The sequence below is a fragment of the Pongo abelii genome, chromosome 10 (genome assembly GCF_028885655.2).
Source record: "Pongo abelii isolate AG06213 chromosome 10, NHGRI_mPonAbe1-v2.0_pri, whole genome shotgun sequence".
NCBI lineage: Eukaryota > Metazoa > Chordata > Mammalia > Primates > Hominidae > Pongo > Pongo abelii.
This window is the reverse complement of record NC_071995.2, coordinates 26,701,915-26,846,093: the sequence shown is the minus strand read 5'-3', so window position 1 is coordinate 26,846,093 and position 144,179 is coordinate 26,701,915. Positions and strand designations below refer to the sequence as shown.

The window sequence follows — 144,179 nt, the reverse complement described above, 5'->3', positions numbered from 1 at the left end:
TAGATCTCAGAGAGGTTAAATAGCTTACCAAAGTCTCATAGGTTTAAGAGATTGCTCTCGATTCAATTTCAGGTTTGTCTGATTTCAAAGTCCAGGCTTTTCCCACCCAGGTTCAAAGAAGGAAAAGTCATGAAATTACCCAAACTAGAGGTTACTATATCTGACCTCTGAACTTACCAAATCCATAGTGTAGCTTTGATCATTAAACAGGTTGATGATAATTTTGGTATAGATCAGGCAAATTTCACAATTATTTAGATAAAAGTAATTCTGTTTTAGAATTACTACAAAGACTGTCTATATTTTGTTCATTTTATCAAACATATAAGGGCACAACTATATAAGGATATTATGCCAGTCTCTGGAAATAGGATGAATAAAGCACAGCCCTTGCCCTTAATCTCATAGCATCAGGGTAAAGATAGATTTAAAATAATGGCAGCAACTGGGAGTGTTATGCATAATATTTAATACTTGTGCTGAACAAGTACCCACCATCAGAATGGAGACTGGCTATACAGAGCTAGTATGAATGGCCACAGTGCAAATGATTGCATATGAGCTTTGCCTTAATAATGGAATCAATACTGAAATAGAGATATATGAAAACATCGATGGAAAGGTGGATGGAAGAAGGGGCCAGAGGGGATCATGAAAAACTACAAAACAGAGATGATGCATGATCTGAACCTTAACAGATAAGTGGGAGTTTTCCATTGGATAAAAGAGGACATGGCATTCTAGGCAGAGGACACAACTAAATTGAACAAAGCCTGGGTGGCATAGGGAAGTGTCTAGTAGCCTACTGTGGTTAGATCACAGGGCTTGCAGAGAGTAGTGGCAGATGATAATGAAATTTGTCTTAGGCCCAATCATGAAGGGCCTTAGCAAATATAATAAGTTTTTACTTTCTTCTCTGGGTATCAGAGAACCCAAACAATTACATCTATGCTTGAGATAATTTGGGGGATACGATAGAGAATGCACTGGCAGGGGAAAACCACTCAGAGTCTCCTTGGGTAGTTCAGGAGAGATGCAATTGGAGTCTATACTGGTATTGTTGAAAAGAGAAGGGGATGGATGCAAGAGGCATTTGATAATATGCAGTGGTTGGTTGAGTATATTGAGAGAGGGAAAGGAAGAATCAAGAATGAGTCCAAAGCTCTTGGCTTGAGCAGTTTAGTTGGTTTTTACTGAAATAGTGCAGGAAGATGGAGATAACATCTCCAGGATGTTTGGAAATTGAGCAAGATAATAAGCTTGGTTTGGGGCATAGTGTGCCATACAGAACACCTAGATAGAGAAGTCAAAGAGGCAATTAGTATTATTATAGACAACTGATAGCACCTGCCCTATTTATTAGTTGATGCCTTGTATAGTCATCTTTTGGTATCCATGGGGGATTGGTTCCAGGACCTTCTGCAGATGCCAAAATCCTTAAATGCTAAAGTCCCTGATATAAAATGGTGTGATATTTGCATATAACCTACATATACCACCTGTATACTTTAAATTATCTCAAGATTACTTACAACAGCTAATACAATGTAAATGCTATATATATAGTTGTTATACTGTGCTGTTTAGGGAATAATAGTAAGAAAAAAGTCTGTACATGTTCAGTACAGATGCAACCATTCATTTTTAAAAATATATATTTTTGATCTGCTGTTGGGTGAATCCATAGATGCGAAATGCACAGAAATAGAGGGCTGACTGTGTATATTTACACTTACTTGACAGATAACTCATAGCCTAGGAAGGAGAAACTTGAAAACTAAAATATGTAATTACTCCTCCTTTAGGAGAAGTTATGTTGAAAATAACATGTATCAGGTTAGTGCTTTGAGCATAATGCTATCTTTTTCCACCATGTTTTCATTTGTCTAAGAACGGAATCGGGATGCTGAACAGATCTGCCTAAATTAGATCAGCTTAATTTGGTTAGATGGTTTGGGTCAATTTATAGATTGCACATCATATTTTATAAATATCAACATGTATTTTAAAACTTAATTTTGCTTATTTGGATTTCATTGTACTGTTAAGGCCAAAGTTAGATTTTGACTGCTTTACAGGTGAGTTTGATTTGCAAAGATCCCTGAGACAGGTCTTTGAAGGATGTTTTCATTATTTTGCTTTAGTGAATTTCAAGATTGCATATGCTGTGATATAGTAACAGGCTGTACATGAAAATTCAATGCTGACTTGGCAAATGGCAACTGTGGGAATTGTCGAGTTTTGGTTCATAGTCTGAATCTGCACTAGTCTACACAGTGGTAGTGAGTCTTCATATCAAGGAGCAGTATAGTATTAAACAGATCCCTCATTTACATGGTTTTGCATTAAACTGATTCACATACATATGTAACACATTGTGTGACTGTATCTCAAATCACATTGAAATCATATTTTACTTTTATTTGGTTACTTGCTCCTACGAGGATCCCCAGGAAAAAAAAAAGCTATGGAGTTGAGTAATTTATTTTTGGCACATTCTCACCTACTGGTGCCACTATTTTCCAACCTACAGCCCTTAAACTAGCTCTACTTACCCAGTAACCATCACTGCAGTATTTCACCTACGTACACAGATCACCTTTGCTCCTCCTCCCTAGGTGTCATTTAAACTCATATTTAGGGTAAATGCTATATTTTAGGGATTTCAGTTTATTCACAGTAGTGTAAACATGATTGGACAATCTTCCTAAAATGTGTGTTTGTGTGCACATGTGCACCCCATAACATAGAATGCCTTCTTAGATGAATGAGCTGCTTCCTGTTGTGTTCTGCAAAATGGGAGAAAGGAGGACAAATAAGCATGTGGACAACTAGGCAGGTGAACAAGGGAAGAAGCCTGTCCATGGAGTGAAATCAAGGTGCTAGTAGGTAGGAGGATTCAATCCAATGGGATTAGAGAAACCCATTCTCACCACCTGCTACCAACCCCACATATGTTTCCACCATGGGCATGATAGGACAGGACAGTGTGATCAGCACAGACCCTGATGCCTCACATGCTCAGAATCTATTTACTGAACTTAGAAAATAGAGCTGGGCAATCTCATACTGAATGGGCAAAAACTGGAAGCATTCCCTTTGAAAACTGGCACAAGACAGGGATGCCCTGTCTCACCACTCCTATTCAGCATAGTGTTGGAAGTTCTGGTCAGGGCAATCAGGCAGGAGAAAGAAATAAAGGGTATTCAATTAGGAAAAGAGGAAGTCGAATTGTCCCTGTTTGCAGATGACATGATTGTATATTTAGAAAACCCCATTGTCTCAGCCCAAAATCTCCTTAAGCTGATAAGCAACTTCAGCAAAGTCTCAGGATACAAAATCAATGTGCAAAAATCACAAGCATTCTTATACACCAATAACAAACAGAGAGACAAATCATGACTGAATTCCCATTAACAACTGCTTCAAAGAGAATAAAATGCCTAGGAATCCAACTTACAAGGGATGTGAAGGACCTCTTCAAGGAGGACTACAAACCACTGCTCAATGAAATAAAACAGGATACAAACAAATGGAAGAACATTCCATGCTCATGGGGAAGAATCAATATTGTGAAAATGGCCATACTGCCCAAGGTAATTTATAGATTCAATGCCATCTCCATCAAGCTACCAATGGCTTTCTTCACAGAATTGGAAAAAAATACTTTAAAGTTCATAGGGAACCAAAAAAGAGCCCGCATTGCCAAGACAATCCTAAGCCAAAAGAACAAAGCTGGAGGCATCATGCTACCTGACTTCAAACTATACTACAAGGCTACAGTAACCAAAACAGCATGGTACTGGTACCAAAACAGAGATATAGACCAATGGAACAGAACAGAGGCCTCAGAAATAACACCACACATCTACAATCATCTGATATTTGACAAACCTGAGAAAAACAAGCAATGGGGAAAGGATTCCCTATTTAATAAATGGTGCTGGGAAAACTGGCTAGCCATATGTAGAAAGCTGAAACTGGATCCCTCCTTATACCTTATACAAAAATTAATTCAAGATGGATTAAAGACTTAAATGTTAGACCTGAAAGCATAAAAACCCTTGAAGAAAGCCTAGGCAATACCATTCAGGACATAGGCATGGGCAAGGACTTCATGACTCAAACACCAAAAGCAATGGCAACAAAAGCCAAAATAGACAAATGGGATCTAATTGAACCAAAGAGCTTCTGCACAGCAAAAGAAACTACCATCAGAGTGAACAGGCAACCTACAGAATGGGAGAAAATTTTTACAATCTACCCATCTGACAAAGGGCTAATATCCAGAATCTACAAAGAACTTAAACAAATTTACAAGAAAAAATCAAGCAACCCCATCAAAAAGTGGGCAAAGGATATGAACAGACACTTTTCAAAAGAAGACATTTATGCAGACAACAGACACATGAAAAAATGCTCATCATCACTGGGCATCAGAGAAATGCAAATCAAAACCACAGTGATATACCATCTCACACCAGTTAGAATGGCAATCATTAAAAAGTCAGGAAACAACAGGTGCTGGAGAGGATGTGGAGACATAGGAACACTTATACACTGTTGGTGGGACTGTAAACTAGTTCAACCATTATGGAAGACAGTGTGGCGATTCCTCAAGGATCTAGAACTAGAAATACCATTTGACCCAGTCATCCCATTACTGTGTATATACCCAAAGGATTATAAATCATGCTACTATAAAGACACATGCACACGTATGTTTATTGCGGCACTATTCACAATAGCAAAGACTTGGAACCAACCCAAATGTCCATCAATGATAGACTGGATTAAGAAAATGTGGCACATATACACCAAGGAATACTATGCAGCCATAAAAAAGGATGAGTTCATGTCCTTTGTAGGGACATGGATGAAGCTGGAAACCATCATTCTCAGCAAACTATCGCAAGGACAGAAAACCAAACACCACATGTTCTCACTCATAGGTGGGAACTGAACAATTAGAATGCTTGGACGCAGGGTGGAGAACATTACACACTGGGGCCTGTCGTGGGGTGAGGGGAGGGGGCAGGGATAGCATTAGGAGATATACCTAATGTAAATGACAAGTTAATGGGTGCAGCACACCAACATGGCACATGTATACATATGTAACAAACCTGCACATTGTTCACATGTACCCTAGAACTTAAAATATAATTATTAAAAAAAAAAACAACAGAAGAAAATAGGGCTGGGGTTCTTGCCTCACTTGTTGCTGGAAAAGAGGCAATTGACCTGGTTAAAATGTCAAAGAAGCAGAGGTTTGTTTTTATTTTATATCTTCCCTATTGAGCTATTTGCAGAACTTTCTTTGTCCTTAATAGAAGCAACATACAGCATTAATTCTAAGATGACATTTTTTCACAATTTAACACCTCTGACATTGGGTTGCATGGTACAATCAATGGCATTTTGTGGCATTGTTGTTGCCCTGCATTGGATTTTTTATGGAAGCATTTATTTCCAACAGTTAACTAGGGACACTACCAGTCACAGACCACTTCAAATTAAATTCTCTTCTAGAGGTTTTTCATCACACCAATAGCGTGTATTCAGACCTCATGCTTATGTGACTAATGGCTTGAGGTTCAAAATCTCAGAGGAGATTTTTATTTTCTCCCTCTTCTCATTGCAAAGGTTGAGAAATAAAAATCCCTTGGGGTGCAGGGTGTCCCAGCTTCATGCCAGAGTTTCCTATTAGACTCCCTATTTTGGGGCTTTTTTTCTTGGTAGCTGATAGAATAATGGTGCATCTTATAGTCAAAAGAATGGAAGAAATTCAATATAAGAAGTGAAGAAGTTCACCAGGGACAAAAAGCCTTGCCATTTTCTTACTTCTGAGCAGCAGCAACGCCTTCTTCAGGTCTTTGCCTGTCTTTTAGAGCCTGCCAGCACCTCTCAAAGAGCCAGGTAATCACCCTCCAGATGAATGATTCACTGTGTAATTTGTAAGTATAATGGGATTTGTTAATTTGTAATTTCATCAAGATGTAATTTGTGAGTAAAGATTGTACCAAAGCTATAATTACCACTGTGGTGATTTTGTTCCTTCTTTTTGCAAATACTTACAAGGTGTCTATTCTGTGGCACTGGAGGAGGAACAAAGATGCTCAATAAACGATCCATGACCGCAGGGAGCTTAGGACCCATTATGATTAGATAAGGCATACACAAAAACAACGGTAATGAAATATAGAATTTTTTCATTATGGGGGGGATGGAATAGCAAGTGTGCCCCCATGGATATTCAGGAGAGAGGAATTATTTCTAGTTTGGGGAGAATCAGAAAACACTTTAGGAAAGAGATGAGTGATAATCATATTAACATTAATAATAATAATTATATTTCAAGTGCGTTACTCACATTATTTAATCTTTCATGACACAGGTGTTAATTTCATTTTACGGATTAGAAAACTGGCTTTGAAAACTGAATACAACTTTGGAGTCAGAAGCAGTGTGGGAAAAATGTTGTCATCCATGAGAACAGTCAGAATAAAGGCCTAGATGGGGGAGGGCAAGGGTCACTGACAAAGACACCACACAGATGCATTTGGTTAGAGGATGAGCCGGGTCAGTAACAAGAGAAATAAAAATGAATATTTTGTTTGAGCTAGGTAATGGAGGAACAGATGGGAGTTGTCATGGAGATGGAATAAAATAAGGTGGCAAAGGGTTGGTTCTAGAGTTGCAAAGAAGAAAGTTTGTCAAAGACAAATGATTTGGAGATTGGGTGTCTGGGAAAAAGTGAGTGATATGAGGAGAAGAACTAGTAAACACAAGAGAATATGGGACATTGAGTTCTGTCCTAAAGAGCTGAACTATAAATGTCCTGATACTGGCTGTGCTAGTTGAGAAAAGGCTTGAGGGGAGAGGCAAGCAAGGTCTGAGTAATAATCAACAGTGGTAGGTTTATAAAAGTTCTGAACATTAAGGATAGAGTCTCCCTAGAGGGATATCTAGGGCAGGGTGAGGCTAACTCAAGTCCAGTTAGGCAGGTCCCACAATGTTCCCAAAGCGAGCCTCATAGCATGAGACATGGAGACTCATGTGGTAGGTGAAGATTAACTCATCAGGGAAGATTTTCAGGGCCTGATGAAAAAAGTGAAAGTTCAAAATCGAGCCGCAAGGAAAAGGATTGATTTAGGCTAAGAAGTCAGTTTTATCCTCCCCATTACAAGTTGCCAATTTCCTAGGGAACAAAGATACTCCCAATTCTGTTCCTAGTGAACTGGCAAAAAATAAAATGGGCATCATGGACCTGGGCAAAAAGACCAGCTAAACACCCTTCCGGGCATGATTTTGCCCATCTTTTTCGTCTTTCCCTGGCATGTTATGTTATTGGCCAACTTAGGGCTCTGTCTGTTTCAGAGTGCTCAGACTTTAGGCATGGGGAAGTTGAAAGACACATTATTTCTAGATCCTCTTTGTTCATAGGCAAAGTAGCTGACATCTCCTGCCAGCCTGAATTCTCATTAATTCTAGGACTGGACTGGGCTCTGCTGCCTCTAGTGAGGTACCTAATAATTAGAGACAGCTGAGAAGGGTTGGAAAAATCTGGAACTTGTAGTAGGCAATTGGAATTGTTAGACTAGAGCTTAGGAGCCACGTATCATCAGAGACTTTAGAGTCAAAAAGATGTAATGGTTGAAGATAAGAAAAGGAATGAAGTTACTGAAATAAGAAAGGAAAACAAACAGAGAAAAGGCCAAGGACTGACCAGATGGATTCTCTGAATTTGGAGAAAGACAGGAGGTCGGGGAGTTGGACGAGAATTTAGAGGAGAAAAACAAGAAAGAGTGATATACACAAACAGAGGAGAAAGTGCAAACAGAAGAGGGATTAATCATGTCAGTGCTGTAGGAGACTGAGGATTAAAGCCATTGGATGGATCTACTAGGAGGACACTGGGACCCTAAGAGCAGGCGTGACTTACCTCCAAGGGAAGAAAGCATAGCACAATGGGAAATGTGAGTGAGCAGTAAGGAAATAAAGCAGTGTAGCTGTTTTTTTTTCCCTAAAGTTATCTGGCAGAAGGAAGGGAGGGAGGGAGGGAGGGATGGAATGGGAGAGGGAGGAAGAGAGGAAGGAAATATGCCAGCACAGTAGCTCTGAGGGGTTTTTTGCTTTTTGATTTTCAGGTCTTTGTTCTAAGTCTGCAACCTCTAATTTTCCATTGTCTTACTGCCTCTACTTCATGTCACGTGGCAAATTTTTGTTAGTACTCTCAACTCTCTCCCTTTTTCATTCCTTCCCCTCCTCCCCAGTGTAACCCTGCAGGTTTCAATGTTGTGAGTTTGGATTGTTTGCTGATTGGAATTATCTGTATATGGTCTTCATTTGACTAGTGACACTATGAAAATGATGGATTTCTGTACACACATAGGTTTCTCCAACAGGATTTTAATTTATATTGATGCTTTGGAAAGAATATAAAAACATTCTTGTATGCCATCAAATCATTTAAACAGTCTCACAAATAGATACAACTTAGCCATTTGCATCAAATAAAATTAAATCACAATACTCTGAATATAATGGAAGGGGAAATACTTTTTCCTTTTAGCACTAAAGGACCTTCCCCATAATGTTCAAATGGTTAAAGTTAATAAGATGGATGATTAAATAATAGGTATGTTTTTGAGTACCTAATTTATGTCATATTCTTATGACAATGCTCTTTCTATCCCCGTTTTACAGAAGAAGAGATTGAAACCTATGAAGTTATTTTACATAAGTTCTCATAGCAAATCAATGGAGGATCCCTGATTTGCACTGAAAGGTATCTGGCTCTAAAACCTAGGGCAGGAACCTCTGGTCTCCATTCATGCCACCTCCACCTTTCCTACCTTTATAGAAATCCACTTGGTTGAGCTGGGTGTGGTGACTTATTCCTCTCATCCCAGCACTTTGAGAGGCTGAGGCAGGTGGATCAACTTGAGGCCAGGAGTTTGAGACCAGCCTGGCTAACACAGTGAAACCCCTTCTCTACTAAAAATACAAAAAATTAGCTGGGCATGGTGGTGGTCACCTGTAATCCCAGCTACTTGGGAGGCTGAGGCACGAGAATTGCTTGAACCCAGGAGGCGGAGCTTGCAGTAAGCCATGATTGCACTACTGCACTCCAGCCTGGGCAACAGAGCAAGACTCTGTCTCTAAATAAATAAATATTTTTTGAAAAGGTTGGGCATGGTAGCTCATGCCTGTAATCCCAGCACTTTGGGAGGCCAAGGCAGGTGGATCACGAGGTCAGGAGATCGAGATCATCCTGGCTAACACGGTGAAACCCCGTCTCTACTAAAAATATAAAACATTAGCTGGGTGTGGTAGTGGGCGCCTGTAGTCCCAGCTACTCATGAGGCTAAGGCAGAAGAATGGCATGAACCTGGGAGGCAGAGCTTGCAGTGAGCCAAGATCGCACCACTGCACTCCAGCCTGGGTGATAGAGCGAGACTCCCATCTCAAAAAATAAAAAAGTAAATAAAAATAAATAAATAAATAAATAAAAATATTTTTTTGAAAAAAGAAATCCCCATGGTGACTGAAGCTAAAAATCATTTCACATTGATAAGAGAACAAAATCTTTCAGATCTTTTATTTTTCAGGAATATCATTTACCTTAATTTCCTAAATAACTAAATTTATTTTTCATTTGTTGAGGTAATTTGTCTCCTATCCAAAGGGGCCAATTTTAAAACTGGTCTACTCAGAACTAGTTATAGAATTTACGGGACCCCTTGTTAAAAATTACTAAGGATTTCAAGGCAGCAACAACAGATCATTAAACCAAGCATGGGGCTCTGCTGAGCACTGAGCCACCCATGACTGTACAGGTCACAGGCCCATAAAGTGGGCCCTGGGTGTACTTTTAAACATGATTTGTTAAGGCTGCTCAGCATTTACTCAATCCTGTCTATTCCTAATAACAGCAGAATGAATTTTACTCCTACTGAACTAACAAAGAGGACCTTTCCCATAATGTGCAAATGATTGCTTGTAGTATTAATGCACTGCAGAGCCTTTTAAAGAGATTGCCTCTAGAACCACCAACCGAAGAATGGAGTGGGCTAGCAAAAGTTTCTTTTAGTATCCTATAATTCATCTAATTATTGATCCACTAGGAACAAACACATGGTTACATAATGCATACTGGGAATGCATTCAACTCCTAGGCCTGGTGTTCAAGGCTCTCCACAGTCTGGTCTTCCGTGTCTCTCTGGCTCTACTTGGCACTCCCCACCCACACCATCTCTTGCCTCAGCCAATTAATTCATCTTTGCTGTATCTGCTTGTACTTTCATCCCTGCATTTTGATGCATGCCAGAAAAGTACAAAAAACACTGCCTAGCCACTGCACACACTTAATACGTGTATTTGTTGATTGAATGCATGCATAAAGAAATTAGTTAACAAATGCTTTCCTTCCTGTTCTCTACCTTTCAAAATTCTATCCAACCTTTGAGGGCCAATCGTATGTCACCTCTTCTATAAAGTCTTTCTAACTACAGTCAAAGTAATTGCTTCCCTGAGTTATTTGAGCCTTTGAAAAAACTATTCCTTTCATTCTTATCACATTCTGTCATGCACTATATTTATTTTTTATTCACAGATACCATAGTTTCATATAAATAATAAATTCCAGAAGACTAAGGCGCATGCTTGAAACATGTTTATATATTATAGAGTATCTATTCAACTGCCTTGTAAATGATGGCGCTCAGTATTTTGCAGGAAATGGTATAATATAATGATTGAGAATGCAGCCTCTGAAGTCAGACAAAACTGAACTCTGGTCCTGGTTCTGCTACTTTACAGCTGTGTGGCTTTGGGCAATTATCTGACTGCTAAAGGCATCAATTGCCTCATTTGTGAAAGGCAGACAATAATACATCATATATTAGGCTGTTCTTGCATTGCTATAAATAAATATCAGAGACTGGGTAATTTATAAATAAAAGAGGTTGAATTGGTTCACGGTTTTGCAGGCTGCACAGAAAGCATGGCACCAGTATCTGCTTCTGGTGAGGGCCTCAGGGAACTTACAATCATGGTGGAAGGCAAAGAGGGAGCAGGCATCTCCCATGGCGAGAGTGGGAGCAAGAGAGCAAGGTGGGCGGGGGGTGCTATACACTTTTAAACAACCAGATATCATGTGAAATAACTGAATGAGAACTTATCACCAAGGAGACGGTGCTAAACCAATCATGAGCGATCTGTCCTTGTGATCCAATCATCTTCTACCAGTCCCCACCTCTTGCACCAGGGTGGGGACAAATATCCAAACCATATCATTCTGCCCCTGAACTCCCAAATTTCATGTGCATCTCACATTGCAAAACACGATAATCTCTTCCCAACAGTCCCCCAAAGTCTTAACTCATTCCAACATCAAGTTTAAAGTCCTAAGTCTCATCTGAGACTTGTCTCCTTCCACCTATGAGCCTACAAAATCAAAACAAGTTATTTAGTTCCCAGATACAATGGTGGAACAGGCATTGGGTAAACATTCCCATCCCCAAAGGGAGAAGTTGGCCAAAAGAAAGTGCCAATAGCCCCATGCAAGTCTGAAACCCAGCAGGGCAGTCATTAAATTTTAAAGCTCCAGAATAATCTCCTTTGACACCATGTCCTCCGTCCAGGGCACACTGTATAATGGGTAGACTCCTAAGGCCTTGAGCAGCTCTGCCTCCATTGCTTTGTGGGGTGTGGCCCCTGCAGCTGCCTTCATGGGTTGGAGTTGAGTGCTTGTGGCTTTTCTAGGCACAGAGTGCAAGCTGCCAGTAGCTCTACCATTCTAGGGTCTAGAGGGCATCAGCCCCCTTCCCACAGCTCCACCAGGCAGTGCTTCAGTTGGAACTCTGTGTCAGGGTTCCAACTTCACATTTCCCCTCAGTGTTGCCCTAGTAGAGGTTCCCGTGGAAGCTTCTCCCATGTGGCAGGCTTCTACCTGAGTTAGGGGTTAGGCATAAGCCTAGGAGGCTTTCTGATACATCCTCTGAAATCTAAGTGGAAGTTGCCGAGCCTCCTTTACTTTTGGATTCTGTGCCCCTGCAGGCTTAACATCATGTGGAAGCTGCCAAGGCATATAGCTTGTGCCCTCTGGAGCAGTGGCCTAAGCTGTATCTGGGGCACTTTGAGCCATGGCTGAAGCTGGAGCTGCAGAAATGAGGGGAGCAGCACCCCCAGGTGATGCAGGGCTTTGGCATTCCAAGCCTGGCCCATTAAACCATTCTTTTCTCTAGGTCTCTGGGTCTGTGATAGGAAGAGCTGTCTCATAGGTCTCTGAAATGCCTTCCAGGCCTTTTCCCTGTTGTCTTGACTATCAGTACCTGGCTATCTTTTAGTCATACAAATCTCTCTAGCAAGTTGTTGTTCTGTAGTCCACTTGGATTCTTCCCCTGAAAATGGGCCTTTCTTTTCTGCCACATGGCTAGGCTGTGAATTTTCCAAACTTCTAGGCTCTGCTTCTTTTTAAAATATATGTTGCAATTTTAAGTAATTTCTTTGCTCTCACATCTGAAAGTAGGATGTTAGAAGCAGCCAGGCAACATATTGACTGTTTTGCTAGTTAGAAATTTCTTCCAACAGATACTCTAAGCCATCACTCTTAAGTTCAAACTTCCACGGATCCCTAGGGCATGGACACCACGCAGTCAAGTTCTTTGCTAAGGCGTAACAAAGGTCCCTTCCTTCCCTTCCTTCCTTCCTTCCTTCCTTTCGACGGTCTCCCTCTGTTGCCGAGGCTGGACTGTACTGCTGTGATCTTGGTTCACTGCAACCTCCCTTCCTCAGGCTCCCGTGATTCTCCTGCCTTGGCCTGCCAAGTGCCTGGGATTGCAGGCATGCGCCGCCATGCCTGACTGGTTTTTGTATTTTTGGTGGAGACAGGATTTCGCCATGTTGGCCAGGCTGGTCTCCAGCTCCTGACCTCGAGTGATCTGCCCACCTCGGCCACCCAAGGTGCTGGGATTGCAGACAGAGTCTCGCTCACTCAGTGCTCAATGTTGCCCAGGCTGGAGTGCAGTGGCATGATCTCGGCTCACTACAACCTCCACCCCCCAGCCGCCTGCCTTGGCCTCTCAAAGTGCTAAGATTACAGTCTCTGCCTGACCGCCCATCGTCTGGGATGTGAGGAGCCCCTCTGCCCGGCCGCCCCGTCTGGGAAGTGAGGAGCGCCTCTGCCCGGCTGCCATCCCGTCTGGGAGGTGAGGAGCGTCTTTTCCCAGCCGCCTGGTCTGGGAAGTGAGGAGCGCCTCTGCCCAGCCGCCCCGTCTGGGAAGTGAGGAGCACCTCTGCCCGGCTGCCCATCGTCTGGGATGTGAGGAGCACCTCTGCCCGGCCACCCTTCATCTGGGAGGTGAGGAGCGCCTCTGCCCTGCCGCCCCGTCTAGGAAGTGAGGAGCGCCTCTGCCCGGCTGCCCCGTCTGGGAGGTGAGGAGCGTCTCTGCCCAGCCGCCCCATCTGGGAATTGAGGAGCGTCTCAGCCCGGCCGCCCCATCTGGGAAGTGAGGAGCGCCTCTGCCTGGCCGCCCATCGTCTTGGAAGTGAGGAGTGCCTCTGCCCAGCTGCCCCGTCTGGGAGGTGAGGAGCGTCTCTGCCCAGCCGCCCCATCTGGGAATTGAGGAGCGTCTCAGCCCGGCCGCCCCATCTGGGAAGTGAGGAGCGCCTCTGCCTGGCCGCCCATCGTCTTGGAAGTGAGGAGCACCTCTGCCTGGCCACTGTGCAGTCTTCCAAGTGTGAAGTCACAGCCTTTCTTCAGGTGTACCCAACAGCTCTGAAGAGACAGCAACCATCGAGAACGGGCCATGATGACGATGGTGGTTTTGTCGAAAAGAAAAGGGGGAAATGTGGGGAAAAGAAAGAGAAATCAGATTGTTACTGTGTCTGTGTAGAAAGAAGTAGACATAGGAGACTCCATTTTGTTCTGTACTAAGAAAAATTCTTCTGCCTTGGGATGCTGTTAATCTATAACCTTACCGCCAACCCCGTGCTGTCTGAAACATGTGCTGTGTCAACTCAGGGTTAAATGGATTAAGGGCTGTGCAAGATGTGCTTTGTTAAACAGATGCTTGAAGGCAGCATGCTCGTTAAGAGTCATCACCACTCCCTAATCTCAAGTACCCAGGGACACAAACACTGCAGAAGGCCGCAGGGACCTCTGCCTAGGAAAACCAGAGACCTTTGTTCACGTGTTTATCTGCTGACCTTCTCTCCACTATTATCCTATGACCCTGCCACATCCCCCTCTCCGAGAAACACCCAAGAATGATCAATAAATACTCAAAAAAAAAAAAAAAAAAAAAAAAAAGCTTAAAGAGGGCTTAGAGAAAATACCAGTGCAGCCTGCATGCCAAGTCAGAGATTACTGGACACTGAATGTCACCGGCACCCACATTTGTCCCCACAAGAACAGCCATTCTCAGTCTTTGAAATGGCCATAGTTGGGAACGAGTTGGCCATGCCCTCCAGCACAACATTAAGGTACAGGAAGATGCAGGGCCGTGCACTGATTTGTGTTTCTGTGGGTGCTTGTTTATCACCACCTTGGCATCCAGCCAGGCGTTACTGCTGGGATTTCCCATGGCCTCATTTTTCTGAGTGTGTTTCTTGCCCCAGGCCCCAGCACATTTTCAGCTCCATTGAGCCTGGTCTACTGAGTCACATCCCCTCAATCCTCCTTTGTAATGAAAAAACACTCCCACTACTACTAGTTGTGTTTTTTCTGAAGCATTTCACAAACCTCTTCCTTCCTCTCATCCAAACATTTATGTTCTATGATCAACCAGAACTTCACATTAAAACCATTATAACAACAACAACAAAAAAGGTGACCTTTGCTGCAGTTCCTGTTAAGTCCCTCATTTCCATCTGAGACCTTTTCAGACTGGACTTCACTGTCCATGTCACTATGGACAGTATTTTGTGAAGTAAAATACAGTGAAGTATTTTGGTCACAACCATTTAAGTGGTCTCTAAGAAGTTCCAAACTTTCCCTCATCTTTCTGTCTTCTGAGCCCTCCAAACCCCTCTAACCTCTGCCCGTTACCCAGTTCCGCAGTTGCTTCTACATTTTCAGGTATCTTTATAGAAACACCCCACTTCTCAGTACCCATTTTCTGTATTAAGCCACTCTTACATTGCTATAAAGAAATACTTAAGACTGGGTAGTTTATAAATAAAAGCGATTTAAGTGGGCTCACAATTCTGCAGCCTGTACAGGAAGCATGGTATTGGCATCTGCTTCTGGTGAGGGCTTCAGGGAACTTACAATCATGGTGGAAGGTGCTGCAGAGTCAGCATGTCACACAGTGACAGTGGAAGCAAGATGGCAAGGGAGGAGGTGCCACTCTCTTTTAAACAACCAGATGTCACGTGAACTAACTAAGCAAGAACTAACTTATCACCAAGGGGATGCTGCTAAACCATTCACGAGGGACCAATCCCCATGATCCCATCACCTCCCACTAGACCCCTCATCCAGCACTGGGGATTACAATTCGACACATTTGGAGGGGACAAATATCCAAGCCATATCACATCATTATAAGAATAAAATGAGATAATATATGTAGAGTATTTAACACATATAGGAATCATGGTAAATAATAGCCATACAGTAGTGGTGGTAATAGTATTTATTCACTGTTGAGTATGGCTGGCTCTGAATTGTAGAAGTATTTACTCAGAAAACTAAGGGAGAAACAGAAGCAAACAGTACAACAATGAACACTAAGAATAATAGAACAGCTGAAGAAAATTTCAAGAAAATAAAGATGTCTAAGTTGTCTTTCTTCTACTGCAGACTAGTCCATATCTGACCATAGGGTTCTTAGAGTTCAGTTTCCTAACAATGCATGAATTTTCTTATTCTATCTCAGATGTCTGGTTTTTCACATCTTTCTCACACACGGTCTCAAACAAACAACCAGGGTCATTTCAGACACTATGTTATCCACTCTAATGCTCTTTTTTCTGTTCCTAGTGAAAGTTGGAGGTGTCCTACACTTACAAAAGACATAACTCGAACCTCAGGGCCTTAGTATCCTTAGAATTCTCCCAATTTCTTCCATTCTCTCATTTGCACACAGGGGAGATGTTTCTATTTACCAACCTAAATTTGTTTACACTTCAAATTGTCAAGAGAATAACTAAAATAGCTTCATTTAGTAAACAGCATCATGGAATTCTCAAGAATAATCTGCCTTTGGTGAACTGTATCCTTCATTGACACCCATTGCTATCATCAAACAATGACAGGATTGTTCATCAACAGTGAGCAACCCTAACAGCAAATCCTAACTTCAAATTTGTTATATGCATGGTTACCAGGGAGGAAGAAAAGACAGGGTTGAGGCCTCTCCCTGCCTGTGTTTTCACACTGGCATTGGTTGGGCTCAACACAGTCTTATATTTGTGCCTAAAGCCATTGATAGAGCTCATGCTGGTGGGAATGTAAACTAGTACAACCACTATGGAAAATAGTGTGGAGATTTCTAAAGAACTAAAACTAGAACTACCATTTGATCTAGCAATCCCACTACTGGGTACCTACCAAGAGGAAAAGAAGTTATTATACAAACAAGATACTTGCACATGCATATTTATAGCAGCACAATTGGCAGTTGCAAAAACGTGGCACCAACCCAAATGGCCATCAATCAACGAGTCGATAAAGAAACTGAAGCCAAGCTATTTGAAAATACACTGTCAGAAGAGACAGAAGAAAAAAGAATAAAAAACAATGAAGCACACTTATAGGAACTAGAAAATAGACTTGAAAGGGCAATTCTAAGAGTTATTGGCCTCAAAGAGGAGGTAGAGAAAGAGATAGGGGTAGAAAGTTTATTCAAAGGGATAATTAAAAAGGACTTCCCAAACCTAAAAAAGATAGCAATATGCAAGTATAAGAAGGTTATAGAACACCAAGCAGATTTAACCCAAAGAAGACTACCTGAAGATATTTAATAATCAAACTCCCAAAGATCAAGGACAAAGAAAGAATTCTAAAAGCAGTAAGAGAAAAGAAATAACCTACAATGGAGCTCCAATATGCCTGGCAGCAGACTTTTCAGTGAAAACCTTACAGGCCAGGATAGAGTGGCATAACATATTTAAAGTGCTGAAGAGAAAAAAAACAACAAAAATGTTTACACTAGAATAGTATAACCAGCAAAAATATTATTCAAACATGAAGGAGAAATAAAGACTTTTTCAGACAATCAGAAGCTGAGGGATTTCAACGCCAGATCTGTCCTACGAGAAATGCTAAAAGGAGAACTTCAATCAGAAAGAAAAAGGATGTTGATGAGCAAAAAGAAGTCATCTGAAGATACAAAATTTACTGGTAATAGTAAATATACAGAAAAACATAGAACATTATAACACTGTTAACAGTGGTGTTTAAGCTACTCTTACGTAGAAGGACTAAAGGATGAACCAACCCAAAATAATAACTACAACAACTTTTCATGACACAGACAGTACAGTAAGATATAAATAGAAACAACAAAATGTGAAAAAGTTGGGGACAAAGTTAAGGCACAGAGTCTTTATTAGTTTTCTTTTTGCTTGTTAGGTTGTTTATACAACAATGTTAAGTTGTTATCATCTTAAAATAATAGGTTATAAGATAGTATTTGCAAGCCTCATGATAACCTCAAAATAAGAAAACAGATAATGGATACACAAAAAATAAAAAGCAAGAAACTAAATCATATCAGCAGAGAAAATAATCTTCACTAAAAGGAAGACAGAAAAGAACAAAAAGACCACACACAAAAAAACGAAAAACACATAAAATGGCAGAAGTCAGTTCTTAGTTATAAATAATAATATTGAATGCAAATGGACTAAACTCTCCAATCAAAAGACATAGAGTGGCTGAAACACACTTCGTGAATAAAAACATACATAGACTAAAAATAAAGGGATGGAAAAAGATATATGCCAATGGAAACCAAGAGAAGAGCAGGCAGAGCTATACTTATATCAGACAAAATAGACTTCAAGAGAAAATCTATAAGAAGAGACAAAGAAGGTCACTATATAATGAGCCAATTCAGCAAGAGGTTATAACAGTTTAAAATATATATGCGCCCAACACTGAGGCACTCATATATCTAAAGCAAATATTATTAGAGATAAAGAGATACACTCCAATACAATAATAGCTGGAGACTTCACCCCACTTTCAACACTGGACAGAACTTCCAGACATAAAATCAACAAATAAACATCAGACTTAATATACACTTAGACCAGAAGGATCTAACATTTACAGAACATTTCACCCAGTGGCTGCAGAATACACATTCTTTTCCTCAGCACATGGATCATTCTGAAGGATAGATCATATGTTGAGTCACAAAACAAATCTTAAAACATTAAAAAAATTGAAATAATGTCTAGCATCTTCTCTGATCACAACAGAATAAAACTATAAATCAAGCCAGGCATGGTGGCTCATGCCTGTAATCCCAGCACTTTGGGAGGCTGAGGTAGGTGGATCACGAGGTCAGGAGTTCTAGATCAGCCTGGCCAAGAAGGTGAAACCATGTCTCTACTAAAAATACAAAAATTAGTCGGGCATGGTGGTGGGCACCTGTAATCCCAGTTACTTGGGAGGCCGAGGCAGGAGAATTTCTTGAACCCAGAAGGCAGTGGTTGCAGTCAGCCAAGATTGTGCCACTGCCCTCCAGCCTGGGTGACAGAGCAAGACTCTGTCTGAAGGAGGAGGTTCCAAGATGGCCGAATAGGAAGAGCTCCAGTCTGCAGCTCCCAGCATGAGCGACACAGAAGATGGGTGATTTCTGCATTTCCAGCTGAGGTACCGGGTTCATCTCATTGGGCTTGTCAGACAGTGGGTGCAGCCCATGGAGCAGGGCAGGGCATCGCCTCACCCGGGAAGTACAAGGGGTCGGGGAATTCCCTTTCCTAGCAAAGGGAAGCCGTGAAGGGTGGTACCTGGGAAATCGGGACACTCCCACCCTAATACCTAATACTGCACTTTTCCAATGGCCTTAGCAAACGGCACACCAGGAGATTATATCCCATGACTGGCTCGGAGGGTCCCGTGCCCACTGAGCCTAGCTCACTGCTAGCACAGTAGTCTGAGATTGAACTGCAAGGCGGCAGCGAGGCTTGGGGAGGAGCGTCCACCATTGCTGAGGCTTGAGTAGGTAAACAAAGTGGTCCGAAAGCTCAAACTGGGTGGAGCCCACTGCAGCTCAAGGAGGCCTGCCTGCCTCTGTAGACTCCACCTCCGGGGGCAGGGCATAGCTGAACAAAAGGCCGCAGAAACTTCTGCAGACTTCAACATCCCTGTCTGACAGCTTTAAGAGAGTAGTGGTTCTCCCAGCACAGAGTTTAAGATCTGAGAATGGACAGACTGCCTCCTCAAGTGGGTTCCTGATCCCTGAGTAGCGTAACTGGGAGACATCTCCCAGTAGGGGCCGATTGACACCTCATACAGCCGGGTGCCCCTCTGAGAGGAAGCTTCCTGAGTAAGGATCAGGCAGCAACATCTGCCGTTCTGCAATATTTGCTGTTCTGCAACTTCCGCTGGTGATACCCAGGCAAACAGGGTCTGAGTGGACCTCCAGCAAACTCCAACAGACCTGAAGCTGAGGGTCCTGACTGTTAGAAGGAAAACTAACAAACAGAAAGGACATCCACAGCAAAACCCCATCTGTACATCACCATCATCAAAGGCCAAAGGTAGATAAAACCACAAAGATAGGGAAAAACCAGAGCAGAAAAGCTGAAAATTCTAAAAATCAGAGCACCTCTTCTCCTCCAAAGGAACGCACCTCCTTGCCAGCAATGGAACAAAGCTGGATGTAGAATGACTTTGACAAGTTGACAGAAGAAGGCTTCAGATGATCAGTAATAACAAACTTCTCTGAGCTAAAGGAGGATGTTCAAACCCATCGCAAAGAAGCTAAAAACCTTGAGAAAAGATTAGACAAATGGCTAACTGGAATAAACAGTGTAGAGAAGTCCTTAAATGACCTGATGGAGCTGAAAACCATGTCACAAGAACTACGTGATGCATACACAAGCTTCAGTAGCCAATTTGATCAAGTGGAAGAAAGGGTATTAGCAATTGAAGATCAAATGAATGAAATGAAGCGAGAAGAGAAGTTTAGAGAAAAAAGAGTAAAAAGAAATGAACAAAGTCTCCAAGAAATATGGGACTATTGAAAAGACCAAATCTACGTCTGATTGGTGTACCTTAAAGTGATGGGGAGAATGGAACCAAGTTAGAAAACACTCTTTGGGATATTATCCAGGAGAACTTTCTCAACCTAGCGAGGCAGGCCAACATTCAAATTCAGGAAATATAGAGAATGCCATAAAGATACTCCTCGAGAAGAGCAACTCCAAGACACATAATTGTCAGATTCACCAAAGTTGAAATGAAGGAAAAAATATTAAGGGCAGCCAGAGAGAAAGGTCAGGTTACCCACAAAGGGAAGCCCATCAGACAAACAGCGGATCTCTCAGCAGAAATTCTACAAGCCAGAAGAGACTGGGGGCCAATATTCAACATTATTAAAGAAAACAATTTTTAATCCAGAATTTCATACCCAGCCAAACTAAGCTTCATAAGTGAAGGAGAAATAAAATGCGTTACAGACAAACAAATGCTGAGAGATTTTGTCACCACCAGGCCTCCCTTACAAGAGCTCTTGAAGGAAGCACTGAACATGGAAAGGAACAACCATTACCAGCCACTGCAAAAACATGCCAAATTGTAAAGACCATCAATGCTAGGAAGAAACTACATCAATTAATGAGAAAAATAACCAGCTAACATCATAATGACAGGATCAAATTCACACTTAACAATAATAACCTTAAATGTAAATGGGCTAAATGCTCCAATTAAAAGACACAGACTGGCAAACTGGGTAAAGAGTCAAGACCCATCAGTGTGCTGTATTCAGCAGACCCATCTCACATGCAGAGACACACATAGGCTCAAAATAAAGGGATGGAGGAAGATCTACCAAGCAAATGGAAAACAAAAAAAAGCAGGGGTAGCAATCCTAGTCCCTGATAAAACAGACTTTAAACCAACAAAGATCAAAGAGACAAAGAGGGCATTACATAATGGTAAAGGGATCAATTCAAAAGAAGAGCTAACTATCCTAAATATATATGCACCCAATACAGGAGCACCCACATTCATAAAGCAAGTCCTGAGAGACCTACAAAGAGACTTAGACTTCCACACAATAATAATGGGAGTCTTTAACACGCCACTGCCAACATTAGACAGATCAATGAGACAGAAAGTTAAGAAGGATATCTAGGAATTGAACTCAGCTCTGCACCAAGCAGACCTAATAGACATCTACAGAACTCTCCGCCCCAAATCAACAGAATATACATTCTTCTCAGCACCACATCACACTTTTTCCAAAATTGACCACATAGTTGGAAGTAAAGCTCTCCTCAGCAAATGTAAAAGAACAGAAATTATAAGAAACTGTCTCTCAGACCACAGTGCAATCAAACTAGAACTCAGGATTAAGAAACTCACTCAAAATTGCTCAACTACATGGAAACTGAACAACCTGCTCCTGAGTGACTACTGGGTACATAATGAAATGAAGGCAGAAAAAAAGATGTTCTTTGAAACCAATGAGAACAAGGACACAACGAACCAGAACCTCTGGGACACATTTAAAGCAGTGTGTAGAGGGAAATTTATAGCACTAAATGCCCACAAGAGAAAGCAGGAAAGATCTAAAATTGGCACTCTAACATCACAATTAAAAGAACTAGAGAAGCAAGAGCAAACAAATTCAAAAGCTAGCAGAAGGCAAGAAATAACTAAGATCAGAGCAGAACTGAAGGAGACAGAGACACAAAAAACCCTTCAAAAAATCAGTGAATCCAGGAGGTGGTTTTTTGAAAAGATCAACAAAATTGATAGACCACTAGCAAGACTAATACAAAAGAAAAGAGAGAAGAATCAAATAAACACAATAAAAAATTATAAAGGGGATATCACCACTGATCCCACAGAAATACAAACTACCATCAGAGAATACTATAAACACCTCTATGCAAGTAAACTAGAAAATCTAGAAGAAATGGATAAATTCCTAGACACATACACCCTCCCAAGACTAAACCAGGAAGAAGTTGAATCTTTGAATAGACCAATAACAGGCTCTGAAATTGAAGCAATAATTAATAGCTTACCAACCAAAAAAAAGTCCAGGACCAGATGGATTCACAGCCGAATTCTACCAGAGGTACAAAGAGGAGCTGGTACCATTCCTTCTGAAACTATTTCAATCAATAGAAAAAGAGGGAATCCTCCCTAATTCATTTTATGAGGTCAACATCATCTTGATACCAAAGCCTGGCAGAGACACAACAAAAAAGGAATTTTAGACCAATATCCCTGATGAACACTGATGCAAAAATCCTCAATAAAATACTGGCAAACCGAATCCAGCAGCACATCAAAAAGCTTATCCACCATGATCAAGTTGGCTTATGCCTGGGATGCAAGGCTGGTTCAACATACACAAATCAATAAACGTTATCCATCATATAAACAGAACCAAAGACAAAAACCACATGGTTATCTCAATAGATGCAGAAAAGTCCATTGACAAAATTCAACAGCCCTTCATGCTAAAAACTTTCAATAAACTAGGTATTGATGGGATGTATCTCAAAATAATAAGAGCTCTTTATGACAAACCCACAGCTAATGTCATACTGAATGGGCAAAAACTGGAAGCATTCCCTTTGAAAACTGACACAAGACAGGGATGCCCTGTCTCACCACTCCTATTCAACATAGTGTTGGAAGTTCTGGCCAAGGCAATCAGGAAAGACGAAGAAATAAAGGGTATTCAATTAGGAAAAGAGGAAGTCAAATTGTCCCTGTTTGCAGATGACATGATTGTATATCTAGAAAACCTCATCGTCTCAGCCCAAAATCTACTTAAGCTGATAAGCAACTTCAGCAAAGTCTCAGCATACAAAATCAATGTTCAGAAATCACAAGCATTCCTATACGCCAATAACAGACAAACAGAGAGCCAAACCATTAGTGAACTCCCATTCACAATTGCTTCAAAGAGAATAAAATACCTAGGAATCCAACTTACAAGGGATGTGAAGGACCTCTTCAAGGAGAACTACAAACCACTGCTCAATGAAATAAAAGAGGACATAAACAAATGGAAGAACATTCCATGCTCGTGGATAGGAAGAATCAGTATTGTGAAAATGGCCATACTGCCCAAGGTAATTTATAGATTCAATGCCATCCCCATCAAACTACCAATGACTTTCTTCACAGAACTGGAAAAAACTACTTTAAAGATCATATGGAACCAAAAAAGCACCCTCATTGCCAAGACGATCCTATGCCAAAAGAGCAAAGCTGGAAGCATCACACTACCTGACTTCAAACTATACTACAAGGCTACAGTAACCAAAACAGCATGGTACTGGTACCAAAACAGAGATATAGACCAACGGAACAGAATAGAGGCCTCAGAAATAACACCACACATCTACAATCATCTGATATTTGACAAACCTGACAAAAACAAGAAATGGGGAAAGGATTCCCTATTTAATAAATGGTGCTGGGAAAACTGGCTAGCCATATGTAGAAAGCTGAAACTGGATCCCTTCCTTACACCTTATACAAAAATTAATTCAAGATGGATTGAAGACTTAAATATTAGACCTAAAACCATAAACACCCTAGAATAAAGCCTAGGCAATACCATTCAGGTCATAGGCATAGGCAAGGACTTCATGACTAAAACACCAAAAGCAATGGCAACAAAAGCCAAATTTGGCAAATGGGATCTAATTAAAGAGCTTCTGCACAGCAAAAGAAACTACCATCAGAGTGAACAGGCAACCTACAGAATGGGAGAAAATTTTTACAATCTACCCATCTGACAAAGGGCTAATATCCAGAATCTACAAAGAACTTAAACAAATTTACAAGAAAAAATCAACCCCATCAATAAGTGGGCAAAGGATATGAACAGATACTTCTCAAAAGAAGACATTTATGCAGCCAACAGACACATGAAAAAATGCTCATCATCACTGGTCATCAGAGAAATGCAAATCTAAACCACAATGAGATACCATCTCATACCAGTTAGAATGGCAATCATTAAAAAGTCAGGAAACAACAGGTGCTGAAGAGGATGTGGAGACATAGGAACATTTTTACACTATTGGTGGGATTATAAACTAGTTCAACCATTGTGGAAGACAGTGTGGCGATTCCTAAAGGATCTAGAACTAGAAATACCATTTGACCCAGCCATCCCATTACTAGACATATACCCAAAGGATTATAAATCATGCTGCTATAATGACACATGCACACGTATGTTTATTGCGGCACTATTCACAATAGCAAAGACTTGGAACCAACCCAAATGTCCATCAATGATAGACTGGATTAAGAAAACGTGGCACATACACACCATGGAATACTATGCAGCCATAAAAATGGATGAGTTCCTGTTCTTTGTAGGGACATGGATGAAGCTGGAAACCATCATTCTGGGCAAACTATCACAAGGACAGAAAACCAGACACCCCATGTTCTCAAGGGTGGGAACTGAACAATGAGAACACTTGGACACAGGGTAGGGAACATCACACACCGGGGCCTGTCGTGGGGTGGGGGCGGGGGGAGGGATAGCATTAGGAGACATACCTAATGTAAATGATGAGTTAACGGGTGCAGCACACCAACATGGCACGTGTATACATATGTAACAAACCTGCACATTGTGCACATATACCCTAGAACTTAAAGTATAATAAAATCATTATAATAATTATGCAGGAAGTATAGTGATTAAATAAAATTGGGGGATTAGCATCTAAAAAAAGACTGTCTCAAAAAAAAAAAAACTGTAAGTCAATGACAAGAGAAATTTTGGAAATTATACAAATACACGTGATATTGTTTGGCTCTGTGTTCCCACCCAAATCTCACTTTGAATTGTAATAACCCCCACGTGTCATGGGAGGGACTCAGTGGGAAGTAATTGAATCTTGGAGGTGGGTTTTTCTCATGCTGTTCTTATGATAGCGACTAAGTCTCATGACATCTGATGGTTTTATAAAGGGAGTTCCCCTGCACATGCTCTCTTGCCTGCCACCATGTGAGACAACCCTTTGCTCTTCCTTTGTCTTCCGCTATGATTGTGAGGCCTCCCCGGCCATGTGGAAATGTGAGGCCATTAAATGTCTTTTCTTTATAAATTACCCAGTGTCGAGTATGTCTTTATTAGCAGCATGAGAACAGACAATACAACACAGAAATTAAACAATATGCTCCTGAATGACCAGTGAGTCAATGAGGAAATTAAAAAGAAAATTGAAAATTTCTTGAAACAAATAATGGAAACACATATACCAAAACCTATGGAATATAGCAAAAGCAGTACTAAGAGGGAATTTTATAGCTATAAGTGCCTACGTCCAAAAAAGAAGAAAAATTTCAAATAACAGGTCTGATAATGCATCTTAAGAACTAGAAAAATAAGAGCAAACCAAACCCAAAATTAGTAGAAGAAATAATAAAGGTCAGAGGAGAAACAAATGAAATTGAAATGAAAACAATTCAAGAGATCAATAAAACAAAAAGCTGGTTTTTTGAAAAGTTAAACAAAATTGACAAACCTTTAGCCAGACTAAGAATAAAAGAGAACATCCAAATAAATAAAGTCAGAGATGAAAAAGGAGACATTACAACTGACACTGATCTTTCTTACTCCTTTAATCCAGTGCTTCTCTCATAGGTTAAAATTTTTACATATTTTAAACAGGGTTCCTAGGGGGCGCTAGTGTTCCATAAGCTAGAGAATCAATATTTGGCTGTTATGTTGAATAATGACTGCCTTTATCCTGTTTGCAGAGGGAATAAAAGCTAATGAATAGAATTTCTCAATTCAAATTGTTCTCCAATAACGTTTTACAGGCTTTGGCTCCAGACTACTTTTCTGCTAGAGATTGCCCATATATGACAGAAGAAAATGAAACTGCAAATTTATATCAACAGGAAACCTCAAAATTATCCATTTGCTCTTGGTTCAATCATTTATTGGGTGTTATTTTAAGACACATGGGCTAGTGGTTGTGATTTCATAAGGTAGATTAAAAGTGTATAGGTGAAATAAAAAATGTATTGGTTTGCATTTTTTTAAAAATTACTATAGAGGATATAGTATTCTGCAAATAAGAGCAAATGTTATGAATCTTTGTCCCCTGAACAAGTCCGAGGTGTCCTGACTTGACTTGGAAAAATAAGTGCTATATTCCTCTAAAGAGTATGAATAGAAAAGATTTGCGGACAAAGACTACTCCTAAAATACATGTAATGTGTCGAGTAATTAGACAGTTATTTTGAACTATTGCTAAAATTGGTATGTCTGAGGATTCAAACCAGTGTTTGAAACTCAGCCTCAGAAATGCAGATCTGAGACCTTAGTGTTGTTTTTCAACAGGATTTTGTGATTGGGAAGCTCCATTAAGATTACTTTGAACAAACTGTCTGAAACTTGAGACTTCCAATGCACGTCCTCTAGCCTGTCTTTAAATACCCCTAGTAGGAGCTTAATGTGACTCTAACTTCAAGGTAAAATAATAGCATCTGTGTCTGAGGCTATTATTACACATGGATCTGTGTGAAAGAAATGAATTGACTGAGTACATTTTTGGACTAGCAAAAGGCTTTATAATAGGAATTTATACTATTTTTATGTGGGTGTAAATATGAAATTGAATTCCTACAATTGTATTCCAAACTCTTTGAATCTTAGATAATGGAACATGTCATAGTGTTTAAAATTGTAGTCCTGAACTGATTATTACTCAACTGCATATTACCCATGGCCTGAGAAGGGAAGAAAATTCTCTTTATATATGCTGCCTCCATTCACACAAGACATTTTATTTGTATTACCAATTTAATAAAATCTCTTGCTGTGCAAATCTTCTCCACATGTGGAGGCAGAGAACTAAAATATATAAAGCCAGTTCTTTGTGTTCTTCAAATCTTTAAAAATTATGTATATGTAATATTTTGTCTGTTTTTTAAACTTAAGAATATGGAATTTTGCCACTTTTAATTTTTTCTTAAGGTAGAAATCTCACAATGTGAAACTCAGTTTTCATTACCCTATTTTGACCCATGTCTACTCTTATGGGTCTTCAATTCCCCAGCAAAATTCTGGTATTTTCCCAACGCGGGGTAAAGGCAAAGAGAATTGACAGAGGGCCAAGAAGACAGAAGACAGAGTGATTTGAGATGATTTGAGACCAGACCAGAAAAAGCAGGATAAAGCTGGTTCAGGAATGGACAAGCATTTAGGCAGATACCACAGAAAAAGGAAGATATGGGACAAGAGTAAAGCAGAAACAGCAAGTACAGTGAGGAGGTCTCTCTAACAGATGGATGAGACTAAATCTTGGCTCTGCCATTTACTGGCTGTATAACCTTGGAAGAGGTATTTCATCTCTTGGAACTTCCACGTCCTCATTTGGAAAATGGGGAAATTCTCATCTTCCAGAGCTGTGGTGAAAGAACTCTATAAAGATTATTGCACTGGCACAATGGCTCACACCTGTAATCCCAACACTTTGCGAGGCCGACGCAGAGAAATCACTTGAGGTCGGCAGTTCAAGACCAGCCCGGCCAACATGGCGAAATCTCGTCTCTACTAAAAATACAAAAATTAGCTGGGTGTGGTGGCGCATATCTGTAGTCCTAGCTACTTGGGAGGCTCAGGCAGTAGAATCACTTGAACCTGGGAGGCAGAGGTTGCAGTGAGCCAAGATTGCACCATTGCACTCCAGCCTGGATGACAGAGCGACATCCATCTCAAAAAAAAAAAGATTATTGCACCTCATACAGTGTTTCTACTTCTTCCTTTCAGTTCTTGCCGACCCTCTCCTTCCTGAGCAGAGACAGCCATGTTGATGACACCATTAACATTTGAGTCTGTGCATCCCAAACTGAGCCTTCTATTTTAGTCTTTTTGCTATGGAGAACTTCAGATATTTACAGTCAAAAATAATCATAATCTATAATGAATCTTCATATAACTATTACTCAGCTTTAATAATTACAAGTCATGGTCCAATTTTTTCATCTACATTCTCATCTGCTTCCTACTGTCTGTATTAATTAGAAACAGGACGTCATATCATTTTATCTATAAATGTTTTAGTATGTATCACTAAAAGATAAGGACCCTTTTCAAAAAACATAATCATGACACCATATCACACCTAAAATATTTACCAGTTATTCCTTAATATCATTAAGTACCATGTGCTTAAGTTTCTACTGTCTTAAAAATTTCTACAGTTTGCTTGAATTAGGATATGTTATATTTGCAAATTTCAAAAAGTGTCTTTTAAATTTCTTAATTGATTAGCTAATGTGCTCTTCTGTTTCTTGAATTACATTTAAAGTAGGGGATTCATCATATTCAGGTTGATTTTGTTGCTGCTGATGGTATTATTGCTACTGTTATTCTCTGTCCAATAAGTTGTATCAACCACATGAATACTACCAAGTTGTATTGCTATTGGTGATGTAATTTTTTCAAAACTGATTGGAAACTCTTGGAAACGTCTGAAGAAATCAATATACAGTCTTTCCTGAATTTAAACAATAAATAGTTACATCCTAAAGACTTTGGTATATATTAAAACTGTAAAAATATTTTGTATTTATATAACATATAGAGCTAGGCTTTAGGCTCATATAATTCTAATCTTTTTTTTTTTTTTTTTTTTTTTTTTTTTTTTTAAATGACAGAGTCTGGTTCTGTCACCCAAGCTGGAATGCAGTGGCACAATCTCAGCTCACTGCAACTCCACCTCCCCAGTTCAAGCGATTCTCCTGCCTCAGCCTCCAGAGTAGCTGGGATTACAGGCAACCGCCACCACGCCCAGCTGATTTTTGTTTTTTTTTTTAGTAGAGACGGGGTTTCATCATGTTGGCCAGACTGGTCTTGAACTCCTGACCTCAAGTGATTCACTCCCTTTGGCCTCCCAAAGTGCTGGGATTACAGGTGGGAACCACTGCACCTGGCCAGATAATTGTAATCTATTTTTCACCTGCATGAATGCCTAGAAAGGCATGTGTCATGTGGGAACATTATTTACTAAGTAGGATTATCTGCCACATTGTGGAAAGTCTAGCATCTCTGGGTTCTGCCTACCAAATGCCACTAATACCCGACCCGAATCTTTAATGACTACTATCAACATCCTCTTACATTTATAAAATGCTCTCTATGGTTCACTTTGTCCCCTGTTGAAAACCACTAAATTAGTTTAAGCAACAACGAAAGAGGAAATTGGTTTTCATTGCATGTATGCAGTAATTTAAGAAAAGGAAATAAGAAAAATGTCTAGTATGGGGAATGAATATTGAAACACTCACAAATTTAAAGCCTTCAAAAGTTTTTCTCAGCTGACAGAATTTTATTTCTCCAAAATATGTTGGAAAATATGAGCAGGCTCTCTGATAAAACCAATGAGGTCATAATGACTTTATGCTAATATATGCAGTTCAAGTAGAGAAATTTTTAACAGCTAGAAAGCCATCCAGACTGGTACAGGTAGGGAGACTGGGAGAGTGACAAGAAATGACAAGCCCATTTTTAATTCTTTACTAAGTGTAAGTAAAAATTTATAAACCTTCTGATGCTATATTTACATAATTGGCCCATAATGGTCATAAGGAATTGCACTTCATCTCTGAGAGGGAGGAAATTCAGTCAAACGTTTACTTCCCTTTAACTTACCTTATTATGTGTTATACGTCTTGACTTTTTCTTTTCAGTTTTTTAAAACAGTTACTTTATTGTCTTTAAAAATCATTTTCAAATCTATATTAGAAGATATTTTAGTATTATTTCTGAAAGCAGGTATTGTTTATTCATGGTACCTAGCCAGTTTTTAAGAAATAGTAGAATCTTATTAACTATTTTTAATAAGCTCACTCATCCAGTAATCATCATTTATATATCTTATTACTGTATATAATCATGTACTTTCATATTTATTATTTTTATTGTCATACTATCATTATCATGAAACATTAAGTGTGAGTGTTTTACACAGAGGAGAAACTGAATTAAGTGATTTCTTCTAAATCATACTGCTGGCATAACTAGGAGAAGAATTTAGGTGTTCTGGCTTTGATTTGATGATTTCTACCAATAGACTTCGTTTTGCATTGAAGTTTTATTGTTTCTATTCTTGCTGCCTAGCTGTTTCCATGTGCTCAAAGTATTTGTCGAGAGAGAGACAAAGAAAAAAAGAAGAAAAGAGTTGTGATTAATTTCCCCAGTATGTATATACTGGCCTTGACTCTTAGAAACACAAAACAAGATATCAATAATTTTGGTGGCAAAGTCTAGTGGAAGATATGGCTTTCCTAAGAGCAAATTATTTAATGTCTGCAAACTGCAAAGAAGGTACAGCATCAACATAGTAATTGTTCAGAAACTGGAATTTGGTTACTGTGGAGACATTACCTCATAGTTCTAAGAGGCGGTGTCAGCCAGATGCAACAACTGTAGTCACAAAGGTCTCTTTGCCAAGTTACTGCCCTCTCAAGCTGCTTCCAGTGAATGCTACACACCTTCACCATGGTTTGTCCGATATCCTTAGCCAGGATCAGGATTGGCTATGTTGGTACTTACATATCCTCATTAGAATTCTGGTTCTGGTACTAGTTTGGTAAAGAAATTATTAAACCTGGCTGACGCTTGAAGGTAGTTGGATTAACAGGTGAGATCACTTTGAAAAGAAAAATCTGCCTTGAACCTCAGCGATATTCATCGTCTGATGTCATGATCTGCTTTCCTAGGAAAGAAAAGAGACTTCTTTTCTAGCCAAGATGAAAGATACACAAGACATTCAGGAAGCTTCGGAGGCAATGCAGAATAAAGTCCGTGAGGAGGAAGATAAGAATGAGAAACAAAAACAGTGAGCATGCGTAGATGCGACGAAAGCAGAGTTAGAGCTGAGTTATAGAGGAGGAGTGATGGCATGTTTGACCTCTTTTGTTTTAATACTCTTATGAACCAGTCAGAACTAGAATACATCTCATAAATTTTCTAGAAATAATGGACTGTAGCATACAACTACTTCCACAACGACTGTTTTATAAGGTTCTAGTCCTTGGGAAGTATAAAAATCCACCTGGACAGATCTCCATAGTGTAAGACCTAGCTGAGATTCCATCCAAAGTTTCCTTTTTTTTTTTTTTTTTTTTTTTTTGAGACGGAGTGCAGTGGCGCGGTCTTGGCTCACTGTAAGCTCCGCCTCCCAGTTTCACGCCATTCTCCTGCCTCAGCCTCTCCGAGTAGCTAGGACTACAGGCGCCCGCCACCACGCCCGGCTAATTTTTTGTATTTTTGGTAGAGACGGGGTTTCACTGTGGTCTTGATCTCCTGACCTCGTGATCCACCCGCCTCGGCCTTCCAAAGTGCTGGGATTACAAGCATGAGCCACCGCGCCCAGCCTCCAAAGTTCCCATTTAATATGTTAAGGCAATTTACAGAAATAGTTTCTTTCTAGAACTGTTTTACAGAACTGGGGACAAAAAAATTATCAGAATGTTGGTTTTAGAAATGTCTGTGAGAATGTTATATAAAATTATAATCCCTATTTTTACATTTAATATAAATCATTCATCAACTAAAGCATTAACATTAGTTTTCCAGTGTTTTCTTTAAAATTGACTTATTGAGTATACATAATTTAAAGCTATTGTTACTTTGGACCTAGAAGTCCTATGTTTATTGTTCAGTCCAAGTCCATTTTTAAATATTTGTTCTTAGAGGTCCTCTGAGAAATGATTGTCAATATTATCAGTGCAGCGTCTCCCCAAGTAACATTGAAATGCTAGACTTGAGCTTTTGTAACTGCCCCTGGTTTAATGTTAATCACTTACGGAGGGAGTGAGATACCAAGAAGGGGCTTAGAAAATTACTTATGCTTAAGGGAAAGTTAACTAAGCACTGAGAAAAATCTCTCATCTTCCAAAAGAAAACTAATAGGTAGGCAAGTGGAAGGTTCAGATGAAGGGCTGTATCACACGAATTTGTTCCTGAAATGTTTCAGCTCTTCCAAAGATGTGTGCAGCCATTAGAAATTTCTTATTCGGCCAGGCATAGTGGCTCATGCCTGTAATTCCAGCAATTTGGGAGGCCAAGGCAAAAGAATCACTTGAGGCCAGGAGTATTAGAGACAGCCCGGGCAACATAGCAACACAACATGTCTACAAAATTTTTTTCAAAATTAGCAGGCATGGTGCCATGTGCCTGTAGTCTCAGCTACTTGGGAGGCTGAGGTGGGAGGATCACTTGAACCCAGGAGTTGGTGGTTGCAGTAAACTATGATTGTACCACTGTACTCCAGTCTGGATGACAGAGAAAGACCCTGTCTCATGAAAAAAAAAAGAAAAGAAAAAAAAAGAAATTTCTTATTCACCTACCAAAATAAGAACACCCTATAGCTCCAGGACAGGTTTCTGTGATTGCAAAGATTTTGTTAAGGCTTCTTGGGAATCTTTTGTGGAATTAAATTTATTTTAAAGTGCTATTGTTTTACCAGAGGAAAAAAGTTGAGATCTTATAAAATGAACATGCTGAAAAGAATAGCCAGTCTGTTATGACGCCCAGATATAAGGAATGTTGAAAGAGAAAAGCATTTCTCTGCTGTTGTAGTCAATGTCAGGGAGAAGTCCTATCTTACAATCCTGTCTCATGTTGAACAAAGATGAAATATCTGTAATCTGACAATTTACCTCCAAAGTCTCCTTCCCACTACCTCTACGGTCATACTCAATAGTGTATCTTCATAGGTTAGAGCTTTTCTGACAAATATGAATGCTTGGAGTGTCAGCAGGATGTTAAGTGCACATGCTTATTAAGCACTGGGCTAGTAATCATGACATTTTCAAAGCCAATGCCATTTAATTATTTTAAAAATTTGCCTGAGATGTCTGTGTCTGCTGAGAGGCACATTAAGAGCAGTCTAGTTTTGAATACAAAACTCTCCAGGTGTAAGATTTCTGATAAAGGAACTTTCACATTGTAGAACAAAATGATTGTGAATACCTCTTGGTAAACAAAGAGATATTGAGGGTGACAGCAGCAGGATGGCAGAGTAGGAAACTCCAGGCCCTCATTCTCCTGTAAGAACCTGAAAGAACAAGTAGAGGTTGGCTAAAATAACTTTATAAGAGCTCTGGGAAATAGATCAAAACAGAGATAATTCATGGAGGCAAAATAATTAGCTCCTGACTTATAGTGGATAGATATGTGGACCCCCAGAAAGGGGATGGTTGAACTGGCCATTTGTCTCATTTTTCGGAGAAATAAAAGGTTTAGATTTGAGGACTTTGTTCACAATTTAAGCACTGAACACGTGTGCATACACACATGCACCCAAAAAAATTGCTTTGGGGTCACTGGTAAGAGCCTCAATGTGACTCATAAAATGAAATGTCCTAAGTCTCTTCAGGATTCATGTCAATGAAGTGTTGTTTAACTTGTAAAATAATTGTACTGAAGCTTATGAACCTTGTTCAAATGATTGTGCACTAGTTAACAAATGTTTTTATAGTTATAAAAAAGAAAGGAAATCTTTGTTCATAATAAGATTCACTTATAAAAATAGTACGTGAAAATGATCTTTCTTCTCCCTCTTTTCTGTCATTCCCTCCAATACATATACACATGCACAAACATGTACAGTTTATTTGAAGGCAGACATTCACTAAACAATCTTAATATAGAAAAGTTAGTTAAGCAGCAACAGGAATTAAAGGAAAACCATATAGGAAACAATGATATATTAAACCAGAATTATAATCATGATTTTATGATAATGGAAAGGGGAAATATGATAAGTGATCAAAGTGGAGGTATAAATGGCTTATAAAGTCTCCACTTAGAGTAAAAAATACATTTAAAAGCCTGGAAGGAGATGGTAAAATGTCTTGTTGGTGGCATTGTAATGATTAGGATTATCTTTTTTCTACTTACACGTTTTCAGAACTATCTACAATAGAAATTTGTTAATTTTCAAATATTTTTAAAGCATATAATAAATTGATAATGAAGTGTTTTATTTAGATTGTTAAAACTAGAAATACAAGATGTTATTGTGCTTGTGTTGGATGCATATTACCTTTGAAAAGCAGAATTCTGGGTAATAATGATAGCCCATGTTTCTTTTATTCACAGCCACTTTTACTTTCTTATTTATTTATTTTATTTTTTGTACACAGAAGAGAAGACAAACTTGGAGTATATTCTTTAGTACATTTTTCCCCAAAGATGTTGGGTTCAGTTGCCACAACACTGCCATTGTCATCTTCAAATTCCAGTGGAATGCCTCTTGGTTACTATCTGTCTAGTCCTCAGATTAGTAGAGTAACTATATCAACAACTGGACAATTGATTTCTAAAGCTACTGTAGGTAGCTGTTCCCGAGTGGAAAACAGCTTGGGTAAGCAAAATATAGACCCCATATTTTTAGAGTACTTTTAAAGCTTATATTTCAATAGATTGCATATATGACTCTCAGCCAGAATGATGTTTTATTATTACTCCCCCAAAATGCTAACTTCCTAGCATCTTATGAAAAGTTACTTAACTATGGTCATCACTGATCCTAGAACTGGGGTATTAAATTCAGGCCACATACATGCATGTGCCAGATATATCATCCTTATAATTAAGATATCTTGAGTTATGTTGGTTCATGAGTTGACTGCTAACATACATTAGAATTGCTAGAGAATTAAAAATTCCAATGTATAGCATTAACTGCCCTTCGTCTGAACACTACCAGAAGGGTTAAATACCAGAAGGATTGTGTATTTTGTGCCTTTAGGAGATGTATGGCTTAAGTAACGAATAGACAGATAGATGAGACAAAGAAGTAACATAAAGTAGGTATAAAATAATGGAGAGAAAATGGTAAAACAATAAAAAGAACTTGAAGGAGAGGAAAATGAAAACAGTACTATGATGAGAAAAAGTAAAGTTTTGACTATTATCAACAATGTGCTCAGCAATACCCATGCTCTAGGGTGTTTGTTTCTCACCATGTTTAGGGAACTTTGAGGGTATGTTTCCGTGGTTTACTGAAAACACTATCATCCTTTGAAACACAGGACCTACTGTTTTTCTATAATGTTAGGCATCAGGCAGAGTACTTAACATCTCTGCATCTCATTTTCCACAAATGCAAAATGGGGATTAAAATAGAAATGTCACAGGGCTATCCTAAAGATTAAATATTTATGAAAATTACCTAGCACATAATAAATACTCAATAAACATTAGTTATGAATCTGAACGTACCTGTAATCACCTTCTTTTAAAATAGACGAGATTTGGGGTTTGTGTTTCAATTGCCAATCAACTAACAAGTTTCAAAACTGGTAGCACAAATAGTCCAGTGACTATCTGATGCCTCCATTATCCTCTACCATTCTGTGCCCATTTACAGCCTGGCTGCCCCTCATCTATATTTCATTTTGTTTCTAATATATTTCATTTTGTTTCTGATATTTTAAAAAAAATTTTGACACGGGTTATATAGGGGTTTTTTTCTCCTGCCATTATGGCCATATTCCCTATGTTTCTTTTTGTATGACGAGTATAAAATTTCCCAAGAAACCTCTTAAGTTTGCATTGACCTTTAGGATGACCAAAACTCATATACTGAAAATGAAAATAAAAACTTTAGATCTGGGAAGAAAAGATTTTCTATCATTCATCATTATATCATCATGGCATATGTTCTATATTTGGGTTAAACTTGGCTCCTTGAAATACAGTGGCTTCCCCTTACAGTATGGGAGCTGAATTGGGATGTAGTCTTCCCCTTCCATTACTGTAGATTCCACTTCTCTAGATAGATATATAGGTTCACTGAGATTTGTTGCACTTGGTTCATTGCCATCTTTTGTTCTGGACAAAATAACAACTGAGACCAAAGTTAATGTGTCTTCTTTTCTTTGGGAATACCAAGGCTTTTATTTCTCGAGATGAGCTGTTAAGAAAGATGCTGTATATTATCCTTCCCCAAAGGAATTTAAGGATTAAGGAAGTACTTGACTGAGAATGAACTAATGTAATTCCAAATGTTTTTTTTTTTTTTTCTCAACAAAATACTTTCAGGAATCTTCTTTAAGAACGATGATTTTATTCCTTTATATCTTTCACTTTGTTTTGGTTTTGCTAAAGATGTAAGATTTAAATTGTAGATTGTCTTAATCCTTTGAGGATTTTGGACCGAGAGTCATATTAACCAAAACTCTGTACTGTAATAATAGCTATCATTTATTGGCAGATAAATATTAAATATTATGCTGACACCTACATGATCTCCAGCTCTCTTATCTCCTTACACAAGGTAGTGATATCTTTATTTTATGTTCAGGAAAACGGAAATTTGGAAAATTTACATCACTTGGCTTAGTAAATTGCAGAACTGAAACATAATTACAAGTCTGTCTAAATGCAAGACACGTTGTTCTTTCCACTTCATCACGATGCATCTTTGTAGTGTAACTCTCTCTTTGTGGATATATTATTAGATTTGACCAGAATGGCTCTTTATGTTTAAAATTATGAAACTTATTTTGTATTTGAATCAAAGTAGTGAGGATTTAAAAGAGCAAACTTCTAATAGGACTCTAGAATCTGATTAAGCATTACTTTATCTTTCTAATAAACTATTTTAATTAAATAGAGGAAGTTTAAGTCTTTACCTGGCAAGAGTACTAACCATTGTAGGAAAGGATTCATATGAGGCTTTAACTTATGGGTAGCCATTTGGGAATTTTAGCATACATGAAGTAGAGTAAGGCTATATTTATATGTAACATATCTAAATTTGACAGACTCAAACATTTTCCCTATTTCAAAATTGATGATGCTTCTAGTACAACTAAATAATCAGTCATTATTCTAATGATATAATTTATTGTTTAAGATAACTGAAATACTCTCTAGGAACTGAAGATGTCACTATAAATATCCACTTACTGATTATTTTATAGACTTTTGTTTAAAGCTTCTAACTATTCTCATTACGTTTGCTAGTGATATTAAAATGTAAAAATATAATTTTGTAGAAGCAGAGAATAAAGATAATGGCTTTAGGTCCTTTTAATGTCATTTTATTTACTTCTCTCCTGGTTACTTCTTTCTTTTGTTTACTTGAAAGATGCCAGCCTCTTCTCGGTTCCAAAGAAACAGGATGAATCACCCATGATTGGGGATGGAGAAGATTATTTTCTTTCTTTGTTTGGTGATTCAAAGAAACTTATAGCACACTCAAACTACACTCAGAAAACTTTAAAATACTTTTCTATGATTCTTGAAGAAGTTGGCCAATTTACCTCCAGGTACATATTTTATTTGAACTACTTAGTATCTTCTGTCAGGGTAGGACCAATAAATCAGCAGAAAACAAAGTTCTAATCTGTAGTTATATGCATTATTTTATCTAAAACACTAATCAGTTCATTGAAATATAACTGTTTCATCTTCTGAGCAATTAAAATAAATTGATATAATGGTCTAAAGAACCAAACAAGAAATGTGAATTCTTCAAAGATGCCAGAGTAAACAGCGCTACATAATCTTTACTAATAGGGTCAACTCAATTATTCAAGACACTTTTTTATTGTTGTTGAATTATTTAGATGGATCTAATATATATATTTTCTTCTAGTAGCTCTTGAGTTCAAGACAGAAGGAGAAAGATAAATTTTTACTTCATTGATCCATTTTTATGACTGTTAGTATCTATGCAAAAAGAAATTGATCAGGAAGAAAGTTGATATTAGGACTAAAATAAAAGAGTTATGATCTATTCATTTATATTAATATAACCATGCCTTATTACATGAACAACATATTGAATTTGAAATGCTAGTAATAAGCACATGTTGATAGAAGTCGTTAGATGGCTAAAAGAAATCAGAGTTGAGGGTCAGATATGAAGGAAATTTTCTCTCCCTTTATGCCATGTTTCCTAAAATCAATCACCCATGCCCTATTACAATTTAACAGTGGAGAATACCTAAGCATTTGCTCTACTGTCTAAAAACACCTCATCAGATCCTTCATTCAGTACCTACTATGTTAAAATGATGAGCAGTTTGGAACAAAATAAAATGTTCAAAGCTTTTGTTAAAATGCAATCCTATTAAAAATGGTGGTGTAGAAGCAAGCTGTCTTCAATCCCTATCCAGCCACCCCAGAAAACAAAAACAAATATACAATGCCAAGATTATCATTATCATCAGCAGTATCTAAAAACTCAAATATGAGGATGAGACAATTCCTGAGGCCACAGAGAAGTGAAAAACACTCATATAATAATTAAGGTCTCCAGAGGTCAAGGACAAAGAGAAGAACCTAAAAGCTGTGAGAGAAAAGAATTTGTCTAGCAACAGACTTCTCAGTGGAAACCATGTAGGTCAGGAGGGAATGAGACAATGTTTTTAATGTGTTAAAACCCTGCTATCCAAGAATAGTGTGTCCAGCCAAGCTATTTTTCAAATATGAAGAGATAAAATCTTTCCCAAACAAAAGCTAAGAGAATTCACCACCACGAGACCTATCTTATAAGAAATGCTAAAGAGCGTTCTTCAATCTGAAAGAAAAAAACACCAATGTTCTGGATGAAATTGGAAATCATCATTCTCAGTAAACTATCGCAAGAACAAAAAACCAAACACCGCATATTCTCACTCATAGGTGGGAATTGAACAATGAGAACATATGGACACAGGAAGGGGAACATCACACTTTGGGGACTGTTGTGGGGTGGGGGGAGGGGGGAGGGATAGCATTGGGAGATATACCTAATGCTAGATGACGAGTTGGTGGGTACAGCGCACCAGCATGGCACATGTATACATATGTAACTTACCTGCACGTTGCGCACATGTACCATAGAGCCTAAAGTATAATAATAATAATAATAATAATAATAATAATAATAAAAAGAAAAAGAAAAAAGCACCAATGTTCAAAAAGAAAACACTTGAAAGCATAAAACCTCTGGTGAAATTAAGTACATGGAAAAACCCAGAATTGTAATTGTGGTATACAATCCACTCATTACTCTAGCGTGAATCCCAAAAGACAAATCTATCGAAAACAGTAATAGCTACAGCAATCTGCTAAGAGATAGGCAGTATAAAAATATGTAAATTGAGAAAACTAACAGTCAAAATATGGAAGGATGGAGTTCCAGTCTAGAGATTTTTTCTTTGTTTCTATTCTTTCTTTTTTTTCTATCCTTTCCTTTGTGATTTAAGATAAGTATTCATCTCTTTGAAATAATTTGTTATAGCTGTAAGATGTTTTTTGTAAGCCTCATGTAACCACAATGCAAAAACCTATAATAGATTCACAAAAAATAAAAAGCAATGAGTTAAAATATACTACCAAAGAAAATAACCACAAAAGAATATAGTAATAAAGGACAAAAGGAAGAGACAAATTATAAAACAACCCAAAAACAAGAAATAAGTTCTTCTTTTCAATAATAATACTTAATGTAAATGGACTCGATACTCAATTTAAAGGCATAGAGTGGCTTAGGGATCAGGAAACAAAATCCAGCTATATGCTGCCTAGAAGAAACCCACTTCACCTACAAAGGCACACAGACTGAAAGTGAAGGGATGGAAAAACGATTCCGTTCAACTGGAAACCAAAAAAGAGTAGGAGTAGCTATACTTATATCAGATAAAATAGACTACAAATCAATGACTATAAAAAGAGACAAAGAAGGTCACTATATAATGATAAAGGGGTCAATTCAGCAAGAAGATATAATAATTATAAATATCTGTACACCCAACACCAAAGCTCCCAAGTATATAAAGCAAACATGAATAGATTTAAACAGAGATATAGACTGCAGTACAGTAGTAGGGCACTTTAACATCCTATTCTCAGTAATGGACAGATGAACCAGACAAAAAAATCACAAAGAAACATCAGAGTTAAATTGCACATTAGACCAACTAGGCCTGACATGTGCAGAACATTTCACCCAATTGCCGCAGAACATACATTCTTTTCATCAGCACGTGGAACATTTTCCTGAATAGACTCTCTCTTAAGCCACAAAACAAATATCAAAAAAGTAAAAATTATGTCAAGTACTTTTGTGACCACATTGGAATAAAACCAGAAATCAATTCTTGGAACCTAGGAAAATACACAAACACATGGAAATTAAGAAACACACTTCCAAGCAACCAATGGATCAGTGAGGAAACTGAGAAGAAAATTTAAAAATGTCTTGAAACAAATGGAAATGGAAACACAACATACCAAAATCTCTGGGATACAAAAAAAAGCAGTACTAAAAGGGAAGTTTATGGCAATAAATACCTATATCAAAAAAGTAGAAAAGCTTCAAGTAAACAATCTAACAATGCATGTCAAGGAACTAGGAAAGCAAGAAAAAAAACAAACTGAAAATTAGTATAAGAAAAGAAACAATAAAGATCAGAGAAAAATAAATTAAATTGAGACCAAAAAAATATATCAACAAACAAAAAGTTGGTTTTTTTCCATGATGTTGGATTGTATCAAATACTTTTTATGCATCTAGTGAGATGATCACATAGTTTTTCTTTTTTAATGTTAAACATCCCTTCACTTTTACAGTAAACATTTGGTCACAATGTTTATGTTTTATTATAATGTTTGAATTCCATTTGTTAAAATATTGCTTCAAACTTTTGCGTCAATGTTTGTAAAGATTATTGGTCTGTAGTTTTCTTTTCCTGTAGTGTCCTTGTCTGTTTTGGTATCAGGAACCACTCTTTATGGAATGAGATGGGATATAGTCTCTCCTTTATCTTTTTCTAGAAGAGATTGTGTAGAAGTAATTTTTTTTCATAAATATCTTATAGAACTTATTGGTGAAGCCACCTGGGCCTGGAATTTCTTTTTGGTAAAGTTTTAAAATTATAAATTGTTTTTAAATAGATATTAGGCTATTCTAATTATTTCTTCTTGAATAAGCTTAAGTAGTTTGTGTCTTTCAAGAAATGTGTCCATTTTAATCTAAGTTGTCAAAATTTTTTGCATAATGTCATTTATAATATTCTCATCCTTTTAAGAACTGTAGAATCTTTATTGGTATCACCTTTCTCATTTCTCATATGGTCATCTGTATCTTCTCTTTTTCCTGATCATATCACTAGAGATTTAGTTTTATTGAGCTCCTCAAAGAACATGTGTTTGGTTATATTGGTTTCCCCTATTTTTTGTTTTTTATTTAATTGATTTTCATTTTGGGCTACATTCCCTTTCTTCTGTCTCCTTTGGGCTTTATTCGCTTTTTTTTCTCCCCTAATTTTTTAAGGTGAAATTTGAGGTCATTGATTTGATACCTTCTTCTCTTTTGATACTACAGGTATTTGGTGTTATAAACTTTCCTCTAAGTACAGCTTAGTGGCATCCCACAAATTTTAATATGTTGTATTTTTATTTTCATTCAGTTCAAAATACTTTCTAATTTTCATTTTCTTTTTTATCCTTGAGTAATTAAAAAGTGTGTTATTTAGTTTCAAAGTGTTTTACAGATTTTTCAGTTCCAGTGATTTTCCAGATATCTTCTTGTTATTGATTTCTAATTAAATTCCATTGTGGTCAAAGAACACACTTTGTATGACTTGAATCTTTTTATATTTACTGAGACTTCTTTTATAGCCAGGATAGTAATTATTCTGGTAAATGTTCTAGGTGCACTTGAAAAGAATATGTATTCTGCTGTTGTTTAGTAAAGTGTTTCATGTCAACCATGTCATGTTGGTTGATAGTGTTGTCTACTGCCTTTTTGCTGATTTTTTTGTCTACTTGTTGTATCAATTATTGAGAGAGGGGTATTAATATCTACCAAAGTTGTGGATTTGTTGATTTCTCCCTTGCAATTCAATCACTTTTGTTTCATGTATTCTAAAGCTTTGTTATTAGATGTAGAAACAGAAACATTTAGGAATGTTATATCCTTCTGATGAATTGATCCTTGTATCATTATGAAATGACTTTCTTTATCTGGCAATATTCTTTATTCTGAAATATATTTTGTCTGATATTAATATAGCCACAGGAGCTTTCTTTTTACTGGTGTTAGCATGGTATATATTTTTCCATACTTTAACTTTTGAATTATTTGTGTCTTTAGAGTGCATGTTTTATAGGTAGCATATAGTTGAGACTTGCTCTTTTAGCCAATCTGAAAAATCTCTGTCTTTTCATTGGGGCATTTAAACTATTTACATTTAAGGTTATCATTAATATGATTAGGTTAAGTCTACCCTCTTGTTATTTGTTTTCTCTTTGTCCCAGTTTTTCTCATTTCTTCAATATTTTCAAGATCTTGCTCTACTACCTTTCGTCTAAATTGTTTCTAATAAATTTTCTGTCATTCTTATATTTGCTCCTCTGCACACATATGTCTCTTTTCTCCCCCTCATTCTGCTTTTAAGATGTTCTCATTATCATTGTTTTTGGGAGATTTGATTATGATGTGCCTGGTGTAACTTTCTTCAAACTTCTTATGCTTGGTGTTGTTATACTTTTTTTGTTTGCATATTTATAGATTTTGAATTTTAAAAATTTGGAAAATTTTTTACCATTACTTCTTCAAATATTTTTTGTCCCTGCTTCCTCTCTCCTTTTAAGGGACTCCAATTTCACATATATTAGGCCACTTGAAGTTGTACCATAGTTTACTAATGCTCTGTTATTTTTTATCTTTTTATGTACTTTTTCCTCTGATTGTTTCTTTTTGGATGGTATATATTATTATGTCTTCATGTTCACTGATCTTTTCACCTGCAATGACTACTATTATGTTAATCCCATCCAGTGTATTTTTAAATCTCAGTCATGTCTCTACATTTTGAACATGCAAATACAGTTATAAGGATTTTTCCTTTTCTACTATTTCTAACATCTGTGTCAGTTCTGCATCATTTTTGATTGATTTTGCCCCTTGTTGTGGGTTGTATTTTTCCATTTATTTGCATGCCTGGTAATTTTTTATTGTATGCCAGAAATTGTAGATTTTACCTTGTTTGGGGGCTAGAATATTTTTGTATTTCTATGAATTTTCATTTCTTGAGTTTTGTTCTGGGACCCACTTAAGTTACTTGGAAATAGTTTGAGGCTTTAAAAACTAGCTTTTACAGTTTGTTAGGTGGAAACAAAGCAATGTCTTTACTTTGTTATTAATTATTCTCCACTACTGAGGCAAAAGTCTCCTTAGTACTCTATGCAAGGCCCCATTAATTATGAGGTTTTTCAGTCTGGCTAGTGGGAACTTCCTTACCCTGTGAGAGCTTCAAGTACTGTTCCTTCTAATCTTTTCAAAATAGTCTTTTTCTACAGTCTTGGGGCATTTACTCAAATACATGTGCTGATCAATCTTCTGCTAAATACTCAAAGGGGACCATCTGAAAATCGCCAGCACTCTTTTTGCAGCTTCCCGTCTCTGATACTCTGCTTGTGACCTCCAGCCACCTTGGTCTCCCCAGACTCTCAGCTCCATCTCCTCAGGTCAGAGAGAACGCACCCTCCATGATGCAGCCTGGAAATTTTCTCGAGAAATAATCTGGGGAAATTTTAAGTCTCACTACATTTCTCTTCTGTCTCTCAAGTATCACTATTCTTTGTTGACCAGTATCAAATATCTTCAAAAATATTGTTTCATATATTTTTCCAGATTTTTAGTTGTTTCAGATGGAAGGCTAAAGTCACTTCTTGTAACTTCATCTAGGCTGGAAACAGAAGGTGATTCTCAATTTGGTTGTTTTCAATCAAAGCTGTTGTTTCTTTCCTACTACCACCCACTATCTCTAGGGATTTGTTTAATATCTGCCAGCAGAAGGAAAAAAAAGGAGTTGTAGGCAAACAGGAAACAAAGTAGAGACACTATTAGGATTTTCACTAGTTACACATGCTCCCTGTCCCTATATCCAAGATCTTACCTTGGCTTCAAGTTTAGTTCTAGATGTCTCAGGTGTGATCAAACTATATTAAGAAGGCTAACTTCTCATTCATCCTCCATCTCAACCCCCAAGAAATTCTGCATCCTACAAGTCTAGAGTCAAAATGATAGTAAGCTCTGGATTCAGATGGACCTCACTGAGATCATGATAAACACACGAATGGTTCTGGTTTAAAACAATTTTGAGGCTGCAAATATCCTCATCTTCCCAAAGGATTCTTGTTCAGACTAAACCCCATTTATTCTTCCCTTGGATGATTTAGAACCTTGTAGTAGTGATGTACAAATTTACATCTCCATTACATTAAGGATCTACCATCAAAACTTTTTTTTTTTTTTTCTTTTATTATTATTATTATTATTATACTTTAGGTTTTATGGTACATGTGCGCAATGTGCAGGTAAGTTACATATGTATACATGTGCCATGCTGGTGCGCTGCACCTACCAACTCGTCATCTAGCATTAGGTATATCTCCCAATGCTATCCCTCCCCCCTCCCCCCACCCCACAACAGTCCCCAGAGTGTGATGTTCCCCTTCCTGTGTCCATGTGTTCTCATTGTTCAATTCCCACCTATGAGTGAGAATATGCGGTGTTTGGTTTTTTGTTCTTGCGATAGTTTACTGAGAATGATGATTTCCAATTTCATCCATGTCCCTACAAAGGACGTGAACTCATCATTTTTTATGGCTGCATAGTATTCCATGGTGTATATGTGCCACATTTTCTTAATCCAGTCTATCATTGTTGGACATTTGGGTTGGTTCCAAGTCTTTGCTATTGTGAATAATGCCGCAATAAACATACGTGTGCATGTGTCTTTATAGCAGCATGATTTATAGTCCTTTGGGTATATACAGAGTAATGGGATGGCTGGGTCGAATGGAATTTCTAGTTCTAGATCCCTGAGGAATTGCCACACTGACTTCCACAAGGGTTGAACTAGTTTACAGTCCCACCAACAGTGTAAAAGTGTTCCTATTTCTCCACATCCTCTCCAGCACCTGTTGTTTCCTGACTTTTTAATGATTGCCATTCTAACTGGTGTGAGATGGTATCTCATTGTGGTTTTGATTTGCATTTCTCTGATGGCCAGTGATGGTGAGCATTTTTTCATGTGTTTTTTGGCTGCATAAATGTCTTCTTTTGAGAAGTGTCTGTTCATGTCCTTCGCCCACTTTTTGATGGGGTTGTTTGTTTTTTTCTTGTAAATTTGTTGGAGTTCATTGTAGATTCTGGATATTAGCCCTTTGTCAGAGGAGTAGGTTGCAAAAATTTTCTCTCATTTTGTAGGTTGCCTGTTCACTCTGATGGTAGTTTCTTTTGCTGTGCAGAAGCTCTTGAGTTTAATTAGATCCCATTTGTCAATTTTGGCTTTTGTTGCCATTGCGTTTGGTGTTTTAGACATGAAGTCCTTGCCCATGCCTATGTCCTGAATGGTAATGCCTAGGTTTTCTTCTAGGGTTTTTATGGTTTTAGGTCTAACATTTAAGTCTTTAATCCATCTTGAATTGATTTTTGTATAAGGTGTAAGGAAGGGATCCAGTTTCAGCTTTCTACATATGGCTAGCCAGTTTTCCCAGCACCATTTATTAAATAGGGAATCCTTTCCCCATTTCTTGTTTTTGTCAGGTTTGTCAAAGATCAGATACTTGTAGATATGTGGCATTATTTCTGACGGCTCTGTTCTGTTCCATTGATCTATATCTCTGTTTTGGTACCAGTACCATGCTGTTTTGGTTACTGTAGACTTGTAGTATAGTTTGAAGTCAGGTAGTGTGATGCCTCCAGCTTTGTTCTTTTGGCTTAGGATTGACTTGGCGATGCGGGCTCTTTTTTGGTTCCATATGAACTTTAGAGTAGTTTTTTCCAATTCTGTGAAGAAAGTCATTGGTAGCTTGATGGGGATGGCATTGAATCTGTAAATTACCTTGGGAAGGATGGCCATTTTCATGATATTGATTCTTCCTACCCATGAGCATGGAATGTTCTTCCATTTGTTTGTATCCTCTTTTATTTCCTTGAGCAGTGGTTTGTAGTTCTCCTTGAAGAGGTCTTTCGCATCCCTTGTAAGTTGGATTCCTAGGTATTTTATTCTCTTTGAAGCAATTGTGAATGGGAGTTCACTCATGATTTGGCTCTCTGTCTGTCTGTTATTGATGTATAAGAATGCTTGTGATTTTTGCACATTGATTTTGTATCCTGAGACTTTGCTGAAGTTGCTTATCAGCTTAAGGAGATTTTGGGCTGAGACAATGGGGTTTTCTAGATATACTATCATGTCATCTGCAAACAGGGACAATTTGACTTCCTCTTTTCCTGTTTGAATACCCTTGATTTCCTTCTCCTGCCTAATTGCCCTGGCCAGAACTTCCAACACTATGTTGAATAGAAGTGGTGAGAGAGGGCATCCCTGTCTTGTGCCAGTTTTCAAAGGGAATGCTTCCAGTTTTTGCCCATTCAGTATGATATTGGCTGTGGGTTTGTCATAAATAGCTCTTATTATTTTGAGATACGTCCCATCAATTCCTAATTTATTGAGAGTTTTTAGCATGAAGGGTTGTTGAATTTTGTCAAAGGCCTTTTCTGCATCTATTGAGATAATCATGTGGTTTTTGTCTTTCGTTCTGTTTATATGCTGGATTACATTTATTGATTTGCGTATATTGAACCAGCCTTGCATCCCAGGGATGAAGCCCACTTGATCATGGTGGATAAGCTTTTTGATGTGCTGCTGGATTCTGTTTACCAGTATTTTATTGAGGATTTTTGCATCAATGTTCATCAAGGATATTGGTCTAAAATTCTCTTTTTTTGTTGTGTCTCTGCCAGGCTTTGGTATCAGGATGATGCTGGCCTCATAAAATGAGTTAGGGAGGATTCCCTCTTTTTCTATTGATTGGAATAGTTTCAGAAGGAATGGTACCAGCTCCTCCTTGTACCTCTGGTAGAATTCGGCTGTGAATCCATCTGGACCTGGACTTTTTTTGGTTGGTAAGCTATTGATTATTGCCACAATTTCAGCTCCTGTTATTGGTCTATTCAGAGATTCAACTTCTTCCTGGTTTAGTCTTGGGAGGGTGTATGTGTTGAGGAATTTATCCATTTCTTCTAGATTTTCTAGTTTATTTGCATAGAGGTGTTTGTAATATTCTCTGACGGTAGTTTGTATTTCTGTGGGATCGGTGGTGATATCCCCTTTATCATTTTTTATTGCATCTATTTGATTCTTCTCTCTTTTTTTCTTTATTAATCTTGCTAGCGGTCTATCAATTTTGTTGATCCTTTCAAAAAACCAGCTCCTGGATTCATTTATTTTTTGAAGGGTTTTTTGTGTCTCTATTTCCTTCAGTTCTGCTCTGATTTTAGTTATTTCTTGCCTTCTGCTAGCTTTTGAATGTGTTTGCTCTTGCTTTTCTAGTTCTTTTAATTGTGATGTTAGGGTGTCAATTTTGGATCTTTCCTGCTTTCTCTTGTGGGCATTTAGTGCTATAAATTTCCCTCTACACACTGCTTTGAATGCATCCCAGAGATTCTGGTATGTTGTGTCTTGGTTCTCGTTGGTTTCAAAGAACATCTTTATTTCTGCCTTCATTTCGTTATGTACCCAGTAGTCATTCAGGAGCAGGTTGTTCAGTTTCCACGTAGTTGAGCGGTTTTGAGTGAGATTCTTAATCTTGAGTTCTAGCTTGATTGCACTGTGATCTGAGAGACAGTTTGTTACAATTTCTGTTCTTTTACATTTATTGAGGAGAGCTTTACTTCCAAGTATATGGTCAATTTTGGAATAGGTGTGGTGTGGTGCTGAAAAAAATGTATATTCTGTTGATTTGGGGTGGAGAGTTCTGTAGATGTCTATTAGGTCCACTTGGTGCAGAGCTGAGTTCAATTCCTGGGTATCCTTGTTGACTTTCTGTCTCGTTGATCTGTCTAATGTTGATAGTGGGGTGTTAAAGTCTCCCATTATTAATGTGTGGGAGTCTAAGTCTCTTTGTAGGTCACTCAGGACTTGCTTTATGAATCTGGGTGCTCCTGTATTGGGTGCATATATATTTAGGATAGTTAGCTCTTCTTGTTGAATTAATCCCTTTACCATTATGTAATGGCCTTCTTTGTCTCTTTTGATCTTTGTTGGTTTAAAGTCTGTTTTATCAGAGACTAGGATTGCAACCCCTGCCTTTTTTTGTTTTCCATTTGCTTGGTAGATCTTCCTCCATCCTTTTATTTTGAGCCTATGTGTGTCTCTGCACGTGAGATGGGTTTCCTGAATACAGCACACTGATGGGTCTTGAGTCTTTATCCAGTTTGCCAGTCTGTGTCTTTTAATTGGAGCATTTAGTCCATTTACATTTAAAGTTAATATTGTTATGTGTGAATTTGATCCTGTCATTATGATGTTAGCTGGATATTTTGCTCGTTAGTTGATGCAGTCTCTTCCTAGTCTCGATGTTCTTTACATTTCGGTATGATTTTGCAGTGGCTGGTACCGGTTGTGCCTTTCCATGTTTAGCGCTTCCTTCAGGAGCTCTTTTAGGGCAGGCCTGGTGGTGACAAAATCTCTCAGCATTTGCTTGTCTGTAAAGTACTTTATTTCTCCTTCACTTATGAAGCTTAGTTTGGCAGGATATGAAATTCTGGGTTGAAAATTCTTTTCTTTAAGAATGTTGAATATTGGCCCCCACTCTCTTCTGGCTTGTAGGGTTTCTGCCGAGAGATCCACTGTTAGTCTGATGGGCTTCCCTTTGATGGTAACCCGACCTTTCTCTCTGGCTGCCCTTAACATTTTTTCCTTCATTTCAACTTTGGTGAATCTGACAATTATGTGTCTTGGAGTTGCTCTTCTCGAGGAGTATCTTTGTGGCGTTCTCTGTATTTCCTGAATCTGAATGTTGGCCTGCCTTGCTAGATTGGGGAAGTTCCCCTGGATAATATCCTGCAGAGTGTTTTCCAACTTGGTTCCATTCTCCCCGTCACTTTCAGGTACACCAATCAGACGTAGATTTGGTCTTTTCACATAGTCCCACATTTCTTGGAGGCTTTGCTCGTTTCTTTTTATTCTTTTTTCTCTAAACTTCCCTTCTCGCTTCATTTCATTCATTTCATCTTCCAGGGCTGATACCCTTTCTTCCATTTGATCGCATCGGCTCCTGAGGCTTCTGCATTCTTCACGTAGTTCTCGAGCCTCGGTTTTCAGCTCCATCAGCTCCTTTAAGCACTTCTCTGTATTGGTTATTCTAGTTATACATTCTTCTAAATTTTTTTCAAAGTTTTCAACTTCTTTGCCTTTGGTTTGAATATCCTCCCGTAGCTCGGAGTAATTTGATCGTCTGAAGCCTTCTTCTCTCAGCTCGTCAAAGTCATTCTCCGTCCAGCTTTGTTCCGTTGCTGGTGAGGAACTGCGTTCCTTTGGAGGAGGAGAGGTACTCTGCTTTTTAGAGTTTCCAGTTTTTCTGCTCTGTTTTTTCCCCATCTTTGTGGTTTTATCTACTTTTGGTCTTTGATGATGGTGATGTACAGATGGGTTTTTGGTGTGGATGTCCTTTCTGTTAGTTTTCCTTCTAACAGACAGAACCCTCAGCTGCAGGTCTGTTGGAGTACCTGGCCGGCCGTGTGAGGTGTCAGTCTGCCCCTGCTGGGGGGTGCCTCCCAGTTAGGCTGCTCGGGGGTCAGGGGTCAGGGACCCACTTGAGGAGGCAGTCAGCCCGTTCTCAGATCTCCAGCTGCGTGCTGGGAGAACCACTGCTCTCCTCAAAGCTGTCGGACAGGGACATTTAAGTCTGCAGAGGTTACTGCTGTCTTTTTGTTTGTCTGTGTCCTGCCCCCAGAGGTGGAGCCTACAGAGGCAGGCAGGCCTCCTTGAGCTGTGGTGGGCTCCACCCAGTTCAAGCTTCCAGGCTGCTTTGTTTACCTAAGCGAGCCTGGGCAATGGCGGGCGCCCCTCCCCCAGCCTTGCTGCCGACTTGCTGTTTGATCTCAGACTGCTGTGCTAGCAATCAGCGAGACTCCGTGGGCGTAGGACCCTCTGAGCCAGGTGCGGGCTATACTGTCCTGGGGCACCGTTTCCTAAGCCCGTCGGAAAAGCACAGTATTTGGGTGGGAGTGGCCCGATTTTCCAGGTGCCGTCTGTCACCCCTGGAAGGGGAACTCCCTGACCCCTTGCGCTTCCCGAGTGAGGCAATGCCTCGCCCCTGCTTCGGCTGGCGCACGGTGCGCTCACCTACTGACCTGCGCCCACTGTCTGGCACTCCCTAGTGAGATGAACACGGTACCTCAGATGGAAATGCAGAAATCACCCGTCTTCTGCGTCACTCGCACTGGGAGCTGTAGACCGGAGCTGTTCCTATTCGGCCATCTTGGCTCCTTCCCCCCCATCAAAACTTTTAGGCATGAGGGCTCTTATAGTACCAATGAACTGAATTAAGTTCCCTGAGTCTTTCTAACTTTGTCCTTTAAAAATTTAAGGACTCTTAAATGCTGTATCCCCTCATCAGCCCATATGCCCCCAACTATAAACACCTATATAGGAAATGTTAGGTACATACAGGTTGGAAGAACTGGAACTTCAAAGATAATTTTAGCAAACTGCAGAATATCAGAAACCTAAAAGCAGACGAATAGCATGGAGCTATCAAGGAGAGCCCAACAAATAGATAAATTAGTGCTTAAATAATGGAAAGTAATTTTGTTTAAAAAGTGACATAGCCATGTTTCTCCTCAATCTCTTTACAAATAGAGACTGTGCAAAGGCTACTGATGGTGATTGCAACATCACTCTCCACTCTCAGCCAATCACAAATTATAAGTAGAGGTCTCAGGTCACTTTCCTATTAAAGATAAATGGGAAGGCTGGCAGGGAAGAGAAAAAGATAACTACTAAAGGCTGTGTGACAGCAGATTAACAGCCTGCCTCTGTGAATTTCCATGCATTGATCTTATATCAAAAAGAAGGCAAATAAAGTGCTCTGATATGGACAATGTTGTTTTTTCCTTCAGACAAGAACATTTATTCTATGTATATGCATCAAATAAAAATTTAAGGTTAATGAATAAGCACTTTGCTTGTATAATGAAGGATTTTTGAAAAGCAACTGTAAATATCCAGCTATATGTGTAATAACAAAGGAATAGCTGAGCTATTCCAGGGTCTTATCTGTTTAAAAGCAAAAGTCAAATTAGTGCTCATCTTCCCAGGCAAAAAAAGCAAGTCTGAAAAACAAAAGAATGTTCTGTCAAAAAATAAAAACATCCTGTAGAGAATTTAGTAACAGTAAGATGAGGATGACACAAAGGAGTTCCAGGGATGTCAAAGAGTAAAATGTTACATCCAAAATTTGGTAAGAACCATAATGATAATGCAAAAGAAAAAGAAGAAAAGAAATTATGACATAAATTGTTCAAAAGTGAACCTCTATAAAAAAGGCATTCTCATACAATGCAGGTGAGACCACTATTTTGAAGGGAATTTGATAATGTATATCAAGAGATTTCATAGAAGGTTACACCCATTATTTTCATAATTCCTCTTGAGAGACAAAATCCAGAGTGATAGCCTGACATTTAGAGCCACTTTTCTCCTCAAAACAGCTGCCAATTTTGAAAGCCGCAACTAAGAGACTGAGAAGTTAGAAGTTTTTCTCAAGATTCATATGACTGGGCGAATAAAAGTTGGCATTTAGAGCCTATAAAAAAAGTGGAGGGTCACTTGAGGCTTTCAGTTGGAACTTCAAGGAAAGATGGAAGAGTAAGGCTATATGCAAAACAGACCAGTACAGTGTCCAGTTATTTCACATTTAATTTAAAGTGATTTGTTCCCAGCTTAGATGCCTACCAGAAGCAAAAGTAAATCTTGAGTGAAAAAATACACAGAACCTTAAGTTATCTCTGCAGTTTTTTCTCTGTAATACTAGGCACTAAACAAAAACAAACAAACAAAAAAAAAAAGTATACAAAAGAAAAGAGCTGACCAAACACGAAGATTAAAAATGGACACCAGAAACAGGCCTAGAAGGTCCAGACATTGTAGTCATCTGACCAGGATTTCAAACTAACAATGACTAAAATATTCAAGTAATTAAATGACAAGATAAAAATTTTAACGTAAACCTGGGAACTAAAAGAATCATAAACAAGTTCTAGAAGTAAAAAAAATCCAGTAACGGAAATTATTATTTCAATAGGTGGGTTTAACATTACATTTGATATAGCAGAAGAGAGAATTACTGAACTGGAATATTCTCAGAAGTAAATATCTAGACTGAATCACAGATAGCAAGGTTATAAATAAGTATAAGAGACAAATAAGGCAAGATTTTGTTTTAATCTACTTCTAATTAAAGTCACTGAAGGAGAAGAAAGATTGAGGTAGAATGGTATTGATGGAAATACAAAAGAAGATTTTCCCAGACTAATGAAAGACATCAAGCCAAATATTCAAGAAGTACTACCAACATCTAGCAGGCTAAAAGACAGAAAACAAGCCAGCAAACAAACCAGGTACATTGTTTAAAAAAAAAAAATGAAAACAAAAACAAAAACAAAAAACACTTTTTAAAACAGAAGACACAAAAAACGTCTTAAAGTCAGCCAGAGAAAAAGGACATTTACCTTCAAACAAACAACAAAAATATCAGCTGGCAGTTGGTTTATCAACAGAAAAATAGAATAACGAGACACTAGACTAAATATCCAATGAAAACATTGGGACTGAAACTGTAGGCCAACAGGGCAACATTTCTGACAAACTGACTCTAAAAATCACAAGAAATATATATTAGTGTCCTATTGCTGCCATAACAAATTACCACCAACTTACTGACTTAAAATAACATGAATAGCACCCACTTATTAACACATAGTTCCCTAGGCCATAAATCTGGGTTGTCTCAGCTGATTTCTCAGAGTTTTACAAGGTCAAAATTAAGATGTCAAATAGGCTTTTATCTAGACACTGAAACAAATATGCTTCCAAGCTCTTTGAGGTTGTTGGCCAAATTCAGTTCCTTGTGGTGATAGTACTTCCTTATTGTCAGCATGCAGTCACCCTTAGCTTCAAAAGGCCTCTCCCCAGTCCTTGCAGATGAGCCGTTACATCTCAGAACCAGCAAGTGCATCAAATCCTTCTCGTGCTTGGATTCTCTCTGACTTCCCTCCCGCTGCAGCTCTCTTCTGCTTCCAGTTGGAGTAAATTCTCTAATTTTAAGGTTCATTTGATTAGATTAATTCCACCTGAATAACCTAGGACACTCTCCCTATCTTAACATCCATAACTTTAGTTATATCTACAAAGTCCTTTTTGCCATCTAACATAACATATTCACAGGATCCAGAGATTAGAGATAGACATCTTTGGACAGCTATTTTGCTTACCACAAACGGTTAAAATCTAAAAAGAGTTAACACAATATTGGAAAAGAAAATGAGAGGGGACTTGTCCAACCAAAATCAAGACTTCATCTAAAACAATATAAATTAAAACCATTTGGCATAGACACAGGTTGAACAGCTAGATCAACGGAACAGCTAGGAAGCCTTACAATATTCAGAAACTGGCTGTTTGACTAAGGTGACATTACAAATCAGCAGGGAGATGATGGACAATCTAATTAAGTAGGAAAATTAGCTCCTTATGTGAAATACACTCTCACACACATATATACATACAAACAAAGCTGTTCAAAGCAAATTATTGAAACATTTAAAAGAAACTATGACATAAGAGCAGGGAAATATTTCTTATATAGGACACAAAAAGCAGAAACTATAAAGAAAAAGATTGATAAATTTTATCACAGTAAAAATTTTAGAAATGTAAACTATACCATAAGAAACATTATAGACGAAGTATTTTTTAAAGTCTCTTCTTCCAGAAAATATGTGCATATAATTAAGTACTATGCTACGAATACCATAAATCAATTACAAAAATGTGAATTCAGAAAAGTGAATGAAATGATATGAACATGCAATTCATCAAGAGGAAAACTGTGTAGCCAATAAGCAGCTTGTGCAACTGCACTATAATCAGGGAAAAACAAATTTAAATACAATGAGATTCCATTTTGTACCTATGATAGGAAAAAAAATAAGAAGGCTGAAAATTTGAAGTGTTTGTAAGGATATGGGAAACAAGAAGAGGAAATAGTATTGTGCATATGGTGAGTGAAGCCTGCAGCAGCGTGAATTATGCTCTTACAAAGAATTCTTTATGGTTGCAATTTCAGCATAAGGTAGGAAGTAAGGAAAAAGGGGTTAAAGAAGCTGACAGATAAGGTAGGGCTTTGTTTGAGTGCTGTGATGTTTGTGTTTTCTATAGAAGGAAATGGTAAGATATTGAAGGATTTCCAGGAGGGAAGCAGAAATAGGTTTGGATTGTACAAAGATTGCTCTGGAAGCAAAGTGGAGAATGTTTAGAAGGGGGTAAGACTGAAGACAATAGTTAGGATGCCGATTCAATGTCTCACAGAGATGATGAGAGCACTATAAAGGCAGCAGTCATAGGGATGGAGAGCAAATGTAAACAGATGCCACTAAAGAGGAAGAATCAGCAGAACCTGGTCATGAATAAGGAATGAAGGATAAGAAACTGGAACAGTAATGGAAGTTTCAGGCTTGGCCAACAGGGTAAATGATGCAATTCACTGGAATAGTTTCCTGGTTGGGAGAGTAAATTTACAACAGGCCAAAGTGATGAGATCAGAGGTACCTTTTAGGATCTTGTGGTCAGTTGTTTCTGTGGATCTGAAGCTCAGTAGGTAGGTCTAGGCAAGAGATTTAGTTTTAGCAGTCATGAGTGTATTAATGGTTAGTAAACACTGTTCATGGATAAGATCACCTATAAGGATAAATGGGGAAAATAAAAGAGAGCTAAGAACAGAATCCCAGAGATCAACATCTGGGAGATGTGTGAAGGGGCTGGGTGAAATCTGAAAAAGGGGTTGAAAAGTAACAAGACTGATAGAGGCAAAACAGTTGACTTCAACAAGCAAAGGGAAGAGTTTCCTAAAACAGGGCATATCTGGCAGAGGCCAATACTGAAGAGGCATGAAGATATAGACTAACAGTTGCCACTCAATTTACCGATTGTGAGGGACACTGGTCATCTAGGTCTTTGGCAGAGGTAGGTGGTTGTGAAGTAAATAGAGGTGATTAATTAGTGACATAGCCTTTTCCAAAAGCTACATTGTGATGGCAGTAGGAATTGTAAGCTGGAGAAGGCCTGTTCTCGTTTTTCTTTTTTAAGGTAGCAGCCCCTCAAGGATATGTACCTTTTTGGGGGAAACAGGTAGTCCAGAGGGAGAAGTTGATGTTAAAGGAGAAAGGAAGGACAATGAGGGGACTGAGTTGCTGAAGCATCAGGAGGAGTTAGTGACCAGAGGGCTTCACTGCAGATGGGAGAAGGGGCCTCTTCCACGGAAATGGGGTGGGCTACAGAGAAAAGGTAGGCTCTGCTATACGATAGCCTAGTAGAGCCTGTTTCTAAGTGGGAAGCAGGGAAATGCACTAGTCTCTCTGATGGCCGTGTTTTCTTAGTGAGATAATTTGCCAAGAGTGAGAATAGAGATATGGGGCAGGGATTTAAACATTGTTGAAGGATGGCAGAAGCTGCTGACTTGGCTCATGAAGATGACAACTTGCTGTCAATCAGCAAGGGCCCAGGTGTGGTTGGAGACCACTAAGTTTTTGGTAGCAGCAATCTGTGTGTGTGCGTTTTCTAGCAGAGTTCAACCACCGTGGTGTGTACAGAATTTAAACAACCTGAATGGTTAGGTCAAACCTATTTGAGATTTTACTCGTTGAGTGACGCAGAAGGACAAGGATTAACATTTATTGATTGACCTTGTACATGGGAATTAATTTCTCTAAACCTCAGTTTCTCTATCTATAAAATGGGGCTAAAAATACTACCTGTCTGAGTTGTTTTAAGAGTTAAATGAGATAATACAGTGTTCCTCACATTTTTTTAATATGACCTTCAGTAAGAAATATGTAGAAGTATTTTAATGAGAAATTTGTATGTTATTGTGAGAATTATATGAGTTACCATGAGTCCACAATGCCTTCACCAAAATACTTGGGGACTTACATATTTCCAAATTCAGAATTTTGACAATTTTAGGAACGGAAATTTTAGAACACATATCATATAACACCCTGTCAGGGATTACAGAAGTATCAAAAATCAAACATTAATCTTTTCACAGAAAAATATATAAATATTCACATAAACCATGAACAAAGACTATAAATAGCCTCACCTCAGTTTTGGACCAGGCTTTGCTTCAAATATGTTTTAACAATTTTTTTTTTTTTTGGTTTTTCAGAGCTTTTTGGATTTTGGAACTGTGATAAGAAATTGTGGAGAACTATATATAGAGATAGGTAGATAGATAAATAAATAGAAACATAGACATAGATATACATATAGAGATATTAGATATATAGTGTTTTTAAGTGCCTGGCATATAAGTAGTATTGTTATTATTATTGGTACAAATATATCTTATTTTTAAGATGAGGGGCCCCACTTACCAAAGTGATTTTTGACCTACTAATAAGTTGTGACTCACAATCTGAAAAACACTGATATATAATGATATATAAATGATTAGCCTGGTCCCTGGATCATATATACTTAGCTCTCAACACAAGTTAAAAGGTGAAAAATACCATCTTATGTTTATACAATGTTTTTACCTTTCAAAAATCTTGTAATCACATAGTTGCTATTTATCTTCAGTCACTTTATCAGAAATAAAGTAAATGATTTGTCTCTTGATCTATTTTGAGAGTTTCATGTCTCAATGATTTTATCTTGAACAGTAGGAAATTTAAACTATTATAATTCACAACTTCCTGTGGCTTTTATACCTTGACACCTAAAATACTTTTTAAGTTTTCTTTATTTTAAGTGACATAGATTATTTTATTGCACAGATAAAGAAATAGAACTAAAAACTCAAGCCATTTGTCTGAGGTTACAAAATATACTATTTCTATATAGAATTTGCCCAATAGAATATACAGTTTAAGAACAACTTTCAAGCAGTTTATTATTCACTTCTTAAAGTGAGTCAAAGACACTCTTATCCGAAGCCACCTTACAATCTTTGTGTTTTATTTTCTAGTTCTCTTGGAGATGTTGAAATAGCTGAAGTGAATGTCAAGGGTTTGTTTGTGAAGCTCATTAACTCTTCCCTTGACAAAGAAATGGCAATTGGAGATCATATTCTCCAGCAAAATGTGAATGGACAAACCATTTCTTTGTACCGATTCCTTCCAAATATGGTAATGCAGGCAAATTCCACAGTAACAGTGAGTATAAGAGTATAAATACTGTACATTAGAATTGTACAGGACAAACTTGTTGACACTGTCAGTCTGTGGCTCAGCACTGTCTCGTTATCACTCTATCTGGATCTGTACATAAGATGTGATTTTGTTGTTGTTGGTTAATTACCACACTTTGTCCATCTTCTGGATGTTAATTAATACCCACAGTTAAATTTCCACAGCTATCTTCAATTTTGTGTGCAATATCTTTTGTTTTTATAATTTAAAATGAAATTCTTAATGAATTTCATTAAGAATTCATTCTATTAAATTCATTCAGAATTTAATAGAAATTCTGAATTAATTTCTATTAAAATGAAATTCTTAATGAATTTCTATTAAAATGAAATTCTTAATTTCCTGAAACCAAGTAAATATAAACCTGAAAAGACAAGCAAAGAGATTATTTGCTTAGAGAACAGGTAATTAGCTCATGCAGGAGGGGGTCCTCTCTTTCTTGTTTTTTCCTTTAATCCCTGTAGAGTAGCTGTTCGGTGTTGCATAGCTTGACATTGTATATGATATAGTCATTATATTTTAAAACCTCATCTGTTCAGAAAGATTATGTTGGAGTAACCCTATGACATTTACAAAATTGTGTTCAACTCCAGTGGCATTTGTCATTAACAATTTTATTACAGGTATGGGCAGCAGCATCTGAAGCAAAGCATCAACCTCCATCAGATTTTCTTTGGAAGGAACAAGACAAGTTTAGAGCAAGTCCTGATTGTATAACAATCCTGTGCAAACCGAACGGTCAAGTTAGTTTCTGGTTCTTAACAATAGTTTTTAAAAAAATATTGTGCTTATTGAGCATATCTGTATTTTTTATTCTTTTTATTTTATACAATGTGTCTAAGTGCATAAATGTCAGTAAAATCGACTTTATGCCTAAAAGATTATTTTATTGTCAGGTTCTTATAAATTTATTTACTTTTTTATTTAATTTCAGTAGTTTTGGGGGAGCATGTGGTGTTTGGTTACATGGATAACCATGTTGTCAAATGGAAGAGCACTCATTAGTTCTTAAGTGGTGGTATTCCATGGTATGTATATACCACATTTTCTTTATCCACTTGTTGCTTGATGGGCATTTGGGCTAGTTTTTCATAGAATGGATAGTTATCCTTATGTTCCCCATCCTCTTAGCACACTTGATTTTTTTTTTATCCGTAAAGCTTGGGAAGAACCATCACTAAATGCCACAACACATCAGGCAAATCAACAGCATTCTCTTCCCAATGTCAAAGGGCCCAAGAGTTACTTACAATTTGGCAAAAATAATTTTGATATCTCATATTCCTAAGAAACCTCTTCAACTTTCAAAGTCAAGGGAAGATTTAATTTGTGATATTTAGCCTGAAAAGTGGGGTAAGGAAGGTACTCGATACAGGTCTTTTCTATTTATCAATAAATATTTGAGATGTGAAAAAATACTCTTCTCTATTTTAGAGCTATGCTAAGTACTGGGAATATAACAGATTAAGACCTGCACCAAGGAACTAATATTCTAATGAAAGAGCTTACAGTATTAATTTGAAATGACTACACTTTACTCCTTATAAAATTAAGGGTATTAGCAATAGCTTTGTGTAATTTGTTCCCAGTATTTGACAGTTTTATATTTTCACTCAACCTTTCTCTTGGTATAATATTAGCATAAATATATACCCATGGACCTACCATTAAGGTTCAAAGGTATTTCTTTTTACAACAACAAAAAAGTTAATCCTTTTTCAAAATGATTTTTAGATCACTTTTACATACCTGTGTCTCTTTCTTACCCTCAGTCTAATTTACTATGTCATATAACTACTAACAAAATATGTTAAGCAGAATCTATCTCTGAGTTTCTTTTTTGCTGCATTATAATATATGTTGAGACTGAATTTCCCTTTAAAATAGACTTGGCTGATTTCTTAAGAGCCATTTACTCTCTTTCTGCGGGAACAGTTGTTGTTAGATGAGGAGAGCACCCATGAGATATAACTTAGCAGCCTTCACCTACTCAGCTTTAGATTTCCTTGTGGGCTCGAACTGAATTTTATAATACTTCTCTGATGGGAAAAGTAAAGCTACACAATCTAAGTTATTTACTTAGATTAATTTTCACTGATGGGGAAAATAAGGATACACAATGTGAGTTATTTACTCAGCCTCATAAGAAATCATTAGCAAAACCAAGCTTAGGATTAAGGCATTCTTATCTCAGAACTTTCATCATAGTTATCCACTCTGTAAACCAGTTTGTGATTTCTACTTTGTATGTACATTGCTCCAGGCACTGAGCGTTGAACCAGACAGACCAGGTCCCTGAGCTCCTGGAATGCAGATTTTAATAAGTTTTCATTTGTTGCAACTGAATTAGGCTTTGTACTTAGACTGTTCTTTTTACCCAGTGATTTTAATGACTTTGCACATATAGAATCAGACCGTTTCTCTGGGGTGATGTAAGCACAAATAACTGTGCCTGCTAATGAAAGACTGAACCTAACTGATTGATCCATATGGAAAATATTTAAATATATTTCACATCTGTCAGGAATGGCGCTAGGTGCTAGAAAAAGGAACATAAGTATTGCACACTTCTTGTCCTCAAGAAACTCAGAGTCTGCTAGTAGAAACTGATATGTAATAATAAGTAATTGCAATACAGTGAAACAATGCTTTAATAAAGTATGGGCAGCCCAGGTCAGAAATATCAACTCTGTAAAGGAGAGCATGAAAAAAAACATTGAGAGGAAGAGCCATGTGTTGTGAATCTGTAGTGGAGAGGAGTTTGCCCACCTAACTTGAACCATGGTGATCTTGCCCCTTTTCACCTTCTGGACTCTCCTCTCTCCATCCTTCTTCATGCACTCTGTTCTAGCCACACTGCCCTTCTTCTCATACTACTTTAACTTTCCAGTGCTTGACTCCTCCTTCATGCCACAGGGCCTTTGCACATGCTCTTGCCTCTCAATAGACTCTCTTCCCTCCCTTTTTACCTATTAAATCCTACCTGCCCTTCAGAACTCAGCTCAAGCCTTTTTTTTTTTTTTTCCTGAGTCACATCCTATTGGAAATTCTACCTTATGGTAAAGCCATATGCATTATTTAATTCGACTAGAAAATATTTCCCTTAAGTAGGTGGAAATGTGACTTTAAAATCAGCTTGAAACCCTAATGTAAGTATAGAGTTCTTTTTCTAATAAATTCATTTTCATTCTCACTTTAATAGCACTGGATATTACTATCTGCAACCACCAGGTAAATTTTCCTTAAAAAGACAATTTACTCCCTTCCCATAGACATGCTGAAACACAGACTCATAGTGTCATCATGACCCTGCAATTGCTTTCTATTTGTATGTAGAAAATAATCCATATCTTGTGGAAAAAGTCACAAAGCCTGTAATCTACTGTCTAAAATAATAGCCAGCTATACAGATCAGAATAGACCCTGTTTCTGGACTTGAATAATATTTTATATTTATAAGATGGGGCAAAGAGAAGTTATATTATGGGTCATTTTTAAAAAGAAGCCTAGGGCGGTGCAATGGCTCACGCCTGTAATCCCAGCACTTTGGGAGGCCGAGGCGGGCGGATCACAAGGTCGGGAGTTCGATACCAGCCTGGCCAACATGGTGAAACCCCGTCTCTACTAAAAATACAAACATTAGCCGGGCATGGTGGTGCCCGCCTATAGTCCCAGCTACTCGGGAGGCTGAGGCAGGAGAATTGCTTGAACCTGGGAGGCAGAGGTTGCAGTGAGCCAAGGTTGCACCACTGCACTCCAGCCTGGGTGAAGAGCAAGACTCTGTCTCAAAAAAAATAAAAATAAAAATAAATTTAAAAAATTAAAAGGAGGCTAAGATAAAGTGTGTCTTAGACTACTTTTTGAGTCATCACTAACATGGCAGTGGTTAATATTTGATACACCTACAAATCTTATGGCTTAATATAAAGGTGGCTTTTAGTTTTGCTTTGCCATGTATTAACTATATAACTGTTATTCTACTTTCTCATCTGTAAAGTAAGAGTTTGTATAACATAATCACTAAGACTCCATGAGTCTATGGATCTTTAAAGCAGGGATAGGTTTTGTTTTACCAGTCATGTTGTTGTCCCATTGGGATTTGGAGCCTCTAAATTACACGTCAAATAATTAATAAATGTCTTATGTTTATCAATGCCTGGTACTTTCCCAATACATTGTTTTGCATTAGAGATCCAGATGTGGAACAGACCAGTCCTATACAATAGGAACTTATTGAAGGGCTGTTTATATATGCCTTATTACATTTGATTCTCAGTAATGTTTCAGTATTTTGGGGAAAAAAATGGGGCTTGGAAAGTTAAATGGCTTGCTTAAGGTCACATGATAAGTAATGTGATAGAACTAAAATAAAACAATATCTTCTCTCAATAATTTTTCTATTTTGCACTAAAATTAGTTTGCAAGGTTCATGTGGCCAACTTTCTAGAGCTGAGGCTAAATTTTATCACATTATCATCATTGTCATCGAAAATGTTCTCAAGTTCCTACAATACAGGGAAAAATAAAATATTGCCTTGTCTAGGAAAGGCACACATCTCAATAATGGAGATCATACTAAGAAGATCATGAACATATTTTCAAAATATAATATGTTTGAGCTACTAAAAAGGGAGGATTCATAACTAATGATCTATAGCAAAAGTCCAGTTTTTTGCTGTAATTTATGAAAATAAACTTTTTAAAAAAGAATTCATCTTTCTTCCTCTGCTAGAAGCTTAGCCTAGCTGAACTGACCTTGTGTTGTCTTTATGTCTATGTTATTTGTCAAGCCAAGCAGAGGGATGTTCGAAGGTTACAGTGTGAAGTCCAAACCTCTAATTTGGTAAACTAAAAACAGATCCCTAGAACAAGTAGAATGTTAGGGCACGTTTTTCATGTTGAATAGAAATATAACTGTTAGTGTCTATACAGGATTTTCCTGAATAATTTTTGCACGTGTATGTTGTGCGCATGTCATATATTCAGAAAATCCAAACAAACTCCGGCTTCAGTGCTTATGGGTCTCCTTAATACTCTTACCTAGGATTGTAGCCTGAAGAACATGTTTTCTTGTCCATGTCTCTAGCTCTACTGTCCATTTTCCCATCTCAAATAAGACACACTCACACACACAGTGTCTTAAATGTTTAAAATCTTAACTTATTCATGTTACCATTACTTTTTGCACGGTTCTTTAGAGTTGTGAAATTCAGTAGCTGGATGAATTTTACAACACTTCGATAGAGCAGTTCCACCACTGCCCTCTCAGTTTTACACATGAAGTCACAGTTCAAGTTAGAAAGTAACTTACCTATCTGAGATTATGCTGCTTGTAATTTTCAGAACAGGAAACTAAGGCCAAGATGCCTTACTCTATATCCTCATCATGTAGTTCGCTAAGCCACACACACAGGTAAATGGCATTATATAGTTCAGTTTTTAAATTCTGTTGTACCATATTTTACATGGTAAATAAAAAACAACTCAAAATGGATAAGAGACCTAAACGTAAGACCTGAAACCATAATACTGCTGGGAAAGAACATAGGGGAAAAGCTCCTTGACGTAGTCCTTTGCAATGATTTCTTGGTATCACACCAAAGCTCAGGCTACAAAAACAAAAATAAAAGTGGGTATGGAGTATGTCAAGCTAAAAAGCTTCTGCACAGCAAAGGAAACAATTAACAAAATAAAATAGCAACCTGCCGACTGGGAAAAAAAAAGTTTGCAAACCTCGTATCTGAGAAGGAGCTAATATTCAAAATGTATGAGGAACTCTTACAACTCAATGGCAGAAAAGCAAATAACCTGATTTAGAAAACAGCCAAAAGACCTGAATAGACATTTCTCCAAAGATATTTAAAAAATGGCCAACAGATATATTAAAAGATGCTCAACATCACTAAGCATCAAGTAAAAGCAAATTAAAATCGCTATGAGCTATCACTTCACACTTCATAAGGATGGTTATTCCGAAAAGACAGGAGATATAATGCCAAATGTTGGTGAGAGTATGGAGAAAAGGGAACCCCAGTACATGGTTGGCAGGAATGTAGATTGGTGCAGCCTTTATGGAAGACAATATGGAAGTCCCTAAAGAAATTACAAGTAGAGCTACCATACAACCCAGCAATCCCTCTTCTGGGTACATACCCAAAAAAGATGAAATCACCACCTTGGAAAGGTATCTGCACAGCCATCTTCATTGCAGCGTTATTCACAATAGCCAAGATACGGAAACAACCTAAGTATCAGTCAACAGACAAATGGATAAAGAAAATGTAGCTATACACAATGGAATATTATTCAGCCTTAAAAAAGAACATGGAGGGACCTGGAGGACATTATGCCGAGTGAAATAAGTCAGACACAGAAAGAAAAATGTTGCATGATCACACTTACATGTGGAATTTTTGAAAATGTCAAACATACAGAGAAAGAGAATAAAACTGGTTCACAGGGATGGGAGCAGGGGAGGAAATAGGGAGATGTAGGTCAAAGGATACAAAGTAGCAGAGATTTGTAGGATGAAGTCTAGGGATCTAGTGTACAACATAAGGACTATAGTTAATGAAATTGTGTTGGGGATTTTTGTGAAGTAGATTTTAGCTGCTCTTGTCATAAAAAAGTAACTACGTAAGACAATAAATACCTTAATTTGCTCCATCATAGTAACCATTTTACTATCTATCTATCTATCTATCTATCTATCTATATATATATATATCTCATAACAGCATGTTGTAAACCTCAAATATACATAGCCAACATTAATAAATCATTTTCATTAGGCCATTGCCTGGTACACCCCTATCCACTGGAAGCAAGCATGGGAAAAATTAGATACTGACATTGAATTTAACAGATGTTCAGTAGTATCTCCAACATTCCGAAAGCATGTGTTTCAGTGGACAGCATCTACAACTACAATAACTAAAGAAAAACAAGATCAACCTAAGAAAGATATCTCAAATTATCAGGTGGAACAAGCTCAAGTTCTTCTTAAGAGGTAAGGGTTGTTTGGTTTGTTTGTTTTAATGGGTCCTTCCCACAATTAGTAACTGAGCATGTGGGAACGACTAGATGACAAATGGATGTGTGATGTATAAATTAAATCAATAGTGATTTTTGGAAACTACTATTTTGAATAGAACTCATAGGAAAAGCATAAAAACAGAATGAGCAGGTAAACACTTATAGGGCAATGAAGGCTGGCGATCTTCACTAGGTAGTATTGAGACCCCTCTGGCCATTTCACTTTTTTTTTTTTTTTTTGAGACAGAGTCTTGCTCTGTCGCCCAGGCTGGAGTGAGTGGCGCGATCTCGGCTCACTGCAGGCTCCGCCCCCCGGGTTCACGCCATTCTCCTGCCTCAGCCTCAGGAGTAGCTGGGACTACAGGTGCCCGCCACCACGCCCGGCTAATTTTTTTTGTATTTTTAGTAGAGACGGGGTTTCACCCTGTTATCCAGGATGGTCTCGATCTCCTGACCTCGTGATCCGCCCGCCTCGGCCTCCCAAAGTGCTGGGATTACAGGCGTGAGCCACCGCGCCCGGCCGCCATTTCGCTTTTCCTGGGCGCTGTTATTAGAGGCAAGGCTGCTGCAGAGAGGTGAAGAGGTGAGGTATCCCCAAGTCTTTAGCAGTGCTTAGGTGGAGGGAGAGGTGCATTATCCAGGAATTTTATCTTGAATCAAGAGCTGCCTGTGGACAGAGGTGCAGAATATATTATTCATTTGTAGGCAAATGCTTCAGAAGTTATAACAAAAGTTCTGCTCACAAAGTTTAAAAAGTCATATTCTCTTGGTCTTGAAATATGCTTCCAATTTAATTGTGCCTTCAACATTAACACCACAGCATAAAATGGCTTTTGAGTTCCATTTAGGCTTTTTTCTTTTACAGAGAGAAGGAAATCCCACCAACCGTTTTCCCCAATCGCAGCCCTTGGTGCCAGAATCCCTATGTCTCTGCACATCCTTACTGTCCTTTGATTGAACCACACAATATATCCACCGCTGGAGGCAGCTTGGATAGACAGCCCAGGTCTCGGTCAACCAGACCTAATCGAGCCTCAGGTCAGTTAAAAGAGTACTTGTTCCAGTGGAGAGTGCGTGTGTGTGCATACACATGTGTTAAGTAGTGGGTTAAGTGGTTAAAATGTGCTAAGTGTTAAAGATGATTCATATTCTCAAGAATAGATGGCTCTTAAAGGAAGTATTGTTAACCATTCACTTACATTTCCCCTAGCACAGTGTCTTCCACTGTGCTAGATAAATATCTGTCCTTGATAAATACCTGTTGAATGAATCAATGAATCAAAAAGAACAGCGTGGCCAGCAAGAGTATGTATGATTCTTGAAGTTCAATGAAAAACACTTTTTGTTTTTTCATCAGGCAGCAAAAACTGTTCTTACAAGTTATGCTGTGTTGAAAAAAATTCCATCTTTTCCAAACACACTCTAATGTTAATCTCCAATTCTTTCTCGGTCAGAAGTTTCTTAAGTCCTCTAAATAAAGCTTTTAGAGTTAGTATGATTAACACAGCCTCTGTGAATGGATTTTAGGAAGTCCATGCGCTTGCTACATTTGGCACAAGATTGTGTGTGTCTATATGATTTTTTCTGGGGAGAGAGTCCATGAAGTTCATCAGATGTCCGCAAGTATTTAACAAGAACTGGAATAGAAGAACATAAAGTCAAGAAGGAACCAGACTCAACTATTGGAGAAAGCCTGTTTAATACACCAGCAATATCCTGGTGAAGCTGTGATAATTCACAAACTTTGACTTAGGAAAAAAGAGCTTGTTTTTTTAAAAATGAAATCTTAAGCGAGATCCCAATGTATGAAATGCATAAAAACAGATCAGCCCAAGGTGAGGAGGATGTAGCAATTTCCACTGCTCATGACCCCCTTATTCTTCCATTTCTCTTTGCCTGTGATCTTTAAGACACCGCGAAATCACAAGATTCTCCATGAAACAATATGACAACCATTGTGTTAATATGCTAGCACATCATTGGGAAATGACACCCCCAAAATAGTACCTTTTAGAAGTGGAATGATGGAAATTTTGTAAATTACTGAATGTATTTCTTTTTCATAAAATTGTGTACCATGTAGCAATATGTCTGAGTTTCCTCGTCTGTAAAGATATGGGTCTGAAATTGAAGGCCTCTTTAGCAATAAACTCTGTACATGTGTGTGAACTTTAGATATAGATGTAGATATATTAGATAGATGTAAACAACTTTAGCCCTTTATAATCTTTAGTACTTTATGACTTAAATTTGAGGCTTTCAAGAAGTACATTAATTTATGTTTTTCTTTAATTAATGATAACGTTCACTAGTTTACTTATTCAGAACAATTTATTTTCCAAAGAAATTTGATTTCAAAATTTTTGAGGCACTTTTCTATAATATAATGGTGGCAACTCATCTTGATTGTTCAATAACATTTGCTATTCAACACAAAACACTTCACTGTATGTGCATATTTTGTAGTAGTAATTCAAAGATAGTTGCTTTGATACCTCTACAGTCTTTATATATCGTTATATAACTTTTTTTCCATTCACTTAATTTTCAGTGTGAACAGATATACATCAGAATTGTATGATTTTTTCTTTGATTTCTACCACAAAAGATGGCCACAAAGAAACAGATGTTATGAATGTGGTTGCTGATTGATTGAATCAAGTAATCCCTGAATTACCAGTTCATCTCCTTGAAAGGATTTGTAACATGATTCTTCCAAGGGAAAGTTACATGGTTTGTTAATTATCCACTATCTTTTAAATTTGCCTGCTACTGGAAAATTTGCCACCGTTAGCACACACTTAATAGTTGGCAAAGAAAAAAAACAGACAAAACAAAAAATAATTATACTTGGAAGTTGTTCAATCCTGCTCCATTTACCCTAAAATCATAAATAGGCTAGTTTGCTGAGTTACAGAAGAATCTTAGACAGAAAGAAATCTATCTTCTGTCTGAAAATTGTTGCCTTGTTTTAAACTGTGTCTCTCAAATATGCTACAGAGGAGCCTAGAGACTAATAAAGAGGATAATTTTAAAGAAACATCTACATACTGTACTTCCAACTTACGCTAAACCCATTTTGTTTTTAAAAATGTTAAAATACAGCAAGTATAATGTTAAAAGTACCCATATATTAATCATGCAGAATGAATGCATGTTAACATTTTGTTGTATTGTTTCACATTACCAAAAAGAAAAATTCATAAATTTGAAGTTCCCTTTAATTGTATTTGCAGTTCTGATCTGATATTGGAATAAATCATTCTGGTTCTCATTTTATACTTTGTTTACATGCATATGGATCCATATACTTATATTTAAAATAGTTTGTGTGTTTTTAATTTACATAAATGGCATCATGCTAAATGTGCCAGCTCTTTTTGACTTACTATAATTTGGGGGATTTAACTATAGTAATATAGAGAGACCTAATTCAGTCACTTTAACTATTATGTAGTATTTCATTATACAAATTTACTGTATCTTATTTATTCCCCTATTAATGTTTTTCTCATCAACAATGTAGGTGAAAAAATTTTTAATTTTTTTAATTTTCTTTTTTACTTTAAAAAAAATTTACCAAGTCTTTGAATGCATCCAAGAAAATGTTATGTCTATGGCAATGATTATCCTTGTGCAAGTCTACTTGTGCATACATACAAAGGTTCCTTTGGGGTTCATACCTAAACTTTTAAAATCTTCTAAAATTCCTACATGTACTTATTCAGTTGTATGGTACCTGTATCTTCAACTTTATTAGATTTTGCTTAACTGCTCTAGGAAGAATTTTGCTAATTTATACTCCCACCAACGTAGTAAAATATTTCCCGTTCCCCTTATTCTCACCTAACTTTATATTGCCAGAATCTTAAATTATGTGCCAATCTGATGGACATTAACTAGTAACTCATTATCTTAATGTGAAGTTCTTCTTTAATAGTGGTGTTGTGCATCTTTTCGTATGTAAAAAAATCTTTCCCTATCTCATAATAATTCTCATAATAATAAAGTTATGTGCTTATATTTATTAATTTTGGGGAGTATCCATTCCCTCAAGCATTTATCCTCTGAGTTACAAACAATCCAATTACACCCTTCAAGTTAGTTTAAAATGTACAATTAAGTTATTATTGACTGTAGTCACCCTATTGTACTATCAAATAGTAGGTCTTATTCATTCTTTCTTCTTTTTTTGTATCCGTTAACCATCCTTACCTCCCTGCCCCGCAAAGACTACCCACTACCCTTCCCAGCCTCTGGCAACCATCCTTCTACTCTCTATGTCCATGAGTTCAATTGTTTTACTTTTTAGATCCTACAAATAAGTGAGAACATTGTGTGTTTATATTTATTTCTGATAGTTTTTCCAATTTGCTTTTTGTATATGTCTTTAATATATTTGAAGTTGTTTTTATGTATGGTATGAAATAGTGACCTCAGATTTCTTCCATATGGGAAACCATTTGTCTCAACACCAGAGAGTGTGTCCATCACGTGCACACTGATTTCTAGTACCACCTCCCTCCTATGCTTGGGTCTGGGTCTGTGCTCTCTAGAGTGTTCTATTGATCTATGGCTGTGCCAATAACATTGTTCCTGTTGTTATCGGTACGTAATCATTCTTTTGCTCTCTTCTTGCTCTTCCCTTTCAGTGTGATTTGGCTTTTCTTAAGCTTTTTACTCCTCTTTACAAGAATCATTTTTATCAAGTTTCACATAATAAAACCATCTTGTTGGCAGTGTGATTAAAATGATAAGTATTTTAAAGGTCATGTTGAGAGAAAGTTGATACTTTTATGATACTGAGTCATGGTATATGAAATCAATTGTCAGTTCATTCAGATTTCTTTCATGGCTTTCATTGATATTTTGTCATTTTTTCCATAAAATTCTTGTATATCTTTTGTTAGATTTCTCACCCGGGCAGGTGTATTGATTTGTTATTATTGTTGCTACTGCTTTTGAAAATGCTATCTCTTTCTATAACATTATTTTCACTTTTTTAAAGAAGAGGAAAATTATCTTTGTATATTGCTCTTGTTTCAACAAATTTTCTGAACTTTTTGGTTTTAATAGCTTGTAGTTTCATGGGTTTGTTTGCTTGTTTGTTTGTTTGCTTGTTTTTGAAACAGAGTCTCACTCTCTCACCATGGCTGGAGTGCAGTGGCACGGTATCAGCTCACTGCAACTTTTGCTTCCCTAGTTCCAGTGATTCTGGTGCCTCAGCCTCCTGAGTAGCTGAAATCACAGGTGTACGCCACCACACCCAGCTAATTTTTGTATTTTTAGTAGAGACAGGGCTTTGCCATGTTGGCCAGGCTGGTCTCAAATTCCTGACCTCAAGTGTTGGCCTTCCAAAGTGCTGAGATTACAGGCATGAGCCACTGTGCCTGGCCACATGGGTTGTTTTTTCCCCCTCTGTATTGTACAAATATGTACAAATGACATCCTTTCTTTCCAATGCTTATAAATTTATATCATGTTCTTGCATTATTGCATTGGCAATAATGTGAGATAGTTCCAATGAGCATGGCCAACTTTCTCTTATTCATATTTTTAATCAGGATGCATCTAAAGTGATGTTATTTAGTGGAAGGTTTGCTGAAAGTCACCACTGAGCATTCATTTTGCTGAGAATTTGTTCCTGTGGGAATTAGCACAAATTTGGGGGAATGTTCTGAATTCTACAATGTATGGGGTTAGGAATTTTATTCAATATAATGAAGATCAAATGCACAGTGCCTCTAGCTAACTTTGTGACTATGGATTATTAAAGGATTAAATATGATGTGACACTCATCCTGCCCCTCGGGGTTCACAACAAACTAAAATGCCGGAAACCACTCATGGGCAATAAATGTTTCTGATGATTTGGAAGTCATGAGAAGAGGTTTCATTAAAGCCCCCTCCCCACACACACACAAAAAATTGTGAGTAGATTCTCCTACGAGTCTTTTCAACTGGCCCCAAGAGGGATTACCCTTGGTCCCTCATGCCATGCACTACCAAAGCTCTTGCCATAATTGCCCTCTTTGTCTCTTTCAGAAGAGCTCTCACTCCCATAACTTCAGGAGTCACCACATCTTCTACCAAAAGCCTGGTGAGGTATCCTCCCCCTATCCTAAGAGGAATCTGATAGCAGATATCAAGAGGAAACATTTTTCACCTCCTTATAAATTCCACTATTATTTTGACTTCACAAATAAGAATTTAGTAAGTGATGGAGCTAGAAAAATTCTGCCTTTGAATCTTTTTTTAATGTTATAAAATACAGAAAGAACAAAAAAGACACTTCTCTACCCACTTCCCCAAATGAAAATATTAATATACTGTCATATTTGCATTAATTATTTTTAAAATAAGCATTACGTGTCAAAAGTCTCCTAGATTTCTTTTTCTAGTCCTAGTCCTATTCCCCTCCTTTGCTCCCTAAAGCAACATCCATGAACTAGGGATATTTTTTCTTTTTGCTATTGTCTCATTTTTTGCTGCTTAATGCAAATCTAACTTCAAATTCAAACATTTTTCCACTATCAACTGTTGAAGCTCAAAAAACTCATCTGTAGCTGCAAATATGTATTTCAAACCTACATAACCAAAGCAAATGTTGCAAAAGACAATATTGATCTTTCTAAGTATAACAGATTCTGATATTTCCTACTCTTTTATTTCATTTTAAAATACTTGCCATGACCTTCTAAATTTATATCATAACCAATAGAGAGGGCAAGATTTGCTGTTTAAGAAACATTGCTTTAGAAATATTTATGAAAAGATGAGAGCAATGGAAAAGGCTCAGGGGAGATAGTATTGGAACTAAGGTATTGAAGGTCAAATAGGAGTTATTCAGGTTGAAAAGAGGGTGGGCAAAGCATTCTGAGTAGAAGAAACAGTACATATTAAAAGCACAAGGAGGCAAGAATAAACTTTGGGTTCAGTGAAGAGAGAGAAATTGTATCCGACTGAAATATAAGTAGAAATTGAGGTGTTAGTCCAGAAAGTTTGGTAAGGACTAGATGTTAGAGGTATTGTACACCACCATGTTAGAGTTTCGACTGTATTATGAAAATACTGAAGAGGCAACAATTGGATTTTAAATAGGTGTTATAGTTAATAGTTATAGTTAATAGTCTCATATAGTTAGATCTGTGTTTAAAAGAGAATTTTAAAAGCAATGTGAAAAATGCAATGGAGTAGGAAAGATTCCAAACTCTTTATCTCCAGCCCAACATTCTATTCTGAACTTCTGATTTATGAGGCTAATTACTTATAATCTCTAGCTGGATGCCCTACAAGTGTCGCATTCTCAGAATGTTCAAAACAACTCATCATTGTCTTTCCCTCAAAATCTGTCATTCCACTGATTTTCCTTATATAAGTGAATGCCAATCAGAAACCCGAGGTATCCTAATGGCCTTTCTCTACTCCTTTTCCTTCCTCAACTCCGAAGTATAATCAATCTTGTTTATGTATCCTAAACATTTCTTCTCTTACTTAAAAATCTTCATTTTCTCCTCATTGTCCTCATGGTGGAGTCCAAACCCATAAAATCGTTTAAGTATCTTTGAGCCTGGGCTGTCCTATCTCATCATGCATTCGCCTTCTTGCATTCTATGCTTTAGTCATCTTGAAGTTCTTTCAGTTCTTCAAACACACCTGACTACCTCCAGGCCTTCACACATTCTCTCACCCATCCTCTTCTCATGGATAATTATTTTTCATCCTTAAAGTTTCACTTATATGTCACTATCTCCAAAGAACCCTTCTCTGGTCCCCACCAAATGAGTTTTTTGCTCCTAATATGTGTTCTCAGTAATATCTTACACTCACCAAGCAAAGCGTTTATTCCACTGTATTGTAAATTCTCTTTTATCTCTGGACTATAAGTGTTAAATTGCTTTTATTTTGCTCGTCTTTTTGTCACTTGCACCAAACTCAGTACATGACACATAGGAGTTAATATGTGTATACTGAAGGACAGACTGAAAAAAAGACGCTGAAGATTTTTAAATGACATCTCATAGAGTTAGACTGGTATTTTAATGAGAATTTTAGAAGGAATATAAAAAATAAAATGGAATACAAAATATCCCCAAATCTAGAAAAGAAAAAAGCAGTAAGGAAGCAAAGGATAAGGAAAGAAAGGAACAGCAAAAAAAGATTAGAGAGAAAGACTGAGCACAAGTAAGTCTAGTAGAGTTGTAATTTGAATCCCAAAAGGAGATAATGGAGAGGTTGGGACAGAAACAATATTTAAATAAATAATGGCAAAAATTCTCAGAAACTGATACAAAGACATCAAACCGCAGAATTAAGAACAATAATAAATCCCAAGCAGCATAAATACAAAGGAAACCACATCTATGTACATCATAATAAAACTTCAGAAAACAAAATATGGAAGTCATAAGATAATGGAATGATAGCCTCAATGTGCTAGCAGAACTTCTAATCTTGAATTCTATATTGAGGAAAAATACACCTGAAAGGATGAACGTAAAATAAGGACATTTTCTGACCAAAAAAAAAAAAAAAACTGGAAGGATTCATTAATGGCAAATCCACACTAAGGAAATACAAATGGAAATACTTAAAATAGAAAGAAAATTATCCCACATGAATGCGCAGAGCTATAGGGAGAAGTAAAAAAAAAAAATGGAAACAATCAAAACATGAACAAACATAAATATTTACTACACAAAATAATACTTATGTTGTCTTATAGGGTTTTAAATTTAGATAGAATTTAAATACATGACAACTGTATAGTTTCCTAGGGAGGGCTACTTTCACAAAGCACCACAAACTTGATGTCTTAAAACAAAAGAAATTTATTCTCTCACAATACTGAGGCAGAAGTCTAAAAGCAAGGTGTTGGCAAGGCCATGCTCACTTTGAAGACTTTAGAAAATTATCTTTCCTTGCATCTTCTTAGTTTCTAGTCATTGCCAGCATTGCTTGATACTCCTTGACTTGTTGATCCATCGCTGTAATTTCTGCCTCTGTCTTCATATGGCCTTTATTTCCTGTGTGTCTGTGTCCAATTTCTCTCTTCTTTATAAGAACATCAGTCATTGGGTTAGGGCCTATACTAATCCACCACGACCTCATCTTAACTTTATTACATCTCCAAATACCCTATGTCCAAATAAAGTCATGTTCGCAGGTTCCAAGGGTTAGGACATATCTTTTAGGGAGACACAATTCAATCCATTACAACAGAAATAGAACAAAAGTTGGGAGAGGACTAAATGAAGTTAAAGTATTCTAAATTTTCTGTTTTTCCAATAAGTTGTAAAAATAGCAACTTATATTAGACTTTAATAAATCAAAAATACATGTTGTAATATAGGATGGAAACTAAAAGAATAGTATAAGAATGTCAGCCTGGCACAGTGGCTCATGCCAGTAATCCCAGCACTTTAGGAGGTCGAGGCAGGCAGATCACCTGAGGTCAGGAGTTCGAGACCAGCCTGGCCAATGTGGTGAAACCCCATCTCTACTAAAAATACAAAAATTAGCTGAGCATGGTGGTGTGCACCTGTAATCCCAACTACTCCGGAGGCTGAGGCAGGAGAATCGCTTGAACCTGGGAGGCGGAGGTTGCAGTGAGCCGAGATCGCGCCATTGCACTCCAGCCTGGGCGACAAGAGTGAAACTGTCTCAAAAAACAAAAAGATATATGTCATAGTTTCATTATCATTCAGTTAAAACTATATAATTTCCAACGTAATATCTTCTTTGATACACGGGATATTTGGGGATAATATATCACCAAGAAATTGAGTTTATTTCAGGAATGCAAGGCTGGTTATAAAGAGGAAAATTATATAATCATCCCAATAGTAAAAGCATTTGATAAAATATTCACTCCATACCCACGAGAGGAGAACCTTAGAATATTAGGACTAGAAAGAACTTTCTTAATCTGACAAATGGTATTTGCAAATCTCCTAAAGCAAACGATATCATACTTAACGGTGAAGTAGGTGCAGTGGTGAAAGTTTTTTCCTTGAGGTCCTGAGCAAGACAAGAATTCACTTTATGATGACTTTTATTCAACATTGTACTAGAAGTCTAAGTGAAATAAGGCAAGAAAAATGAATATGCACATACTAATTACCCCATAAACCAGCAGTTTCATTCCCAAGAACTATATATATCTAACAAATATATACATATATGCACCAAAATATACATACAATAATGGTCTGAGTGACTGTATTTGTAGTAGCCAAGAACTAGAAGCAATCCAGGTGTTCATCAATTATTTAATGGATAAATAAATTATAATATGTTCATACAATCCCATAGGCAATGAAAATGAATGAACTACTGTACATGCAATAATATCAATGAATCTCATAAGCATACTATTGAACAAGAAGTGTCAGACAAAAAGGAATGTGTATTGAATGATTTTGTGTATATAAAATTCAAAAACATACAATATTGAACCATGGTGTCAAAGGTCAGAATAATAGTTATCTTTGGGAGAAGAAAGGAGTAATATTTAGAGGTTACCAAAAATGCTTCTAGAACACTGACATGTTCCATTTCTTGATCCAAGTGGTGTTTACAAGTATGGTTTACTGGTTTCACCATGCGGTAAATTGTGATTTGTGAACTTTCCTTCATGTATATTATACTTAAATACATTTTATTTTTAAAAACTTAATGAGCAATAAAAACTGGTAAGGGAAGAAAGCATGGTTCCATTAATGAGCATGGACAGCTTATATACTGACAAGGAAGGACAAAGAAAATCTAAAAAAAAAACACATTGATGAACTCAAAATGAATATTAATAACATGAAGCTTATTCAGTGTAAGAGAAAAACAGTCTTAACCATTAATAAGCTTAAACCCATCATTATGTTGCAGTGTCTTGGGAATTAATTTTAATATAGTTTGTCATAGCTCAGTCATTTCCAGAATACCTCATAGCAGAGAAAGCTAATTGCAGCCCTTAAAATATTCTTCCTTTATACATAAGATTCACAGGTCCAGGGAAATCTAGACACATGGCCACCAATAATAAGGCCTATTTTTCTCAGCCTCTGCTGCAAATAGTAGGATTATGTGTCAACATCCTGTATAATGGAATGTGAACAGAAATTGTGTCTACAACATCTGGATCATGCCCCGGGAGTGTGTGCTCCCCTGTGCCTTCTCTATGGCATGACCATGGGGCTAGAGCTGCCATATTTCAACTGAGAGATGAAGCCATGACCTGAGGATGGAAGAGCCACCCAAAGTGCCCTGTACTGGCACATCTCCAGACTGTTAAATGAGAGAGTAATACTTTTGTTTATGCCATTTTTAAGTTGGATCTTTGTGTCTGAGCCAGATGGCCCATAGAATAATGCTACCATTTCAAGATTTAGTTTCCCTTAATGGGCTATTGGTTAAAAAGAAAACAAAAATCACAGCCAGAACAGACATTTTTTAAGATAATTAGGTGAATTTGAATACAGAATAAATATTAGACATGAAGTCATTGTTCATTTCTTAGGTGTGTTAATTGTGTTGTGGTTATATTGGTTGTTCTTAGGAGATTCATACTGAAATCTTACTCTCTAATGGTCTGGTCATGTAGGCATATATGATAGATATAAGATAATGTGTCTGGGCACAGTAGCTCACACCTGTAATCCCAGCACTTTGGGAGGCCGATGTGGGTGCATCACTTAAGGTCAGGAGTTTGAGACCAGCCTGGCCAACATGGTGAAACCCCATCTCTACTAAAAATACAAAATTAGCAAGGTGTGGTGGAGCGTGCCTGTAATCCCAGCTACTCGGGAGGCCGAGGCACAAGAATTGCTTGAACCCGGGAGTTGGAGGTTGCAGTGAGCCAAGATCATGCCATTACACTCCAGCCTGGGCAACAACAGCAAAACTCCATTTCAAAAAATAAATGAATAAATAAGATAATGCAAATATGGCAAGTATTAATGATTAAATTGGGGTGATAAGTATACAAATTTGGTTGTATTATTCATTGACATTTTCTTTATGTTTAAATTTTTCACAATAAAAATTTGAAATAGTAAAATAAATAAGACAGATTTTTTGATAGAATCTAGTATGTACCAGGAGCTGTTAGAGCACAAAGGCAAGGCCCTGAGTACAGCACGAAGGAGTCGTCAGAATGAAGGCTAACGGCCCTTTAACACAGCAGATAGGTTTACACTGTGTTGCCATTATTCATCCTACACCTGGAGAGAATGTGCTTTCTTCTTGCTCTGATTAGCTTGTAGATTATCGACAATTTTGCCAGTGTTCTTCTGTAATTCAGGTTAAATGACAGAAACTAGTCTGAAGATAGTATTTTGTATTGTTTCGAGTTGATATTGTGAGCATGTTCAATTTAATGTACTTTATTTGTTCATGGTTGAATGCACTTTGCCTATCTTCTGCAATCCATCTCATATACTGCAGTGGAATTCATCTTCATTGTGGACTGTGCACCTGCTACCTGCTACTGTCTTCTATGTAAATGTTATCATAGTAATAATAATGATGATGTTTCTTTGTTTGTGAGTGTGGCAAAGCCACACTGTGAAAAACTAACTGCTAGAAAATAAATAAAAGCAGAACATAGATAACCTTATGCAGGAATGAAACACTTAAAATCTCATCAATGTGAGCTCCATATTAAGATCACATCCACAGAATTTTACTTAAGCTGGACTATGGGCTCATTATAATTTAATAGATCTGACTTACCTGTCTTAGGATCAAAGTATATTTTTCCCATAAGAAATTGCCTCCAATACAAGTTTGAGATTTTTGAGTTTTTCTTTATATATTCCTCAGATTAGTATCTGTTCTGTTTATTGATGTTTGCATGTATTGCATGGTTTAAATTTGTCAGACTAGGAATTTGGAATAACATCATGTTTCTGTGAATAGGCAGAGTATTAGTCAATATTATATACATATAAACATATATGGCTAAGTTAGTCAATGACATAACTAGAAATTATATGAGCTAATGTATAAAAAATGTTAAATGAAAAAAATCTGACTATCCAGAGGGATAGAAAAAAATAATTAATGTATTGGGCCACTTATCATCAGACTGAGTAGAAAACAATAATTTGAAGGAACATTGCAAAATACTAAGGGGTCCTGTGCATATTCTATTATCAAATAATTGTTCCAAAAAATTAGAAACTTTTATATAAAGGAAAATTTTACTACATCATGTATTCAAAAGTAATAATTTTTCTCTTCTCTTGCTTACTTTCAGAAAATTTAGATTAAAAAGTCACCATATTTCTGCAGGACTTTTTAAAAAAAGAATAGACAAGTGAGAACAATTTATGTGCTGCTTCTTACAGTTGAAACAAACGTTTCTTCAATGGCTGAATAATGAATTCCAAAGTATTAGTCTTAGTGACAGAATAATTAGGTAACATTATGACCAGATATTTTATTTCAAAACATTTCAATATTACAAAACAAATGTTTTAAATTGTCTTTTAGTTATGAAAGAGTGTAACCTTCTTTACAGAAATAGATGTCCATTTCTTTACACAAGTGTACCCTAAAACCTAAAGTATAATAATAATAAATAAATAAATAAATAAAAATATGATTTCAGAAATTCAGGGGATTCAGATTAAAGTTACTAGGTGCTAAATGCTTGAGGCTCAAAAAAACCCCCAAAATTGCCATTACCCACTGACATGGAAACAGACAGACACCACCACTGCTGACAGTCCTGTCATTCAATTTCAAAAACTTGTAGATGGGAATTTTCTACAAATGTTCGTAGCTCTAAAATATAGAGTACAGCATTTCTTGAGGATAAACTTTCAGGGTACAATTGAAAACCTGCATTCTCAGATTAGTCAGTCTGGAAGGACATACATAAAATATTTACAAGGTCTATTTCATGCCAACAAACTGCTCTAGAAGATTAGCCAGAGTCTTCTTATATCTAAGCCACTGCTTATAGTAAGGAAAAGATCTTAGAAGCCTATTTATATTCTAGGTTCATAACTTACTATTTAGCAAGTTTATACTGTGATGTGCCAAACAGCATCCTGATTCTTTAGATTCAGAATCCTATTTGTGGCTAAGAAAATTACCGTGATAACCAGAAACACTCTTCATTTTTGTTAATCTTCTTTGCAGATCACATTTTCACTTCCAGCTTTGGATATTGTTTCTCTGTAATAAAATACCAGCAATTTAACTTGATAATTTTTCTGAGCTCGCAGAGAAAAAGAAAGGCTTAGGTATGACTGAGGAGATTTTCCTGTTTTGTTTTGTTTTTTGCCAAAGGAGCTCATTATCGTCTATACCTAGGATATTATTTCGTTTTCTTCTCTTTTGTTTTACAGGAATAAAAATAACATTCATCTTTGGTCTAGAAGTAATTTGTACTTGGTATCATTCAATTCAACACTATTTCAGTTTGATACACTTGCTTCATATCTGGAAGTTATATTTAAACAAAGTGACTTTCAATTCCTGCTTAAGTAGTTGAGAGTGAGGAAGGCCACCATATCTGTCATCTCATTCATCACCAGGCTGGAGTTGACTGACATAGCAGGCGAAGCATCATCCCCTTCTGTCACATCCCTCCTGATGCAGCCGATTGCTGGACCTCCCTCCCCTAGCTACTTTGTCATTATGGCAGTTCTACGTATAGAAGGCATTTGAGGAATTTTACAGGCTGGTAAAATTATTCTGCAAACCTCCATTTTAAAAAATATATCTTCCAAATGGATATTTTCTGTCTCAAAGTTTTGACTAATTATGTCCTGAAATATATGCTTCCTTTTAGAATGATTCATTGGAAACTTGAACTTCATAAGAATCAAATAATACTTTTCAGGTGGTTTTTAAACCACTTTGTTCAAGTCTCCACTAAATACTATCCATAAGCCACAAATTTCTTCTTCAAGTGAAAGAAAATCCTTTTGTTGTTAGCTTATTCCAGGATTTGTTTTGACATGGAAAAATCAATACTTGGAATACTGGACTGAACTCTTGCCCTTCCCTACCTATCCTCTCTCCTTTTTTTTTTTTTTTTTTTTTTAATTTTCAGGGACTAAGAAAAAGAAGACATCTGAGTCACAAAAGCAATAAGCAGTCAACTCAACCTTTAAAGGTAAGTAACAGTATTGCAAATTTGCTTTCTCCACGGAAAAATAATATGACTAAAGTAATTGGCAGAAATGTCTTTGAAAGTCATCAGTACACGGGTTGTCCTAATATATTCCATAGTCACTAATTTTCTGTTAAATATTTATGTTGCCTTTAGAGCCATCAGTTTTTGTCCTCATGTTGAATGATAAACTTTCTAAGAATAGGAAATTGGAAATGTCACATCTTTACTTTTTGCCCCATATCCTCAATTTATCGTTGTTGATGGCTAAGTAATGAGCCCTTGAACTCCAGAGTCACTTCAAACACTCAAAAAACAACTCTGCCACTACACCAGTACATTTTAATTCCTATGAGCAAGAGAGTATTAATTATATCACAGAAATCATTCTGGCTAATGAGACTGCAGCGGTTCTCACTTGCAGTCTCATTTAACGAGTATCATTTAACGAGTCCATTCCTATGTTGCGTCATCTCTTTTTCACGATGATATCAACTAAGTAATTGAGGAATATCTCAACAAAGTTGGTTTTCTGTCTCTTAAGTGGTTGAGTTTAAATGCTTCCCTAAATAGCTAATGACAAGGTGGTGTTTTGATGAAGATTCCTTTTAGTTGGTGTCTTTCTCTAGTTCACATTCTTTGCTGCCCTCATTCACTGCTAGTCTATTTATATGTTTTCTTGTTTTTGTTTTTGTTTTTTTTCTGCCTAGTCTTCCTATTCATTCCTTGACTTAAGATGAAAACTACAGCCACGTGAACCCTAACTTGTTGGTATTCTGTACTCTTCTGGTAGAAATGACTTAATTTTACTACTCCATGCAGCCTACTGGCTCTCCGGGTTTCTCCAGCTCCCCTCATGTATGTGCAAGCCTTTCAGGTTCTGTCTGATTGCTCAGCTGTCCAGTTTCTTTCAGCCTCTCTCCCTAGATTTTCCCTAATTGTCATCTTCTATTTTTCTGAAAGTCAACTGCTCTTTGTGAAGCCCACTCTCTCCATTCCTATAGCATCATATCCTTGAACTGCCAACTTCCTAAAAATGTGATAGCCACAACTTCTCTATTCAAAGCCTCCTTCACAGACATTTCTAGGACATTGGGACTGAAAAGGGACTTATCCAACCATTTTCCTTTAGGGCAAAAGAAACTGCAGTCTGAAGAGGTTAGTTACCAAAATTAACCAGTAATTAACCACAAAGCCAGAACTAATCCCAAGGTATTTTAATGGCAAAGAATTGTATTACTGGGAGCCAAGAATTCAGACTTGGCTCCTAGTAATATAGTTATTGCTCTCAAAGATCCTGAGTTATGTCTACCCGGTGATCAATTTCCTTCAGTTGTCATAAGCTTTAGTAGTGTGCAATTGAAATGCAAAGAATGAGGTCTGAAATCTGCCCAGGCATTTAGCAACAGCACTTCCATAATTTGGTTACGTTTCACTCCCTGTAGCCAGAGAGAATTCTACTGAATTTGCATATGAGTTGGAAAGGGGACATTTTATTGTATACAAAAAAAAATGGGAATTTTTTTGTTTTGGTTGGAAAAAATGTTCTGAATCGTCCCATTGGATATTAAATAACAATTTGGCAGAGGTTTTTAGCCTTTGTTGATCTTCCTCGGTTATTATTTTGCTTAACTACCATGGTAAAAGACTTGTTCATTGATCCTCTCTGTGGCATATTCTTTGGTAGCTTTGATTTTTTTAAAAAAATCTACCCACCCTGTTTTGAAAAGTTCTGGGCCTCCTAAGACGCCGTACTTCTGTTTTCTCAGAGCTCCCACCCCCATCTGGTGGTATCTTCAGGTTGATCATCAATGTGCCCTTCACTGTGCCCTTCTGAAGCCTTACTGGGAGCAAAATTTTACTTATTCAGTTTAAGTGTTCATGAGTGGATAACTTATCTATTGCTATCAGCTCCTGAGTTGGACTTGTCAGTTTGTGGAAAATTGTTCAGAGATGAAGCAATTGTTTGTTTGGTTCTTACTGGTATCCATGAGCATCCTTGGCAACCTGTAATGCTGTACATTGGGATAGCATTTCATGGCTTTACATTATGTCACTTGAGCCTTTGAGGTAGGCAGGGCTGATACTATCTCCAGTTTATAGCTAAAGAACCTTTAGATCAGAGAGATTAAGTGACTCGCCCAAAGTCACTTAGATAGTGAGTAGCAAAGTTAAGACTAGAATCTCAATCTGATGTCATTGCTCTTCCACACCACTGTGCTAATTAACCTTTAAGATTGTCTTTGTCTTTTTTCCCCACTCAAATTTGTCTGAAAGAAAGAGACACCACACATTTAGAAGCAGGACCAGAAGAAACATTTTCATTCACAAAAGGAGGAGTGGGCTACCACTGTTCCAAACTGCAAGAAAGATTTAGGTTCTACTTCTAAAATTGCTAATTTAACAGAATGCCAATTACAGAGACAAACAAGCAAATGAAAGTTCGATCTCATGGCTGGTCACAGTGGCTCACACCTGTAAACCCAGCACTTTGGGAGGCCGAGGCAGGCGGATTACTTGAGGTCAGGAGTTCAAAAGCAGCCTGGTCAACATAGTTGAAACCCCATCTCTACTAAAAATACAAAAATTAGCTGGGCATTGTTGCACATTCCTGTAGTCCCAGCTACTTGAGAGGCTGAGGCAAGAGAAATGCTTGAACCCGGGAGGCAGAGGCTGCAGTGAGCTGAGATCGTACCACTGCACTCCAGCCTGGGCAACAGAGTGAGCCTCTGTCTCAAAACAACAACAAAAACAAACAAAAACAAAGTTCAATCTCAAGTTTATTTGACCACTAATCACATTTCTAGGCAACAACTGATTAAAAGCATGCAGTGTGCTCAGAGTCAGGCTCTTAAATGCTCTCCTTACTCAGTACCTTACAAAGAACGTGTGGGCATTCTGTTGTGTGACTAATGAACAGTGTCTGTGGGCGATGCCACAGAATGCCACAGAAACAGAACTTTTTGCAAGTTAGAGAATTCTGGAAAGGCCAGGTAATTTTCCTGTGTGGCTGCCACCTGTCATGTGAACTTTTAGACTTGCTAGGAAATACTGAGGATTCTCGAAAAAAGTATAAAAATGGAAGAAAGAGCAGGGGAACAAATGGGTCTTGTTACAATTCACCAGAACTGTCCTCAAGAGTATGCAATTGCTTAGGACCCATAGAAAGCACCAACATTGCAAACACAGCATATAAACTCAAAACCAGTAAACGCCCTTACACATAGGAGGCATTCCTAATAAAAGTGCTGGTGATGGAGTCTTTTTGTGAACTGAGCTATGTTCCCATATCTCTTACTGTCCTCAGGGTCTAAACTGGACAGTCCAAACAGGGGATGTCCTTCTAGCCCTCCAAGGAGTGTTCCTTGGGACCAGACAAGAAGTTTTTATAACAGTTTATCTTGGAGCCACTTTTTGTGAATGGGGAGTTGGTATTTAACAGCCCAGAGAGAGGGACTAATATTTAATGCTCTTTAACGTGAAACCTGCCCTAAAGGAGTTTTGAAAGTCTAATAGTTACATTTTCTGATATTAGTGTTTTCTATCTCTACTTTGTGGCATATTCCTTCAATCTCTGCACTGATAATATGTTTCTCCTTTCAGCCCCAAACTGATCTATCAATTTCCAAAATTTTTCATTCAGTTGAAATTTCATGAATTTTTTTTTTTCCCACAACCTCCTTCTTTCAAAGAAGTACACTATGCACTTCTTGTTAGTTACCCTGTTCTCGTTTTCCCAGCTTTACGTTTATGGTGTCATGGTTCAGTTGTATGGAAGAGTAAAAAGACCTGCAATCTAGGCTCCCTGCCATGCTGGTCAAAGACATTCCACAACTTAAAGAAAATCAAATGCCTGAGCAAATGTAGCGGGTTCCGCTTTCGTAGAGGAGGCATAGAACACAAACATCTCAGGCTGTAACGCCTCCTACTAAGACTTCTCCAGAAAATTCAAGCCTGCTGCACATAGGAAAACAAAGCTTGTGTTTTGTTTTGTTTTGTTTTCTATCACATTTTAAGTATGTTACCTGGTTTCTTTCAAGTCTGGGGCACACCTGAAATATTTAAAGGAAAAGATAATTAGGCACCACTCAAGTACCACCAAGAAGAAAATGAAGGGTGTGAACATTTAAAAATGGGTCAGTAAACTGGCTGCCTCAAAACCATTTTGATCCCCATATTCAAAACCAGAAGTAAATAGTATCCATACCCAGATAATGAAATATAATAGCTAAGCTGTTTAGGCATAAAAGAGCCCTGAACATCATAAATCACCATTAAACTGTAAACTAAACAAGTGCACATTACAGAGTTGAGTTCACAGGGAAAAAAAATGAATAATCCTTTCACCTTGGCAAAAGTTGAGTTCTCATAATTTCCTCCCATGGCTGGGCACTGTGGCTCATGCCTGTAATCCCAACACTTTGGGAGGCCAAAGTAGGAGTTCAAGACCAGCCTGGGAAACATAGTGAAACTCTGTCACTACAAAAAAAATTTAAAAAACAGCCAGGTGTGTTGGCACATGGCTGTAGTCCCAGTTACTTGAGAGGCTGAGGCTAGAGGATCTTTTGAGCCCAGGAGGTTAAGGCTGCAGTGAGCTAAGATCATGCCACTGCACTCCAGCCTGTACAGCAGAGCGAGACCCTGACTGAAAAGACAACAAAAAAGAATTTCTTTCCTGCTGTTACTGTCGTGCATCTGTGAGTATGATCAAGACCTGATGATTCTGGGTCTTAATTTAAGGTTAATATGAATGGAAAGACTCTGAACACCTCTACTTCATATTGCTATAACAACTGAAGCATTCCGGTCAGAATTACATTTCACCATGCATTGCCTTTTATTTTTTTGCTCAGGACAATAATATCCAAGTCTAGAGAAAATGAAGATGATTAGCATGTTGCAACCAACCTTCATCACACAGGAGGAAGCCAGCAGCAAGCAAGCAAGAAAATAGTTTCTTTTAGAAAAAAACAAATAATTTCTTAGGACTTTACTGTCACCATTTCTGAAAGAAAAAGCTAGAGTTAGTGGACAAGTTAAAGTATTTGTTTTCTAAGCAGTTGAGAAAAAAACACTGGTCAAAAGCAAAACCAGCACAGTCTTTATTTTGTTCACGTGAAGTGCCCTTGTGACTTCAGTCTTTTATAACCCACCCAACTATCAGGTCTACAACTTCCACGGCTTCTACAGATGCATTTTCCAAAAGCGTATGTGTCAGGAATTATGAATCTTGGAGTCTGTCTGATTCTCTACAGTTGGAATCTGTCTCCTTGAAGTATGGGGTTAATTCAGCTTCCTAATGAAGTAATGAGTTAAATTTCTACGGAGTAACCAGCTGGGAGTTTTTAAACCTGCCTACACTTATCTAAAATTTGCCAAAAGAGTCTCACCTTTCAGCTTGTGATACTTACTATGTGCAAAATCACATGGACAGAACAGGAAATGACAAAGGAACAAAAATATTTTAATTAAATAATGTAATGGAGCTACCTTTTAAAAATGCCATCCTCAATCCTTATTCTACAGCTATCTTATTCTATACCTATCAACAGTCTAAAAGTTTAAAAAATGAAATATGCCAATTATTAATGTTGACCCTATTTGTAGTGAGAAAGTATGATTGCTTCAGATTCTGTGACAATATCCTGCCTATACCTTGTAGCTCTATTTAAATTGATTTATGTATATTTATATAGCATATACAGAAAGAGATGGTGCATACTTTCTTGGAGTTTGAGGAGAAGGAAAGAAGTGAGAATTTTTCCCCAATATCTTCTTTTAAAAGATTAAAAGTAAAATAACCCAAAAATTTTATCAGTGGTGACCATGAAGAGAAATTCATTGAGTTTTGTTGGTTTATTACACCCAAGCACCAAGAGCTAAAAATATATTTTTAAAAATATGCCAAGGGATTCAAACATATGCTTTTTTTTTTTTTTTTTTTTGAGATGGAGTCTCGCTCTGTTGCCCAGGCTGGAGTGCAGTGGTGTGATCTCCACTAACTGCAGCCTCCGCCTCCCAGGTTCAAGTGAGTCTCCTGCGTCAGCCTCCCGAGTAGCTGGGATTACAGGCATCCGCCACCCTGCGTGGCTAATTTTTGTATTTTTAGTAGCAACGAGGTTTCACCATGTTGGCCAGGCTGGTCTCGAATTCCTGACCTCAGGTGATCTGCCGGCCTTGGCCTCCCAAAGTGCTAGGATTACAGGCGTGAGCCACCGTGCCCGGCCCAAACATATGCTTTTGTTGCAGGACTTTTCCTTAGTTTAGCTAAAGACGGGGTTCTTGTCCGTTCCACAGCCATGAAAATTTAGGCTCGCAGATGGTTAAAGGGTGAATAAAGCAGGGTTTTATTGGGTGAAAGGGGGGTTAAATGGGGGAAACAGGGATCCTCTGCAAGGCCAGTCCCCTGCTACAGTGCTTCCCGCCAGCTGTTGAAATACCAGGTTCCACACAGGAAGAGGCGGGGCCAGTCTCGTCCTGGCTGCAAAGGGCAGGAAGGAACCCAAGGCTCCACCTCAGTGGCAGGCTGATTGGAGTTTTTCCAGGGAACCCTTCCCACCTGGCTGACTCACTTTTGTACTGGTGTTCATAGAATATTATTCACAAAAGCCCAAAAATAGAAACAACACGTGTCCATCGACAGATGAATGGATTTTTTAAAATCTGGTGCATAATACAATGAAATGTTATTCAGTTATTTAAAAAATTAAGTTCTAATACATGCTACAACGTGGATAAACTTTGAAACATTATGTTAAATGAGATAAGCCATACACAAAAGGATAAATATTATGTAATTTCACTTATCTGAAAAAAAATAGAGATGGAAAGTTTAACAGAGTTTACTAGGGGCTGTGCTGGCAAGGGGAGAATGGAAAGCTGCTATTTAATGGGTACAGAGTCTCTGTTGGGGATGATGAAAAATGTTCAGGAAATGGATAGAGGTGATAGCCGCACAACATTGTGAATGTACTTAATGCCACTGAATTATACACTAAAATGGTTAAAATGGTGTACAAAGTACTTCTAATAAAATATAACTAGTATTTCCAAGATGGAAGAAAATCATATTCTAGTCTCAAACCTCTGAGAAGATATCCATTGCTCAACAAAACAACTTTACGTATACTTTCTGGTTATACTGCAGCATAAATATTTTCTAGTTGCTGGGCCACATCGTTCACATTATTCCCTCATTTTTGGACACTCCGGAACAGACTTGTACATTTTCAGAAAACTGTCAATAACACTTTTTGCCACTTTGCACCATTAAGTGTTGTTTTTGAATCAGGTGTTGGCCAAATCGTGTAGACTGTTCTTTTTTGTTCATGGTTACTATGGAAACTGCGCAGTCATAATGTTTTGCGAAGACTAGCAGGAAATTTAAGAGTGTACAATAAAAGTTAACTTATTTCATGGTTTAAAATTTCTTCCAGCTGTCTCCATTTGTGATGATTATCATGTTCACATTGGGAGTATAAACATACAACCAAAAGGGCTCTGGTGACTATGGCCCATAAGCCATCTCACCCCTAACAGACTTCCCTCCCAACCTCTTTTCCTCAAAGATTTGTAATAGGAACACGTGAAACAAGTGGTATGTAAGGCTCAGGTGTTTTCAATTATTTTCCTCCTATGAACAGAGGTTTCCTGGATCCAAAACATGTTTCAGCTCAAAGGGTTTTCCTTATTTTTGAAGATGGTGTCATCTCAGGAAAATTCCATCTACATATCTCTGATTCACTGATCTTCATCAATAAAGCATCTCCTTGGAGCTCTTCTACACAATTATTTCCTCCATGAGTGGCCAAAAATGTGGTATATTTAAGTATTTATTTTGTAAAATGTGCTCTTAGAAAGTATATAACCTTTGCCCTTGCAAGAAAGAGAGAAATGAATGCTCAGCACTGGGATTTGTGGTAGATTCCTTGTCAGTTACATCACCACAGAGCATTCCAGCACAATGCCTCCACTATCTTGCTGCTCAGGAACTGTCTAGTATGGCATAGGTGAGGGAAGATAGACTCATTTCTGATGGTATAAATAATTAACTGCCTAAATGTTGATGGTCATGCAGGACTATTCAGGCATTATAAAGAAAGAATGTGTTTTTGCAGCATTTTATTTTCCTAAGTTTCTATGAATAAAAGCTAAAAGATTGATTTTTAGATTTCAACAGACTTAGATAGCAATGGGCTTTATCTTATGGTGTCAGAAATTTGCCACTTCATCATCGCCCTCTGCAAGTTAGCAACAGCACTCTGTTTATAAATATCTTGCAGGAATTGTGAGCATTACTTCATTAACATTTGAATGAGTAGCATTAATAATACTCATTTTAGGGAAACAAATTCATCTACAGATGGATGAACTAGATGAATACAATGAAAAATAAATCCAAAACTTTACCTACTGCTTTATACCCCCAAATAGATAAACATTTTAAACTATCCTGCCTACACACACACACACACACACACACACACACACACACACGCACACACACACACACGCACACACACACACTTCATGATTTTGGCAGGAAATAATAAAAGAAAATATGAAATGGTAAGCAGCACTGGTCCTATGATAATGTTTTTGATTAATTACCAATGAGCTTTGAAGAGAAATCCAAATTTTCAGATAAGTATCAGGGCTAGAGTTCTTTTAAAGGGCAAACTTTTGCTATTCTTGGCCCTTACTCCTGTGTCTAGGTAGAGGGGACATTAGCACTTAACCAACCTAAGTTTTACATTCGTAATAACAATACAACTTTGCAGCAGTTGTTGCTCAAAGGGTACAAAGCTTCAGTTAAACAGGATGAATAAGTTCTAGAAATCTATTTTACACCCCGGTGACAGTTAATAATGATGTATTGTATACTTGAAAGTTGCTAAAAGAGTAGATCTTATATGTTTTTGCCACAAAACAAATGTTAAGTATGTGAGCATAAATGTTATTTTGATTGAATTAATCATTTCACAATATATAATTAATCATTTCACAATATATACATACCTCAAAATACCATGTTGTACACTGTAAATATATACTATTTTTATTTTTCAATCCTATCTTAATAAAGCTGGGGGAAAAAACTAATATGACTTTGTGCTTAGACAATATAGATGGTTGCCACTTAATTATCTATGCTTATGAGAGTACTGACTTAAAATATATCTATATAAATTTATTCATAATCATATTCTTTGGAATACATTATAGAGACAAACCAGAGACAAGTAGAAATTTTGTTTTATTTTTGAGGTTTTGCTTTCCTAAACTTTTACTTTTCGTAGGCTGACGATAGTTTCAGTATATTCAATGCCATAAGATTATCAGCCTGTTATTTAAATTTTACAGCAATATGAAAAAATGTAAAACTTCTGGAATTGTTTGAGAACAGTATTATTCTGTCCTAAATAAGTTATATATGTATCTGGATTGTGGTCCTGAAAATGAGGGGAAAAGTTCTCTAAATAAGAAGTCAATATGATTACGAAGTGACCAAATTTTATCTTAATACCAATGGATTGCAAAGGTCAGTAATAAAACTCTTCTCTACCTTCTATCTGCATAGCACATTGTATTTTATATTAGTCAATGAATAGAGTTCAGACAGAAGGAGGAACATAGTCACAGGAGCATAACTACCACGAGAAATGGTTTTCAAGTTTACGTCTTATGCCTCCTACTATGCAGAAAACAAGGAGCCTCCTGGATAGGTTGGGGTGGGGAAGGAATCCACTTCCAAGACTCCCCATTCACATGGTTGGCAAAGCGGTCCTGACAGCACATTCCTATCCACAACATCCTCTCCTTAAGGCAGCTGGGGCTTCCTCACACCTGGTCCCTAGGTTCCAAGGGTGAGTGATCTAAGAAACAGGAAGTGAGAGCTGCCTATTTCTTAGGGTGTGGATGCAGAAACCAACAGCATCCCTCAGACATGTTCTATTAGTCAAGCAGTTACAGAGCCTAGGTTCAAAGGGAGGGAATATAGACCTCACCTCTCTGTAGAAGGCCTGTCAAAGGATTGTGTGCCATTTTGAACCCATTATTATTTGTAAATTGCCAATCAATTACACACTACTTTTCAACTTGATCTTGCCTTTCTAAATGCATTGGGAATGGGAATGTCTGCCCCAATCACTGACAATAAAATATATTCCAAGTCCACCCCAAATTCAGTTGGTGGACCCATTGAATCCTGATGTTTCAAAGAATCAGAACAGGGAAGAAACTATGGCCTTTTATGTTTTGGGTGGCTATATTGTGAATTTAATTGAAACAAGGAGAATCTGTTTGAATATTTCTCTGAAGCAACAATTGGTTCTACAGATTATAAATTAACTCTTAATTCCTTGCACCACCTTTCCAGGGCCCCTCAACACCTTTCCCTCTTCCTTTAGTCACTAAAATCCACTGGGATTAGCTGCAGATATACTGTGAAGGGCTTGTAGTTTTGTTTAGTTTTTACCTTTCAAGCTTATTTTTCCCTGTTATGCATTGTAATCACCAGATATTTTTTGATCATCTATTATACACTAAGCATGAAAATAATGTGTAAGAATAATACATTGTTCATGCCTTTAAAGAAGTCACAGACCAGAGGGAAAGATACTTGTAACCAAATATTTAAAGAATCATAGAAGTACTACAACAAAACTAAATACAAAATCCTGAGGGTTCTTTGAAGAACAATAATTGCAGATAGGTGCCAAGGAGCTGATTTTAAGAGACAGGCTAGATGTTTCAGGCTAATGGAGAAAAGGAAGGCTGATCAGGACATGCAGCAAATACATGGAACACACTGGGCAGCTTTAAGGAATGGTCATTTATATTGGTACATTTAGAATATGGAATAAAAGAAGGAACAAGGAGATGAGTCCAGAAAGGTAGATTGTGAGCTTTGTGTTCTGGGGCCAAGTGTTTGAACATGCTCCCATAAGTTACAGAAGAGAAAGAGTAATCCTAGCTTCTCCTTTGGAATCCAGCAGCACGTAGGATAGTGAGAGATGAAGATAGAATTTGTTCCACTATAAAACAGTGGTTATTTTTCTAAGAAACCTCAACTATTTCAATCTTGCTTTTTATGACTTGCTTGGAAAAAGGTTTAATAAAAAAAATATGGATCATAGCATTTCTAGCTCACATGTATAGATATAAAACCTAAAAATTATTGATTGATCAAATACAGTGATGACATCTAGCTTTGGCTTCAGAGTAAATGTCTGCCTTTGTTATCAGCATAGACTTCTTAAAATTCTTCTCTCCTTTATCATCTACCATCAGAATGAACAAAGCATAAAATATTCATGACAGGTTTTTTTCCCCTAAAAATTCAGTGTTAAGCCAATATCAATCTATACAATGCAACTCATGATCCCTAATTAATAAATTACACATTGTTCCATCTCCACTATGAAAATATGCTATAGGGAAATTGACATGTGCAAGGAGCTGTCTCAGGAAGTAAGAAGGACATCCTTTGAGAGTATCAACCTAAATTGAAAAGTTGGCTTGAATTATTATGCTAAGCCTATGCTATAACATTTTCAGGTAAAAACTTGATGGAGGATGGGGTAGTATTCCAGTCTTAAGACTTGAAAAAATGTGTTCATAAGATTGACTGATATGCTCTTCTAAACTTGTTCTACTGGTTTTGCCAAAATGCTGCACCATTTAGTTCACATTACTGTTCAAGATCCCACAATGATTCTTACTTTCCCATAGTTTGAAATCTAAAGTAAACTCTAATGTTTGCTAAGTTTTCTGGTTGATTTCTGGATGTATATCTCTCCCTTCCGTATTTAGTTGTGCGATCACTGCCTCAATTAGCACCTTATTTTATGTGAATTATCAACTCCCTAAATGTTCCCAAGGATTCCAGCTTGCTAAAGTTACCTTATCCTTTTAAAAGGCTAACAAAAAATTGGCTTGTAACCTGCCCCCACAATGGGAAACCTATTGTCTCTCCTAATAACTCTGAGGAATGTTGATTGTTTAGGGGTTAAGCTTCCCTGGTCACTAATGACCTCCTGGTGAATTCCTCATGGTCTATCCTTGTGTTGCCTTCTGTGCATGCTGTTCTTTCCCAGCAGCACATCACCATCAGGCTGGCAGCCCCTCAAATCCTCCAGCACCAAACTACTTTCTACACAAGACTGTATGTGTCCAGCCCACATTGCCTTGGGGCAATAGAGAGAATGTATGTTACTTGGTCTATAACCCAGCAAATAACTTAGAACTGAATGTTTATTGTCTCTGAAATCTTTGGGCATTCCCATCTCTAGCAATTTCTCAAGGACTTTCTCCCCATACAGGCACGTTACGTTGCTCCATCAACCTTCCTTTCTCGGCTCATTTCCTTAGCTTCATAGTCCAGTTCTAGCTCCTCCCCACCACCCCTCTGTAGACTTTCCTGTTACTTCTCTTATAGAAAATTTCTCTTTCAAGCTTCTTTGGTTAAATAAGGTTAGTCTTGTTCCAAAAGAAACACATTTCAAATATAATGTCTGCTTCATACTGCATTATACCCATTGCCCCACTCTCTTGATCAACATTTGATTTTCTCCGTATAAAATGCTAAGTTTCCTTTGGTAATTATTTTATAGAAAAAGGGGGAAAAATGATCAAGCACCTACGTGGTAATCAGCCACTGAACTGGATACTTTTAACTAGTTCTCATTTCATCCTCAGGCGGCACTGGGCCCCAACACCAGTAGCCAGCTAGAGCCAGCTAGCTGCTCCATCTCTATCTGGCAAGGGCCATATGGTTTGCCTCAGTCAATCGTTGATTTCACTTTTATAAAGGCATGCCACTTTGCCTTTTGTCACCCTGGAATTGTGTTTGTCAAAGACTAGTCCTTACAGCAGTTGCATTGCATTAGGTGGGAGTTTGTTAGAACTCCAACATCTTAGAACCCACCCAGACCTACCAAATTAGAATCCACATTTTAACTCTTTCCCTGGGTGGTTAGTGTGCACATCAGATTTAGAGAAGCATGAATCTCCATATATTACTAGGTTCACAGTATCTTTATAGATTCTTGTTGATTAACGTCTGTATTCAATTAGGATTGCTGGCTCAGCATTAGAGGACATTGATGACCCTATATTTCCAGAAGAAGAGGCAAAATAACTGTGCAAAAATAAACGGAAGGCTTTAGTTCTGAATTTAAACTATTTGCAAAAACTTAAAAACTGATTTTCATGTTTATAGTTCCCTTCCGCACCTCTGTAAAATGAGGTTTCCTTTTTCCATACCTTAAATGTAAGAAGATAAGGGCTTCACTTCTAACTTTTATAGAATGATCCATTCCACCTAGATAATAGATTTACTACTTTTGCTCATTGGCAACTAAAGAGTATATACCTTGTTCGGATTTGTAATTGCCAAGTGTTTCAGAAATGAGGCCCTTGAAAAAGGATATTATAGTTTAAACTTCACTTAATGTTAAAAAAATGTTGTGGTCAATAGACCCTCTTTGAACTTCCCAAGTGGAGTTTTGCTAGTTTTTGCTAGTTCTTTTGCAACTAGCAAAAAACCCACTATGAATATCTGTCATTTTCCATAGTTTCTTTGCTAGCTGTAGGTTTGTTTGCTTGCTTATTTCTTGCTAACTTTTTAAACGGGAGGGATTAGAGAAAAGTAAGGGATAGTGTAACAGAAGAATACATTACACATTATAGGCTTATCCAAAGCCTTCAGATACTGAACAAATTGTGGGGTGGAGAAGCAGAGAGTTAAAAAGGGTATTTGCTGAACTGGTTCTTATTTAAAGTCAAATAGTTTAAAAAGAAACTAAGCCTTCTGGTTTCCTTTAGATTTTTATCAGTACCATTTTTACAGTTTCTCTTTGGCATCAAAATAAATCTTTCTGATATATTACTTCAAGTGAAACCAATAAATTTATAGCCACAACATAAAGATTTTGGAAGCTTTTTCAACATAAAGATTTTGGAAGTGCTTTCAAATACTTGAAATCAGTACATACAATCCTTATATCCTGAATCCTCATTCACCTTTTTATTTTTCAATAATATCGTCAGGTTTTCTTTTGTAATTTCATTTCTTTTGCAATTTCATTACAAGCGTGTCTCTTCATAACTACTTAAAATGGCTATTGGGTCAATTCTCTCATAATGTACTCACCCATTCACCTACGAGATATTTAAATTCCTTACCAAATGTTTCTTATTACAAACAATGCTGGGCCAGGTGCAGTGGCTTACACCTGTTATCCCAGCACTTTGCAAGGCTAAGGCCAGAGGTTCATTTGAACTCCGGAGTTCAAGACCAGCCTGGGCAACATAGTGAGTCCCTGTCTCTTAACACAACAACAACAACAAAAAAAACAATGCTTCAAGAAGCATATTCATGCAAATTATTTTTCTACGTAAACACTTATTTTAAAAACAAAAACAATTTAGAAAGTTGACTTTAATCGAAAACTCTAATTGGATAAAATATATTTTCTAAATATGTCTCTTTCATTCTCAACTCCCAACATTTTTTTTTAATTTACAAAAGAAAAACACAAAAGTTAACTATTCAGGTGACTTAGATACACTTGCTTCTCAATCATCTGTCAAGTTTGAGGTTAATTGCTTTTTGGCTGAACTTTGTGTAAATAGACATAACCAATAAAGGTTAGTCAGCAAGTTAAAGCTCTTGGTCCTCTGTCATATTTAGCTCTTCAGACTATTTATGTCCAAGTGTTTTAACCAAGGAGTTAAATGGTTAGATTTCTCATTCATAGATTGTTTGGGGTTATTACCCGAGGAACTTAAGCTTTAACCATCAACTATGCATTCTTTTTTTTTTTTTTTTTTGAGATGGAATGTTGCTGTCACCCTGGCTGGAGTACAGTGGCGCAATCTTGGCTCACTGCAACTTCCGCCTCCTGAGTTCAAATGATGCTTCAACCTCAGCCTCTTGAGTAGCTGGGACTACAGGCATGCGCCACCATGCCCAGCTAATTTTTGTATTTTTAGTAGAGGCGGGGTTTCACCATGTTGGCCAGCCTGGTCTGGAACTCCTGACCTCAAATGATCCACCCACCTCGGCCTCCCAAAGTGCTAGGATTACAGGCATGAGCCACCATGCCCAACCTAACTACTCATTCTTAAAGGCCCACATTGATATTTCCTTTTTAAAATAATTGTTTAATATAAATTTTTTGAGACAGGATCTCCCTTTGTCACCAAGCTGGAGTGCAGTGGCATGATCATAGCTCACTGCAGCCTCGACCCCTGAACTCAAGCGATCCTCCCTCCTCAGCCTCCCGAGTAGCTGGAACTACAGGTGCACACAACCACGCCTGGCTAATTTTTGTATTTTTTTAGAGACAGGGTTTTGCCATGTTGCCAAGGCTGGTCTCCAACTTCTGAGTTCAGGCAATCCTCCCATCTCAGTCTCCCAAAGTGCTGAGATTACAGGCATGAGCCACCACGCCCAGCCCACGTTAAGACTTCTTATATCCATTTTAGTCTCTGCTCTTTGTCCTTCATTTTTAAGGGTTGTGTTAAAATGCAAGGTAAACACAAATGCTGAAATAAGTGATAAGCAAATACCCTAAAGTTAGGAGGCAGAGATTACTGAACTGTGTGGCAGTTGTTTTATCTAGTTATTGTCACTGCTTTGAAAACCTTAATCTTAAAGATACTTTACCAAACTAGATGGCTCCTGTAAGTGAACACATGCTCTGAAGTGCACTGTGGCCCGACAGCATTCTTTTCCGTAAACACAGACTTTCTGGGCCTCAGAATGCTGTTGACAAATGATAATTAATTTAATTGTGAACAGCTGTTTCCTAAGTGTGTGCCTCTTCAAGTGAGAGGCAGGACATAAACACACCAACTCAGCACCAGGAGGATTAGAGAAGGGTCCTGCAGACATTCTGTGCTTGCTCTGGACACACAAGAGAGGCTTCTGGAAAAATTGAAAATAAGATGGATACCACTTCCTGTTTCTTCATTTTAGGAGCAGCCACTTGTTTCTAACTCTTGAATTTTATGACTGATTGACACTTGGAAACATTTTCAAAGATATATTCAAAATTTAGCTGATTTTGTTCAAAGGAAAAGAGACATCCCCAAGTCATTGTCAAAAAGCATAATGGGTCAACAGATCTGTATTAATAATCCCTTATTGTAGCACTTAGATTTGTGTTAAATCCAAGGCTCCAGTTTCTTTTTTTTCTTCATTAAAGTAGATGGACTATCTTAGAACTTTAAGATTAACTGTCTCTGACAACTATAAAAAAATATAGTTACTGGGGGATGTAAAATTAAAGCTGATGGGGACTGCTGAAGTTAATGTGGTTCTGAGATTAACACGCAGGGTTAAGTTATTTGTTCTTAACATGTTATCTTCTATTGATTCCAATCAAACACAGCCAGTTCATCACTTTACCTCATAACTTTCAAATGTGTACATGCTGATGACAGCAATTGTATAGCCTGAAGTTTAAAGCAGAATATGAGAAATTACTTCTTCATTTTTTGCCTCCATTTTATTCTCATACTTATTGTGAAATGTTTTCCAAATTATTTCACTTATTTCTATAGTCAGCTATTTTCCATTACCAGAAGGGAAGGAAAATACTGCTGAAGAGACTTGGGTTTCAAAGAAACATTATTGCTTGACTGAGCATCTTTAAATACAAACCTAGAGAAATTTTTCAACCTTCTTTCACTATGTGTGTGTGTGTGTGTGTATGTGTGTGTGTGTGAAGAGACAATATATTACTATATGTTGATGACCTCACTTAAGTAAACTAGGTAGTTAGGTTGTGATTTGAAAGAACCTAAGTGCTCAAGAATCTCTCTACAGCCACAGCCATCACACAGGATACCCTCTTCAGAGATTTAAAGAATTTCTATTGGGATTTAGCCTGTTGTCTATCCAGCCACAGTTTAGCAGTGATAAGTTCTATATTTTACAGAACAATCCTGATTTCAAATCACCATTTTATTGTCTTTGAATCCTCAAAATTATCCCAAAATATGGTAGCATTAGTGCCCAAAGTCTATGTTGAGGCTGCACAGAAATCTGGAGGTGACTTTAAAATGTCAGACGCATGTATCAAATTTTGGTTTAGAAAATACTTTGGTGGTTGTACACACAATCTAGGAGAGTAATATATGAAGTTATTTGCAAACAATTTAAATATAGAATGACTTGCCTGCTGTGTTCTCTGTGCTTGGGAGATCCTGGACTGGTGCCAAGGGCAAGAAACAGACAAAATTATCTGTCTTCATGAAGCTTATGCTTTAGTGATGGGAAACGAACAATATACAAAATAAATACTTTAAGATAGCATGTTAGAAGGCAGTGATATGCTGGAAAATAAACAGAGAAGGATGATAAGGAACTGCTGAAGGAGGTTTACTGTGATTCAAACAGGATGGACAAGGAAGGTGTCACTAAGAAGGTGACATGTCAGCCAGTACTGAAGAAGGCAAGGGAACAAGCCACGTGGGATGTGGAGTGAAGAGTTCAGCAGTAGACATGGCAGGCCAAAGACTCTGTGGTGGGAGGAATAAGAGTGGTGTATAGCTGGGACCAGTGAGTATGGGAGGAGAGTAGATCAGAGAGGCAAGCAGTGGAGCAGGCCTTGTAGAGCCTTGTGAAATAAATTACCTTGATGCCTAAGGATTCTTGACTTTACGGAATAGTATAGGCCTCAGTTATTTGGACAGCAAGCTAGACAGGCCCACCTGTGAGATAGGGTATCTTTACCTCATGGTTGACCCACATGGATCAATAGTGCCTTGATGGCTCAACTAGCTTTGCTGTTATCTGTGGATTTCAAATTATTTAGGGACTATAAAGACATATGCATCTGAAAATATAGTAATATTAATACAAGGTAGTGCCTTGTTAGAAGCAGATAAGGTGCTGGTGAATAAACTTAGCAGAGAAAAATAATCAGGCATTCAATTCTGGAAAGGATTTTAGGATAAAGGGAGAACGGGGCTAGGTTTTTAACCATCCTTGGTATTTGGAAAGAGCAGCACAAAGTAAGACGATCTGCATTAGCCAAGACAGAAAAGCACAGGTATATTGAGCAGACAGAGGATTGACCTTTTTGACTACAGCATAGGATCAGGAGCTGCCTTGCATCCTTCCACCCACTGCATTATTTCTGCTATCCCTCTGCACCTAGGGCTGCCACTAGGCCATAGAACACCTTCCTGCAAGTTTGAGAAAGGCTCAAGTGTCCCTTCAAGAAACTATTTTCATCACTGGAAAGCTGTGGCATACTGATGTTGTGAGAACAAGATGCTTTACTGCCATCTGCCAGAAAATCATGATAAAATACAAATGCACCATGCCTACAATGGGAGTGCATGCCCTCAAGTTGCACATCGCACAAACCATACAACCATGTGTGGCAGCCCCATGTGTAGAAGGTGTGAATAAGTCTGGATAGGAACTATTTAATTTGAATATGAAGGTATTTGTATTGCATGTGAGTGCTCACCATTGGGTGACCTCAGCAGAAGAGGATTTTAATAATCAAGTAGATAGGATGACTCGCTCTGTGGACACCACTCAGCCTCTTTCCCCAGCCACCCCTGTCATTGCCCAATGGTCCTATGAACAAAGTGGTCATGGTGGCAGGGATGGAGGTTATGCATGGGCTCAGCAACATGGACTTCCACTCACCAAGGCTGACCTGGCTACGGCCACTGCTGAGTGCCCAATTTGCCAGCAGCAGAGACCAACATTGAGCCCTTGATATGGCAACATTCCTCAGGGGATCAGCCAGCAACCTGGTGATAAGTTGATTATATTGGACCTCTTCTATCATGAAAAGGACAGAGATTTGTCTTCACTGGAATAGACACTTACTCCAGATATGAGTTTGCCTATCCTGCACATAACACTTCTGCCAAGACTACCATCTGTGGACTCATGGAAGGCCTTATCCACCGTCATGGCATTCCACACAGCATTGCCTCTCACCAAGGCACTCACTTTACGGCTGAAGAAGTGCGGCAGTGGGCTCATGCTCATGGAATTCACTGGTCTTACCATGTTCCCCATCCTGAAGCAGCTGGATTGATAAAACAGTGGAATGGCCTTTTGAAGTCACAGTCACAATGCCAACTAGGTGACGATACTTTGCAGGGCTAGGGCAAAGTTCTCCAGAAGGCCATGTATGTTCTAAATCAGCATCCAATATATGGTACTGTTTCTCCCATAGCCAGGATTCATGGGTCTAGGAATCAAGGGGTGGAAGTAGAATTAGCACCACTCACCATCACCCCTAGTGATCCACTAGCAAAATTTTTTATTCCTATTCCCATGACAATACATTCTGCAGGCCTAGAGGTCTTAGTTCCAGAAGGAGGGACACTTCCACCAGTAGACACAACAGCAATTCCATTAAACTGGAAGTTAAGATTGCCACCTGGACACTTTGGGCTCCTCCTACCTTTAAGTCAACAGGCTAAGAAGGGAGTTACAGTGTTGGCTGGGGTGATTGACTCGAACTATCAAAATGAAATCAGTTTACTACTCCACAACAGAGGTAGGGAAGAGTACTCATGGAATACAGGAGATCCCTTAGGGCGTCTCTTAGTATTACCATGCCCTGTGATTAAGGTCAATGGGAAACCACAACAGCTCAATCCAGGTAGGACTACAAATGGCCCAGACCCTTCAGGAATGAAAGTTTGGGTCACTCCACCAAGAAAAAAAGAAAAAAAAAAAATCATGACCTGCTGAGATGTTTGCTGAAGGCAAAGGGAATACAGAAGGGGTAGTAGAAGAAGGTAGTCATCAATACCAGCTTTTTTTTTTTTCTTGAGACAGAGTTTCACTCTTGTTGCCCACGCTGGAGTGCAATGGCACGGTCTTGGCTCACTGCAACCTCCGCCTCCCAGGTTGAAGTGATTCTCCTGCCTCAGCCTCCCAAGTAGCTGGGATTACAGGTGCCCAGGAACACACCAGGCTAATTTTTGTACTTTTTAGTGGAGACAGAGTTTCACCATGTTGGCCAGGATGGTCTCGAACTCCTGACCTCAGGTGATTCGCCTGCCTCGGCCTCCCAAAGTGCTAGGATTACTGGCATGAGCCGCCTTCTTTTGTTAAAAACTTGTTTGTGCATGTATATACTTGTACTAAGAAAATATCTTCATTTTATTTTCTTTTATCATGATCATGTAAGATTTATTGACTTCACATCAGCATTTAAGTATTGTTAACTTTATGTAATAGTATTTGGGTTAGGGATTGGTGCGTTTCCAGTTGTATGAAGGATAGTTATGTTAGGTGTAATTACGACCTTATTATTGTCTTTATTTGAAGATTATGATCTCAGGAGATGTGTATGGGTTCAAGTTGACAAAGGGTGGACTTGTGATGGTTAATACTGAATGTCAACTTGATTGAAGTATTGATCCTGGTTATGTCTGTGAGGGTGTTGCCAAAGGAGAGTAACATTTGAGTCAGTGGGCTAGGAAAGGCAGACCCACCCTTAATCTGGGCGGGTGGGTGCAATCTAATCAGCTGCCAGTACGGCTAGAACATAAGCAGGCAGAAAAATGCTAAAAGAGAGACTGGCCTAGCCTCCCAGCCTACATCTTTATCCTGCGCTGGATGCTTCCTGCCCTCAAATATCGGACTCCAAGTTCTTCAGTTTTGGAACTCAGACTGGCTTTCCTTGCTCGTCAGCCTCCGGACAGCCTATATTATGGGACCTTGTGATTGTGTGGCTTAAAACTTAATAAGTTTTAATAATAATAAGAGTCCTACCACTCTTGCCTTCCAAATCCCTGCATATATATATGGCATCTCTCAGTATTACCATGCCCTGTGATAAAGGTCAATGGGAAACTACAACTGCCCAATCCAGGCAGAATTACAAATGACCCAGGCCCTTCAGGAATGAAAGTTTGGGTCACTCCACCAGGAAAAAAAACAAATCTTTGTTCTTCTATCCCAGCTGGCTTCTCATGCTGGTGGCATCCCTCAAGACAGCTTTTCCAAACTTGTCTACTTTTCTCCTGATTTTAATCTCATCCCTGATCTCTTACTTTTAAACAGTAACTTACGTTTCAATTTTTCTTCCTTCCAACTATTATCCTCTATCTTCACCATCCTCTCCTTTCTCTCAGGAGAAAGAGTTGCCCCTGTTGCTTTCTACGACCAATTTTATCCCCACCAATCCCCACTAGAACAATGTTCTATTGACTCTTTTCCTGTTATTTCTTCACTTTCTCTCTCTCTCTCTCTCTCCCTCTCTCTGTCGCCTTTTTCCCCTGAAGTCAAAGATGTCCCCAGCTCCTTTGTATGTTAAAATGAACTTTCTGTCAGCCCCACTTTCCCTTCAAGATATCTTAACCATGTTATTCTCTCTTCATTGACAAACTTCTTTTAAAAAATAATAATAATGTAGTAGTTCTCCATAGAAAAGCTGTCAGTTTCCTCTCAGAAAGACGTTCATATAGCCTACATTCAAATGTCTCATCTGCTTTCAGGAGGTTAATGGATTCCGTGAGGCCCATGTGTTGATTCTCCAAGGGTCTGGGGACGGGCATAGAGGGAATATAGGTCACGCTGCCTCAGGAAACTCGGTGCGGTGATAATGGCCCTGGATTACCCTGGCCATGGCAGTAGCTGCACCTCGGCTACCTATTCGATTTGCCCTGGAGACCCTGGGAGATTTTTTAAAAATTATTTCTGTAAATAATTCCAACAACGTAAACACTGAGGACATTATTCCATTAGTCAGTTCTCCAGGGGTGTGTTTCCTGCTTTCAGTCAGGAGTTCTGCCCAGCGTGCTCATAGATGACTTTCCAACATGGTTTAAATATCCACATTAAAAAAACTCTAGAAGTCAAGGTCAAAACTGGGGAAAATCATAGAAATCCTTTAGTCTAGAGCCCTTAGTTCTACCAGTTCAACGCATGCATCCATGCAACCGTTGGTCAGTGTCAATCTCTTTCTTCTTTGATTTCTTTATCTGTAAAATGAAGAGAGTAAGCACATGTACCTCATAGAACTATGGTATGGATTAAATTAATTGAGACAGTAGTGTAAAGAATTTAGCATAGAGTCTGACACATAGAGCTCAATAACAGATCACTCTCATTTTGTATAATTACTAGTAATCTAGTCCACCCTCAACCAGCTACTAGAAAAGCAAAAGAGAACTCAAATCCCCGAGGCCTGCTCTGCAACCTCCCTGCTATTCCATGAGAGGGTGAAGACATCACATTTCTATATGGAAAAAGGATCCAAAATTTGTATTGCTGTAGAATTGGTGAATTATAGATGCTTGATGAAATAATGAGTCCTACCGTTCTTGCCTTCCAAATCCCTGCAGAAAACAAGCAGATGGTTAGTATTATTCAATGGATAAAATTGCTATTTGCCTTAGATTTCTCTTTTTGTAAACAAAGTTATTTTGGGTACAGACCTCACAAAAGAAGAGCATGTGCAATTGTTTAACCATTTTACATTGACTGATAAATCTCTTTTTTCCATAACTGTGCCACATTTCATTAAATATTCAGTGGAGGTTTTGATTCCATTATGGGATCCGGATCCATGCATATTCCCAAAGCTGGAGTGAGTAATGTTGTTCCCGATTTTTTCAGATTGTTCTCGACCTACATGCTCATTTTTACTTAAAGGGTAACACGATTTTATTATTGTTTTTGTTCCTGTTGTTGTTGTTGTTATAAGTACACCAAACAAATTATATAAGAAATGAATAGTACAGAATTCCCAAGCCAGTTTAGAGAAAATATTCAAAAATTGTTTTCTGGATATACATACAGTGAGAGCTATATTTCAAATAAATTTAAATGTTTTTTTTTTTTAAGTTTTTAAAATGTGAGAACACTATATAATACTAATAAATAATAGTCATTTGCTAAATATTTTAAAAATCCAGTAAGAGCTATTTAAACTTAATTTCTTTTCTCCTACTAGATTTAAAAATCCATTACAATGTAATCTAGTTAATACTCCTTCCTTCAGAAAGGACCATATTTAACACCAACTTAGCCAGATATATATTTTTTCATTAATAAAAGTCCCCAGAGGAGATTCTGTTGTCTTTCTTTGCCTCACTGGCAAAAGCAAAACCAACCTACAAACAAAAACACATTGTCTCTTCATGCTCTTAATCAAAGTAAGGTATTTCTTTTCCTTTCACTTATCTTTTGTATTTTGAAAGAGCATGGCACTAAGGAAGGTGCCCCTACAGGAGTAATCTAGAGTTCCTTATGCCAGGTAAGGCCTGTCTAACACCTAGTATTTCTCAGATACAGTTTTATCTCTACAGTCTTCTGTGTCTTTCTCTGGTATCTATCACATTGCTACACAGCATTGGCCCAACACGCCTGAGCAAAATCCAGAATTTTCCTAGGGCCTTGAAAGATGTGGCAAACCTTTTTAATGCCTACTTCTACCAATTTTCCCATTCCTTAATATAGCCACAATTCCTATGGGGTGGCCATATTTCCCAATAAAATCCTGGCCTGTGAGATGTAAATGGAAGTACATGTGACTTTCAGGAAATCTTTCTAGACAGAGGTGGCATGCCCTTCTTTCTTCCCTCCTGCTTCTAGCTTGTAACGTGAACATGCTGTCAGCTAGATCATTAACAACCATGCCGAGCCACAAAGTGGCCACAGAAATGGAAGCCATGTGCTTAAGATGACAGATAGGAAAGATAAAAGCTTGTATCTCTGATATTACCTTTAAGATATCATGTTATATCCCTAGACTGCTTAAGAAACATACATTTCTGTTGTGTTTAAACCAGTTATTTTTTTGTTTGCTTCATATTGACATTTTGTCATGTGGAGCTGAGCTTAACCCTGAGACACGGAGATCACCTGCAAGTTATAGAGAATGGGGAGAAAGCAGCAGTGAGTTAGTACTCATTCATTATGTGCTTATAAAGACAAGAGCAGAATTAGAACACATACATAGGGAAATAACAGTTTTGAATGAAACTTTAAGATATAGTTATAGGCCAGGCACGGTGGCTCACGCCTGTGATCCCAGCATTTTGGGAGGCCAAGGTGGGTGGGTTGCCTGAGGTCAGGAGTTCGAGATCAGCCTGGCTAACATGGTGAAACCCCAACTCTACTAAAAATACACACAAAAAAATTTAGCTGGGCATGGTGGTGGGTGGCTGTAATCCCAGATACTCGGGGGGCTGAGGCAGGAGAATCGCTTGAACCCGGGAGGCAGAGGTTGCACTCCAGCATGGGCAACAAGAGCGAAACTCCATCTCAAAAAATATATATATATACAGTTATAACGTATTATGAATTGGTTTAAGAATTTCCTATCATGAAAAGATTACTGAGATTATAGACAATAATGAAAGCAGAAAACTACATTATAAATTTATCTTCTCAACTAAAGAAGCTCCACCCATAAATGTAATTTTATTGCCACTTAATACTTTCTGAGTCCCTTAATCATGTGTTTGTGGGTTTCTACCACTATTTCAAATGTAAAAAAGAAGATCTTGATTAATCAATAATATGTATGCTAATTATATTTTATTATTATAGAAAAAATAGTATTGCTGAAATGTGGCTCCTAGTTCTAAGAAAATATTTTGCTGTTCTACATTTTCTCCTTCAATAAAAATAGTTGAATTCTTTTTATCATAACATAAAGGATAAAAGTTATTTTAAAAATGCATAAGTTTATAGTAGCATTATCTGTGATAGAAAAGAATTGAGAATAGCTAAATGGTCTGACAACAGAATAGAGGATGTGTGGTGTGTTCATATGTTGGAACACTCTACGGTAATGAAAATGAACAGCTGCACACAAATACATAGATGAATGACAGTATAATGCTAAAGAAGATTTTTAAAGTATATGCTGTCTGGATCCATTTATATAAAGTTCAAAATAAGCAAAATGAATTTGTTGTGTTAGTAATTAGGAGTCTCCTTCCTGCGAAGCAGTGATCAGAAGGCAAGATGGGGCCTCTGAGGAACTGTGAATGTCCTGTCTCATCATCTTGTAAAATGACAAGTTTGTAAAATGACAAGTTTGCTTTATCACTTGTAAAATGTAAAATGACATTTTGCTCACTTTGTAAAATGACAAGTTTGCTTTATCAAAATTCACCTAGCCATTCATTCATGATTTAGTACTTTCATGTGTGTACAATATTCTTCAATAAGAAGTCCACTTTGGAGCTGGATGTGGTGGTTCACACCTGTAATCCCAGCACTTTGAGAGGCTGAAGAGGGAGAATTGCTTGAGACCAGCGGTTTGACGCCAGCCTGGGCAACAAGGTGAGGCTTTGCCTCAACAAAAACTAAAAAAAAATTAGCCAGGCATGGTTAGTCCCAGCTACTCAAGAGGCTAAGATGGGAGGGGCTTGAGCCCAGGAGGTCAAGACTGCAGTGAGCTGCGTTTGAGCTACTGCACCCCAGCCTGGGTGAAAAAGCAAGACCATGTCTCAAAAAAAACCACCGAAGTTTACTTGGAAAAAAGAAAATTTAAAAACAAAACACCACCTGATTCTGATTTTCCTATCCTTGCTTCTTAAATCCAGTTGAGAGGTTAGAATGTTCCTCATCTGCTATAGTCCAAATGTGTCCCTCAGAATTCATGTGTTGGAAATTTAATCCCCAATACAACAGAGTTGGCAAATGGAGCCTAATGGTAGGTGTTTAGGTGATGAGGGCTCTGCCCTCATGAATAGAGTAAAGACATTATTTTAAAAAGCTTTTGAAAATGGGTTTACTCTCTTGCACTCTCACATTTTTGCCTTCCACTATGTTCTGATGCAGCAAGAAGGCCCTAGCAAGATGCTGACACCTTAGTATTGGACTTTCCAACCTTCAGAACTGTAAGCCAATAAATTTCTATTAATTATAAATTACCTAGTCCCAGGTATTCTGTTATACCAGCACAAAACAGACTAAGACACCATCTTACCCTACAGCCAGTACCAGGATTTTGAATGACAGAATGATAACCTCATCATCCTTTGTTTTTGCTGGCCAGTTCCATATTTTCAATGAAAATCACCTGGCTCCTGTGAGTTATTTTGTATCCTCTCTAACTTATCCTTCAGTATCAAATTTGAAGGATTGTTTTGAGGGGTCTGAAATTCTCAGTTTTTGCTCTATCTTGTTTCTCCTTTTTCCGTTTGCTCCCATTGACACACAGGGAGTCTCAATTGTACTTTCATCCCAGTCAGCAGCTGCCCTAAACAAGAAGACGTGCACCATCATTAGTGGTGCCAGGTGCTGGCTTTAGCAGAACATATTCTAAATGTAACTGATCAATGGCTTATATATTATCCGAACACTTCATTGCAGTTGGAGTTCTCACTTTAGATTACCTCCCCTAGAGGGGTTTAAAAAAAATTATACATACAGCTCTGTTATAACTGTGGCTTTTAAAGGTCTTTTTTAAATTGTAAATGTTCTCTGGACCCTTACTACATTTTTAATAATTGACAACAGAATTCTAAAGGCCTCCACATCCATGCTTAGGGGACCTTGTAATCAAAGGACATAATCTAATCCGTGACAGCATCTCTTAGGAGCCTCAGGAGGCCTGAAGATGCTGGCATGGTGCTAAAAAGAAGAGATCAGCAGTATCAGAGCTGATACTGCTGATCTTCTTCAGGGAATAAGAGAGGACTTTAGCCTACAAAGCGGGTGCCCTTATCCTCACATAAATTCCTCTGCTGATAAAACAAATGACAGAGCAAAAGGTGTGGTTGATAATGGTTGGTATTGTGGCATAGAGAGTGATTTGAAAACCTCTCTTGACCTTGGAATCCTTCCTGCAAGTATCATTAGGTAGGAGGGACTGGTCTGGTTGAATGAGAGGCAGGTAAGGAGCCTTACCATCTGAGCTTCTCTCCTCCCACCAACACCTTCTCCTTTCCTCCCATCAACATCAGATGGGATCTGCTGGGTCACTTGGACAGCACTGCACTGAATCTTTGTCCTCATACAATGATACAGTTCATAGGCCATAGGGAAGAGCCATCCCAAATCTAACCCTCCAACGGATGCCAGACTGGTGTATAATAATCACTTAGGGAGTTGGTGAACATTCTGATTGCCAGGCCTGATAAAAGTCAGTAGCTGGTCCTAGGAATCTGTTTTTAATAAGATCCTCAGGTAATTCTGATGTACAGACAAGCTTGAGAACCATGGTCATGGCATGGACAAAAACCTATACTTAACATTTCTGCAAGTGAGGACCAAGGACCGTCTGCATCAGAGTCACCTGCATGTCTGAGATGTGCACATTAGGACATGGAAGGCTTCATTGAGAAATGGAGCACTGGGGGCTGCTCTGGATGAATTGAACAAGAGTTCAGGCCTTCACCGTGTTGAAGTAGGAAGATTTGGAAATATTTCCATATGCATCAAAATTCATATCCACAGCTTCTCTTACAGAATCTCTGAACTTAAAGCAGGACCAATGGCACTTCTGGGAGACTCACCAATGTCTATGCACCATTTCCTTATTGTCTTCTCTCTTCCCCCTCAATAAGAATCCTTTATCAAGATTTAAGGTTCAAAATATCAGCTCAAACTGATTCATGTTCTTCCAAATCCCTTGGCTTATTCTTAGATTTCTGTCAAAAACTAAAGCTCTTTTTTTCTACACCTGCTAGTGTCTCCTTTTCCCAAGGCATGAAGGTGGAAAATCCTACATGCTTGAGGTGAAGAAAGGGCCTTGGGGTACAAGTAAATTCAGAGGAGATACACACCAGTGCTGGTAATGTTTTGTTTCTTAAGCTGGGTATTAGGCACACAAGTGTGTTCAGCTTACAGAAACACACTTAGTATACTTGTGATTTATGTACGTTTCTGTCTATATACGATACTTCAATAAAATGCTTAATAAAAAGTGATTAATATCTCAAAATGTTATTGTGCTCATCGATCAATTGGTAGCTCAATAGAGACAAAGATAAGAATACAGAAAAAATCTGAACAAAATTTGTTAATGGGGTACGGTGGCTCTCGCCTGTAATCCCAGCACTTTGGGAAGTGGAGGTGGGCAGATCGCTTGAGCCCAGGAGTTTGAGACCAGCCTGGGCAACAAGGTAAAACCCCGTCTCTACAAAAAAAAAAAAAAAAAAAAAATTAGCTGGGCGTGGCGGTACGTGCCTGTGGTCCCAGCTACTCTGGAGGTGGAAGTGGGAGGATAGCTTGAGCCGGGACACCATTTTATCAAGAACATTTTAAATCAAGAAAAACAGTTCTTGAAGTTTCTCTTCTAAATGAGGACAATAATTTATAGCAAAAGAAATTTCCCAATCATGTTACCTGGTGATGATCCTCCAGACGGCTTCCAGTAGTGAATTTTGAGCATTATCTTTTGTCCTAACTTTGTGATTGTGAAGTTAATTTGCACAGGAACAATTTCCATCTCTGGATATATCTGTATACACTTGGTGGAGCCAAAAGAAAATTTCAAAGAACTTAGAAGGAATAGAATGCTTTTCAGAGATGCTTGCAAAGTCAGAACTCTGTAAGTATTTATATAAGAAACCACTTAATGTCTACTTGACTGATGGGTACTCAAATTGCAATAAGACAGCTGCTGAATAGAAACTAAAGTGGTTTTAAAGATGAAAGAAACAATACTCCTCTTCCAAGGTCAGTGTTGTACAACTCACATGCCAAAAAATCACGAGGTCCTCCTGAATGCCATTTCCAAGGCTGCTTAAGAGAAATTGGAAGCCAGCAGTATTGTCTTTGGTGCTCAACCAATTTCCCTCTCAGATTTCCTCCTTCCCCATCCCCATCCTTTCTCTCATGCCACCCCATCCCCAACCACAAACACCCTTTGGTTTCCCATTCTTGTTACCTTTCTTGTCCTCAGCTGGATGACATTAAATTTGATGTTTTCAACAAATATACATAAAGCAGCTACTCTGAGGGATTAACTGAAGGTAGTTAAACATGGCCCCTGTGTCCTGCCCTTTGTAACAGGGAATTCTGGAAATAGAGAGGTTTTTAGATACGATGGTTTAAGATGGATATTTCTGGGCAGAAACAGCCATCACTGACTCATCTCAGTGTTGTACTGGGAGGCATGTTACTCTAGGAAACATGATCCATCCCTTTCTCCCTTGATTTTTTTCAGTTCACCCTATGGCCAGGTACCCACAGTTTGGGAAAGACTTCCTCTGGTATCTCCTTAGCTAATACGCTCCGTGAGGTGGCCTCTTCAGACAGTGGCTTCTCAGCGAATGGGTAAGAAATGTGCCCGCAGACCGTCACCACCACATCTGGCCCTCTCTGCTAACAAACAAATGAATTTGCAAGGGCTTAGCATGCCCTCTCGCCTCCAAGACCAGGCTGCTGCCTCCTGATCAACGGCCCAGGATTGAGCATGTGAACACTATCACTGAGTGAGCTCTGTACCCTGTACCCTAAACCACATTTGTTTGGCCCTTCAGTGTAATGAGCCATGCTGACTGCTTGGAGTAATGGATGCTTAACCACTCTGTGCCTCAGTTTCCTTATCTGTAAAATAGGAAGAACAATAGTGCCTATCATACAGCATTAGTATGAAGATTAAATAAAATGGGTAAACTGCTAACATGATGCCTTGCAAATAATACATGCTGGCTCTTTAAACACCCAAACCCATTCTTATCAAAGACTTCTCTACATGATAATGGTGAGAACTCCGGGTCTCATGCCTTGTTAATATTTGTATTAGGATCTACTCAAATGCTGTTCATCGAGGTGTCATAACTACCATTTATAAGTGCTCATTACATGCCAGGCACACTTTACATGCACTGTTTGCTTTCATCCTCATGACCATCCTCTGAAATTTGTACTTGTTCTCTCCATTTTACAAAAACTGAGGCACAGGAAGTTTAAGTAAATGCCGAAGGTTACACAGCTACTAAATGGCCAGCAATCTGGCTCCACAGTCCTTGTCTTAGCCACTGTGCTAGCCCAGATACTGCACTGCCTACCCTGGGCCGTGGGCCAGAAAACACAACACACCTTTGTGGTCTGAGAGATGACCTAGCTGTAACAGGTACCGATCCAAGCTTGTGCTCAAATAATGGCCAAGTGATGAAATGTTTAACATTTTGAGTGCTTTAAAAATTTCAAGTATTTTTAATATCTGTAAACACTTCCCGTGAATAGTCAGGAATAAAATTAGTGTAGCTTTTTATTGCTAATGTTTTTAGCAATTAATGTGTACTAGGAACTGGGTGACGTGCTTCACATTGATTCTGTCCCTTTGTTTTCACAAGAACTTCAATGAGATGGGTACTGTGACTCCACCCATTTTATAGATGGGGCCCAGAGAAGTTAAGTAACAGTGATACCACCTATCTTGTAGGGTTTTATGGGGACTAAATGGGTTGACACGTGTAAGCAAGTGCTTAGCATAGAGCCTGGTGTATTATTTGTATGGTTCCCAGACTGTTCAATGAATATTAGAAGAATTCTCTCGCATTATCTTAGGAAAGACCATTCTTAGTCAAGGTGAAAGAAGATCTTTGCCAGCTGAGACAATTACACATCTTACCAGCTAGCAGGAAAACCATAAATTCAGCTACCTATGAAAAATTCCTAGATCCATCTAAAATTCTCCTTTTAACTGAAATTATTCAATCAAACGTGTCTAAAACTAGGAATTTTATGAGGAAATACACTATAGACAGAAACATCATATTTTTTAATTTAATTATATTCTTATTATTTATATATTTGGTAAAAATTATATTTTATACCCCTAAATATATCAGTTCCAATAGGACAGATGCTGTACTGATACTTCTGTTTTTCCCTCCCTTTTCTCACCCAAAGACTCTGGCTCCATCCCTCCTACCTACTAGCGCTGCAAGACAACCAGACCATTGTTTCTGATTCTATTTTGGGATGTAACAGTGGATTCCAATATTCCTGTTGGGAGCCTTGACCAAAGAGGTCATTAAACAAGCAAGGTTTCTTCTTCCCAATTACTTATGCCACATCTCACAGCATAACTTGGATATATAATGGGGTTTAAAGACTCCTTCCCCCGATGGGTGCGAATGAAGAGAAGAATAGAGTGAAGAGGAAGAGCATCCTGTCTGCCACACTTCAGGTTATCCTCTCCCAACATGTGGCAAAGCCAGAGCAAGAGAAGCCAGGTCTCACTTCTTATTCCGTCCTCCCTGATCTCTTATAGGAACCTATCTTTAAACCTCCAGAGTTTTCAAAGTATTAGCAAGCACATTTTTAAATGCCATATTTCTTCCTACCCATTCCTCCCCTTCACACTCTTTAACCTAAATTTTGTGTTCAATGGAGTGAATCTGGAGGCACTGCCTTGACATTTCACCACAAGAACTGAAAGGCGGGGAGCGGCAATGCAAGTAGGAGGCATAGTGGGTTTGAATGGGTTTCTATTCATCCTATAGGTGACAGAGAGATTCCCCCTTAGGATTAGGAAGATGGCCAAACATATGACACTAAGCACTGGACAGATGAGACCAACAGCGGTTCATTAGTCACATATACCCCAGCCTAGGGGAGGAGGACACAGCACACCATTCAAGGCAACACAGGGGTTGCAATCGGGAACAGAATGAATAACTGGGGGGGGCTTTGTAGTGTCAAGAGGGTGTGGTGCCTCCTGGTTCCCACAGGAGGATGTAATTGGCTTGTTTGAAAAACTGCTTAGGAGGAAATTAAAACCCACTACTCAGGGATAAATAGGAACTGCACCTGGTCCCCTCAAAAAGGAGGGTTGTTTGGCTGGGGGGACGTCATCTGTGAGAGGAGAGTAGGGAGGAGAATTTGCAGTTAGGCCATTCAAGGCCTTCCCAATTTTACCAGATGCCAAGACAGCACATACTATTAACTTTAGGCCTCACATTATAAAAGGTGAGTACAAAGGAGAGTGTGTGAGAAATAGTTTTTGGCACACACAACTAGATGAGAAAGAACAGGTAGAAAACTTGAGAGACAAGGTCTATCATGCAAGCTCAGATGTTCTTCTTGAAAACCAGAAATAGAGGTGGTGTTTAAGAGACCTCCACACAAGCAAGCTCTGTTGTCAAGTCTCCAAATATTCCAATTTTAGCCAGTTTTTTTTTTATTATTCTGGAAGATTCTGTGGACTTTCATTTGGTTTATGACAATGCTGATTAATTATTTGGGGGAAATAAATTGTTAGGATTATATAAGATACATATATAAAAAGCATATGAATGATAAAATCTCTGTATCAATGTATGGTCATTATTTCAGCACACCAAGAACAGCAAGAACTCCCAGTTTCACTGAGAACTTACCGTGTGCTTTGTGTACACCCCCTCTCCTTTAACTTTCATGACTACCTTACAAGGTACATGTCATTCTAGGAAGGGAAAAGATGCAGGATCAGAGAGTTGCTGTGGCAGGGCAGGAATTTTTAACCCAACCCTACATAGATCTCAATAGAGTTTTTTGAAGCTTTGATAGTGTCTAGTCTGGTGAATAAAAAATAATACCGTATCTTTAACTTCACAGTAAAGTTAAGGACACCAGTTATTTATTTATTTTGTTATTCAACAGATAATGTTTGACTACCTACTATGTGCGAAGCATTGACCCTAGTGACGAGAAATCCAAACCCTTAATGTTTCAAAGAATAGCATGAAAGTATAGACATTCACGATGGCCATACTGACCAAGGTAATTTATAGATTCAATGCCATCCCCATCAAGCTACCAATGACTTTCTTCACAGCATTGGAAAAAACTACTTTAAAATTCATATGGAACCAAAAAAGAGCCCACATCGCCAAGTCAATCCTAAGCCAAAAGAACAAAGCTGGAGGCATCACGCTACCTGACTTCAAACTATACTGCAAAGCTACAGTAACCAAAACAGCATGGTACTGGTACCAAAACAGAGATGTAGACCAATGGAACAGAACAGAGCCCTTAGAAATAATGCCGCATATCTACAACCACCTGATCTTTGACAAACCTGACAAAAACAAGAAATGGGGAAAGGATTCCCTCTTTAATAAATGGTGCTGGGAAAACTGTCTAGCCATATGTAGAAAGCTGAAACTGGATTCCCTTCCTTACACCTTATACAAAAATTCATTCAAGATGGATTAAAGACTTAAATGTTAGACCTAAAACCATCAAAACCCTAGAAGAAAACCTAGGCAATACCATTCAGGACATAGGCATGGGCAAGGACTTCATGTCTAAGACACCAAAAGCAATGGCAACAAAAGCCAAAATTGACAAATGGGATCTAATTAAACTAGAGAGCTTCTGCACAGCAAAAGAAACTACCATCAGAGTGAACAGGCAACCTACAGAATGGGAGAAAATTTTTGCAACCTACTCATCTGACAAAGGGCTAATATCCAGAATCTACAGTGAACTCCAACAAATTTACAAGAAAAAAACAAACAACCCTATCAAAAAGTGGGCAAAGGATATGAACAGACACTTCTCAAAAGAAGACATTTATGCAGCCAAAAGACACATGAAAAAATGCTCACCATCACTGGCCATCAGAGAAATGCAAATCAAAACCACAATGAGATACCATCTCACACCAGTTAGAATGGCAATCATTCAAAAGTCAGGAAACAACAGGTGCTGGAGAGGATGTGGAGAAATAGGAACACTTTTACACTGTTGGTGGGACTGTAAACTAGTTCAACCATTGTGGAAGTCAGTGTGGCGATTCCTCAGGGATCTAGAACTAGAAATACCATTTGACCCTGCCATCCCATTACTGGGTATATACCCAAAGGATTATAAATCATGCTGCTATAAAGACACATGCACACGTATGTTTATTGCAGCACTATTCACAATAGCAAAGACTTGGAACCAACCCAAATGTCCAACAATGATAGACTGGATTAAGAAAATGTGACACATATACACCGTGGAATACTATGCAGCCATAAAAAACGATGAGTTTCATGTCCTTTATAGGGACATGGATGAAGCCGGAAACCATCATTCTCAGCAAACTATCGCAAGGACAAAAAACCAAACACCGCATGTTCTCACTCATAGGTGAGAATTGAACAATGAGAACACATGGACACAGGAACGGGAACATCACACACTGGGGCCTGTTGTGGGGTAGGGGGAGGGGGGAGGGATAGCATTAGGAGATATACCTAATGTTAAATGACAAGTTAATGGGTGCAGCACACCAACATGGCACATGTATACATATGTAACTAACCTGCACATTGTGCATGTGTACCCTAAAACTTAAAGTATAATAAAAAAAAAGAAAAAAAATTGCATCACAAGCCATACTATTTTTAAAATTAAAAAAAAAAAAAAAAAAAAAAGAAAGAAAATATAGACATTCACTTCTGACCATGACAGAGAAACACGACTGGGCTTACCCTCCCAGCTTAAATAACAAAAAAGAAATGAAGGAAATGCATGTTCATTAACAAGTTCATAAAATAATGAGTTGTAGACATTGGACAACAGGTAGTAGAGAATAGTGATCCCTTAGAGAAGAGAAACAGACAAGGTGAGCCCTGGGGGTGCCTTACTCGCTGTCTGGTTTCCAGGCCTCAGCATAAGGAAGGAGAACACACACAAAGCCCAGCAGTCTCCCTGATTTGAGGAGCTACAGTTGAGCATCAGGGGAGGTCAATCCATCTAGAAGTTGGAGGAGGAGAGTACCAGACAAGAGAGAAAGAAGCTGCACAGAGAGAAATTTCTGGAGATTTCCTGAGTTCCCCTTGAGTCTTGATACCTGAGACTAAGGAAAGAACCACCTGAAACAGGTAGGACAATCCCTTGGACTTACAAAGGGCTGGGAGCAGGTTGCGTTCCCACCAGTCAAAATGGGAAAACCTCATAATACACAGGGCATAAGATGGAGAACACAGAAGAGGATTGCCTCAGTGCTGGAACCACAGTCTGCTCTAGCTGTCCCTAACAAGACTTAAAAGCAAGACTCGAGGGTCAGACTATTTCCAAGTAACTTAATTGCCAACCAAAAAAAAAAAAGGCCTAAGAATATTTAAAGGAATATTCTTCCAATATATAACAAAGTAAAATGCGTCATGTCTGGCATCCAATCAAAAATTACTAGGTATGCCAAAAGGCAGGAAAATACAACCTCTTATGAGGAGTAAAATAAATCATTCAAGAGAAACAATCCCAGAAATGACACACAGTGTAGAATTGGTAGGCATGGACATTAAAACAATTCTGATAAATATATTCCATATGCCCAAGAAAGTGGAGAAAATATTGAGCTTGTTAAAAAAAAGACATGGATAATATTTGGCTTTTTGTTTGTTTTTGAGACAGAGTCTCGCTCTGTCAACCAAGCTGGAGTGCAGTGGTATGATCTTGCCTCACTGCAACCTCCACCTCTGGGGCTCAAGCAATTCTCCTGCCTCAGCCACCCGAGTAGCTGGGATTACAAGCCTGCACCATCATGCCAGCTATTTTTTTTATTTTTAGTACAGATGGGGTTTCAGCATGTTGGCCAGGCTGGTCTCAAACTCCTGATCTCAAGTGATCTCCTGCTTCAGCCTCCCAAAGTGCTGGGATTACAGGCCTGAGCCATCACGCCCAGCTGGATGATATTTTAAAACACTCAAACTTCTAGGCATTAAAAATTCAATGGATGGTGCTTTGGATGTCTCACAACTACCACCCACACATTTAAGACTCACTAGAAGGGCTCATAGGGCTCAGAGGCAAGATGATCCCAGCTATGGTTTATCAAGCATAAGATATACAGCCAGCCTTGCAAGGGAAAAAGACAAACCAGGTGAAGCCTGGAGGAATTTAGGCACTGGCTTCCAAAGTTCTCCCTCTGGGGCTGAAGAGAGATGGGGTGGCCACATAGAACACACTCTTTTAGCCAACAAAATGCAGTGTTCCTGCTTAAGACTCAAAGTTCAGAGTTTTCACTGGGGGCTGATTATTTTGGCAGTCTCTGCCTCCGATAAGCCACAGCTACCAAATTTAGACATCTGGTAGAAAAGCTGGCATTCACCATTAATTACATTGTTTGCACAAATAATCTAGGCAAGCTGGTATATAAGAGTTCGGTGTCTCAGGTCAGCAAATCATCCTTATCAGTGGAGGGAACATCCCAAAGCCAAGTTCCCAGATGGTAGTCTAGGGCCAGCCCCCCAAGCAAATCATTCTAAAGGTAGCAACATCAAGCCTGCTATATTATGTCCTTTCTGCACAGATGGAATTAACAGCAAATTAGATACTGCCAAAGAAAAGATTAGTGAACATGGAAGAAATAGCAATAGAAGTAATCTAAAATGAAAGAAAACTGATATAAAGACTCAAGTTTCTGCCTTGGATAGTGGTGCTATTATGTACGTAAAAAGAACAGACGTTCTATTAAAACTTTTTAAAACATAATTATTGAGCAAGCAAGCACTAAACTGACCCATTGTACAGTTTTGTATGGTTACCAAAGACTAGCAAGGACTTCATTTGTATGTTAATTTCTGAAATATCTATAACTAAAGCTTGATAATATTTCCATATAACCAAGAAACAAAAAACTTTTAAGCTATTAAAGATTTTAGTAAATGGATTATATGAGAAGTAATCAAAGGAAAAACAATATGCAAGGATACAATCTGTTGGTGAATATGAGACAGTAAAGGAGAGAACATTTGTCTTTTGTATGCAAAGGACTTCATTCACAATTACCTGACTTAATTTCACAACAATTTAAGAAGTAAGAATTATTTTCTCATTTTACGGATGAGAACATTGAGGGTAAGAAAGGTCAAGTAACCATTCTAGAAGAACACACGGTTAATTTGATGGAACCAGAAAAAGGAAGCCCATATGTCTACATCTCCAAACTCTTTGTGTTTTCATTGTTCTTTGCTTTTATATCTACCAAGGACAGACAGAATGCAACAGGCTCTTTTTAAAAACAATTGTAAAAATGGAGGTCCTGAAATGCATATGGAGTCATTTGCACTAACAGAGGCAGCACAGGCTAAAATAGCCCAAACCTCTGCCCCCTCATCTCCCTCCTGCAAAAATAATAAATATGTAAACCCTATTCCACCTACACTTTTTTTAATCTCTAGAGTTTTATCTTTTTGAACTTAAATAATTCTAGGGTAACTAAGATTATAGGGCAAAAATGGCAAATATGCAATCACTCTCCTCTTTCAAACACGGGAAATATTATTCATATATCATGGCTCTTTTCCCCTCTAAGCTCAGATACAGCATCAGAATCCTTCTGAACATATTGTTCCAGGCAGCCATTTCCAGTGATTGAAATTAGAATTCAGAATGAAACCTCTTTGCATCTTTATTTTAGGAGTCATCCATTAGAGCATAGTAATTAGAATTCAGATTCTGGAACTTGATTGTCCAGGCTCAAACTCTAGTTCTACCACTTACTAACTGTATGAATTTAAATAAGTAAGTTAATCTCTCTGTGTTTTCATCTCTAATTTGGGGATAGTTATGGGTATCTACTCCAGAAGGCTTTGCAAGAATTAAATGAGTTGAAATATATGTAATACTTAGACTAGAACCCGGAACATGGTAAGCATTATATGCCTAGCTGTTATTAGTGTTATTACTATTACCAAAATCATACAGATGAAGTTTTGACAATCATTTTTTGCAAGAAACAAAGCAATAGGAGGCTGAAGGTATTGGGCACCTAAACAGAAAGAACAAAAGAAAATGGAATTAAATGTCCTGCTTATAGACATGATTAAAGGATAGTACTGGAGGAGTAAACTAGACCATCTTTAGAAGATTTCTTTTTTCCCTCTGAATTCTACATTTCTGAAAAGAAAAAAGTAAAGGTATATAGGGACTCTTAACCAAGCATCTCAAATGTCCAACAACAGTATTTGGTTAAGTATAAACTCTGACCTACCCATACCGTGAAATACTGAATATCCCCTTTAAAATGCATGTCTTAGAACATCTGGTAACTTAGGAAATATCTCATAATATATTAAGTTAAACAATAAAACTTTAAATCATATATACAATATATTCAGGTTTTATAAATTACATACAAATATTAACATAGCACATGTGAAAAATATTCTACATATATACGTGGTACATATATTACCATATTATATCCATTAATGTAAAATATATAAATAAATCTGTAGATATGTAAAATATATACATTCTATTCATAGAAAACATGGGCAAACATCTACCAAAATGTTAACGTGGCTGTATTTGGATGATAAGATTATAGGTGGTTGTTAATTTTCATACATTCATTTATTTAAACTTCTAAATAAGCATATGTTACTTTTATTTGGATTTATTTTATTTTAACTATATATTTAGTGGTCAAAATACAAAATATTTGTTGGATAAAGCTACCATTTTTTACTTGGACATAATAGATGGTTAATTCAAAGAATATAACACTATTAGTGAAGACACACAATACAATTTTTAAAAACAAGGTATTTAAACATTCACAACATACTGCTCTGCAAAAAATCCTAAGTTAATTCTTTTCTATGTAATTTAAATAAAATTTATTTTCCAGAATAATTATGTCTAGCCTACATTTTCTTGTATCAAACAAAGAAAAATTTTTAAATTTCAACTTCTATTTTAGATACGGGGGTACATGTGCAGGTTTGTTACATGGGCATATTGCATGATGCTGAGGTTTGGGGTACAGATCCCATCACCCAGATAGTGAGCATAGTATCCTTCCCAAAGCCTATCAGTCTTGTGCTTGAACTTCAAACAGTGCTTCCCAATTTTCAACCTAAAGACTATTTATAACATCAGATATTAACGTTTCTAAAACCTGGATATCTCACTATGCCTTCACCCTGGGCCCCTACAAGATGAAGCCTAATGAAAGTTAACCTGCTACTGCTGACTCTTGGCTCCCAGGACCGCAAGATTGAGAGCAAAATGCGAAGGGAGCAGTGAAGGAGAGAAAGCAAAGACAAGGCAGTGCATTACAGAGCAGCTCTGGCTTCACGAGAAGACCTAGTCTGCTGCTTGGTCAACGGACATCTCTGCAAAGGCTATGTGGAAGCAGTGGGCCTCAGAAGACGTGTTTGAGGGAGGATGAGAGAGAGGTTGACGCTCTGGCTCTTTTCCATTTCCTGCCAAGCCTGCGGCACAGAGCATGACCTCCCTGGTGCTTCCAGATTGTGTCCCCAGTCCCTTGGGGCCGCTGCTGGGGAAGCCAGATCGCCTGTCCCGCAGCAAGTCCTTCCTCTGAACCCAGACATGGCAGCAGGAGCCAAAGCCTTTGTGAGATGCTCCATCAGATGCGGATGACTGAGGAGGTCTTCACCCAGGACAGGCTGAGATGGCAGGTGTGGGCAGCGATCAAGTCGCCCAGGCCTGAGGGGCAATGGGGCGAAGCGAGCCTGGGGAGAAGAATATGTGACTATGTAATACACCACTAGGCCTAGTCCTCTGGTTTCACTGCAACTTCCTCATTTCCTACAGTGCTTCCTGTTAAGAATGAAACTACTGCTTCTTGTACGAGGGTATCAAGGAAACTGCTTTGAACGAAGCTGACTTTGCCTGCTTGCTCCAGGTGTGACTTGGAGAGTCATCTTCTCTGGGATTTCTCCCTAGAATTTCAGTTTATTAGTCTTCAATAAATTTTTCTTTATTAAATTCCTCTTCAAATATTCAGAGTGACGTTGCCACTGAAACCAATGAAATAATGCAAAAGAAAAAAAAATAACACCTCCCACTGTAGTGACCTTCCATACCATAACTGATATTTACAGCCTGATCAACAGGTATGTGTTTTGTAAGCAAGGAGAAAGATGTGAAAGGAAGAAGTGTAAGCTGTATAAGCCTTCTACTATTTTCTTCTTATTCACAAGGAATCACTACAAAATTACTCTACAATTTGGTTTTCTTAACGATACATCATAGACTTCCCTTCAGGCAAAAAGGTATAGCTCTACCTCATTCAAAAATAGCTTTCAGGTTAATCCTGAGACACTGTCTTTTGGTGATGGCAATTTTTATTTTTCTATGTAAAATTATTTATCCTGTCCATTAAAATTGTCTTTAGATTCTTTTCTTAAGGAAAAAAATAGATGCCATACAGCACATTGCTTAAGTATGTAGCTTCGGATGTCAGACTGCTTGAGTACAATTCCTAACTCCACCACCAAGTAGCGGTGTGACTTAGGACAAGTTACTTTAACTCTCTGTGCTTCAGTTTTCTTATCTCTGAAGAGGAGTGTAGTATTTACCTCCTGGATGATGTTGGGAGAGTTAAATGAGTTAATACACTGAAGGCACTCCAGACAGTGCCTAGTATGTAAGAAGCACTCAGTAAATGTTAACTATTACTGTTCTTATAATTGTTAGTATCTCATAATGCCCACATAAATAGAAACACATCCACTTAAAGAAACAAAAATGAATTGAGCCCTGTTATGTGTCATTTACTAAGTACATAGGGACAACTAAGACAGGGTTTTTATTCCAGAGAATGGGAGAAAAGATAAACATAGGAACAGGTAAATTGCAGTATCACTTGATAGATGGTTTAATAACATGAGAAACCAGCAGCTATGGGCTCAGTGATGGGAGTGAGTAATTGTGGCTCAGGAAATGCTTCCGGTCTGAGATGGGTCCTGAATAACAGGAATTTGCCTATCAGAGTTGGTGGCATTAGAGTGGGTGTTCCAAGTCTAGGGAGCAGTATGTGTAAGAATTAAAATATTCCTCTAGGCAACTGACAAACATCTTCCATGAGGAGATACCAAGATATGACGATTTTCTTCCCATTTTCTAAAATGTCACATCTCGGTAGCTCAAGCTAGAGCATTTGGTCATCTGCCAAACGCTTTGCAAAATGTTTTGGTTCCTGTGACTCATCATCACCAAAAGCTAATTGGCTACTATGACTCATTTTCATCCCTATTGGAATTGTATCTCTGCATAAACTCATGTTTCTGCACAAAGCATGCCATCGAGTGGATTGACTAAATACTCTTGTTAAGGACAATACCAGAGAGTCACTAAGGATGATTGTCACATTTTAGATACTGTGCTCCAACATCGATTTCTGTACTGCCAGGGAAACCGTCAGGGAGTAATAAACTGGGATTGAGCATAAGCAAAATATAGATAAACAAAGTCCAAATGAGGCAAAGAGCTTCATGCAGCTGCTTTTTTATATAAACCCAAGAAGGTACTATTAAAGCAAATACACAATGATGCACTTTAAAAGCTAAGGGTCCACAATTAATTAGTAACACTGATAATTCCTTTCTGTCTTCACGACTTCATAGAATCAAAAGGAATGGAGTTTGAGAAAAAAAAAAAAGCCTGTTTATCTAAACTGTCTCTTTTGTTTGATCATTTAAAAAACTATTTTCAGTTTTCAGGTAAAAGACCATGTCACTGTTAAGCAAAAGTCTTATAAGAAAAAACAAGGGGTGAGAAGATACTTTTAAAAATATATGTATTATCTTAGCTTCCCTAAAATGTAAGTCTCAAACAGCATTGAAAACAACAGGAGCTCATTATACTGTTGTTTTAATGACAGCATAAAAATTGTAAACTACCTAAATGCCATCAATAGGGGATCACATTAATGAAATGTGGAATAGTCATCAGGAAACACAATGAAGCAGTTGAAACAAAACTAAATCCACATACATTAACATGGATCCAAAATTTGATGTTGAAGGGAAAATGCAAGATGGAAAATATGTGCACATGATATTATTTTTAAAAATATAAAATATTACTACATATTACTTATACATAAAAATGGATTGGAAGAATATAAACGAACTCAGTGATTACTCTGGGGAAGGGAGAAGGGAATGAGAGATGACAGTGTAGGGGATGTGGTGAAGATTAAAGTAGATTTAGCTTTATATTTATGGTTAGAAAAGGACAAAGCAAAATATTGAGTTATGACTTTGCTGTTCTTTTTGCATTTAAAGTAAAAATGGGATTCTTTTTTCTGCTTCATAACTTGCTTTGTGTCTTCCCATTTTCTTTGTCATCAGAGATTTAAACTGGTCTTCTCATTTCAACTTAAGACAGAGACACTCTATTAACAATTTTTTTCTTTTGTTTTGTTTAATTTCAACTTTTATTTTAGATTCAGAGCATACATGTGCAGGTTTATTACATGTTGCATGATGCTGAGGTTTGAAGTATGACTGATCCTATCACCCAGGTAGTGAGCATAGTACCTAATGGGTAGTTTTTCAGTCATTGTTCTCCTCCATTCCTCCCCACTTTTGTAGTCTCCAGTGTCTATTCCCATCTTTGTGTCCACGTGTACACAAGGTTTAGTTCCCACTTATAGATGAGAATATGGAGTATTTGGTTTTCTGTTCCCACGTTAGTTCACTTAGGAAAATGGCTTCCAGCTACATACATGTTGCTGCAAAGAACATGATTTCATTCTTTTTAGGGCTGCATAGTATTCCATGACGTATATGCACCACATTTTCTTTGTCCAATCCACCATGGATGGGCACCGAGGTTGATTTCATGTCTTTGATATTGTGAATAGTCCTGCAAGGAACATATGTGTACATGTGTGTATTTGGTAGAATTATTTATTTTCCTTTGGGTATAAACCCAGTAATGGGATTGCTGGATTGAATGATTAGTTCTGTATTAAGTTATCTGAGATATTTCCAAACAGTTCTCCACAGTGGCTGAACTAATTACATTGCCAACAAAGTATAAGCATTCCTTTTTCTCCACAGCCTCACTGGCATCTTCTCTTTTTTGATTTTTTAATAATAGACATTCTGAGAGGTGTGAGATGGTATTTCACTGCAGTTTTAATTTGCATTTCTCTGATGATTAGTGACATTGAGCATTATTTCATGTTTGTTGGCTGCTTGTATGTCTTCTTTTGAGAAGTGTCTGCTCATGTCATTTGCCCACTTTTTAATGGGGTGGTTTTTATTTGTTGATTTGTTTATTTTTTATTTGTTGATTTGTTTAAGTTCTTTATAGATTCCGGATATTAGCCCTTTGTTGGATGAACACTTTGTGAATATTTTCTCCTATTCTGTAGGGTGTCTTTTTATTCTGTGATAGTTTCTTTTGCTGTGTAGAAGCTCTTTAGTTTAATTAGGTCTGACTTGTCAATTTTTGTTTTCGGCGTGATTGCTTTTAAGGTCTTAGTCATAAATTCTTTGCCAAAGCAGATGTCCAGAATGGCATTTCCTATGTTTTCTTCCAGGATTTTTATAGTTTGAGGTCTTACATTTAAAACGTTGATTCATCTTGAATTAATTTTTGTGTATGGTGAAAGGTAGAGGTCTACTTTCATTCTTCTGCATGTGACTAAGCCAGTTATCCCAGCATCATTTATTGAACCAGGAGTCCTTTCCTCATTGCTTAGTTTTGTCAATATTGTCAAAGATTAAATGGTTGTAGGTGTGTGGTTTTATTTCTGGGTTCTCTATTCTGTTCCATTGATCTATGTGTCTGTTTTTGTACCAGTACCATGCTGTTTTTGTTACTGTAGCCTTATGGTATAGTTTGAAATCCAGTAATCTGATACCTCCAGCTTTCTTCCGTTTGCTTAAGATTGCTTTCACTATTTAGGCTCTTTTTTAGTTTCATATGAATTTGAAAATTGTTTTTCTAATTCTGTGAAAAATGTCATTTGTAGTCTGATAGGAATAGTATTGAATCTGTAGATTGCTTTGGGCAATATGACCATTTTAACAATATTGATTCTTCTAATCCACGAGCATGGAATGTTTTTCCATTTGTTTGTGTCATCTATGATTTCTTTCAGCAGTGTTTTGTAATTTCCCTTGTAGAAATCTTTCATCTCCTTGGTTCAATGTATTCCCAAGTCGTTTATTTTATTTTTGGGGCTACTGTAAATGAGATTGTGTTCTTGATTTGGCACTCAGCTTGAACATTATTGCTGTATAGAAATGCTATTGATTTTGCACATTGGTTTTGTATCCTGAAGCTTTACTGATGCCATTTATCAGTTTTAGGCTTTTGGCGAAGTCTTTAGGGTTTTCTAGGTATAGAATCATATCATCAGTGAAAACAGATAATTTGACCTCTTCTTTTCTAATTTTGGATGCCTTTTCTTTCTTTCTCTTGCCTGATTGCCCTGGTTAGAACTTCTAGAACAATGTTGAATGGGAGTGGTGAAAGTGGGCATCCTTGTCTTGTTTCAGGTCTTAAGGGGAATGATTCCAGCTTTTTCCTGTTCAGAAAGATGTTGGCTGTGGGTTTGTCATAGATGGCTTTTATTATTTTCAGGTATGTTCCTTATATGCTGAGTTTGTTGAGGGTTTTTATTATGAAGGGATGTTGGATTTTATTGAAAACTTTTTCTGTATCTATTGAGATAATCATATGGTTTTTGTTTTTAGTTATGTTTATGTGGTGAATCAGATTTATTGACTTAGGTATGTTGAACCAACCTTGCATCCCAGGAATAAAGCCTACTTGATCATAGTGAATTAACTTTTTGATATGCTGCTGAATTCAGTTTGCTAGTATTTTTCGAGGATTTTTGCATCTATGTTCATCAAAAATATTGGCCTGGCTGGGCGTGGTGGCTCATGCCTGTAATTCCAGCACTTTGGGAGGCCGAAGCGGGCAGATCACCTGAGGTCAGGAGTTTGAGACCAGCCTGACCAATATGGTGAAACCCTGTCTCTACTAAAAATACAAAAATTAGCTGGGCCTGGTGGTGAGCGCCTGTAGTCCCAGCTACTCGGGAAGCTGAGACAGGAGAATTGCTTGAACCTGGGAGGCGGAGGTTGCAGTGAGCCAAGATCATGCCTGGGCAACAGAGTGAGACTCCATCTCAGAAAAATTAAATAAATAAAACTGGCCTATAGTTTTCTTTTTTGTTGTATCTTTGCCAGATTTTAGTATCAGTGTGATAATTAGCTTTGTAGAATAAGTTAGGGAGAAGTTCCTCTTCCTCAGCTTTTTGGAACAGTTTTAGTAGAATTGGTACCAACTCTTTTCTATGCACACAGACTAGAAAATCTAGTAGATAGACAGGAATTTGAACTGCTGCCCTATCACATCTCTGCTCCAGAGCTCATGAATCCTAGATCAGATGTACGCTGTAGCCTTTTTCTGAACCACAATGTAGTTGAGAGCCTCAGGGATTGCTTAATTTGCGATTCTCCGTGGCAGTGGTTTTGGGGCAGAACTTCATCACTCAGCCTAATTAATACAGATGGCATTGTGGCTCACCGTTCTCCAATGTGATAGCACTATATCTTCATGTAAAAGGGGTTAGGGGGCCTCCGCCTTTGGGCCTGTGCAGGGGTATCTTGGTTGTGGTGATATTGGCTGGGTGGGTGGGTCCAATCTCAGGCCCTGGGAGAAATGGTCAGGTGTCAGCAGAATTGGAATGGGGTTCTCCAACTCCCCAGCCCCTAAATGGCCAGCTGAACAGTGTGTATGAGTCTTGACGGGGCTGGATCGGATGGAGCCTGAGTTGCTGGTTGTGATAGGGAGGGGCAGGCTGGTCCCTGAGTCACCAGCTGAACCTCATATAGGGTCAGGTGGTGGGATCTTGAGGGAAGATCAGAGGCCTGTGAAGGTAAGGTTTTCACAGTTGCAGTGTTCATACATGGGCGGTGTTGGTGCACTGGAAGTCAGAAAGCAGCAAGCCCTGTTGGGAAGGCGCAGTGGGGTCATGGCCTCTCTGCAGGGCAGCTGCTGGCTTGCTGGAGACTCCCCAAAGCACTCAGCCTTTTCGTTCCCTCACCAGCCTGGGGGCAGCAGCGGGAGGGCACTGCAATGGCAGCCAGTGGCAGAGGGCCTGTTAGCTGCCTCTGGGAGCTCCACCGCAGAGAAATGCAGAGCCCTGGCCATAGGACTGACTGCACTTCCAAGCCCAGGGGCCTTGCCTGGAAATGCGCAGAGTGGGCAGGAGCTTGCAGGAAAGACAGTCTGACCTCCTGTCTGTTGGGTGGCTGCGGTGTGCTACAGGTGCCTGTGAAACCAATCAGGCTCCATGTTCCTCCTCCCTAGTCTGGGGGCAACAGGAGAAGGTACCACAGAGTGGCAGAGGGGCTGTTGGTTACCTCTGGGAGTTGCACTGCAAAGAAATGCAGAGCCCTAATGGGCCAAAGTGCTCAAGTGGGGTGCGGTGGCTGCGCTGGGAGCCTAGGCCAGGGGACCTTTGCTGGGGAGGAGCAGCAGAGACAGGGCCTGCAGTCTGACCCCTTATCAACACTTATCCTGGGAGCGTGTGAAGGAGCCTGCCCTTCTTTTTTGGTGGAAGTAGGGCAGCTGGCAACAGGGTGCTCAAGGATCCAAGGTCTGTGGGGCTCCACTTGGGCTTCAGCAGTGGCTCTGCCCTGACTCCAGGCAGCTGTCTGTGTCAGTCTGGAGGCCCAGGGTGGGAGGTTAACAGGGGCAGGGCGAGCGCTTAGGAGGAATCTCTCACACCCAGGATTGCAAAGGAGCATGGGGGAAGTGTGGGTCCCTGGGAATCTCGCTCACTCACCCTTTACCCTTGGTGGGGAGTCTCCCCAGCTCCACAGCCATCCCAGGTAGTCAGCAGCCCTGCTTTACTCTTCTCTGTTCTCCGTGGGTCCCGTTGCTTCCTTGATGAATCTCAGCGTGGCCTCCTGGACAATCCACTTGAAGAGCTAGGATTTACTCTCCACTCTCCTCTCCGTGAGAGCCGTGTGCATCAGCTGCTTCCAGTCAGCCATCTTGAATTCTCCCCTACAACGTTTTTAATCAGTCAGAGTTCAACCAGAAAAGTAGAAATTGCTTTCAAAACTGTACAGAAAACCATTAGCACTGTAAACCAGAGAGTATCTGAGACAAGTCTCAATCAATTTAGGAAGTTTATTTTGCAAGGTTAAGGACAGGCCTGTGGCAGCCTCAGGAAGTCCTGACAACATGTGGCCCAAGGTGGTCAGGGCACAGCTTGCTTTTATACATTTTAGGGAGACATGAGACATCAATCAACACATGTGAGATTTATATTTGTTCCCTCGGGAAAGGCAGGACAACTCAAAGCAGGAAGGGGGCTTCCAGGTTATTGGTAGATAAGAGAAAAACAGTTGCATTCTTTTGAGTTTCTGACTAGCTCTTCATTGAATTTGCAATTTACAGGAATAGTCACTTATGCCTTAGTCTGGCCTAGTGAAATGATAGGGCAAAAGAAGCAATGAGATATGCAATTTGTCTCACATGAGCAGAGGGATGATTTTGAGTTCCGTGTGTTCTTTGTCCACAAGGAATTTCCTTGTGGCCAAATTGTGAGGGAGGAGGGAGGTATGTGGCTTTTTTTTTTTTTTTTTTTTATCTTAGTAGCTATCTTTTTTAGGAATAGAATGGGAGGCAGGTTTGCCCTAGGCAGTTCCGAGCTTGACTTTCCCCTTTGGCTTAGTGATGTTAAGGTCCTGAGATTTATTGTCCTTTCACAGTACATAAAATTGGATGCTTGCAAAACCCTTGGAAGAATTGGGAGTAAAAGTTCTAGGGGGTGGAGGACCACTAGCTTTCATTTTTAGCTGTAGATTTGCTCAAGAGAACCAGGATGTTCCTGTTCCTGTCCAGCAGTCAGGACACCAGGGACTAGCATTGAAAGGGGTGAAAATAACGTCAAGTGCTAAGACAACATCTTCAACACCCCTTAGTATCTAAAGGTCAGACATGCAGTTCTCTTTAGTCATTTTTTTCTTAGCTGGGATTAAAAAACAAATTAGGTGTTCCACTGGCCTTTCATCCTGTGCGATGGAATTGAGCAAGGAGGAATCCAAGGACCCCTAGCTAGAGCAGAAACTTTTTTCTTAGCAGAGGTTGTAGACCACCTCTTCTCTCTATGAGGCAAAGCTGCTTGCTAATTACATAAGCTCTTCTCTCTCTTAAATAGGCAGATGCTGCATCTTTTGAGACTGCCAAATAGATGAGTTGATTGTGTCTCCTAGCTCAATGCTGAAGGGCACAAGCAGATGGCGTCAGGGTTTGGTGGAAAGAGCCCCAAATCCATAGTTCAGAGACTGTTAGTTTCCTCTGGGAGCTCTACTCCAGAGAAATGCAGAGCCATGGCCCAATCAGAGTGGCACAGAGACGTAGATCCTATCTCTGGCCTTATCATTCCCTAGCTGTAGGACTTCAGGAAAATCAAAATCACTTAATCTTTCCGGAAACTTGAAGTTCATCATGATTCAGTGCTTCCCACCCAGCTCTCAAATTTAAGTTGTACTGTGAGAGCATCGTAGCAAGACTAAATGTCACTCTTATCAGCCATTATTCTCAGCTTATGAAATTTAATTCAGATTTTCCTGTAGAGAATGAATAATTAAATATTAGTTATTCTGGACACTTGTAAACTGAATACATCAGATTGTGCCTACCTCCACAGAGAACCTCCACACTATACTGAACTATACATGTAAACAATGTTTCTTCACTTTCTAGAACTTCAGATCCTAACTGTTTTCATTTTTTAAGGGTTCAAAGAAGGGAACAGGTTTCAAATGTTGACAGCTCTTCCTTTAAAAAATCAGCAAATATTTTTCTGAACTCTTCATTTCCTGTATAATATCCTTTTCTGATGTAAAAAACAAAACAAAACTAGAGTGTTTGTTATGTTTCACTGAATTATTACTAATTTCCCCCACTTTATTCTGTAAAAACATGTGTCATAGCGTCCTCAATCCATATTGTATGGGTTGATTTAGATGAGTATTACCATCTAAAGCCCCACTGCCCTCTTCTCACAGGCAATATCCCAACTTACTCATCTCTATACTCCCTGTGCCTAGACCAGTGCCTCGCACACAGGAGGACCTCAGTGAAGGTTTATTGAATGAATAAATAAATGATGAACAAATTATGTCTCCCAGGCTACAGAGATGCTTTCTCTTCACTGATTACTGTTACCATCTTTCAATTCAACACTGCACCTGGCTTGGGCCTGGAGGCTCATGTCGGAGGAGGACACAGACTACTTTAGCTACAACTTCTCGGAAGAAATCAGGAGGCATGATTTTGTCCATCTGTTTGTTTTTGGATTTTCTTTTCTTACTTTATTTTTGAATTTAAGAAATATAATGATGCAGGGCAGGCAAGCTCTAAATTGGAGCTTAGCCAGGGAGGGTTCTTGGCTTCACTCAGGAAAGAATTCAAGGGCAAGCAGATGGATAGAAGAAAGCAGCTGTATTGAGGCAGTGGTGGTACAGCTCCATGACTGCTCCTGCAGAGCAGGGCTACCCCACAGACAGTGTGCTGACAGCAGCAGCTCAGGGGAGCTCTGCAGTCACATTTATACCCACTTTTAATTACATGCAAAGTAAGGGGCAGATTATGCAGAAATTTCTAGAAAAGTGGTGATAACTTCTGAGTTGGATCCTTGTCTTGCAAATGGACAGTAACTTCCAGACATTGTTATGGCAATGGTAAACTTCATGGCCCACTGGTGGTGGTGTGTTATGGAAAGATATTTCTGGCCCATTTCTGTTTTAGCTAGTCTTCAGTTTGGTCCAGTGGTCCAGGCCCCACCTCCAGAGGTGATTCTCACCTCCTCCCTCAACAGGACAGAGAGAAAAAGTCATGAAACATAAATGAGGCATTTAAGGACTATTCTAAGCCAGGCATAGTGCCATGGACCTGTAATCCCAGCTACTCAGTAGGCTGAGGCAGGAGGATCGTTTGACATCAGGAATTCAAGATCAGCCTGGGCAACATAGTAAGACCCCATATATATATATATATATATATATATATATATATATATATATATATATATGAACTATTATAAAATGGACACCCACATAGTTACCACCTGGGTAAAGAAGCAACACATTGCCAAAATGCCCAGAACTCCTCAAGTGCTGCTTCCAATCACAATCCTTTCTCTTCCTCTAAATGTAGCTACTATCCTGACTCTATGGCAATCACTCTTTCCTTATAATGTTTCCTCCTAAGCATTAATCTCTGCATATTATAAGTTTCTGTTGCCTGTTTTTTGAACTTTGTGTAAATGGAATCACAGAGTAGGTTTTCTTTTGTGTCTGTCTCCTTTCAAATAGTAAATTAGGTCATTGTTACTTGGAATCAAGATTTTCAGCATAAGCAATACAATTGTAAAATAGAAGCTGAGTAAAAAGCATGTGATACTAAATTCAAATTGGAAATATCAGTATAAAGTCATGAGTGTTGCTTCCTTTTAAAATATACATTTTGTAGCTCTAGCATGAAAAAGGCCTAAAAGTAATGATCAGCATAGGAGCAACACACTATCCTAGAACCCAAATTGTAGTCTCTAAAAGGAACCAGGAATCCTTAAAAAATGGCTCATTCCAGGTCTGAGGCAGGAAATGTGTGAAGTAAACTTGGAACCAGACAGCAAAGAAACTGTTAAAGACTACTGGGTTTAAGTCTTCATTGCCGACTGAAGAGTACCATGGATCCAAAAAAAAAAGGAAAAGAAAAGAAAACTTGATGCTCAAGATTAATAATAATAATAGCAATTGACTGAAACATATAAAATTAGGTGAAAATCCATGAGCTCATAATGATACTTAAAAATACTGAAAGACTGGCCGGGCACGGTGGCTCACGCCTGTAATCCCAGCACTTTGGGAGGCTGAGGCAGGCGGTTCACAAGGTCAGGAGATCGAGACCATCCTGGCTAACACAGTGAAACCTCATCTCTACTAAAAATACAAAAAATTAGCCAGGCGTGGTGGTGGGTGCCTATAGTCCCAGCTACTCGGGAGGCTAAGGCAGGAGAATGGCGTGAACCCGGGAGCTTGCAGTGAGCCGAGATCGCACCACTGCACTCCAGCCTGGGCGACAGAGCAAGACTCCGTCTCAAAAAAAAAAAAAAAAATAACTGAAAAAAACTAATTGGCCGCCTTTAAGGAATGTTAGAGTGTCAATTTATTATGCTGAAAACTAAAATATAAAGAGAAAAATCAAGTCTTCCTGTACAAATTGTTTTTCATGGAAACCAAATAGTTGAATAGGTAAAGTTCTTTATGAAAGAATTGCAAGTCATAAATGCCTAAAAATAACAAAATTAAAATATCACCTTTTTTTAATTTAACTTTTATTTTAAGTTCAGGGGCGTATGTGCAAGTTCGTTATATAGATAAGCTTTTGTCATGGGGGTTTGTTGTACAGATTATTTCATCACCCAGGTATTAAGCTTGGTACTTATTATTTATTTTTCCTGATCCTCTCCCTCCTGCAATCTCCACCCTCTGATAGGCCCCAGTGTTTGTTGTTCCCTCTATGTGTTCATATGTTCTCATCATTTAGCTCCCATATAAGTGAGAACTGCGGTATTTGGTTTCCCCTTCCTGCGTTAGTTTGCTAAGGATAACGGCTTGCAGCTCTATCCATGTCATTCTTTTTATGACGGCTGCATAGTATTCTATGGTGTATATGTACCACATTTTCTTTATCCAGTCTACCATTGGTGAGCATTTCAGTTGATTCCATGTTTTACTATTGTGAATAGTGCTGCAGTGCTGCAATGAACATATGTGAGTTTGTTTCTTTATAATAGAATGATTTATATTCCTCTGGGTATATACCCAGTAACACAACTGCTGGGTTAAATGGTATTTCTGTTTTTAGGTCTTCATGGAATTGCCACACTGTCTTCCACAATGGTTGAACTAATTTATACTCCCAGCAGCAGTGTGTAAGTGTTTCTTTTTCTCTGCAACCTCGCCAGCATCTACTATTTTTTGACTTTTTAAAGTAGCCATTCTGACTGCTGTGAGATGATATCTCATTATGGTTTTGATTTGCATTTCTTTAATGATCAGTCATGTTGAGCTTTTGTCATACGCTGGTTGGCCACATGTATGTCTTCTTTTGAAAAGTGTCTGATTATGTCCTTTTCCCACTTTTTAATGGGGTTGTTTGTTTGTTTGTTTCTTGTAAATTTAAGTTACTTATAGATGCTGGATATATTAGACCGTTTTCAGATGTGTAATGTATTAGTCCATTTTCATGCTGCTGATAAAGACATACCTGAGACTGGGAAGAAAAAGAGGTTTAATTGGACTTAACGTTTCACATGGCTGGGGAGGCCTCAGAATCACGACGGGAGGTGAAAGGCACTTCTTACATGGCAGCGGCAAGAGAAAAATGAGGAAAATGCAAAAGCAGAAACTCCTGATAAAACCATCATATCTCATGAGACTTATTCACTGCAGTGAGAACAGTATGGGGGAAACCGCCCCATGATTCAAATTATCTCCCACCAGGTCCCTCACACAATATGTGGGAATTGTGGGAGTACAATTTAAGATGAGATTTGGGTGGGGACACAGAGCCAAACCATATCATTCCACCCTGGCCCCTCCAAGTCTTATGTCTTCACATTTCAAAACCAATCATGCCTTCCCAACAGTCCTCCAAAGTCTTAACTCATTTCAGCATTAAATCCAAAAGTCCACAGTCCAAAGTTTCATCTGACACAAGGCAAGTCCCTTCCGCCTGTGAGTCCGTAAAAACAAAAGCAAGCTAGTTACTTTCTAGATACAATGGGGGTGCAGGTATTAGGTAAATATAGCCATTCCAAATGGGAGAAATTGGCCAAAACAAAGTGTTATAGGGCCCGTGCAAGTCCAAAATCCAGCGGGGCAGAAATCCTTACAGATATGTGGATATAAGCATATGTTTCCCTGCTCTGTCAGCTGAGAAGTCCTTGAAGCAGTGATATCCCAGCAGCAATGAGCAAACCTAGAGGAGCCCAGATCATAGTTTCTAGTATCATTTTCCAATAAAGGACCCAGAAATGACTGATTCCAGAACTGGGTGAGAAGTAATATATAAGATGGGCCTGAAGCACAGTTACGGAAATGCTCAAAAGATGAACAAATAAACAAAAACTCCCAATGATAGCAGTATGTCAAAGGGACACAGGAATCAACTGCAGGTGCTCCTAATAGCCAAAGAAGGAACAATTTAAGCAACGGAATAAATAAGTATTTATAATCCAAGATATAAGATAACTATCCATGAGTACATACTGATATAAATAAATGATTGAATAAATAAGTAGATAAATGCAGGAGAATAGACAAATTTCTTGGCAGAAGAATTCTAAATAATTTATCTTGAGAGTTCACCTTAAAGAAGGTGAGGCTTTATTTCTCACTCTTTTAGTGTGGACTGCACATAATGATTTCCTTCCAAAGAGTACTGTATGGAAATAGGGTGGAAAGGACAGCTTTGCAGTGAAGAAACTGACAAGCGATCAAGGTTAACATCAACAGTGACAAATCATGCTGATAGTATGTACCATTGATATGATGTGAGGGGAATGGCACTTCTGTAATCTTCCTTTCCAAACCCCCAAGCCTCAATCTGAACATGAGAAAAATATCAGAAAAGTTCCAATTAAGGGATATTTTACAAAAATACCTGACCAGTGTTCCTCAAAACTGTCAAGATTATAAAAAACAGAGAAAGTCTGAGAAAACCCACAGCCAAGATGAGTTTAAGGGTACATGACAACTAGATAGAATGTGGTATCCTGGATCTGTTCCCAGGACAAAACATGGATATTAGATTTTTTTAAAACTAAGGAAATCTGTATAAATCATAGACTGTCATTATAATAATGTATTAACATTAACATTCATCAATTGTGGCAAATATACCATACTAATTTAAAGTGTCAATCATAGGGGAAACTGGCTATGGAGTATATGGGAACTCTCTATGCGCTCTTTGTAATTTTTCTGTAAACCTAAAATGCTTCCAGAATAAGAGGTTTATTAAACAAGAAAACGATGTATAGGCAACAAAAAGGTGGGGTTTTTTTTGTTTTTTTTTTTTCTGAAACGGAGTCTGGCTCTGTCGCCCAGACTGGAGTGCAGTGCCGCAATCTTGGCTCACTGCAAGCTCTGCCCTCCCAGGTTCCTGTCATTCTCCTGCCTCAGCCTCCTGAGTAGCTGGGACTAGAGGTGCCCACCACCACACCAGGCTAATTTTTGGTATTTTTAGTAGAGATGGGGTTTCACCATGTTAGCCAGGACAGTCTCCATCTCCTGACCTCGTGAACCGCCCGCCTCAGCCTCCCAAAGTGCTAGGATTACAGGCGTGAGCCACCGCTCCTGGCCAACAAAAAGTTTTTAGGGAATCATTCTGAATCCTTTTCGGATGGAAAGGCTACGGCTGATGGAAAGTGGAAAGAGGTATGGATGAAACAAGATTGACCAAGACTTGACGAGCGATTAAACTGAGATTGTGGGTATGTGAGAGATGACTATATTTTTCTAAGGTAGAAGTTGTGTTTTTATATTCCCTGTAACGCGCACCATTTATCAGCATTTATAGATTTAACATGGGGGAGATAAATGTAATGAGGCTTCTTAGTCAAGGACAGTCACACGTTCCTCAGCAAACATCTGGTATTTGGGATCAGGGAGTATGTCACCGTGTTATGGGACATAGCAATTGCTTGGTACATCTGTGTTCAATACAGCGAACTTTACCACTAAGCAGATTATAGCCATGATGCCTTCAAATCACACAAAAGACTCCTTCTGCCTCAAAGAAGATCATGGTTCTTCATTTACTTTAAAATTTAGTCGAAATTCCAGAAGATCCAGTAGAGGCCAGCTTAATTGTTAGTTCATAAGAAACTTCACTCCATGAGTCTTAACCAAATGAACATATTCTAACACATTTCCTGCAAAATAAATATTTTACAGGTTTTACTTTAACCTTGATAGTCAAATCCAGGTAAAAACTTCAGGGCAAGCTAGTGATATCTAATGCATCTACCCTATGGTGAAAATACTTCTGTTTTTATGACTTCTATATGAACAATTATAAATTTCTCCGTTCCTGACCTTCCTTGCCATTTTGATATGAAAATACTTTTAAAATAGCATTTTTACGTGCAATAAAATGATTCATTACTCATATGGGTACAGCAACTCATTTCGTAATTTAGGTAAGAGAATATATTTGAAATAAGGGTGAACCTTATTATGCTAACGGTTTATTCTCTCTTACATTTACTATTTTCTTTTTTTTTAAGTCATGGCTTAACATATATTTATTTTAAATATTCAGTTAAATGTGTGTTTCTTCCATAGGGAATGATAAAATTAATAAAATTGAGCACTGAAGTTTTTGTCAAATGCCTTGGTGAATTATTATTATTAAATAATGCAGAGATGACCTTTTAGAATATTATAACCAGTAGTATCTGGGAGGTAGAATAATGTAGTGCTGCTTTTTTACAAATTTACTCCACATAACTCTAGTTCTGTGGACTGTTAATAGGTTTTATTTGCTGAGGTTGGGGGAAGTCCTGAGGTCAAATAAGTTTAGAAAGCATTCTATTAAAGTTGTTTACCATAGGACTTTTAACATGCTGATGGATATTGTGAATCTTAAGGAGGGGAAATAGCCTACAACATTTCTTAGATTGATTTGACCACGAAGTACCTCATATTTTCTGAATCACCTTGCAGCACCACACTTACAATAGAAAGAGTAGAGGGCAGGCTGGGGAAAAGAGGTGTGTATACATTCTAGAGGCATAGAGAGTTCAACCTGCACTGAAATTCTCACTCTGTTGCTAACAAGTAGGATGTTGTTAGGCAAGTGGCCCTCAGTAAGATTAATTTTAATCTGTAAGTAAAGATGATAACATCTAATTTGCATTGTTTTCGTAAGAATTACAAATAATTTAGATGAGTTCTGTTATAGATTTTGATATAAAAGAGTGTGGTAGACCATAGCTCTCACTGTAACAAGTAGTGGGGGTGAGGGGAGATGGATAAACTGAAAAAAAAAAAAAAAAGAAAAAGAAAAAGTTTAATGGTGTGAAGAAGTCTGAAAGTCTGGAAGACTTAAATTCCAGATACAGAAGAGCCTTTTCCTCTCTGGTGACATTTGCCGAGTTTGGGATGGGTAAACGATTGTGTCATAAGAAGAGGGTTTCTTCTTCCAAGACAAAGGAAAATCCAGCAGAGTTTCTAATAGCCACATTAGCATGACTGATACATTGGAATCCAGAGGATCTCCCAAAAGCATATCCAGTCCTCTGCACCAGTCAGCCTTTACCCAGAAGACTTTTGATAACTGCTGGGCTATAGGTAAAGTTGGGGTACTCTTGGAAAGGTAGAAGGAGATCTCCATAGTCTCTGAAGAATTATATCCCAAAGTCAAATGGAGAGAACAGCTGTAATGAAAAGCAAACCTATTTTATTATCAATATATTGGAAAATAGATGAGAACTGAAACCACCTAAAACTGTAACCCACCCTCATCCCAACTCAATTTCTGATGAGACTGAAGCAATTGGCCTTCAAACATACTGCCTGGTAGAGGGAAAAATGTGCCCTTTCTAGAGGGAAATACATGTATTTCCGTATCTACACATCTTTTTAAATAATGCCCAGCATAAAGTTAAAAAATAAAAAATAATTTATGCAAAGAAGCCAGTAAATGTGATTTGTAATCAAGAAAATAATAGAAGCAGACCTATAGATGACCCAGAGGTTGGAATTCACAGACATATTAAGATTGCTATTATAAATATGTTAAATAAAATAGAGGAAAAGATGAACAAAATGGATAAAACTATGAAGAATTTAAGCAGATAAATGGAATTTCCTAAAAGAAGCAAATTAGCTTTCTAAAACTCTACAGTATATGAAATTAAGATATCATGGAATGAGTCAGTGAATTTAAAGACAGCTCAAAGTAAACGATTTAAACTGAAGCACATAGAGAATTTTTTTAAAAAAGAAGAGAACAAGACATGGAAGACACTGGCAAATGGTCTAATATTAATATATGTGTAATTAGAGTTCTAGAAAAAGAGAAGAAAAAGAATGGGGTAAAAGAAGGTCCTGGCAGAGCAATGAGGCAAATATAAATAAATGAATAAATAAAGGGCATTCAGACTGGAAAAGAGGAAGTCAAACTCTCTGTTTGCCAACAATATGGCCTTATATGTAAAAAACCCTAGCGTCTCCTTCAAAAGATTCTGAGATTTGATAAACGAATTCAGTAAAGTCTCAGGTTACAAAAATCAATGAACAAAAATCAGTATGACTGCTATACACCAATGATGTCCAAGCCGAGAATCAAATCAAGAACTCAATCCCTTTGACAATAGCTACAAAAAAAAAAAAAATCAAGAATATATTGTGTTGGTACAAAAGTAATTGCACTTTTTGCTATTGAATGCAATGGTAATACTTAACCTAAGGAGGTGAAAGATCTCTACAAAGATAACTATAAAACACTGCTGAAAGAAATCATAGATGACACAAACAAATGAAAATCCATTCCATGTTCACAGATTAGAATAATCAATACCATGAAAATGACCATACTGACCAAAGAAATCTACAGACTCAGTGCAATTTTTTGTCAAAATACCAATGCCATTCTTCACAGAATGAGAAAAAGACAACCCTAAAATTCAGATAGAACCCAAGAAAGAGCCCAAATAGCCAAAGCAATCGTAAGAAAAATAAACAAACCTGGAGGCATCACATTACCTGACTTTGAATATTACTACAAGGCTATAGGAACCAAAACAGTATGATACTGGTATAAAAGTAGACACATAGACTAATGATACAGAATAGAGAACCCAGAAATAAAGCCAAATACTTACAACCAGTTGATCTTCAATAAAGCACACAAAAACATAAACAGGGGAAAGGACACCCTATTCAATAAATGGTGCTGGGAAAATTGGACAGCCACATGTAGAAGAATGAAACAGGATTCCTGTTTCACCATATACAGAAATTAACTTAAGATGTATTAAAGATTTCAATCTAAGAACTGAAACCATAAAAATTCTGGAAGAAAATCTAGGAAAAACTGTTCTGGACATTGATGTACACAAAGAATTTATGATGAAGAACCCAAAAGCAAATGCAACAAAAACAAAAATAAATAAATGAGACCTAATTAAACTAAAAAGCTTCTGCACTCCAAAAGGAATAATCATCGGAGTAAACAGATAACCTACAGAATGGGAGAAAATATTTGTAAACCATGCATCTGGCTAGGAACTAATATCCAGAATCTACAAGGAACTCAAACAAATCAGCAAGAAAAAAACAAATCATCCCATTTTGAAAGTGGGCAAATGACATGAATAGACATTTCTGAAGAAAAGATATACAAAAGGCCAAAAAAAAAGAAAAAAATGCCAACATCGCTAATCATCAGAAAGATGCAAATTAAAACCACAAGGAGATACCACCTTAACCCAGCCAGGATGGCCATTATTAAAAAGTCAAAAAACAATATATGTTGGCATGGATGTGGTGAAAAGTGAACACTTATACACTGCTGGTGGAAATGTAAATGAGTACAACCTCTTTGGAAAACAGTACAGAGATTTCTGAAAGAACTAAAAATAGATCTACCATTTGATCCAGTAATCCCACAACTGGATATCTACCCAAAGGAAAAAAAATCATTATATCAAATCACTATATCAAAAAGACATCTGCACATGTATGTTTATCACAGCACAATTCACAGTTGCAAAGATATGGAATCAACCTAAGTGCCCATCAACCAATGAATGGATAAAGAAAATGAGATATATATATACCATGGAATACTTACTCAGCCATATGAAAGAATAAAATAATGTCTTTTGCAGCAACTTGTATGGAAATGGAGGCCATTATTCTAAGTGAAGTAACTCAGAAATGGAAAAGCACATACCACATGTTCCCACATATAAGTGGGAGCTAAGCTATGGGTACACAAAGGCATGCAAAGTGATATAATGGACATTGGAGACTCAGAAGGGGGAAGGATGGGAGGGAGATGAAGGATGAAAAACTACTTATTGGGATACAATGTACCCTACCTCAGGTGACTAAAATCCCAGACTTCATCACTATACAATTCATTCATGTAGCCAAAAACCACTTGGACCCCTAAAGCTACTGAAATTTAAAAAATTAAAAATAATAAAAAGTAAAGTTCATCTTCCTTTAGTAGGGCATTGTCTCAATAAATCTTTTTTTGATAATAAAAAGGGAGGAAAAAGAAATATTTGAAAAGATAATGTCTGTGAATTTTCCAAAACTGATGAAAGACGTCACTCACATATTTAAGAAGCTCAGTGAACCCCAAATAGGACAATACAAGAAAACATTCCTAAGAACATCATAGTTATTTACTTCAAACTAAAAATAAAATCTTTAAAGTGACGGGGAAAAAAGATATACTCAAAGAAATGATTATAAGAATGGTGGAAGTCAAAAGACAATTAAATGACATCTCTAAAGTGTGGGAAAAAAGATAAAACTGCCAACCTAGGACTTTTGAGCTAATGAAAATTTTTTTCAGCAAAAGTGAAATAAAGACATTTTCAAACATACTGAAATTGAAGAAATTTATCACCAGCAGATATGCTCTATAAAAAAAAAAGAAGTTTTTTGGGCTAAAGGGAAATGTGGGATTTTAAAAAAAAAAAAAAGAAAAGCTCCAGGAACAATAAACACATGGGCAAATCTAAAAGACTAATTCTTTTTAAACATTCCTTTTAAAACTAAAGTAATAAAAAATTTTGATTCATCCCAAAGACAGCAGGAAAGAAGAAACAAAAATAGAAATAGATCAAAAAAAGTTTAATAAGTTTGTAGATTTATACCCAACCATATCAGTAATTGTTTTAAATGTAAACATACTAAATGCTTCAATTAGAAAGTCAGATATTATAAGACTGGATTTTTTTAAAAAGGCTCATTATAGACGGTCCCTCACTTACATTCCTTTGACTTACAGTTTTTTGACTTTACAATGGTGCAAAAGCAACATGCGTTCTTTAGACTTACAATGGGCTTCCACTCAGATAAGCCCACTGTAAATTGACAATATTGTAAATCAAACATGTACTTTCAACTTACAATATTTTTAACTTACATGGGTTTATCATGATGTAACCCCATCAAGGAGATTTGTAAGTGCCATTTATAAGAGACCAAACTTTAAATATAAGGTCACAGAAATATTGAAAGTAAAAGGATAGAATAAGTTCTGGAGATCTATTGTAACAGCATGGTGACTATAGTCAATAATAATATATTGTGTATTTGAAAATTGCCAACAGAGTAGGTCTTAAACATTCTCACTACACATAAAAAATGATTATTATGTGAGCTAATGAGTAAGTTAACTAGCTTGGTTGTGATAATCATTTCACAATTTATACCTATATCAAGACATCATGTTGAACCTGTAAACACATGCAATTTTTATTTATAATGTATATCAATAAAACTGATAAAAAAATAAAACAAAGTAAAAGTATGGAGAAAATTGTAACATGCACACACTAACTATAGGAATGTGGTGCATTAATATCCAGGGAGACGATGAGGCCCTGAAGTAATAGAGGCCAGGTGGCTATACTTAACCCCCAGAAGCCAGGAGGCCACAACTAATATAAGAACTAGCAAGACCATGGGAACAGTCAAGGAGACTTTATGCTCAAGGAGTTGTGAAGATGGTTAATAGTACACACTGTCTCTCAGGGAAAACAGATGGGCAGTCAACAAGGATGTTGCTCAATATATATAATTTTTTTAAAAAAGCAAGAATGAAGGAGCAGGAGCATGAGGGCAATCACCCCAATATAAGTCACAATTGTTTGCTCAGTTCCCAGAGCTGAGTCAAACTTGCATATTTAGACCCATTGATTAAAGATGTATCCAGGTTCCTAGGAGAAAGGACCCTACAATACCATGAAAAATATATACCATAATGATTCCTCTGGCCCTTCTTCAAAGGGATATACAACCACTTACTCAATGGACTGTACACCGTGGAAAGGATTATTAGACACAAGACCTGAGATGATGATATTAATGCCTGGAGATGTCATCACAACTCCTCCCTGTTAGAATGAGGGCCTATAGGGGACAGGTAGCAAATGGAGTCCTATCTAAAATCAGATTCTCAATGGAGCCACTGAGTCTGCCCACTCACACTGTGGTCATTTCCCCAGTCTACAAGTGCATAATTGGAATCGATAGATTTTCCACTTACAAAAAGCCTCATATTGAAGAGTCATTGCTCTGTGGAGCAAGAGCTATCACAGTGGGGAAGGTAATATGGAAACCTCTGAAAATTCCCTCCATACCCCTGGCCAAGATAATGAATCAAAAATAATATTGTGTCCCAGGAGGAATGACAGAGATTAGGATACTATTAAAGACCCAGTGAATGCAAGGATAATGACCCCTCTTATATCTCCACTTAAGCAAGCAATCTCACTCCTTCAGAAGCCAGATAGATCCTTGAGACTGACTATAGCCTACTGTAGATTTAACCAAGAAGTACTTGAATTGCACTTGTGGTGCTGGAAGAGGTAACATGACTAGATTAATTAAACCTCAGGTACATGGTATGTGCTCACTGACTTGGCACATGCACTCTTTTTCCATCCCTAACAGAAAACAGGATAATAAATCTTTCACATTCACATGGGATACAGGGTAGTATTCTCCTATATTTTTGCCTTTATGTTACGCGAATTCTTCTGCCCTTGTTCACAATACAGTAGTCCCACCTTATCTGTGGTTTTGCTTTCCAGTTTCGGTTAACCATGGTCAACCATGGTATGAACGTATTACATGGAAAATTCAGGAAATAAACAATCCAAGCTGAGAGCTGTGACTGCCTACAGGATTTCCAGATGGCTCACTCTTTGGGTCGGGGGACTGGGTCTGGGATGGGTACTTTCCTCATCAGCAAGATACAGGAAGAGTACCCAGACAGGATCAAGAACATGTTTAGTGTGGTGCCCTCGCCCAAAGTTTTAAACTGCATACCATTCTGAGTAGCAGAATGAAATCTCAAGCTGTCCTGCTCTAGCCCACCCTGGATGTGAATCCTCCCTTTGTCCAGCATCTCTCTACTGTGTACACTACCCACCCTCACTTAGAAGCCATCTCTGTTATCAGATCGACTGTCACAGTATCACAGTGCTTCCTCAAATAACCCTTATTTCATTTAATAATGGCCTCAAAATGCAAGAGTAGTGATGCTGGCAATTCGATATGCCAAAGAAAAGCTGTAAATTGCTTCCTTTAAGTTGAAACTAAAAGTTTTCATATGCTGAGGTTGTTAAGACCTGTGGTTAGAATGAATCTTCTATCTGTTAAATTGAGAAGGAAAAAGAAACTCATGCATAGTATGTATGGGGTTCACTACAATCCACAGTTTCAGGCACACACTGAGAATCTTGGAACATATTTCCTATGGATAATAAGGGACTACTATATGGTCCTAAAAGGTCTGGGCCACCTGGACATCCTATAGAATATCACACTCATCTACTACATCATGACATCATATGCTTTGGACAGGTCAAGCAGGAGGTAGCTAGTATACTGGTGGCCTTGGTAAGACATTCTGTGCTGTTTTTACACAACACTTATGACATCAATGTGTAGGGTCTTTCCCTTAAACAAAAAAGTCTGCAACTCTCCAATCCTCTGACACCAACTGAGTGTCCTATGATTCAATCCAATTCCAGCACTAACTATCTGGGATTCGAATTGGGCCCCACAGATTTAAGGACTCAGTTCCACAAGGCTGCTCTTACTTTAGACTCCAGTTGTAAGTATTGGGTCTCCAGTGAACACGTACTTCTGTCTGACGTGGCTACAAAATGGGGCTCCCACAATCCCCACCTCAGGTTTGATAATTTGCTACAAGGCCTCACAGAACTTAGGAAAACAGTTTACTTACTGCTTTGCTATAAAGGATGCAATTTAGCAACAGCTAAATGGAAGAGAGGCAAAGGGCAAGGTATGGGAGAGGGAATGTAGAGCTTCCATGCCCTCTCTGGGAGGACCACTATCCCAGTGCCTGGATGTGTTCGTCAACCCAGAAGCTCTCTGAATCCCATCGTTTAGGGGTTATGATGGAGGTTTGACTATGTAGCCATGATTGATTAAACCATTGGTCATTGGTGATTAAACTCAATCTCCAGTTTCTTTCTTCTCCCTGGAGGTTCAGAGGTGAAGTTGAAAGTTTCAACCCATTAATTACAATGGTCGACTCCTCTGGCAACTAGTTCCCCTCCTGAAGCTATTTAGGGGCCCATCAAGAGTCACTTTGCTAGCATAAACTCAGGTATGGTTGAAAGATACTTGTTATGAATACCAAAAGATGATTCTATTACCCCTATCACTAAGGAAATCCCAAGAATTTTAGAAGATCTGTGTCAGAAACCAGGGACAAGGGGCAAATCTATATTTTTTATTATCACTGACATGTGTTCCAAGAGATGAGATATAAAATCTGTGAAGATTCATGACTAGCTACTTCAGTGAAGTTTTGGGGAGTCCAGTAGGTGAGTGGTGTGTAGGGTTAGCTCTTCCAAACTAAAGACAAATTGCTGCATCTTGCATCTACATCTCCTACCACAAAGAAAGGCCACCACTTGTCAGCTTCCTTGAGCTCTGGAGGTAATACATTTCATGCCTGGTAATATTTCTACAGCCCATGTATCAGGTGATATGGGAAGCTTCCAGCTTTGAGTGGGGCCTTGAGCATGAAAAGGCGTCAAAGCAGGACCAGGCCACAGTGCAATCAGCCCTGTCACTTGGTCTATATGATTCAACAGGCCCCATGGTAAGAGGTGTCATCTGGTGGGAAAAGATGTAGTAAAGAGTGTTTGGCAAGCTCAAGTGAAAGAATCACAACTCAGACCCCTGAGATTATGGAGCAAAACCATGCCGTCAACAGCAAATTATGTGTGCTTTGAAAAACAGCTCTTATTTTTGGTGTGTTTGGGTCCTAGAAGTGATGGAACAATTGACCACGAGAGACCAAATGACCATCTGGAAATGCTTATTATGCACTGAATTCTGTAGGACCCAGTAAACCATAAAGCCACATGATGCTTACTCATGCCTTCCAGTCCTGCTAGTAGCAGTCCATTGTAAGAGAGTGCTGATATATGCGGGATTAAAACTGAACAGGGCTGGAAGGCGTGAGTAAGTTTCATGAGTAGGAAACCAAGACCCCATATCACCAAGCACAGCTATACCAGTCAATGCCCCAACCCTTGCACTTATGAACATATTTGAGCAGGAATGAGGGAGGGTGGGCCAGAGGGATCCTGTATGACCAGATGAAAGAAAGAGAGAAGCCAAAGCTTGGTTTATGGATGGATTGGCTCAGTATGTGGATGAAAACCAAGAAATAGACAGAGGCTTCATTACAACCACATTCAGGGAAAGAGAGTAAAGAGGAAATCTTCCCAATGGCAGATCTATGAGCAGTATAACTGGTCATCCACTTTGGATAGAAGGAGAAATGACCCAAGGTGAAAATACATATAAATTCCTAGGAAATGGCCAATGGCCTAGTTGTGCAGGCAGGGAACTGGAAGGAAAAGGACTGGAAGATCAGAGACAAGGAGTCTGAGGAAAAGCCATGTGGGTAGACAAATGGGTGAATGTATAAAGTGTCAAGACTTGTGTCTTACATGTGGATACCCACCAGAAAGCATCTACCATGGAAAAAGCACTGAACAACCAAGTAAAATGAGATGACTCAGCCTCTTGACAT

The 144,179-nt window shown here is 38.2% G+C and overlaps 1 protein-coding gene and 1 long non-coding RNA gene across 29 annotated transcripts; both read left to right on the top strand.

The window, feature by feature from the left end:
* Window positions 1-29,607: 29,607 nt before the first annotated feature.
* On the top strand, window positions 29,608-105,523 carry LMNTD1 (lamin tail domain containing 1). 28 transcript variants are annotated; one of them, XR_010135736.1, is made up of 11 exons: window positions 29,608-29,722; window positions 30,920-31,038; window positions 34,352-34,572; window positions 37,306-37,486; window positions 57,258-57,444; window positions 58,104-58,223; window positions 64,272-64,489; window positions 65,381-65,553; window positions 79,580-79,642; window positions 101,766-101,997; window positions 105,438-105,484. XR_010135736.1 is itself a non-coding variant. In XM_054526980.1 (10 exons), the coding sequence occupies exons 2-9, from the start codon at window positions 30,950-30,952 to the stop codon at window positions 79,618-79,620; spliced, it is 1,230 nt and encodes a 409-aa protein (XP_054382955.1). In that variant the 5' UTR covers window positions 29,608-29,722; window positions 30,920-30,949; the 3' UTR covers window positions 79,621-79,642; window positions 87,283-87,425. The 28 variants fall into 28 exon arrangements, 25 of the variants coding, with proteins under 25 accessions (XP_054382955.1, XP_054382962.1, XP_054382952.1 ...); XR_010135737.1 differs by lacking the exon at window positions 29,608-29,722 and adding an exon at window positions 30,588-30,840; XR_010135739.1 differs by lacking the exon at window positions 58,104-58,223 and having other exon boundaries at window positions 105,438-105,487.
* A 2,269-nt stretch (window positions 105,524-107,792) lies between these two features.
* On the top strand, window positions 107,793-119,282 carry LOC129049084 (uncharacterized). The gene is made up of 3 exons (XR_008511864.1): window positions 107,793-108,881; window positions 110,466-110,791; window positions 118,530-119,282. It is a non-coding gene; the product is annotated as an uncharacterized LOC129049084 (long non-coding RNA).
* Window positions 119,283-144,179: the final 24,897 nt, after the last annotated feature.

Coding starts and splice junctions, on each gene's coding strand:
- LMNTD1 (XM_054526972.2), top strand. CDS start 30,950: ATGAAAGATACACAAGACATTCAGGAAGCTTCGGAGGCAATGCAGAAT. Junction 57,445..58,103: donor AGGCAAATTCCACAGTAACA/GTGAGTATAAGA, acceptor ATTTTATTACAG/GTATGGGCAGCAGCATCTGA. Junction 64,490..65,380: donor GCTCAAGTTCTTCTTAAGAG/GTAAGGGTTGTT, acceptor TTTCTTTTACAG/AGAGAAGGAAATCCCACCAA.